At 47.0% G+C, this 136,024-nt stretch overlaps 3 protein-coding genes and 1 pseudogene across 3 annotated transcripts; 2 read left to right on the forward strand and 2 right to left on the reverse strand.

The window, feature by feature from the left end:
- Window positions 1-15,485: 15,485 nt before the first annotated feature.
- LOC130491393 (zinc finger protein 135-like) lies at window positions 15,486-16,935 on the reverse strand. The gene is made up of 2 exons (XM_056865506.1): window positions 16,555-16,935; window positions 15,486-16,386 (listed from the first exon to the last, which is right to left on the reverse strand). Exons 1-2 carry the CDS (start codon window positions 16,863-16,865, stop codon window positions 15,486-15,488), a joined length of 1,212 nt encoding a protein of 403 aa, XP_056721484.1. The 5' UTR covers window positions 16,866-16,935.
- A 19,939-nt stretch (window positions 16,936-36,874) lies between these two features.
- On the forward strand, window positions 36,875-63,963 carry LOC130492438 (zinc finger protein 420-like; annotated as a pseudogene).
- An 8,488-nt stretch (window positions 63,964-72,451) lies between these two features.
- Window positions 72,452-99,748, forward strand: LOC130493212 (zinc finger protein 124-like). The gene is made up of 6 exons (XM_056866945.1): window positions 72,452-72,562; window positions 72,774-72,875; window positions 93,397-93,517; window positions 95,486-95,556; window positions 95,780-95,909; window positions 98,883-99,748. The coding sequence occupies exons 1-6, from the start codon at window positions 72,452-72,454 to the stop codon at window positions 99,746-99,748; spliced, it is 1,401 nt and encodes a 466-aa protein (XP_056722923.1).
- Window positions 99,749-124,312: 24,564 nt separating this feature from the next.
- LOC130493307 (zinc finger protein OZF-like) lies at window positions 124,313-134,958 on the reverse strand. Its single transcript, XM_056867053.1, has 6 exons — window positions 134,913-134,958; window positions 134,110-134,180; window positions 132,750-132,849; window positions 126,885-127,043; window positions 126,296-126,381; window positions 124,313-125,500 (listed from the first exon to the last, which is right to left on the reverse strand). The coding sequence occupies exons 1-6, from the start codon at window positions 134,956-134,958 to the stop codon at window positions 124,313-124,315; spliced, it is 1,650 nt and encodes a 549-aa protein (XP_056723031.1).
- Between the last annotated feature and the right edge of the window lie 1,066 nt (window positions 134,959-136,024).

Raw genomic sequence — 136,024 nt, forward strand, 5'->3', positions numbered from 1 at the left:
ACACTGGGGACCCCAGATAGAAGGTGCCACTGTTTCTATATTATGCCCCTTGCTTGAATGTATGTATGTTCTGTTGTATGTAAGCGAGATCACCATTCTATCAGTATTCTGTCTCCCCCTTGGGAGTTAATAATGATGATCTTGAGGTGTTTGGAGCCTTGTAAAAGGCCTGTTTGACAAATCCCTATCAAATAATTGCCTTATTAGAATCTGAGCCTGTTTACAGATCTGCTTCCAGACTGCAGTTGTATCTCAGTATTAATTGTGAATATGGCAGGTTTCATTTTAGGTGGTGAGGATGAAAAGTATCGCCGGCTAAAAATGAGTTGACACCTGTTGACTTCCTATATGTATCAGTCTGTATCGCTGGGCCTGATCTTCTAAACAGTACGTTAAAAAATTCAGACTGGCTTTATCAAGTTGCAATTCAGACTTTATAGTATCGAGTGTAGTATTGATATACTGGCCAAATTGGTGCAGTAGTTCTTCAGAGCCTTTCCAAATGAGGAATACATCATCGAGTTACCTTTTGTATAGGACAGTATATTTTCAAAAGATGTTCATTCTGATGAAAAAACAATGTTGTGGATGGATCCAAATAATCTCTCTTCGATATACTTCGATACCCTCATCCTGTGGAATAATAGTGTACAGGAAACCACATCCCTGGTGACAAACATAATCTCTTCGTTATGTAATTGTATCTTATTTATGTGGTTCAAAAAATCCATGGTGTCCCTAAGACAGGGGTGGGGAACCTCAGGCCCGGGGGCCGTATGCGGCCCCCGAGGACATTTTTTGTGGCCCTCGGGAGCTCCGGGGCCCTGCTGCAGAGGCGGGGCGCAGGGTGGCCCTCCCAGAGAGTGTTCCTGGCGCCATGGCTTACAGTGGTGCTGCGGCGCCCTTTGGACCTCCTCTCGCTGACTGTCGGCTGTTGAGCAGCGAGAGGGTGGGGGAAAGAGGCTGGTGGATCCCGGCGTCAGAGCATGAATGCAGGAGCCGATCGGGCTTCGGGGGGGCCCTTTTGTGGACTCTGGGGAGGAGAGGGCATGAAGACTGGGCCCGGTCACGCGGGGCTCTGTGCGCCGCCGTGTGTGTGTGTGTGTGTGTGTGTGTGTGTGTGGGCAGGGGAGGCTGGGGCCCGGTCGCGCGGGGCCAGCGGGTGTGTGTGTGTGGGGGGAAGAATTTTCTCTCTTTTCTTCCTCTTTTTCTGTCACTCTTTCTCCTTTCTCTCCCTCTCTTTCTCCCTCTTTTTCTGTCTCTTTCTTTGTCTCCCTCCGTCCTTTTCTTTGTCTCCCTTCGTCCTTTTCTTTCTTTCTCCCTCTCTCTCCCTTTCTCCCTCCCTTCTCCTCTTTCTCTGTTTTCATTCCTCCCTTGCAGACAGACTGTGGGCTGCACCCCCCTGGCACCTCGTTTGCTCGGGCCCACTGCTGGCTGCCCTTCCGCCTGGGAGGGGGAGTGGGGGCACCCTGCAGGCCTTCTCTGTGTGGCCTCCCCTGGGGTTGCCAACCTCCAGGTGGTGGCTGGAGACCTGGCAACCCTAGCCTTTTCCCCCCACCGGGAGATCTACACCTGGTATGGCCCCTGAATGATGTCATAAATGTGCAAATGGCCCTTGGCAGGAAAAAGGTTCCCCACCCCTGCCCTAAGATATAAGCTGGTGGTATGGATCAAAGGTTTTAAAACAGGTCCAAATACATAGCTAGAGGTTACAGCACTGATCCACATCCTGTTACTATGAGTCTTCCTGGTACCAGGTAGGTACCCTTGTTATCATCTTGGGAAGTAAATCACGATGGGTAGCCATAGAGTAGGGTTGGAAAGGGCCACAAGGGACATCTAGTCCAACCCCCTGTACAATGCAGGAAATTCATTACTACCTCCCCCCCACAACACCCCCAGTGACCCCTACTCCATGTCCAGAAGATGGCCAAGATGCCCGCCCTCTCATGGTCATAGAGTCAACACTACTGACAGATGGCCATCTAACCTCTGCTTAAAAACCTGCAAGGAAGGAGAACTTATCCCCTCCCAAGGAAGACTGTTCCACTGAGGAACTGCTCTAACAGTGCATTCCTGAGCTTTCAGTGGGGGTGAATGGCAGGGAGAAGGCACTGCTGTGGGGCCTCCTAACCCGTTTCCCTGTTGCCGAAAACTTTTAAAAAGCCTTTCAAAGGCTTTTTAAATTTTAAATGGTGCTTTTTGCCCCATAGAGAATAGTGAGGGGAGCGGAAGCACGAGCCCTCTCATTCAATGGAGCTTGAGAAATTTCTTTCAAGCTTTGGGGAGGCTGGGGGAGTAGTCCTTGTGCCAGTGGTCTAGAATCAATATCTATGGGGAGATCCTGGAACTGATTGCTTAGCAACAGAGGATCAGAATGACTCCTGATTTTCCTGCTCCTATGGGTCACATTCTTCCATGCACCTTCCTGTTATGTAGGGCACTCTTCCGTTTGTTAAGATACCTTTCCCTCCTGTTGTCCCCTCAAGAGTGCTTCATGCATACTATGTTAGTCTGTCCATAGCAGTAGAAAAGAGCAAGAGTCCAGTAGCACCTTAAAGACTAACAAAATTTCTGGCAGGGTAGGAGCCTTCAGTAGGAGTACCCAGCTTGCTGGAGGTAAAAGGAAGATGACTGGGGAAGGCACTGGCAAACCACCCAATTTAAAAAGTGCCTAGTAAATGTTGGGATGTGATGTCACCCCATGAGTCAGGAATGACCCAGTGCTTGCACAGGGGACCTTTACCTTTTATGAGCCTTCATTAGCCACAGCTAATTTCTTCAGTTACAGCTAGACTGTGAGCCCATCTCTCCTTAAGCAGAGAAGAGTGAATTAGACACACAATGACAATGCAGATGTCTAAAGCAAGTAAATGACATTAGCAGGTGTGATTGGATTAGGTGTGATAATGCAGAGAGGTTGTAGGCGAGGAGAAATTAGCATTGGTAATCAGACAGGAATCCCAGCTCTCTATTCAGTCCAGGACACATTGTCTTGAGCTTCATTATGAGTTGTAATTCAGCTATCGTAGGAGAACTGCTACTCTTAAATCAGCATGGAATGGTCAACATGCATCAAAATCTGAGGGTGGGGGTAGAATAGAATAGAACATAGAGTTGGAAGGGACCACCAGGGTCACCTAGTCTAACCCCCTGTACACTGCAGGAAATTCACAACTACTACAGGATTTGTGGGGGGAGCATAAAGGCCATCCAATAGAATGTCATGGGATTAGAGGGGGGGGGGCTCTTATGTTTTAAAAATTGGTAAAATGACAGAAAGCAGGAATTAATGGACAGTTCTCACAATGGAGGGAAGTCAACAGTGGGGGTCCCACAAGGATCAGTACTGGGGTGAGCAGAGTAGTAGCCAAGATTGCAGATGACACAAAAGTATTCAGGATGGTGAAAACCAAGGATGACATTGAAGAGCTCCAGGAGCTCCACAGCTTTGGTGAGTGGGCAACCACATTGTCAAGGGAATTAGAAGGGCTCTCCTGGTTTTAGTGAGGGAATTTAGTTACAGAGACACTTAGAGCACTACAAGAGGTTTTCAAGCGGAACCTTTCCCCAATGTATACAGGTGATGAGCAAATCAGTGGAAAAAAGCTTTCAATAAAGAAACATTTGTATTAAAAAGAAAGTGTTTTTATTGAAGGCGTAGAACGGGTGGGGAACCTTTTTCCTGCCAAGGGCCATTTGCACATTTATAACATCATTCGGGGGCCATACCAGGTGTAGATCTCCCGGCGGGAGGGGGAGGTTAGAGTTGCCAGGTCTCCAGCCACCACCTGGAGGTTGGCAACCTCAGGAGAGGCCACACAGAGAAGGCCTGTAGGGCGCCCCCGCTCCCCCCTCCCAGGCAGGAGGGCAGCCAGCGGTGGGCCCAAGCAAACGAGGCACCAGGGGGGCGCAGCCTGCAGTCGATCGGCAAGGGAGGAAGGAAAACAGAAAGAGGAAAAGGGAGGGAGGGAGAAAGAGAAAAGGAAAAAGAAATGGAAAGAGGGGGAGAAAGAAAGAAAAGGACGGAGGGAGACAAAGAAAGACAGAAAAAGAGGGAGAAAGAGGGAGAGAAAGGAGAGTGACAGAAAAAGAGGAGAGAAAAGCCTTCCCCCCACACCCGCACACTCCAGCCCCGTGCAACCGGGCCCCAGCCTACCCTGCACACACACACACCCGATGGCGCGCGGAGCCCCGTGCAACCGGGCCCTTCTCCATGCCCTCCCCCCCAGAGTCCACAAAAGCCCCCCCCAAAGCCTGATCGGCTCCCACACGCATGCTCTGCCGCTGGGAGCCACCAGCCTCTTCCCCCCTCCCTCTCGCCGCTCGACAGCCAACAGGCAGCGAGAGGGGCTTACAATGTGCAGCGGCGTTCCTGTACGCCACGGCGGTAGGGGGCAGCCTTGGGGGAAGCATTCCTCCCCATCCCCTCTCGCAGACCAACAGCCGACAGTCGGCGAGAGGAAGTCCAAAGGGTGTCGCAGCACCCCTGTAAGCCACGGCTCTAGGAACACCCTCGGGGAGGTCCTCCCTGCCCCCCCTCCGCGGCAGGGCCCCAGAGCTCCCGAGGGCCACAAAAAATGTCCTCAGGGGCCGCATACGGCCCTCGGGCTGGAGGTTCCCCACCGTAGATGGCCTATTGCAAGGAGAGCATGAACATAAACGCAAAGGAGATATCTTTACTATTGTGTGAGGTTTGCACCTGGTAATGACCTGGTGGGGAGTCACGAAGGACTTCAAGAACTGTGATTCGCCCAAGGTCATTCAGAGGGCTTCATGTGTAGGAGTGGGGAGACAAACCCGGTTCACCAGATCAGAGTCCACCACCCTTAACCACTACACCACGCTGGCTCTCCTGTATAGGCTAATGAGGTCTGAACTTGCTGAGACTTAGAGGGGAAAAGATCTTGGGGTCATAGTAGATAGGTCAATGAAAGTGTCAACCTAGTGTGCTGCAGCAGTGAAAAAGACAAACTGTATTGTCACGGTCTCTGACATAATTATGGTATTTTGTGTACATGTGCAGAATTAATTCCATGTAGAGCTTGAACACAGCATATAAAACTGAACATAAACTACAGAGGTTTGTGTAATGAAAAGTCTGGCATCAGCTTATAAAATGCAAATGTCTTTAAAATAAGCTGACTGAATCCTTGCAGGAAATAATTATTTTACCCTGGTCTTATCCTTAAAGGGAAAAAAACAGAATTACCTTTAACATCTACTAGAAAGATGTATCTGGAATTTCCCTTCCTGACTCAGCTACCAGCTGTCAGCTGTTTATATCTTAAGAGCAGAAAAATCCTGCTATCTTATAGCCTCATATCTTAAGAGCAGAAAAATCTTTACTTTTTGTAAATCTTGCTGAAGACTATATTTTCTATTAACCAGATGGTTGCATGTTGCAATGTAAACAATAATTGTGTTTTATGATTTATATAGTTATATATTGTGTTATAGATTTCTAAATGGTCTCATTTAATGCGTATTGTACTAATGATGAGAATGGTATGAAAACTGAGTATATAACGTGATCATGAAACTCAGAAATGATTGTTTATACTTTAAGCAAAATAGACTGAAAGGAAAGGAAGCCCATATATGGTCATGGGAAACTGAACAGCTGCAACTAAGACATTACTGCATTGCTCATGTTATCTGAAAGAGGGAATAAAAGGTATCCCTCTTGATGGATAAAAATGTTGTCTGAAAGTGGGAATAAAAATCCCCCTTCACTCTTACTGAGTCTAAAACAGTATAAATACAGCCACAGTAAGCCTAGAGAATCAGAACCTTCCAAAGGCTCTCAAGAAGAGGCTGACTGGTATGTATGGCTTAAATACATTACTCTAGACTTTGTGAATTAGATACTTTGAACTGAATCAGAATAATTTGACTGTTATATTTTAGAAGTTGGATTTTGAAACTGAATAGTATGTAAGACTTGCTTGCTTTTATCTCATACATTGTACATACATACATTGTACTTTGACAAGAGTTTTTATAGAAGTGTTAAAGACTTGATAATCTGCATTTATACATATTGTGAGAGATCCCCCCTCTCTGAGTTTGCTTCTCCAAATCAGTTGCTCAGACGTTGATACAGAAACAATAGATTTATTGAAGCCTTCAGGAGATGAGACAGGCACAGGTAGAAAGTTGCAAGTGAGGGGCTATACGGGTTTACAGAATATATTGACTCCAGGGCACTGGGGCACTGGGGTTCACACTTATTGTTATGGGAAGTTACAAGCTTGGCATAATACAAAACATCAGACGGATCCCAGGAAGTCTGGTGCGGCTATCACACTTCCAAGGCCGCACCGGCCTGAGGGAGTACTGGCAGGAAAACAGCGGGGGGGAAGATACATGGGCCATCAGGCCTGGCGCCTGAGACCAGAAGGTGTGAACTGCTTTTACGAGTTCACTGATAATACCGCAGGTGATGGAAAGCAGAGACACAAAGACAGAGACCCTCACATTCTGCCCCCCTTAAGGCCCCCCTCCGGGAGGATGAGGCTTATCGGGATAAGCAAGGTGGAATTCTCGGACCAAGCGAGGAGCTGCCATGTGGGGTGCGGCCACCCATTCGTCATGAGCGGAGCCAAGGTTTTTCCAGCGAACAAAGTAAAACAGTTTCCCTTTCTTCCATTTGGAATCTAAAACCTTGGATATTTCCAAATGGGTGTCCCCTCCTACTACGGTAGGAATCTCATGAGCGGGAGGGGGGTGGAACTGGGGAGCTGCTACATAAGGTTTGAGGAGGCTTATATGGAAGACTGGATGAACCCCCTTGAGTGTCTTAGGGAGACTCAGTTCCACGGTAACCTCGTTGATTACTCTGGTAATGGGGAAAGGTCCTACATAACGGTCGCTCAGTTTTTTGCAGGGGCGAAGAGAGCGGAGGTTTTTGGTGGACAGATAGACTTGCTCCCCCACCTTGAGTTCCCATCCCGGAGACCGGTGTTTGTCCGCTTGTTCCTTGTACTTGCTTTTTGCCCTTTCCAGATTTTTGAGCAACCATGGCCAGGTGGATTTAACCACCTGAATCCACTCCTGAAGATCAGGGGTAGACTGGAGCTCTGGCGAGACGGGGGCAGAACCGAAAGGGCCAAAATCCGTCCCGTATATAACTTGGAAGGGACTAAAGCCGGTAGAGGAATGAGGCGCATTGTTGTACGCATATTCGGCAAATGGCAGCAGGTCAACCCAGTCATCCTGGTGGAAATTTACATAGCAGCGCAAATAACATTCCACTACCGCATTTACTCGTTCAGTTTGACCATCCGTTTGGGGGTGATAGGCGGAAGAAAGGCCCTGTTCCTCCACTCCCATTAACTTTAGGAAAGCCCGCCAGAATTTGGCAACAAACTGGACCCCCCGGTCGGAGAGGACCTTCCTCGGGATCGAGTGTAGCCTGAGGACGTGCGTGATGAATAGTTTAGCTAAGCCCTGGGCTGAAGGAAGACCTGCACATGGAACGAAATGAACCTGTTTGGAAAAGAGGTCTGTGATAACCCAGAGAACCGTTTTCCCCCGACTTGGAGGTAGGTCGGTGATAAAATCCATGGCGATGACTTCCCAGGGACGGGAGGGGTTCTCAAGCGGTTTGAGAAGCCCCGGGGGTTTTCCCATCCGTTTCTTGGCTGTGGCGCAGGTGGGGCAGCTGCGCACATACAACTCCACATCAGATCTCATACCGGGCCACCAAAACTGCCTTCGAACCAGGTGAAGCGTTTTTACGAAACCAAAATGACCTGCCAGCCTGGCCCCATGTACCAGTCCCAATACTTCTTTGCGAAGGGAAGATGGGACATATAGTTTCCCCCCCTGCACCCACCAAGTGTTGGTTCGTTCCAAGCCAGGAGGGAGGAGATTGTGCTCCTCCTCCTGCAAGGAGGCGTCCCGGAGTCGCTGTTGGAACACTTCCGGGATACCTTTGAGCGTAGGGGGGGTCTCCGGTTGGCGGGCTTGGGATCGGGTGGTGACGGCTAAGCCAGGGACTTCCCCTCGCTGTTCGGGAGTGAACAGGGAGTCGACGGGGCGATCGAAATCGTTGCGATATTGGGGAAGTCGTGACAAAGCATCAGCTAGGGCATTTTCCTTGCCAGGGACATGTTTGAGGGTGAACCGGAATTTTGCAAAAAATTGGGCCCACCGAATTTGTTTGGCATTGAGTTTTCTAGCTCCCTTGAGAGCCTCAAGATTCTTGTGATCTGTGCACACTTCGAACGGCAGTTCGGCCCCCTCCAGGAAGTGTCTCCATATGGTAAGGGCATGTTTGACCGCTGCTGCCTCCTTCTCCCAAATGGCCCAGTTGATTTCGGACTGGGAAAACTTCTTGGAGAAGTAGGCGCACGGCCTTAACCGTCCCCCCTCATCCCTCTGCAATAGGGCCCCGCCCATTGCTACATCCGAGGCATCCACCTGCACCACGAAGGGCTTGGTGCAATCCGGGTGAGCCAAAACGGGTTCGGATGAAAAAAGTAGCTTTAAACGTTCAAAAGCTTGCTGGCACTGGGGAGACCATTGCAGACGGGCTGAGGGGAGTGCGGCGCTAGCCCCCCTGTCCTTGGTACGTAACAGGGCAGTGAGGGGAAGCGCAACTTGGGCAAAGTTGGGAATGAAATTCCGGTAAAAGTTGGCGAACCCCAAAAACTGTTGAAGTTGGCGGCGGGTAGTGGGGGTTTCCCAGTCCCGCACCGCCTGGACCTTGGCGGGGTCCATTTCCAACCCTTGGTGGGAAATCACATACCCCAAAAATGTAATAGAAGGTTGGTGGAATTCACACTTGGACACCTTAGCATACAGTTTGTGCTCCCGCAGCCGCTGGAGCACTTCTCGCACTAGGCGCACATGTTCTTCCATGGTCTCAGAGTAAATAAGAATGTCATCGAGAAATACCACCACCCCCCGAAACAGTAAATCATGCAAAACTTCATTAATTAATTGCATAAAGACACTCGGAGCCCCGGAAAGTCCGAACGGCATGACCAGGTACTCAAACATCCCAAAACAACTGGAAAAGGCCGTTTTGGGTTCGTCTCCTTCTTTGATGCGAATGCGGTGGTAGGCTTCTACCAAGTCCAGTTTGGTGAAGATTCGGCCCTCCTTTAATTGTGCTAGAAGGTCAGGAATAAGAGGGAGGGGGTAAGCATTAGGCTGGGTGACTGCGTTCAGTCTGCGAAAGTCAATACACAGTCTTAAATCTCCCGTCTTTTTCTTTACAAAGAAAGCTGGGGCTGAATAAGGAGCCTTGGAGGGGCGTATGAAACCCCTCGCCAGATTGACATCCAGATAGTCCCGCAATACAGTCTTTTCACTGGGGCTCATGGGGTAAACCTTTCCCTTAGACAGTTTGCCTTCCCCCACGATCTCGATGGCACAGTCCGTTTCTCTGTGGGGAGGCAGTTCGTCGCACTCTCTAACATCGAAAACATCAGTAAACTGCGAGTACTCAGAGGGTAACTGTGGAGAGACTGGGGCGGGGGACCCTACCAGTGCGGCGGCTGGAGTTCTGAGTACCCGTTCCTTGTCATGCAACCCACAGGGGTTTTCGGGGAAAGAAAGCACCCGTTTAACCCAATCAATGGAGGGATTGTGTCCCCTTAACCAGTTCATCCCTAACACCACAGGGGTTACAATAGGGGCGATGGTGAAATACAACCGTTCCCAATGTTCCCCCACGGACATAATCACGGCTGCAGTTCTGTGGGTCACAGGGCCCCGTTTAAAGTCACTCCCGTCCATTTGGGAAAAACGGAGGGGTCCCGGAAGCCGCTTGCGCCGGACCCCCAACTTCTTGGCAGTTTCCTCATTTATCATGGTGCGGGCACACCCCGAGTCGACCAACGCGGGGACCTCTAACGGGGGACCCCCTTTGGGTAGGGACAGATGAACACGCACAAATACATTGTCCTCTTGGGCGCTTACCATCGGTGGAGCTCCTTGCACAACGATAGGGACGGTCTGCTGCGGAGCCCCCTCTACAGCAGACCGACGGCGTTTTTTGCCGGCTGTTCCCACTCTTCCTCCTCGCTGGAAGAGGGGGACGGGGTGGTGGCCTCCGGGGAGCCGTCCGAATCAAAGACGGTATTTGTAATCCGGGACCCCGATGGGACCGTAGAGTCGGATGCCCCATCCTGGGGGCGCGCGTGGAGAGCGGAGGGTGCGCCGGAGCGCCGGCTCAGTGGTCCGCTTCTACGGCGAGGCTGGCTGTCGGCGGCCGGTTTCGTCGGCTCGGCCTGGGTTTGGCGGGGGGGGGTCGGACGGCCTGAGCGAGAGGGGCATTGCGATGCAAAGTGACCCTTTCCCCCGCAGATCAGGCAGACACCGGCCTCGAACCGCTTGCGGCGTTCCGCGGCCGAGAGACCCCCGCCACCCCCTTGCCGGAGTTCCCGGCCACGGTCACCTCGGGGCCTGGGGTCTCGCCCAAGCCGTTGCTTGGACAAGTTCAGGAGTTGCTTGCGATTCTCGATGTCAGCAGCATGGCGAACCCAACCTTCCACATCCGGGGGGTTCCCTTGCATGAAGGCCCAATGTTGGAGGTCTGGGTTGAGACCCTCCCTGAAACATTGTACCAAGGTAGCTTCACTCCAGTCCAGAATTCGGCTAGCCAGTGACTGGAACTCACTTGCATACTGCGCCACCGACTTAGTCCCTTGGCGCAGTTGCATCAGGGAGGCTTTAGCCCGCTCACCCAGAGTCGGGTCCTCAAAACGGTTTCGGAGTGCTACCATGAACTCGTCCAGGGTTCGCAGTACCGGCGAGCGGAGTTCATACTGCAACACCATCCAGGCAGCCGCCTCCCCCTGCAGTAAGGAAGCCACGTACTGCACCCGGGACTCCTCAGAAACAAAGGTTCGGCCTTGTTCCCGCATAAAAATGTCCACTTGGACCATAAAAAAGGTCAATTGGTCTCCCGACCCGTCATACGTGACTTTCAGGTCCCGACGGGCCGGGGGGGCAGGGGTTGCGGGCGGAACTGCCGGCGCCCCGTCTGGGGGAGCACCGGCTGGAGGTTGCAACTTCAGCGCATCTAGGGCCGTGGCCATCTCACCCATTACGCGTTGCATGGTCTCCATCTGCTCCTGCATAGCCCGGCGGTCTTCCTGCCACTGCTTTCGTTCTTCCTCCATGAGGGCCTCTTTGCGGGCCGGGTCCCCTTCGAGTCCCGTGCTGGGGAAGGCCAACCGGCGATCCTTCGCCGCAGTCCGCGAGAGCGACCAGCCCTTGGGAGAGTCCAGCCAATAAGTAAGCCCCCGGGGACGTTCGTCCCGATCTTGGTCGGGGGCGCGACCCTTCGGTTTCTTTGGCTTGGCTCCCTCCTCCTTCGGGTCCGGCTTCTCCGGCTCGTCCGGAGCCTTGGGGGCATCGGGGATAGGGGTGGTATCCTCGTCGGCTGACATTCTGTCCAAAGCGGTACAGCTGCAGTCCGAGAGGCAAGGACTTGCAACTTAATGTGAGAGATCCCCCCTCTCTGAGTTTGCTTCTCCAAATCAGTTGCTCAGACGTTGATACAGAAACAATAGATTTATTGAAGCCTTCAGGAGATGAGACAGGCACAGGTAGAAAGTTGCAAGTGAGGGGCTATACGGGTTTACAGAATATATTGACTCCAGGGCACTGGGGCACTGGGGTTCACACTTATTGTTATGGGAAGTTACAAGCTTGGCATAATACAAAACATCAGACGGATCCCAGGAAGTCTGGTGCGGCTATCACACTTCCAAGGCCGCACCGGCCTGAGGGAGTACTGGCAGGAAAACAGCGGGGGGGGGGAAGATACATGGGCCATCAGGCCTGGCGCCTGAGACCAGAAGGTGTGAACTGCTTTTACGAGTTCACTGATAATACCGCAGGTGATGGAAAGCAGAGACACAAAGACAGAGACCCTCACACATATTGTACTAGAAGTATGCCAAAAAAAGACTTGCTTTTTAAAAGTAAGTAAAGTTGTTGAGTCCTGCTTACTCGATGACTGGCTGAACAAGATAACTTCACTTCTCAGTAAGTGATACATTCTAAGAGCCTGTCATCTGAACAGCACAACCCCTCTTCAGTATGTTGGGGGTTATTACGAAAGGGATTGAAAATAAAGTGGCCACTATTATAATGCTCCTGTATAAATCTATGGTGCGGCCTCTCTCATTTGGAATACTGTGTACAGTTCAGGCCACGGTATCTTAAAAAGGACATCGCAGAGCTGGAAAAAGAACAGAAGAGGGCAACCAAGATGATTAGGGGACTGGAGAGGAGCACCTTCCCTGGGAAGAAAAGGCTGACGAGTCTGGGGCTTCTCAGTTTACAATAGAGACCACTAAGGGGAGGCATGATAGATGTTTATAAAATTATACATGAGGTGGAGTTGACAAATTTTCTCCCTCTCCCAAAAGAGCAGAACTTGAAGGCATCCAATGAAGTTGATGGGCAGAAATTAAAGATGGAGAAAAGGAAATACTTCTTGATACAGCAAGTGATTACAATGTGGCATTTGCTGCCAGGCAATGTAGTGTTGACCCCAGGAATAAGCTTTCATATGGGATTAGATAGATTCGTGGATTGTTCTATTACTGAAGGAGAAAAAACAAAAGAGGTGGGTTAGCTTTACCAAATCTCAAACTCTTCTCATCAAGCAGCACCATTGGTGGCCTTAACAGATTGGATACTTCACCCAGATGACAGGAAAATTAGACTTGAAAAAACGGGTCTTGATCGAGGGTTCCACTTTCTGGTATAGATTAAAAATAGAACAACGAATGTGGAAATGAAGACTTCTGACACTAACATCAGAGAACATCTGTTAAAGACATGGAACTTACTAAAAAAAAATTGTCAGTCCTTCTACCCCCAAAATGTCACCAATGGAAGCGTACTTAGATTTAACAACTAGGAAAAGCAATGATTTTCTCACCTATCAGGATCTCGTCTCAAGAGAACAATATCAAAACATTACAGGAACTTCCAAACGGGAATCAGGAGATCTCTTGGTTTACTTAGTATAGATTAATTCACAGCTTGAAGACAGACTTCTATAATAAAGGAATAATGAGAAAACTGACGACCTTTGAACAAATAATAACTAAGACACAAGAACACTTGCTCTCTAAAATAGATCAATTTTTATTATCAATTGAGCCAACTTCAGAACAAGTTAAGGTGTGTATGATTAAATGGATGCAAAATCTTGGTGAAATGATCCCTATGGAAACTTGGGAAACACTGTGGACTACAGGTATTAAATTCTCCTCCTCTCAAGCGGGCAGAGAAAATTGGTACAAAATGTTCTCCAGATGGTATCTTTCACCAAAAGACCTCCAAAAGATGCTTAAAACAAATCAAGTGAACTGTTGGAAATGTTCAGAGACGGAACGGACTTTCTTTCAACAATAGTGGACTTTAAAAAAAGTCAGCAATTCTGGAAGATGATTCATCAAACAATTCAAGGTATTCTTCAAGTACATTTCAAATTAAATCCAAATATATGTTACTGGGGATTATTCCCTCACAAGTGAGTCCAACGCAAAGATAATTTTTCCAATACGCAGCCACAGCAGCGAAAATTCTGTATGCTTCATACTGGAAAAGCTCCAAGATTCCACCAAAGAAAGAATGGATCCATAATTTATTTCACTTTGCCACAATGTCAAAACTAACCTGTTTAATAAAAAAGAAACCATTAGATGATTTTGGACTTAAATGGCAACCTTTCTATGACAAATTGTATGAGCCAGCAACCTCTTTTCCTGGTTTGGAATGCTGATGACAGCCCTTCCAGACTCCCCCTGGGCAAGGTACAATCCGTTTGACTACAAGGTTGAAGGCTCTTCTTTGTCCAAACCTTATTTCATCAGCCTTTGGTTCTCCCCTGGGTACGTCGCACCCACAACATGCACGGCTCCTCTCATTAATTTTATAAAATAAGGTTTATTTTCAAGAAGATAAAAGCAACATTCTCCATTCAAAACAGCCATTAGATGATTTTGGACTTAAATGGCAACCTTTCTATGACAAATTGTATGAGCCAGCAACCTCTTGTCCTGGTTTGGAATGCTGATGACAGCCCTTCCAGACTCCCCCTGGGCAAGGTACAGTCCGTTTGACGACAAGGTTGAAGGCTCTTCTTTCTCCAAACCTTATTTCATCGGCCTTTGGTTCTCCCCCGGGTACGTCGCACCCACAAAATGCACGGCTCCTCTCGTTAATTTTATAAAACAAGGTTTATTTTCAAGAAGATAAAAGCAACATTCTCCATTCAAAACAAGCAAAAGAAAATAATTCCACTAACTAGTAAAGGCTGTCGAAAGAGAGAAAAAAAAGATTTTTTCCAAGCCGAGGCAAATGCCTTAAAAAAACCTCCCCCACCAATCAAGGTTAAACACTTAATCACCCTCTGGCGAGTAACATTCTTAAAGTCATATACCTGTTACTTCCATACACACCCCCTCCCACGCAGAAAGCAGTTATCTACCAGGTTTCCTGCGATAAAAACAACAGCTATATAACATTTAGGGAGCTTTCTGTAATCATAACTTCTGAGATGTGAAGTAACAGGGTTGAATCAATGGTGATCCTACAGGATTGAATACAAAGATACAATTCACAAAAATTCATCACAAAATAACAGTATGAATAAACTTCTTATGAATCAATATAACACCTCGACAGAGAATCTGCCAAAATATTATCTTGCCCTCTAATATGAGTAACTTCAAAAGATAGATCTTGCAGGGACAAAGCCCATCTCAGAATTCTAGAGTTTGCCCCTTCATCCTATGAATAAATGTTATCGGGCTATGGTCTATCTCAAGGTAGAAATGTGTCCCTCTTAGATAGGTTTTCAACTTATTCAATCCCCAGATCACCCCCAAAGCCTCTTGCTTGTTTTGAATGGAGAATGTTGCTTTTATCTTCTTTAAAATAAACCTTGTTTTATAAAATTAACGAGAGGAACCGTGCATGTTGTGGGTGCGACGTACATTTGAGCCGCAAACTGCTTCCTAAGGAGCAGAAGTATAGTGTTATAGAGCAAGAGGCTTTGGGGGTGGTCTGGGGATTGAATAAGTTGAAAACCTATCTAAGAGGGACACATTTCTACCTTGAGACAGACCATAGCCTGTCCCCTTTCCCCCCGGGTACCCCAGTGGCAAGAAGAGCAAGGCTGCACCTGCTTTGAGCATTCAAAAAGCTTCTCCCCTTTAAATACAGCAACTGGTTTAAAATGGTGGAATTTATATTTTTGCTTAGTATTATTTTTAACACTAATAGAAAATATCCTAGTAGTAAATATAGCAGAGATTCAAATAATTATGCTTCAGGTGGCTGTTTTACCTTGCTTATGTTTGTTTTTTCTCTTTATAAATTTTTGCATCCTATATTTAAAAAACCAATATATTTTTTTAAAAAAAGGTTTCTTCCCTGTATCGGTTATTTGACGCTCTTGACAAGTGCCTCTGCGACGAAATCTCTTTCCACACTATGAGCATTCAAAACTTTTCTGTCCTGTGTGTTGTTAGATGCCTTTGAAGGTGGCTACTCTGACTGAACCTCTTTCCACACTCTGAGCATTCAAACGGTTTCTCCCCTGTGTGGGTTCTTTGATGATTTTCAAGATTGCCACTCTGACTGAATCTCTTTCCACACTCTGAGCATTCAAAACGTTTCTCTCCTGTGTGTGTTCTTAGATGCCTTTGAAGGTTGCTACTGTGATTGAATCTCCTTCCACACTCTGAGCATTCAAATGGTTTCTCCCCTGTGTGGGTTCTTTGATGCTCTTGAAGAGTGCCACTGCTATTGAATCTCTTTCCACACTCTGAGCATTCAAAAGGTTTTTCCCCTGAATGGGTTCTGACATGGCTTTGAAGTTTGCTACTGAAACTGAATTTCTTTCCACACACTGAGCATTCAAAAGGTTTCTCCCCAGTGTGGGTTTTGAAATGCAGTCGAAGACTGCCACGCAGACTGAATCTCTTCCCACACTCCGAGCATTCAAAAGGTTTTTCCCCAGTGTGGGTTCTTTGATGCTCTTGAAGATCAAAAGGGCGATTGAATCTCTTTCCACACTCCGAGCATTCAAAAGGTTTCTCCCCTGTGTGGGTTTTGAAATGCATTCGAAGACTGCCACTCAGACTGAATCTCTTCCCACACTCCGAGCATTCAAAAGGTTTCTCCCCAGTGTGGGTTCTTTGATGCTCTTGAAGATCGAAAGTGCGATTGAATCTCCTTCCGCACTCCGAGCATTCAAAAGGTTTTTCCTCTGTGTGGTTTCTTTGATGCTGTTGAAGAGTGACAGTGTATCTGAATCTCTTTCCACACTCCGAGCATTCGAAAGGTTTCTCCCCAGTGTGGGTTCTTTGATGCTTTTGAAGATTGCCACTGTGACGGAATCTCTTTCCACACTCCGAGCATTCAAAAGGTTTCTCCTCTTTGTGGGTTGTTCGATGTATATGAAGATTGCTACTCTGACTGAACCTCTTTCCACACACTGAGCATTCAAAAGGTTTCTCCCCTGTGTGGGTTGTTCGATGTATATGAAGATTGCTACTCTGACTGAACCTCTTTCCACACTCTGAGCATTCAAAAGGTTTCTCCCCTGTGTGGATTCTGAAATGTCTTTGAAGTTGGTCACTGAAACTGAATCTCTTTCCACAGTCTGAGCATTCAAAAGGTTTCTCCCCTGTGTGGGTTCTTAGATGCCTTTGAAGACTGCCACTCACACTGAATCTCTTTCCACACTCTGAGCATTTAAAAGGTTTCTCTCCTGTGTGGGTTCTTTGATGCCTTTGAAGAGTGTCACTTAGACTGAATCTCTTTCCACACTCTGAGCATTCAAAAGGTTTCTCTCCTGTGTGGGTTCTTTGATGCATTTGAAGATTGCCACTGCTAGTAAATCCCTTTCCACACTCTGAACATTCAAAAGGTTTCTCTCCTGTGTGGGTTCTTAGATGTATTTGAAGATTGCCACTGCTAGTAAATCTCTTTCCACACTCTGAACATTCAAAAGGTTTCTCTACTGTGTGTTTTTTTAGATGCCTGTTTAGATGGCCAGTTTGATTGAATCTCTTTCCACACTCTGAGCATTCAAATTGTTTCTTCACTTTATCTAGCAGTAGCTGATGCACTTCCTCATCACCCTCATTCCACTGATCATCCCCGGCTGGAACGAAAAGAGAGATCCTGTTAGTACCCACACAAGAAGGTCTGAGCATCCACATGCTAAGCATTTCAGCGGCTTTTTCCTGCTGTACCTTGAAGAGTACATTAATAGATACTTTAAAGGGACATGAAAGCCTGCTGCATCAGAAAGACTAGGTTTTCAGTCTTTTTTTTATTAGTTCTTTTGATACAGATTTATGATATATGTTACTTATGCAACATACATTATTTTTATACCATACATTACACATTTCCTTTTAACCCCATCCACCCCCCTCCCTTCCCCCACTCCTTCTCCTTGTAGTTTTTAATCTTTTAGTCCCAGCCACGGGCACAAAGACTGAATCTTCCACTGAATGTCTTTTCTTCCTTCTGTTGATATCCACTCAAGGTAGGTCTTCCATCTCCTCCTGATTTCTGTATTCTTATCTTCCCATGTAGTCTTGTGGTGCAACTTCTCGGCTATATCCGACTATATCCGACTGTATAAATTCAAACAAATAATTGTGCCAGATTTCTACAGTCCATTTGCTTTTGTCCTTCCATCCCCAATAAGCAATAACTGCTTTGCTTGCTAAAACCATAGCCTTAAATGTGGCTTGATCCCCCTTGTTTACTGCCAGGTTCCCTGTTATACTCATTAACATTAGATTAAAATCTATAGTTAAGGGTACTTTACATATTCTCCTTATAATTTGTAGTTTTTTTGTCCAAAAAACCCTAACCTCTGGGCATTCCCACATCATGTGGGAGAACCATCCTTTAGATTGTCTACAATGCCAGCACATGGGGCTCAATCCCGGAATCATGTTCGATAATTGCACTGGTGTTTTATACCATTTTGTAAAAAAATTATGTTCCAACTCATTAAATTTAATCACTTTAATTTCCTCTAATCCTGTCATAATTTTACCTACTATCTTTTCTGATATCTGATCTTCCTTACTCCAAGTTTTTTTGTAAATATGATATTGTCTTATTTTTGATATCATTTTCCTATACATTTTTCCTGCTAATCCTTATTTTGATTTTTGCATTTCTTTGTATATTTCTTCCATTGGTTCTTCTATCCATATTTTCCCTTTTTCATTAATCTTTTTAACCATTTTGTAGAGACCTGTTATTTTTAACCAGTATTGCTTACCTATCTCTTTTACTATCTCCTGTACAGGTTTTAGGGTTCCTCCTCTGTACATACCTCCCAATCTATAGTATCCTTTTGACCTTAGGATTTCCCACCATTTACTTTCCCTCATCTCGCGATACATGGTCTCTAGCAGTGCCCATCTTGAGGTCCTCCCTAGCCATAAAGGCTGCCATTTACTCCACACTTCTAGTGCTGAGCGTCTGGACCCTGTGGTTGATTTTAAATCTTTATTTATAACTTTGGAGAAGATACCAAATCTTCCTATGTCACTCGTTTTCCTGCTAAAGTATGACAGCAGTTAATTTTAAACAGTTTATTCTCTGTCCTGGAATGGGCCCCCATCCTGGCCTCCTAGGCCTGCAGCCCCCAGCCCCACTCACCTTCCCAGGGAGGAAAGTAGCCTCTGGGAGCATCGGCCTGATGAGCACAACGGCCTGCCAGCAACAGCCTCTCCTCTTACCCCAGGAGCAGTCAAGAGAGGGAAGATGTCAGCTGAGCTTGTCGCTGCAGCGGCAGCCCAAGCTCTGATCCAGGGCCCAGCCTTAGCAAGAATGCATTATAGATCATAAAGAGGGTTTCTCTCCTGAGGGAATTTCTCTTAGAAATAACACTCAGGTTCTTACTGAAGGTTTTCCAAAGACCACACTTTCATTTTCATTTTCCCTGGCGTGGTTTCTCTGGTTAGCACAAAGGCCTTTGTTCCTTCTTGTTTTGGTTGACCTTTCTTCTTGGACTGGGATTTCATGAAAGCCTCTACCTTGGGACTCAATGGGCTTATCCCTCCTCTTGTCTGCATGGCTTCCCTCCTGCCTCTGTGGTGCATCTCCATCCCCAAAGTTTCTTTGGGAGTCATCATTGTTGGCTTTTCCCAAAGACAACCCCTGGAATCCCCCAGCCCTCTCCTCCATATATGCTGCTGGAATAAAGAAAGATGTCCAGTCAGCACTTAACAAGAAGCCGAGCCACGCAACAGGCACTGCTCATTAAAGGCTGTGCATTTCATGTTTCAGACCTTCATTCCCCCCTCCCAAAAATTTCCACTTGTCAAACCTTATCCCCAGCTAGGTCCCCCAAGTGAGTAGCTTTTATATTCTGCCGACCCCTCCACTCCCCACATGTACTTTTCCCTCATAAAGTGACAAAGAATCATTTCCCCACTGTTCATGTTTGACTCGTCATGAAGCTCTTCTGATTCTCTTCTGTTGATTATATAGAAGAGAAGGTTTTTATACCCTGCTTTTAACACCCTAGTCTCACAATGGCTTACAAATCACATTCCTTCCCCTCCCCCACAACCTTGTCCTCTCCAGGTCTAACAGCTTGTCCCCTACTTGCCTCAAACTGCCCTAGCTATGGTGATCCACAGCTAGACTACTGTAATTCGCTCTATGTAATTCATAGAGATTACTCTAAGACATCCTACCTTCACTGCAGACACACAGTATTTTGCTCCTGAGGAAATTGTGAATTTCCTGCATTGTGCAGGGGGTTGGACTAGATGACCCTGGTGGTCCCTTCCAACTCTATGATTCTATGATTCAGACGGTAAGGCTGATTACTTAGCCAATGTGGAAGTCCTCCTATAGCTGTTTATTTCTAGCAAATAAAGGCTCCTGGTGCAAGAGTGATAGGATGACCAAAATGTCAGTGATCTCGAAAGGTCCTCTTGGCATCCAGTATCTTAAACTCTTTGCTTTATAGTTTGCCTAGCTTGTTTCCAGCCCAGCAGTAGAAGTCCTAGAGGGGAAAAGCCCAGGCTATTTAATTTGCCTTCTATGGCAGTGATCCATTTTGACCTGAAGATGTTTCTCAAAATCAGTGGAAGGAGACCCCTAGGGAGACAATTAATTTTGAACCATAGGTAAAGAGAAGTCAAACAGTCCCTCACCTCGACCTTCATCATGCCAGTTTCTAGACGAACCACAGAATTTGGCATGAATTATGGTAACTGGAGGACCACTCTAAGAAACTTAGATTGCACCCACTTGATAGAGGTAAAGAATGAAGGCGAGCGGCCATGATTCATTTCATACAGCATCTGCACTAGTGTTTTTGCCTGAAAAAGCTTAAGGGTGGCCGGCACATGAGCCCCTTTGTCCGAAGACAACTAATTAAGAGGGGGCAGATCTCTCACCGAGATTAGCAATATAGGTGTTGTGGGCAGACGTAGTGCTGGTTTGGAGAGAGTGGACGGGGAGAAGCTTTTCTCTCTCTCTCTCATAATACTAGAACGCGGGGTCATCTGCTTAAGCTGGAGGGTGCGATTCAAAACTGATAAAAGGAAGTATTTCTTCACACAACGCATAGTTAAATTAGGGAACTCCCTGCCCCAGGATGTGGTGATGGCTGCCAACTTGGAAGGCTTTAAGAGGGGAGTGGACATGTTCATGGAGGAGAGGGGTATTCATGGATACTAGTCATGATGCATACCTATTCTCTCCAGGATCAGAGGAGCATGCCTATTATATTAGGTGCTATGGAACACAGGCAGGATGGTGCTGCTGCAGTTGTCTTGTTTGGGTGCTTCCTAGAGGCACCTGGTTGGCAAACAGACTGCTGGACTTGATGGCCTTGGTCTGATCTGTGCCATTTAATTATGATGATCTTCAACTCAGCGGTATTTAAACTGTTTTAATATCCTTTATGTTGGATTGTATTTTAATTAATTTAAACTTGACGTTAACTGCCCTGATCCCCGCTTTGCCGGGGGAGGAAAGGATATAAATAAAAGCTTATTAATATTATTATTATACTTGCCCCTGGGCCAGCCAGGCTGTTTGGGTCCCTCTATCTGGCCATGCTGAATATTGTTTTCGCTGCCACCCCACCATCTTGAGGCTCCCAAAAGGAAGCAAGAAACAAATGTATGGCTGTTCAAATTTTGTCACTGAATTTTGATTCCCACATTAGCCCAGAGGCACAATTGTATTGGCAGCAATTTGCTCCTCTGGCACCTATGAAAGTTCCTTATGGTCAGCCAGGGCATCCATTCGGGCCCCGGATAAGCAAGCTCCGTTCTCTCCCCCCCCCCTCCCCGTGCTCATTTTTTCTCTCGCTCAGCATTAGCCTTTCAATAGACATCCGCTGTGAGCTAGCTGGAGCCGCAGGACTATGCCTGGGAGCCCGAGAGATTGCCCGGTCGTCTACTAGTCAATTTCACCAGTACGTCTCTTAATGGGCAATCACCAGCAAATACTTCCTTATTGTAAACTTGTATCTTTTCTCATTCAGGACAGCTCTGCTGCATCTCATCCTTTTGTGTTCTGCCATTATGTGTAATCAATTCTATTGTATGTTCCCTATAAAGATGACCAGTATTTCCCCCATCTGTATTCTGACCTTAAGTTTGTATGGACCTACTGAACTCGTTTTGCTTTCTTAATAAAACTTTTAACTCACTGCACCGTCTGGAGTAAAGTTTACTATTACTGATATGCAACGAGGTACTGAAGTCTTGACAGTAGGTCAGAACCACAGTTTTCCTTAGCCTTCCTTTTTATTTTTATTTTAATTTAAGTTTGTGTGTGTGTGTTTAGTGAACAGTTAGTATTAATATGTCTGCACGATCCTCAAATCCGCTCTCCGCGGGAGAGGACCTCCGTCAGACCGTCATTGATATTGATGTTTGCCTGGAAGAAGCGACCCCGGAGCAGCGCCCGCCCGGGCTTCCCTGGGATGCTGATGTGGACCTCCTTACCCATGCAAGCCGCGCAGCGACAAAGAATCAGGGCCAGCGAACGGGCAGCGTCGGAACCTTGGGGCGGGTTGTACCGAGGACCGCTAACCGATTGGTACAACAGGGGGAAGAGCGGAGCCGGGAGGTTGTTCCTAGGGAATGGTTGGAAGGACCCTCGATCACTCACGCTCCGGTCACCCCAGCCCCCATCGCCACGGAGGAAACCATCCTGCTACACGGACAGAACCAGGCGCTGGCTCGACATAACCGGGACCTACAGGCACAGATGAGCATTCTGCAGAGGGACTTGGCTGCAGTTTTGGGGGCAGTGAGGGATCTCAGACAGCCCTCGCAGCAACCCCGAGCCAGCTCGCTGCCCGCTGCTGAACCACCTGTCTGTGGAGAGGCGCCCTTACCCAGGAGCCCTACTGCCAGGGATCTGAAGGTGTCCTTTGACGGATCTAGCGTGCAGTTATCCCATTTCCTACTCCAAGTCTCCAGGTTCATGAAGGACCAAGGGGAGACTTTTTCCTCGGAGGAAGCCCGGGTCAGGTACGTGATCAGCCTACTGGAGAAAGAGGTGGTGGAATGGGCAGTGACGGCGGCAGAGACTATGCCCAGGGTCTTGAGGTCCCTGGATGAGTTTTTGTCTGCTCTGTGACGCCGTTTTGAAGACCCTCATAGGGGAGAGAAGGCCAAGATTGCCATGTGGCATTTGAAACTGGGGGCCCGCTCCGTAATTGAGTACGCCCAGGACTTTCAATCCCTATCCTGTAAGATAAGGGTATGGAGTGAGGCCACCAAGGTTCAGCAGTTTCGTGAAGGACTGCGTTGGGAAGTGCTGGACGGCTGCCTGACCCTAGGAGACCCAGAGTCGGTAGAGGAATGGATTAAACTGGTGGCCTTGGTGGAGATTCGCAAGCAGACCCTCCAGTTCTCCAAGGATCGCCCGTCAAAGGAGCCCCCAGCGGGTCCCGCCAAAGGGGGCAATGCAGCAGAACCGCGGCGAGACAGAAGAAACCGATAGGGCTTCAGCCTGGAAAAGGCGCACCGTTTCAAGGAAGGAGCATGTCTCCAGTGCGGGAGGATGGGCCATTTCGCAGCGAAATGCACCAGCTCATCGGCGGAATTGTCAGGTAACCGAGTGCCCCAGGAGCGGGAAACCACCCCAACTGGGACCCTGGATCGGAGAAGAGCAGAGGGGACAGCCAGCCGACGCGGAGCGGCGGCCCTGCAAGTGGAACCAGCATCTGGTCCGTACAGCCTTAGCCCTCAAAGCCTCTCCAGAGACCCCTCGCCTGCAAAAAACGAGGACAGCCTTCTGTGAACGAGCCGGCATGGAGGGCACCCTCGGAAGATTCCAAACCGGCTCCGAGTAGGGTGAGTGACCAGGGAGAAACTGTACTGCTGCCTGTTGTGTTGCAGAACCCCCGGGGAGGGGAACCTATTGCTGTTGTTGCTATCCTGGACTCCGGGTGCTCCCGGACCTTAATAGATCAGGCTGCGATGGAACGCCTGAAGGTCGGAACTCTAGAACTGGACCAGCCCTGGCATTTCCATCAGATGGATGGGAGTGATCTACCCAGCCATGCTGAATATTGCCTTCGCTGTCACCCCAGCATCTTGAGGCTCCCAAAAGGGATCAAGTAACAGGGCAGGCCTCAAAACAACATATTGCTGTTTAAGATTTTGATTCACACATCAGCACAATGGCACAATCCTAATGACAGCAATTTGCACCTTTGGCACCTTACCCAGAGAGGCCACACTCCTGTAGTTCTCCAGCATGACTTCCTTGTAGAGAGCTCTTTGGTCCGGATCCAGCAGGGCCCACTCTACCTCAGTGAAATGCACTGATACCTCCTCAAAAGAAACTGGAGACTGAAAGAAAAAGCAGATTCCCTCGTCAGAGAAAATGAAGGCGAATCTCGGGGGGGGGGGCGCTATGGAAGGGGGCAGGATGAAGAATTCGGCATGTGTAAAAGGAGTGGCATTCACAGCCTCTTGCTTGGGGCCCTTAACAACTGCAGGAGAAAAGCCCCCCGGAGAAAGGGGTACCATGGCCGGGTTTCCCAGCTCATCTCGTCTACCTGGACTGGAGGAGAAGCAGCTGTCTCCACACCTCTGCAAAGAGAATGGATCAGCACTGTCTCTTCACTGCCTGCAAGGGAGAGAAAAGTGGAAGAAAGGGTATTAGGCTTGACTTCTCATTTTGTTTTCTTGTGTGAAGCATGTTTTATGCCTCTCCATTCCAAAGGTGTGAAATCTTGCCCTATGTACACTCAAAAAAACTGGTAACACTTTGTAGTAAGTTGTGGGAGAGGCAGAAGAGAAGCACAAGGAAACAATGAGACTCCCGGGAGCTCAAAAAGCTGCTGACACATTTCAGACTTCTGTGAGACTTGAAACCTGTCCTGTGAATGGTGGAGATCAAAAACATGGCAGCATCTCTGCAGGATCAGAGTTGAGAAATAAAAAGACTCATTTAGGAAGTGGAAGGAGGGCCTTATAACCAAAAAGGAATATAAACACATAACTAGTGTCGAAGGCTTTCACGGTCAGAGTTCATTGGTTCTTGTAGGTTATCCGGGCTGTGTGACCGTGGTCTTGGTATTTTCTTTCCTGACGTTTCGCCAGCAGCTGTGGCAGGCATCTTCAGAGGAGTAACACTGAAGGACAGTGTCAAAACGTCAAGAAAGAAAATACCAAGACCACGGTCACACAGCCCGGATAACCTACAAGAACCAACATAACGAGTGCTTGTACGGAGAGTGTTAGGAAAGCTAAAATTCAGAATCAGCTTAGGCTAGCAAGAGATGCTAAATACAACAAAAAGGGGTTCTTTTCCTATGTACAGAGTAAGAACAAGGACAAGATAAGCCCACTGCGGGGATGAAAAAGTGAAATTTTAACATGAAATGAAGAGAGGACAGAACTGCTCAATTCCTACTTTCCCTCAGTCTTTTCTTGTGAGGGAAGCGGTACTCAACATGGCAGTAAATAGAACCCATGGTGAAGGAAGGGATTTGCAGCCTAGGATTGGCATTGGGTTAGTGCACAAACACCTAGTTTCTTTAAATGAAACAAAGTCCTCAGGGCCAGATGAACTGCATCCAAGGGTACTCAAAAAACTTGCTGATATAATTTCTGAGCCTCTGTCCATTATTTTTCAAAAGTCTTGGAGAACAGGTGAGGTGCCAGAAGACTTCTATACAAGGAAAGGTTTTTGAACAAATCATCAAACTGTCAGTCCGTGAGCATTCAGAAAGGATGGATCTGATTTCTAAGAGCCAACACAGGTTTCTCAAAACAAGTCATGCTAGACTAATCTTATCTCCTTTTTTTGAGAAAGTTACTACCTTGCTGGATCAGGGGGATGCTGTAGACATAGTTTATCTTGATTTCACTAAGGTTAGGGTTAGGGTTGGGTTAGGGATAAGATTCAGTAAGGCATTTGATAAGGTTCCACATAATATTCTTGTTGACAAATTGGGGAAATGTGGTTTAGATCCTATTACTGTTAGGTGGATCTGTGACTGGTTGACAGATCGCACCCAAAGAGTGGTTGTTAATGGTTCCTCTTCCACTTGGAGAGGAGTGACTAGTGGAGTGCCTCAGGGATCTGTCGTGGGCTCTGTGTTGTTCAACATCTTTATAAATGATTTGGATGAAGAAATAGAAGGGATACTTATTAAATTTACTTATTAAATGGTGGGGTAGCAAACATGGTAGAAGACAGAGCCAGGATACAGGATGATCTTGACAGGCTGGAGAATTGGGCTAAAATCAATAAAGTGAACACATGAACACATGAAGCTGCCTTATACTAAATCAGACCCTTCCCCTCCACGTGGTCTGCCTGCCTATACATATTATCTGACAACTCCTCGTCGTTGTAGAGCTTTTTGCTTGGCTAGATTGAATGCTAATCCTTCTATGGTAATGCAGGGCAGAATTCTGAATATACCATACTCAAGACAGGATCTGCCCTTGCTCTTCTGGCTCTATTGACTCATTAGCTCATGCCCTTTAGGAATGCCGCTTTTACGAGGAACTTCGATTGCACTATATTTCCCCGCTTTTAACATAAAAATCCAATGCCTCTGTGACTGACATACTGTCTTTTTTACTAAGCAATAGGGACCCCAAGGCTACATTGTCAGTGGCAAGATTAGTTTCAGTCCTTATATCCCTCCAACACTAGTTATATGCTGCTCAAGATCAATTGATCAAGGAGCTTCTAAGGGATAAAGGAAAGGAAAGGAAATCAGACCCTTGGTCCATCAAAGTCAGTATTGTCTACTCAGACCGGCAGCGGCTCTCCAGGGTCTCAGGCAGACCCTGTGCACTTCAACAAAGATAAATGTAAAGTTCTGCATCTAGGTAGGAAAAATCAGAGGCATAATTATAGGATGGGGGAGACTTGTCTTAGCAGTAGTGTGTGTGAAAAGGATCTTGGGATCTTAGCAGACCAAACACTGAACATAAGTCAGCAGTGTGATGCAGTAGCTAAAAAGGCAAATGTGATCTTGGGCTGCATCAACAGGAATATAGTGTCCAGATCACGTGAAGTGATGGTATCGCTTTACACTGCTCTGGTTAGACCTCACCTATTGTGTTCAGTTTTGGGCACCACAATTTAAGGATGTAGACAAGCTGGAACGTGTCCAGAGGAGGGCAACAAAGATGGGGAGGGGTCTGGAGATCGTCCTATGAGGAAAGGTTGAAGGAGATGGGTATATTTAACCTGAAGAGAAGAAGACTGAGAGGGGATATGATAACCATCTTCAAGTACTTGAAGGGCTGTCATATAGAGGATGGTGCCGAGTTGTTTTCTGTTGCCCCAGAAAGTTGGACCAGAACCAACGGGTTGAAATTAAATCAAAAGAGTTTTAATCTTGACAGTTAGAGCGGTTCCTCAGTGGAACAAACTTCCTCGAGAGGTGGTAAGTGCTCCTTCCCTGGAGGTTTTAAAGAAGAGGTTAGATGGCCATCTGTCAGCAATGCTGATTCTATGATCTTAAGTAGATTATGAGAGGGAAGGCATCTTGGCCATCTTCTGGGAATGGAGCAGGTGAGAGGTAGTTGTGAATTTCCTGCATTGTGTAGGGTGTTGGACTAGATGACCCTGGTGGTCCTTTCAAACTCAATGATTCTATTCTTTGATTCACCAGGTGCCCCAATCCCATCCAGGCACAATGAGTCCTTACTGCGCGAGGGGGCATCTTTGGCACACGCCGGGTCCCAGGTCCGCTGCCCTTCTTCCAACCGAGTACTTTCTGTCTCACAAAATGTAGCTTCCATCTTCATGGATGGACCGCACCTCTGAAACAGCAGTGAGGGAGATAGGTAAGAGATGGAAGGGAAGACACCAAGGAATGGATACAATCCCACTCCCAGACTGTGCTCCTTTCTATCAGCAGATAGGGTTTTCCTCCAACCCTGGGGCATTATCTGGAGGGATAAGAAATTCCCTAGAAGCAGTGGCTACTGAGGCAGGTTGTTAAATCTCCCATTTGGAAGATTAACATTTGGACAAATATCGGGCAGGGAACCTTTAGGGTAAGGTCAAATATCATTGCTTGAATTGGAATACCTGGAAAGAAAAGCCCTTACCTGTTCTGCCTGCCTCTTTTCTTCTGCCTGACTCAGGAGGAAACCTTCGGCCAAGGCCACAGCTTGGGAACTGGTCTCAGGCCCGCATCCTCTGATCCAGTGCTGCATTTCCTGGGGCAGGATGGTCAGGAACTGCTCCAGGATCACCAGGTCTAGGATCTGCTTCTTGGTGTGTCTCTCTGGCTTCAGCCATTGTTTGCAAAGTCCATGGAGCTGGCTGCAAACTGCTCGGGGCCCATCAGCCTCACAGTAGCGTAACCGCCGGAAGTGTCGGCAATGTACTTCTGAGTTCTGGGGCTCCTGATCCCAGTTCTCTGGCACCACTCTCTCCCAGGATTCAATGCCACTCCCAGCTTGGATGAGCTGGGGGTCTTTCCTTGCTCTCTTGCCAGGTTCAGGTCCTTCCGAATTCTGCTCTTCCATCTCCTTCCCCTTCTATTGGGTGACCTCTGAGTGTGAACAGATCTGTTTACTCACTTGGCTGTGAAGAGAGGCTTCTCCCTGTGGGGGAGGGGGAAGAGACAGATAGCAACGTGCCAGAAAGAAAACAAAGGAAATGAAGATACACAGTGGATCAGAACAAAATAGCCACTTGTGGTTTGTAATATCACTTCGTTATAAGACATACCAAGCTTTTTTAGAAATGCCTGTTAGGTTCTTTAAAGATGCTACAAGCTTGTGTCTGATTACTTTGCGTCAATCCGTCCTCAGGGCTTTGGATGGCTACCCAAAGCCACAGTAGTCTCCCCCAATGACTTACTTCCACGTAAACAAGACAGTATAAAATAGAGAACTAAAATTATTGAGCTTACACAAAATGTAATTATACAGGCAAGCGCAATTAAATTGAAGTGGGTCAGTGTTTTTCAGTGCCTATGCTCTTAGAATTGACCCCTTCCTGAGAAGAAGTATGTTATCTTATTCAGTTAGACGCCTACTAAGCAGGACTCAACTGCTTTCTTGCCGAAGTAAGCTTTACTATTGAAATGCTTCAAAAGTAAAGGAAAAAAGATATAAATGTTTGTATGGTTTATTTAATCTAATATATATGCATGTAGATGGTTACAAAGTCTTAAAATGTTACAAAGTTTAGACATTATGAGTCTTAAACATGTTCATGTATGCAAGCAATCTTAAACAATCTCTATACCTCTATATGAGAGTTTCAAACCTTAAAACAATAATAATATTTCATTCAGAAAATATTACAGTTAAAGAAATCTTGTAAAAATGGTTAGTGCTATGATAAAATAAGTAGGCATACTTTACCCATTTGTGAACCTCCCCAGTACAGCAGGACTAGAAAGATCTGAAAGTTCCCAATTCATGATAAGGATGAATAGACCTTTTAGGTCCTCTATGTGTTATTTAAGTCTTTAAATATCTTTGGTGTATGCAATAGTCAGAGAGATCTCTAATTTCATGAGTTCATATTAGAACTGAAGGTCTGAGCTTTTAGAGCATATTTTCATGCCAGGACCATAGAGAAATCTCTGAGGTTTCTCAGCCTATGAAAGGACGGAGTCTATGAGTCTTTCCTTTTGTATGCAAGGCCTTTGATCTATGCTAAGATCTGGGAGATCTATGTGTATATGCATGTCATCTGTAGCCTTGTCAGAACTTGAAAGCTATGTCAATGTAAAAAGAGTTCTGTGTAAGAACTGAGTTCAGAAGCCTCTCTGTAAGAGAGATCTCTGACTCATGCATGTCTGCAAGGACTGAAATGCCTATGTAAGGCTAGATAGATCTTAGTGAAAACTTCCCAATACCTGCAAGTATTCAGGAGTTTTCAGAGCCTCCATACAAAGGATGGCTCCATCTTATTTAAAAGACGGAGAAGTTTGTGGGCACTTAATCCAGACATCCAGTCCTTGCAAGGGCCGGATATCTTAGAGAGAACCCTCAGTTTAGGGAGTTATCCAGTCTTATGAAAAGACTTATAAATATTGGAGAAATCTGTAAGTATTCAGTCCACGCAAGGACTAAACACTTAGAGAGACTTTTTAGGCAAGGAAGTCTCAACCTAGACGAAAGGTCTTAGAGCCTCAATCCACGCAAGAATCAAGGTCCAAAGTCTTTACATCCCAGGTAAGGGATGGAGAGATCCATTCAGGCCAATGGGTATCAACCTGTTAGGAACTCTAACTCTTGGCTAGGAAATTCCTTCGTTTATATCTTTCAAGATATATCCTTTTCTACCCTTGACAGTATTTGGTTGGATCTGATCTTGAGATATACCTTGATACCTGTGCGCACCACATGTCCTCTGGACCGCAAGTCTTTTGCGCTTACCTTATAAGGATTTCCTGTTAGGTCATTTGCTGACCATAACTATAAACTAAACATTCAGTTTATGTCTCTGCTGTGGGTATGTAGTGGCTGATTTTACCTGCATTCCCATCTTCTGAATCTTATGGTCAGAAGGAATCATTCCTTTATCTTATAAGTCGTTTCTTTCATTTTGAAACCTTAAAACTCACGTTATATGATTACATTACATCATTAGGTCATAGTTAGTAACACATTACCAGAGTACAGGAGAAAAAGTCAAAAACACTTTGATGCTGCCTGCGTTTCAGTGGAGAACATCCTGGAAGCCTCCTTGCTGGCTTCAAGGTCGCTCTGAATATCCTCAGAAACAAGCGCCTTTCTAAGAGAGCTATCAGTCAAGGACAGATAGTGTAAAAGTGTTTTCTGGCAAGACACAGCAAAGGAATATTTTGGTTTTGTTCCCTTCTGAAAAACAAGCCTCTGAACTAGGAATTTCAATAGGAAAATTATACAAACTCTCCTGCTCTATATGTTCCTATATCTATAGTTTTAGGTTCATGGCTGCCACAAAATCTCCTAACATTATTTTAATACATATCAAAAGTAGTTGTCTGTTAGAACATTATCAGAGTTCAGTCTCTTGTTCATTGCTCTTAAGGATTATCAAATAAGCCAAAAAGATCTTAACAAGCAGGGGTCCTTCAATCTCTGACTGCTGAGCTCCAGTCCAAGAAAATCTGATTTGGTCTTCAGAAGCATGCATAATTAAAACGTATCTATCTGAGTAATCTCTGAAGTCACTTAGCACAATCATGTGGCTATTTCTAAGTAACTAGTTGGCTATTGTAATCAGCAAAATCAGCACAAACACATCTATTCACTTTAACACATGATGAATACATTTCTGAACTAGCTAGGTAGAAGCCCATAAGCTGTCTCATCAAAATAAATTTCCCAAACTTTCCCAGCTAACATCAGAAAAATACTTTCCCAGGCCTAAAAACTACAAGCGCCAGATGACATAGCTAACAGGTGTCTCCTTACACTGGGGATGACATCATTGCCACTGCAATAGACAGAGCACTGGGACGTTTGCAAAACCATCCATGTGGCTGTCCTATCAAGATACTGCTCCCCCCTTATTTTTGCAATGGTTTGGCCCTGCATTCCTTCCCCTCCCAAAAGCCCCTTTCAGCTCACCAGACCCCTTCCACCTGGTTGTCAACCTCCAGGTGGGGTGTCAAATTTTCCCAAAATTACCACCGGGTGACAGATATCAGTTCCCCCTGGAGAAAATGGCTGCAATGGAAGGTGGATTCAATAGCATTATACCCCACTGAGCTGTCCCCCCAGCCCTGAACCCAGCCTTTCTCAACATCCACCCCCAAATGTCCAGGGATTTGCCCTCCGAGAGTTGGCAACCCCGTGAGCACCCTGGCTGAGAAAAATCCCAGCCTTCCTCCCTAACAAGATGTAAAAGCTTATCCCCCAAAGACTTACTTCCAAGAAATCTCCCAGGATCTGGCTGCAGGACTTTTCCCCCTGTGCCACAAAGCCCTTGCTGTTCTCTTGGGCAGTGCAGAAGCAAACCCTTCCACCCCCACAGGGAAAAAAACCCTTTCATCTTTTCGCTCCCCCACGACTTGTTTGGCTTCTCTAGCAAAAGGCTCCTGTCTGTTCATCCCTTTCAGTGCTGCAGAGAAATTATTAAAAGCTTCCTGAACTTTCCATCAGGAGCAGTGCTCACACCCAGGGAGGCTGGACTGGACTTCAGCCGGGCCGCCATCAGAGATACTTGAGGAGCTCAACAGGGCTGCCACGGAGTAACCCTGCACATGGTTGCGTTCCCGGGGTAACCCATCCGGTTCAGCCATCTCAGGGTTACACAAAAACAATAAGGGTCTCTGCCGCCTTTGCCACAAAACATCCTTGTGTGTGTGTGTGTGGGGGGGGGGAGTCAGTCTCTTTAGGAGCAGATCCTAAAAAATCCATCTGAAGAGCTGATGTGGAGACGAAGGGGCAGAGCCCTGAAAAGCTCATAATATCATTGACTGGGAGGGGGTGTCCGTCTCCACACCCCCTCCTCCTTTGTCCTTTCCCCCCAAAATAATGCTCCCTGGCTTTCCATCTTCCATGGTTCCTGGAGGGTGAAATGCATGCTCAGGATCCACTTCTGCACACCTAGGATCCCCCTGCCCGCAACCCACACCCTTTTTGGGTGCCCTACAGACAGGAATTGGACCAAAAAGATTACCGAAATGCTGCAGCTCCGTTGAAGTTGGGCGCAAAAGGGGGCTGGGTAAAAGTGGGATCTAGATTAATTTAAAACAGAACCTCATGAAATCACGTGATTTTTTTCTTTACATGAATCCTCACTATTTTTTTCATTGAATCATTCCAGATTTACTACCAAATTACACATCATGACCATGGCCACAAATCAGGAGCTAAAACTAGACTATGGGGTGTGAAAACAGGGGGGGGGGCTCCCAGTTCACTGCTCCCCCCTTCCTTTCTCAATGCTTTGGGTCTTGCATAGCAGTCCCTGAACCTGCATTCCTCCCCTTCCCAAAAGCCCCTTTCAGCTCACCAGACCCCTCCCACACATTCCTGCAGCAGGAGGGAGCCCTCCAACCTCACGTGCACCCAGGGTAGTAGAAAAGCAGCCCACAAGTCAGAGGACCGGGACTTCGATAGGGAGAAGTGGAGGGGAGGGGGGTATCTCCCTCACCTGTTCCCCAAAGAGCCAAAGAGAGGGCTGCATATCTTCCTGAGCTGGAAGGAAGGAAGGGCCTGCTGGTGCCAGGATGGCAAGAAGCAGGAGGGGCGGAAGGGGAGGGGGCTCCCCCTGAAACCCTGCCCCTCCTGAAACTTGATCCATCAGCCCCCTCCCCAGTCTAAAAAGGGCTAGAAGGCCCCTTTTCTAGTCACCTCTCCTGTGGGAGGGTCTTCGTTTCTCGACTCTTCTTTCTTTGGCGACTTCTTGGTTTTGCACAAAGAGGCTCTGTCTGGCCCAGGAAGGTGGGGTGTGAGAAAGGGGGGGAAGGGGGCTGTTCCCCTCTTCTCTGTCCCCCCCTTTTTCCTCTATGCTTTGGGTCTTGCATAGCAGTCTCTGAACCTACATCCCCCCCCTCCCCAAAGCCGCTTTCAGCCCACCAGACCCCTCCCAGACATTCAAACCTTCCTTCTGTAGGGAGGGAGGAGGAAACGCCCCCTCCCCCCCCCACACACACGTTTCTCTCTGGGACTGGGGGCACTCTCCCTGCAAGTATGCCCGGGGTCTTCTGTCCCCCCCCCCCCACTGAGCCAGGAAATACACTTCCCTCCTCTTGTCCCCTCTTTGCTCTCTGCTCGGGGCTTTGCCCTCCGGGACGACATCCTCCCCCCCCTCTCGAAACAGCCCCTCGCCTGGAAAGAACCTGCTTGGGGGGGGGGTCTGACTCCAAACAGTCGCCCTCCCAACACAGCCCCCCTCCTCACCCTGCCTTTCCTTGACTCGGTGACCCCCCCCCAAAGGAATCAAAAGGCCCCCCCACCCCGGACCCCCCCAGACTCTGCGCTCCTCCCTCCCCCCCCCGCCTGCAAACCTGGATCAATCGATGCAGGGAACGGGCTGCATCGCCCCCCCCCCCCGGGCCCCTTCCAGCCTTATGCAGAGAGGAGGGAAGGAAGGAAGAGGAGAGGCGAGGCGGGGGGAGGTTGCGGCGGGGGGGCTCTCCCTCTCTCTCCCCCTCCAGAATTGGGACCCACCCACCTCTGACCTCGCTTTCCCCCCCTTCCCACCCTCGGGACCCCCCCTTGACTCACTCGGAAGGAGCGGCGGTTTTCCTGCCTCAGAACTCCCACAAAGGAGGCCGCCGTCCCACGGGCGGACTGCGGGAAGGGCAGGGAGTGGCCGCTCTAGGATTCCACGCTCGCTGCCCTTCTGCGGGGCCCAGGCGGTGAGCAGAGGCAGCCCCCCGCCCCTGCGCGCCCCCCCCCCTCTGTGGAGGACGCACAACACAGACGCCCCTCCCCCACTCCCCCCTTGCTCTGCGCCAAAGGGGCTTTGCAGGGCCTTGGGGGGTGGGAGAGGCAGGGGAAGGGGGAGAGGCAGAGAAGGAATCGCTGGAGGAGACCACAAGCATCTGGGGGAAGGGGCAGACTCCCCCCCTCAGGCATATCTATCTATCTATCTATCTATCTATCTATCTATCTATCTATCTATCTCCAGCTATATATAATTCACAGTGGGTCGCCGTGTTAGTCTGTCTGCAGTAGTAGAAAAGGGCCAGAGTCCAGGAGCACCTTAAAGACTAACAAAAATATTTTCTGGTAGGGTCTGAGCTTTCGTGAGCCACAGCTCACTTCTTCAGATACAGCTAGAATGTGAATCCATCGGTCTTTAAGTAGAGGAACAGCATGTAAATGTGAATAGCAGGCTTGATGGGATTAGGTGTGGTATGCAGAAGAGTCTGTGATGTCCAGGCCATGAATGCAAGGCCCATTACCAATGCTGATTTCTCCACACCCATCTCTCCCCTGGACATCACAGACTCTTCTGCATACCACACCTAATCCCATCAAGCCTGCTATTCACATTTACATGCTGTTCCTCTACTTAAAGACCGATGGATTCACATTCTAGCTGTATCTGAAGAAGTGAGCTGTGGCTCACGAAAGCTCAGACCCTACCAGAAAATATTTTTGTTAGTCTTTAAGGTGCTACTGGACTCTTGCCCTTTTAGATATATATAGTTAGTCTTTAAGGTGCTACTGGACTCTTGCTCTTTTCTACGATTGGAGTCTCAAAGGAGGAGGGGAGCTGGCAGCAGAGGCCCCTTTCTGTTTTGGGACTTTTATTTTCTCCTAGAAATGGGAAGCCCCCCGCCCCGTTAGACCCAGCCAGAGATGGTCTGATTCGGAGCCTGGTAGAAAAGGAGACAAGACGCTAGGAAACTCAAGCGGGACGCCCGGTCCGTTTAGGGATCCTTTGAATCCAGCTCACATTGTTAACGTTGATAAGACCTTGGGATACATGAAGGCCACCCCTCGTCCCCTGGATCCCTGTTCATCCTGGTGCAAGAAACAATGCCTGGTTTCCTTGGTCTGTCCCAGGTCGCACAGTGGATTTGTTCTGGGAGTTGTGTACTTGATTTCAAAACGTGTATTGGCCCAATCAGGATTCGCAAAAGAGTCACTTGGGGCTATTGCCAATATTTATTTCCTTAATTCATGTAAACCCTTTTGTTCTCCCCAGTGGGGACCCAACACAGCTTACATCATTCTGTCAAGGAATTGGCCCTGTGTGAGTTGGCAACCCCATAAACATGGAATCATAGAGTTGGAAGGGATCACCAGGGTCATCTAGTCCAGCCCCCTGTACAATGGCCACTGTGTGAACAGACTGATGAACTTGATGGGCCTTGGTCTGATCCAGCAGGGCCTTTCTTATGTTCTTAATGCAGGAAATTCACAACTACCTCCCCCCCCACACCCCCAGTGACCCCTACTCCATGCCCAGAAGATGGTCAAGATGCCCCCTCCCCTCATGATCTGCCTAAGGTAATAGAATCAGCATTGCTGACAGATGGCCATCTAGCCTCTGCTTTAAAACCTCCAGGGAAGGAGCGCTCACCACCTCCCGAGGAAGCCTGTTCCACCGCTCTAACTGTTAGAAGGTTCTTGGCTTGCAGAAGGTCCCAGGTTCAATCCCTGGCATTTATAGTGAAAAGGATCACAAAGGAGGTGATGTGAAAAAACGCCTAACATGAGACCCTGGAGAACCACTGTCAATCCTAGTAGACAGTGCTGACCTTGATGGACCAAGGTTCTGATGTGGTAGAAGGAACCATCATGTGCTTGTATGACTTGCTTGCTTGAGTGGTCATTTGGACACATTTGTTCTGCATGGCATCTGCACTGTGCTTGTGGCCTGATGGGTGTTGGGAGCGTGGCTGAGATGGTCTTGCCATAGCAAAATATAAGAACATCAGAAGAGCCCTCCTGGATCAGTTCGGTGGTCCATCTAGTCCAGCATCTCCTGATTGGGCCAATACACGTTTTGAAATCAAGATTCAAGTACACAACTCCCAGAACAAATCTACTGCGCGACCTGGGACAGATCAAGGAAACCAGGCATTGTTTCCTGCACCAGGATGAACAGGGATCCAGGGGACGAGGGGTGGCCTTCATGGATCCCAAGATCTTATCAACATTAACAATGTGAGCTGGATTCAAATGATCCCTAAACGGACCGGGCGTCCTTCTTGAGTTATAAGCATGACATTTTCTAAAGGAGAAAACTTCCAATTTCTAAGTGGTTGAACGAGGCCAACCTTGCAAGGAGGTCTAAAGGGGCTGAATGAGGAGGGCTTGGGACTCAGACTCTTGCTTGCTTAGCTGGTCCCAGTGAAAATAAAACCAGACCCACACAGTTTTTTTTCTTTAGCCTTCGGCAGGATGGCTAATTCACACCAACAAAACACACAAACGCCCCCTGTTTCTGACCCTCTTGTGTGGGTTTTTTTTTTAAAAGCATGACTGCCCTGTCAGGCGGGCCACCCCCACCAACTCTCGGAGGGAGCTGGCCAGAGGGCCGAGCTTTGGCACAGAGGTCAAGGATGGCAAGCCTGGGCGCCCCGCCGATTTTCGGGGCATTCCGAGCTGGTTTAACCGATGACCAGTAGGGGCGCTCTGCCCGCACATGTATCGCCGCGTGCGTCCGGGCAAGGGGGTGCCAGATCTGTTACCCCCGGGGGCCTGCGGGGTTGCAGGGAGGAATTAGTGTGCAAAAAGCACCCCCGATCGAAACAAGGTTCTGAGCAGGGGCGGGATGCATGCCTTGGGGAGAGAGGGCCTCCGAAGCTCGATAGGGCAGAGCGGGGTGCGGCCCGAACTGCGGAGGGGGGCCCCAGGAGAAAAAAAGCTGGAGGCGGGGTGGGAGGAATGGCGAACGGGCTTAAAAAGGACGGCTCAGGCGGCCTTCTTTCCACGGCATGCTCGAGTGCTTCTGCATCTCTCATTGAGCTATGGAGGATAAAAACAACGTTTATTTAGAAATGCACCCTACGTCTCTAGTGCTTGCAGGGGAACAGGCTAAGGGGGAAGAGGAGACGATTTATGAAGAAATGGACGCACATGGGGCACCGGCTAAGGGGGAAGAGGAGCCGATTTATGAAGAAATGGACGTGCCGTTGCCCCGTTCAACGGTCAACGATGTCCCCGATTCTAAGAAACCTGATGACGACCGTCCAGAGTGTGTCCGTTCTCTTGTACAAGGGGCGAGTATAAGGCTGATAGAGGGTCCTAGGGAAAGAACCACCGGTGTGGCTGTGTATGGGAAAACGGCACTGTGTTCTTCTCTCCTAGCTGAATGAGAATAAAGTTCCGTGGTCTCTTTTTACCCAAATTGTGAATGCTGCACTGGGGGACGTCCACACAGACTGTTGTGACCATTGTGAATATATCGCCTATCGCGACCCGGCTACCAGCGTGGGATATGCCGACTACAGATGGTGGAAGGCTGAGGAGGCGGTGGATTCACCTGGCGTAAGTACAGGTTGTGCCTAAAGGGGGACATTGAAAAAGCATCCGTAGGGTGTGTTTTGAATTTTTTTCTTTCTGACAGGGTGAGACCGCTGAAAAGGCTAAAAAGGAGTCGGTCGTGATCTTGGAAAGAGATGTGCCGAAACGTGGTCTGCCTGGACAATATGCGACCTTCTCCTCGGACTCTGAAGAATCAGAGGATGAAGTGAGATGGAAGACCGCACAGGTGTCGTACGGGGAGGAATCTTCGGATTTGGGCCACCTGACAACAGATGAGGAGGAGGAGGAGGAAGGAGAGAGGCAAAGCCAAAGACCAGAGGAAGTGCAAGTGGAAGGGAGAAGAGGGATAAATACACTGGGAAGAGGAGTGGGAGAGAATAAAACAAATATTGGTGGCAGCTACCTCTCAAACAAAAGTGTCTTGCCATCCCCACTGAGCAACCACAGCCAAACTGTAAACATCTGGATTAGAAAGCAGGTTTTCTTGGCCAGGTTGGGGCTTAAAATACACATGTAATGTTTTCCTTCCCTCTCTGTCCCCAAGAGCTAATCAAGGGTTAAGAAGCAGACAGAAATGTGGTTCCTAGAGTGGATACAAAAAGGAGAAGATAAATACTTCCTCCTTTTGGGATCCAGCTTTGTTTGCAGGAGCGCTGGAGGATGTAGGCGCGAGAAGCTCGTCTGCAGGAATCCTGGAGGGATTTAGAGTGGCAGGCAGGGTGGGGAAGGGGGCAAAGTTCCCCTATGCTGGGCAGCCCTGGCCATAATTAGGACATGAACAGAGAATAAAACTGATGCTATCCTACTGCCCATATACAAATCTGTGGTGAGACCAACCTTGTACAGTTCTTTACAGTTCTGGTCACTTCTAGGACTGGGTATTCTTTTTCCAGTAAATTTCGGGTTTGGGTTAAATGGACCTGATTCCCACCCCCCACCCCCAGGAAACCCAAAATAAGCTGAATACCCATACCATTAAATTGGTGTTTTGGCTTTTTTCTGTGTTTCCTGGAAAAAATTGGGTCAATTATAGTCAATGGGAATTTTTTTTCAAAGCTCCGGTGGGAGCATTTTCAAGGTAGAATTACCAAATTTTTATGGTAGCTACAAGGGACTTTCCTTGCAAGAGCCCAAAAGTTTGGGATGCAGGGTCCAATTTTATGGGACCCCAAAGGGGTGGTGGCCTCATCCTCCTTAGGAGGTACTTTTCAATAATTTTATAAATGATCTGGGTGAGGGGGTGGGAGGGACTACTCATTAAATTTGCAGATGACATCAAATTGGGAGGAGCAGCAAACATACCAGAAGGTAGAGATAGAATGCAATGAGATCTGAAAGTGGGTGGATATGAACAGGATGCCATTCAACAACGATATGTGCCGAGTACTTCATCTGAGTAACAAAAATTAGGAACATGAACACTGGATAGGGGATACACTTCTGGGTAGCTGTGTGTGTGAACAAGATCTTGGGGTACGGGTGGACTGTAAATTAAATATGAGCAGCTAGTGTGATGCAGTGGCAAAACATGCCAATGCGCTCTTGGGGTGTATCAGCAGAGGCATAACATCCACATCGCAAGATGTCATAGTCCCACTGTACACTGCAATGGTCTGGTCTCACCTGGAGCACTGTGCGTGGTTCTGGAGGCCTCATTTCAAAAAGGATGTGGACAGAACAGAGCGGGTGAAGAGGAGAGCGAAGAGGATGACCAGGGACCTGGAGACCAAGCCCTACGAGGAAAGGCTGAGGGAGATTAAACCTTCAACCATATTCTCATTAAGAGGGTAGTGTTATACAGAGAAAAGTGTCGTTTCCGTTTTGCACATTGTATTGAAGTCGTGGAAGGCTTCCTGAGCTCACCAGGCAGGTTATTAAAGGAAGTAGGAGCCAGGAGACAATGCCTCTGTACAGGCAGGCACTTTGCTTCGATTAGTAGATCAGGTGGTCCTGTAGATATGTGGGACCTAGTTCCTGAAATGCAGGCTCAGCTCAAATATGGACAAGCCACGTCTGCTATGGTCCATCCGCAGGCCTACAATGTCCTTGGTCCCCCCCCCTTTTCCAGGAGGAGGAGGAGGCAGCCCCTGGTCCACAGGTGATGGACAACAGGCTAAGGTCCCACTGGCTCTTGCCTTTTGTCTCCTGGCTCTGGTGCAGCACCAGCTTCAGAACACAAAGGACCAGGGAGACTGAGAGAAGGGCAGGGGTGCCCAGTCCCAGGGAGTCAGCCTCCAGGCTAAGACACAGTGGAGAGAGAAACGGTTTGCAGGCAGGGGAGGGTGCCGAAGAGAGATGCTGCAGTTCTCCAGCAGAACGGAAAAGGCTCCTCCTGATGTCCTGGCAGCAGAAGCCAAGTGGCATTCTTGTAAGCCACTGTGGGTCTGCCTGGGCATGCAGTTCTAAGGGGCGAGCTTGTATACAAGCTGATAAAGTGTTTTTGACCAGTGCTGTAAACAGCTGCGCTTTAGGTTGTAAATCTGGTTTTTATTGTTGCAAAGCAACTACTTCGGGGGGGGGGGGCTATGGAAAACCTGAAATGATAAGCATTATGAATTAGACCCCACCCCCTCGCCATCCCGCTAGCTTGATGTACTCGTAATACTTTTGGGGGTGGAGTTTGGCCATATTTTTCTCCTAGAATGGTAACTGTTTTCAGCACACTTGCTTCCTCCTGATCTTCGTCTTCTTCTTCTGGAATATATATAATTCCAGGATACATCATCCTCAAGACCTCTTAAATTGCAGTTTGTTGTGTCTCAGCTCTATTTCTGTGTGTGTGTGTAAAGTGCCGTCAAGTCGCAGCCGACTTATGGAGACACCTTTTAGGGTTTTCAGGGCAAGAGACTAACAGAGGTGGCTTGCCAGTGCCTTCCTCTGAACAGCAACCCTTGTATTCCTTGGTGGTCTCCCATCCAAATACTAACCAGGTATACTAACCAGGGCTGACCTTGCTTAGCTTCTGAGACCTGACAAGATCAGGCTAGCCTGGGCCATCCATGGCTGTCCCCTTACCCCGTCTCCCACCGACCATCATAAAGAGGGCACATGTGATTTGCGGAGGTGCCTTTTGCAGAAAGCGAAACCTAGGGTTGCCAGGTCCCTCTTTGCCACCGACAGAGGGATTTTGGGGCTGAGCTTGAGGAAGGTGGGGTTTGGGGAGGGGAGGGGCTTCAATGCCATAGAGTCCAATTGCCAAAATGGCCATTTTCTCCAGGTGGACTGATCTCTTATCGGCTGGAGATCAGTTGTAATAGCAGGAGATCTCCAGCTGCTACCTGAAAGTTGGCAATCCTAGCAAAGCCTCACCAGTCCCCCCCCCCTTTTTTTTTTTGGTCCTGAATAACAACACTGCATTTGCTGAGTTTTCAAACTTGGAAAGGCCCCGTACTTTATAACCCGAAGCCATGCCATTCTGAAAAACATACACATTTTAAAATGTGTGTTTCCTATACAGAGGGAAATAACATGTGAAGCTAATGTTTCTAGACACCAGGCTCTATTGTTGCGGTTGCTCGCTGTCTTTCACACCACGAGAAGTTGTTCTTACATATAACCTAGATCAAGAACACATTTCCATCTTGCCGAGTGGGCGGGGCTCCCTCTGCCGGCTGTCTCCGCCCCGCGGAAACGGAGGCCAGCGAGTCCCGACGTCCTAGAGGGGCCGCCGGGGGTGGAGGTGGGGAAAGCCGGTCCTCCTTCCTGCCCGCCCTCCCACAGCGGCCTTTGTCGTCCTCGCCCCGTCAGCTCCTTCCGAGTGAGTCAAGGGGGGGGGCTGGTTGGGGAGGGGCTCGAGGTCAGCCCCCCCATCCTCTCTGCAAAGGGGTGGGGATGTGGGGGGGGGGAGAGATGCAGCCCTTTCCCTGCATCGCGAGTGATCCAGATTTGCAGGGTGGGAGGGAGGGAGGAAGGGGCCGGGGAGGGTCTGGGTGGGCCCTCTGATGGGGGGTGGGGGCTGCGAGTCAAGGAAAGTGAAGAGGGAGCTGGATTGGGGGGGGGTTGAGTCAGACCCCCGGCAGAGGGGCTGCTTCGAGAGAAGCGCGGGGAGGGGGGAGGAATGAGGGACTCCCTGGCACTCCACGTGTTTGGGAATGAGGCCCATTCAGACGGGGTGGAGGCTGCAGAGATCTGTTCATCCAACGCCCGGAGCAGAGAGCTCCCCGGGGACCAGACGAGGCTCCGTGGAGGAGAGAAAGGATTCCTCCGGTGCCCAAAAAATTCCCATTCATCCCCTGCACGGGAGATGCTAGAATGTTTTAATCTTTGATACCGTTGAAACAAAAACCAGTTTCTTTCCTGGCTCGGATGGTGGGAGGACAGGATGCCCCAGAGAGTCCACAGTCATCAAGAGGCACATGAGAGGGTCTACATGGAGGGGTGGTCTGCGGTGGGACCCTGGCCTGGAGGAAGGCCGTGTGGGGAGGAGTAGGCCCGCCTGAAGCGGGTCGTGCTGTTCAGATGACAGGCTCTTAGAATGCATCACTTACTGAGAAGTGAAGGTATCTTATTCAGCCGGTCATCGAGTAAGCAGGACTCAACAACTTTACCTACTTTTAAAAAGCAAGTCTTTTTATTGATATACTTCTAGTAAAATATGTGTGAATGCAGATTATCAAGTCTTTAACACTTCTATAAAAACTCTTGTCAAAGTACAACATATGTATTTACAATGTATGAAGTAAAAGCAAGCAAGTCTTACATACTATTCAGTTTCAAAATCCAACTTCTAAAATATAACAGTCAAATTATTCTGATTCAGTTCAAAGTATCTAATTCATAAAGTCTAGGGTAATGTATTTAAGCCATACATACCCGTCAGCCTTTTCTGGAGAGCCTTTGGAAGGTTCTGATTCTCTGGGCTTTCTGTGGCTGTATTTATACTGTTTCAGACTCATTAAGAGTGTTGATTTTACTATCAGGAGGGATATCTTCCTCCCCACTTTCAGATAACATGAGCAGTGCAATAATGTCTTAGTTGCAGCTGTTCAGGTGATTAGCTTCTCCCCATGACCAAATATGGGCTTCCTTTCCTTCTATTTTGCTTAAAGTATAAACAATCATTCCTGAGCTCCATGATCACTCCATATGCTCAATTTTCATACCATTCTCATTTTCAGTACAATACGCATTAAATGAGACTATTTAGAAATCTACAATACAATATATAACTATATAAATCATAAAACACAATTATTGATCACATTGTAACATGTAACCATCTGGTCAGTTGGAAACATAGCCTTCAGCAAGGTTATAGAAAGCAAGAAGCTTACTGCACTTATAGCCTTGAGGTCTTTGAGTAGACCTTCTCAAGGTTTGAGGATAGCAGGACTTTCCTGCTCTTGAGATATGAGCAGCTGGCAGCCGAATCAGGAAGGGTAATTTCAGATACACCTTTCTGACAGATAGTGAAGAATGACTCTGTTCTTCTCCCTTCAAGGACAAGACCAGGTTTAGTTAGTTCGCTCTTGAAAGAATTCAGACTCAGAGAATTCAGTCAGCCTGTTCTAAGGACATTTGCATTTTGCAAGCTGTTGCCAGGCTCTTCATTACACAAACCTCTGCAGTTTGTGGTTCAGTTTGTATATTGTGTTCAAGCTTTACATGGAATTAATTCTGCACATGTACACAAAATACCATAATTATGTCAGAGACCGTGACAGTTGCACTTGGCCAAACTTGTCCATTCCATACTACCCCAGCAGTGGGGCCTGAGCATTCTTCTCACCTTCTGGGAGCCATGGAAGATGGAAATCCATTGAGCATTATTTAAGGGGGAGAGAAAGTAGAAAGGATGGGGGACATGGAGACAGTGGGCACTCCCTGACCCTAACCCCACGATCCAGGACATTATGAGCTTTTCATGGCTTTGCCCCTTGGTCTCCAAGTCAACTCTGCGGATGGATTTTTTAGGATCTGCTCTTAAAAAGTCTTAACTGCCCCACCCCCACCCCAAGGATGCTTTGTGGCAAAGGGAGCAGAGACCCTTTTTTTCCTTGTGTAACTCTGAGACCACTGGGAGGGGGGCTAAAGAATTGAGGTACTCCACATAAGGGGGAAAAGGTGCAATCTTCCCAGAGTGATTGGAAGATCTGAAGGTGCGGGCAGCTTACCTCAGAAGGACTCCAACCTGTTATTTATTTATTTTTATTTATTCATTTGATTTGAGTTCTATTATAAAACTATACATTAATAGTTTAGGTATAATAATTTCTTATACTGATTATTGGAAAGGGGGGTTATGTTTATCTTATTAGTTTGTATTGTGACGGTTGTTGTGAAGGTTTGCAATGGATATTATATTAATCTTCCCAGAGTGCGTGGAGGCCCTGACATTTCTGGTCGCTTACCTCAGAAGGACTCTGGCCCTTTTATAAAGCTGCATGTTAATATTTGAGGGCTACAAAAAACTCCTGAAAAGACGGACGACGCACCAAGAGCAGAGCAGAGCTGCAAGTCTATGCATCTTTACAGGACCGGCTAGACAGAAGTCGGAAAACAGGCCAGAACTGGTACGTGTTAATTATTGTTTTATATGCTTCATTGCTGTTCTAGATACTGTACCTTATTTTTAAAAAGAAAAGAAAAAAATTAAAGTTTGCTTATTGTTATTTTGATAAAAGTACGTGTCATGTGGTGGGATCACATGGTCAAAGATTTTAATTCCCTCAGTACTTTCATTGGAAAAAATATTTCTTTGATGTCCCTCTTTGAATTAAATAGGAGTTACACTCTTTCTCCTCCACCCAGTTCGGGGTTGCCACCTTTAGATCTTCAGTTATAATCAATGATATAAGAGGTGCCCTTTTTTAGACCCCCCCAGCCTGAAAATAGTCATTTTAATACCACCATTCTCTGGGATGGCTGAACCGTACAGGATACACCAGGAATGCAACCCTATGCAGAGTTACTCCACAGCAGCCCTGTTGAGCTCCTCGGACATCTCTGATGGCAGCCTGGCTGAAGTCCAGTCTGTCCGTCCAGGTCTGGGTGCTTCTGTCGCGCACAGCTTGTCTGGACTTCAGGAGTTTATCTGGTAGCAACTTCACACCACGCAGTTCTGCTATGTACAGTTTATTTACAATATTTACACAGAGTCCTTTGGCTGTTAACATTCACAGCTCTGAGCATCAGCATGCTCCGCCAGCATGTATATTTCAGGCAAGAAGTAACTTACATTCACTACACAGACTTATATACACATTTATGACCAGTCACAGTTCACTTGAGATGAGTCATTCTGGAAATCCTCATTCCTGGCTGTACAAACTGGATCAGACCAGCATCATCACATGACTTAGCTGTCACTCTGATCAGTATGATCTGTTTAGCAAACTGCAGACTAGGCATAACTTTGACATATGTTGACAGCTTCTCCATAAGGGAATGACAGGAAGCTTTTCAAAAAATGTCTGCAGCACTGAAACGGGTAAATTTGCCGAGAGAGGCCAAGGAAGTAGTGGGGGAGACAGAAGGGTTTGCTTCTGCATTGCCAAAGAACTGGGAGGGATTCAGATGTGCATATTTATTTATAATTAATTTTATTACTTTATTTTGTTTTATACCCTGCCCTCCCCCACAACAAGAAATTCCATAACAATAGATATAGTAAAATCACATCACTTAAAATCCACAAATAAAATCCACAACTTCCAGCCCCATAAAACACCCATAACATAGAATAAACAACGGGCGCTCATTTTGGAGTACAGGGCCACTGCAAAGCCTGCGAACAGCCGGCATCCCCATACCTTGGACTGATAGTCAATAACACAGATGGGGGGAGATAGGGAGGCCAGCACAGATGGAAAGCCGTGGCTGTCCTCAACCATAGGCGTGGTGGAATAACTCTGTTTTGCAGGCCCTGCGGAAAGCTCCAAGATCCCACAGGGCCCTGGTCACCTCAAAGGGAGCTCCACCAGGCTGGGGCCAGGGCCGAAAAAGCCCAAGCCCAGGTCAAGGATAGCTATCGCTCTTTGGGTCGGGTAACACCAAAAGACTAGTATTTGTTGAACATAATGTTCTCGGCGGGGAGGGATTACCAGGAGAGGCAGTCCCACTGGTACAAAGGTCTCAGACCGTATAAGGCTTTAAAGGTCAAAAACAGTGCCTTGGAACTGATCTGGTGTTCCAGCTGGAGCCAGTGCTGTTGGCAAAGCACTTGCTGGATATGCTCCCTCAGCCAGGCCTCAGTAAGGCGCCTTGCTGTGGCATTTTGTGCCAGCTGGCATTTCCAGATCAGTCTCAAGGGCAGCCCCATGTAGAGGGAGTTACAGAAATCCAGCCTGGAGGTTACCATCACATGGGTCACCGTGGCCAGGTCAGGGTGAGAGAGGTTAGGCACCAACTGGCTTAGATAGAAGAGGGTCGCCTTGACCTGAGCTTCTGTTGGTAAGGAGGCATCAAGGATCACACCCAGGTTCTGTTGGCAGGTGCAGGTGTCAAAGATCAGATCCAACATATGTCCAGCTTGATGGGTAGGACCTGAAACAAATCAGGAGAACCCCAGTGCAGCCATGGAATATTCTAGGTCCCAAGCGAGCGATGAAGGAACGGCATTGGCATGGATGTTGAGGTCCTCCAGAACTATTAGTTTCCGCCACTGCCTCTAACAAGCTCAGCAGGGTATCTGCTGGTGCATTGGGCAGCTGGTACACCAGCCCGATAGCCAGGTTCTCCTCAGCTTCCCACATGAAAGATCCCCACATTCAATGCTGGGGATCTCTAGGGCGGGCAGAGCCCTGAAAGATTAAGCCTCCCGGACAAACAACGCCCCCCCCCCCGGCCCATTGTCCAAAACGTTTGGGGGTGAATTCTGAGAAAGGCTGGGTTTTGTACGGGGCGGGGGTCAGCAGCTCAGTGGGGTATAATGCTATCGTCCTACCTCCAATGCAGCCATTTTATCCAGCTGTGACAGAAAGCACTAAAGTTTGGGTGAAAGAAGCAGCACCCTTTTGCCAGGCAAGAGAGGTACAGACCCCCTGGGCAACACAGAAGGGAGAAACACAAGGGCATAGTCACAGGAGGCATAGGTTCCGGTCCCACTAAGGATTTTGGCTGGTGCTCCCACCCATCTACCACCTACCTGATGTAGGGTTGCCAATGTTCAGTTAGGGCCTGGAGGTCGCCTGAAATTACAGTGGATTAGTTCGCTTGCAGAAAATGGCTCCTTTGGGAGGTGGACTCTATGCCATCATCTCCTGCCCTCCCCAGGCTCCACCCCCAAATGTCCAGTACTTTCCCAACCTGGAGTAGGCAACCTTGTGCATTCAGCAGGGTTGCTTGCCTCCCCCATCCCCTGTTCATCCCAGCAGCTCTTGTGCCCTGACCTGGAGGGGCTTCAGGAAGTCGACTGAGCCCTGTTCCAGGCACAAACCCCACCCCTGACGCAATCTCACTCTGTGCCAATGTCAGATTTACCCTTGCCCTACGCTAGCAGGAGACTGCTGTGGCTCTGGGTGGGCATCTCTGCTGATATGCTTAGTGGCCAGCCAAAGCCCCTAGGACAGAGGAAAGCTTGTAACATCTTTAGACAGGCAGAAACAGTTAATGTTCCCAAGGAACCAAACAGGCATATCTAAAAAAGCTTGGTATGCAGTATAGCCATATGCTATTACAAACCACAACAAATACTTTTGTGCTGATCCACCAGGTATCTCCATTCTCTCTCTTTTGTGTGTGTGCCCACCCCCACAGGAGAAGCCATAGCCAAGTGAGTAAAGACATCTTCTCACAGTCGGAGTCGACCAACTAGGAGAGGAAGGAGATGGATGAACAGGACCCAAAAGAGCAGGATCCAGAAGGAGTCAGATCTGGCAAGAGAGCAAGGAAAGGGCCCCATCCCATCCAAGTTGGGAATGGTGTTGAATTCTGGAACCAGGAATCCATGAACTCAGAAGTAATTTGCCAACACTTCCGGCAGTTCCACTACAACAAGGCCGATGGGCCCCGAGAGGTTTGCAACCAGCTCTATGGACTTTGCAACCACTGGCTGAAGCCGGAGAGACACACTAAGAAGCAGATCCTGGACCTGGTAATCCTGGAACAGTTCCTGACTATCCTGCCCCAGGAAATGCAGTGCTGGGTCAGAGAATGCAGACCGGAAACCAGTTCCCAGGCGGTGGCCCTGGCCGAAGGTTTCCTCCTGAGTCAGGAAGAGGAGAAGGCAGAACAGGTGAGGGCTTTTCTTTCCAGGTATGTCGAATTCAAGATACGATGTTTGACTTTATCCTAAGCACACGATAAAGAGAAAAAGCCTAAATAATCACGAATACCACAAATATATTAGTATACCAATCAGCTCAAAGTCCTAACAAGCAAATGTAAACTTTAGTGTTTGTTTGTTGGCATGGGTCTGTGGCTCAGTGGTAGAGGATCTGCTTGGCATGCAGAAGGACCCAGGTTCAATCCCCAGCATCTCCAGTTAAAGGAACTAGGCAGGTACGTGATGTGAAAGACTCCTGCCTGAGACCCTGGAGAGCCCCTGCCGGTCTGAGTAGACAATAGTGACTTTGATGGACCAAGGGTCTGATTCAGTAGGAGGCAGCTTCATGTGTTCATTTGTTTATCCCCAGTAAGACAGTATTTAAGGTGATTTCCTTTGGCAACAAGATATACAGCTGATGAAAATATTGGATTAGAAACAGTCACTTTTCCAAAACACCATAGTGTACTTATCTTGTTGCTATATGCTTATCTCCCTAAGAGGACTGCTTTGACTTTGTTATTCGCCCTAATTGGCTCTCACTTTGTTCTCCTGACGACTCCCCATAGAGTCAGTGTCTTTCTGGAGTCCTTTCAAGACTTCGTGTCCTTTCTTCGTCTTTTGAAGACTCCCACATGTCTTTTAAGTCCTTGGACTGTTTTGATTTATTACATATGTGTTGCTTGGGTGCTGTGCTTGGTTTACCTGTTTACATTTGTTTGTCAGGACTTTGCGCTGATTGTTATACTAATATATTTGTGGCATTCGTGATTATTTAGGTTTTTTTTCTTTATTGCGTGCTTGCTTGGCCACCTTGCTGTGATTTTTTGGCTGAGCTTATCCTAAAGCTTCCTTGCCTGATATATATCCAAGTGTTAAGTCAACCAAACGGCAAGTTTTACAACCTGATTCATCAGCCACTTCCTTCAAGGGAATTTCTTATCCCTCCAGATGATTCCCCAGGGTTAAAGAAAAACCCTACCAGGTGTGCTGAAAGGAATGGAGCCTGGGAGTGGGGAAGGATTCATTCCTTGGTGTCTTCCATTTCATTGCCTATCCATCTTCCTCACTGCTATTTCAGAGGTGGGGTCCATCCGTGAAGATGGAAGCTAAGTTCTGTGAGGTGGAAAGAGCTCCGTCAGAGGAACGGCAGCAAGCCCAGCCACAGGAACATGCCCAAAATGCCCTCTTATGTGGTAAGGACTCAATGTGCCTGGATGGGATTGGGGAATCAAGTGAATTTGATGGGCAGAGAGTTCTGCTCAGAGAAAAACCAAAACGCTTCTTCAACCAAAAATTCATGGAGACAATTGCTAACATTGATTACAGTATTCATATCCCACATTTTTTCCATTCGAAGGACTCAAGGTGGCTCTAAACAAAAGGTAGACAAATCTCGGATGACCTCTTCAATCTTGTGAATCAATGGAGCCTGCACGTTCTGGGTAGCAAATCTCTGAAAACCAGTTGCTAGGGGCTCATAATAGTGGATGAATGTGTTCTCATGCTGATTGCGGCATCTGACGGGTCGCTGAAGGAAATAGGATGCTGAACGATGGCATCTTTGGGGAGGGGTTTGGGTCAGATGTTGCCTCTAGCCGAAAACCCAGATGTGACATTAGTGGATCGGTAGATGCTCTCAAAACCCATTGATATTACCCTGAGTTTCCAGATGCACTAAAGCCACATGTGAGATCTCGGCCAGATGTGACAATGAGGTGCCAGGCGACATCATTTTCGCCTCTCTCTTATTCTCCCACCTCCCTGGACTCAAGGGCGTGTGCGAGGGCTCAGCCGCTGGGAGAATAGCATGCCTGGGCCTTTGGTCTGATCCAGCACAGATACTTTCAGGTTTTCGAGCTCCAGCATTCACAGGACAAGTTTCAAGTATCACAGAAGTCTGAAATGTGTCAGCAGCATTTAAAGCCCCTCAAGGCTCATTGGTTCCTTTTGCTTGTCTCCCACCTCTCCCACTGCTTACTACAAAGAGTTACAATTATTTTTCAGTATACATAGGGCAGGTTTTCACAGCCCTGGGAATGGGGTTACATAAAGCACAATTCACACAAGCAAACAGAATATGAAGTGGAGACTGATACCCTTTCTTCCGCTTTCCTTTGCAGGAATTGAAGAGACAGTGTTGATCCATTCTTTTTGTGGAGGAATGGAAACAGCTGCTGCACCTCCAGTCAAGGTAGGGTAGAAGAGTGGGGCACAGCCTAGGTCCTCCTTTCTCAGGGGGGCTTTTCTGCAGTTGCTGGTAAGGGGCCTAGGCAAGAGGCTCTGACCGCCACTTCTTTTACACGTACCAATCTCTCCATCCTGCACCCTCCAAAAACAGCCCCTTCCAGAGTGCAGTCTCTGCCTGGCATGAGGGAATCTGTGTTTTCTTTCAGTTTCCAATTTCCTTTGAGGATGTGGCCGTTTATTTCACTGAGGCAGAATGGGCCCTGCTGGATCCACACCAAAGAGCTCTCTGCGGGGAAGTCATGCTGGAGAACTACGTGAGCACGGCATTTCTGGGTAAGGAACTGTACTGATTAGCAGGCTTTGGGTGTCAGGTTGCAGCGTCTTGGAAGCAGAGAGAACGAAGGGTTCCAGGAGTCAGTGTCTTGTAGTCCAAGGTCAGTTGCCAGGGGTTTAGCAAGGACTATTCGTCAGTGTAGTGTCAGGCAAGCATTGGCTGTACACCTTGCAGCCACGCCCAACAGATTCCCCTGAGAGCCTTTTATGCTTTGCTCCCACTAATTCAGTCAGCATCCTGCAATGACTCATCTCCAGTATTGGCAAACAGCTACTTTCGCCTTTGGAGGCAAGCACTTCATCTTCTCTTTCGCAGTTCCATTTGCAGTCTCTTCCTATGTTGCTGCAAAGGTGTAGGTGAACTGGAAGGGCCAGGCACCATTGCTTGCCCTTGGTCTGCTGGCTCAGGGCTGGGGTGTGTGTGGGCATGACTTGTCTGCTGACTCATGACTCAGAGGAGGCTGTGCTTCCTCGCTCAGCTCTGACTGAGCCTCAGTCCCTTGCTGGCTGCCGTCTGTTGGCTCTGGGCTGGCTACACGAATACGAAGCCTTTATTGGCATTAGTTATACAACATCTATATAAACATGATAAAAACAGTTTAGAATCACCTCCATAAAACTGACACTAAAGCAGGTTTAAATACGTTAGAAGTTACTCACTTCGCAGCCCTAAAATTACCTAATGAGTTGCACAAGCTTTCACGCACTTTAATTGCTCTCAGTAAAAATCTTGCCACCACTTCAATTATTAGTGGATCCTGCGAATTCATAAGGAAGGAGGCCTTGATGCTTACAGGTAGCCATTCTTTGTCCTCAAAGATTGGGTGTAGCAATTGAAAACGACTTCCCAACAATTCCTCCCAACTTGGTGTCATCTGTAAATTTGGTTATCATGTCCTCTATTCCATCATCCAAGTCATTTATAAAAATATTAACTAGTACCGGTCCCAGGACAGATTCCTGTGGCACCCCACTGGTCACTCCTCTCCAGGATGAAATTGAGCTGTTAATGAGCACCCTTTGGGTTCGGTTGGTCAACCAATTACCAATCCACCTGACAGTAGCAGTGTTCAGCCCACATTTTACTAGTTTTGCTTCAAGAAGATCATGGGGGACTTTATCAAAGGCTTGAACAGCATTTTAAACAGCAATACATTGGTTTGAGCACTGCCCCGCTACTTGCTCCCTTTTGGAGGGCTTGAGGTAGTGGAGACCAGTGTGGTGTAGTGGTTAAGAGTAGAGGAGTGGTAGTGTGGTTAAGAATAGGAGAGACTAATTTGGAGAACCAGGTTTGATTCCCCACTCCTGCACATGAAGCCTGCTGGGTTAGTCACACTCTCTCAGCCTCACCTACCTCGCTAGATGCCTGTTGTTGGCAGGGGACAGGAATGTGATTTGTAAGCTGCTTTGAGACTCTTTGGGCTAGAGAAAAGAGGGGTATCAAAACTTCTCTTCTATCAGTAGTAGAATAATAGAATCATAAAGCTGGAAGGGGCCATACAGGCCATCTAGTCCAACCCAGGGACTCAAAAGAATGCACAAGTCAAATGTGACCGTTGGCAGAAAGTTTCTTTGCCACGTTTCCACCTTAAGGTACATACAGGGAGTTTGGGGAGGGATGGATAGGCAGATTATAAAAGCTGCTAACCTATGGCTGGGGATGTGTCCAATGGCCCGTTTAGGCCAAGGGGGGAAGGTCTGATAAAAGGCATGCACATCCATTAGTAGGCAGTGCTTGTTGGATGGCTTGGATTCTTGCATAGGTGCTGACTGGACCTCTTTCTTTATTTCAGAAGCTCAAGTAGAGGAGATGGTTGGGGGATTCCAAGGGTTCTCTTTGGAAAAAACGAAGAATGAAGACGCCAAAAGAAACTTCAGGGATGGAGATGGACCACAGAGGCAGGAGGGAAGCCACACAGCCAAGAGGAGGGATAAGTTTAATCTGTCTGAAGGAGGAGGCTTCCATGAAATCCCAGTCCAAGAAGAAAGGTCAAGCAAAACAAGAAGGAACAAAGACTTCCATGCCAACTGGAGAATCCACTCCAGGGAGCATGAAGGTGAAAATGTGGCCTTTGGAAAGACCTTCAGTAAGAACATGAATGTTATTTCCAAAAGGCAAATCCCCATAAGTCCATAGGAGATAAATCATATGCTTGGATGGAATGTCGAAAGACGTTTAATTGGAAATCAGCCCTTACTTCACATCAAAGAATTCACTCAGCTACGGAGCTGAATAAATCATCAGACTACAAACCAAGCCTTTCTGTAGAAGCAGGTGTGAATGTCCCTTTAGAGGGTTTGTAGAGCAGGAAAAAGGCCCTTAAATGTTTTGCATGTGGATGGAACCTCATGGGAATATCAGACCGCCTTGTGTGGGTGCTAACAGGATTTCTCTTTTTATTCCAGCAGGGGATGATCAGTGGAATGACGGTGATGAGGAAGTGCATCAGCTTTTCCCAGATAAAGTGAAGCATGAAGATTTGAAAGGAAACTTCAGGAATCAAGGAGGACCAAAGAGGCAGAAAGGAAGTCACATGGTCAAGAAGAGTGATAAACCCATTCCAGGCCAAGGGCAAGATTTCCCTGAACTACTTCACATGATGGAGGAAGCATATAAGTGCATGGAATGTGGAATGAATTTCTCAGATCAAACTCAGTATGGTATCCATTTGCAAATGCACAGTAAAAAGAAGACCCATCAATGCTTGGAATGTGGAAAGAGCTTCATTTGCGGAGCAGAGCTCCTTAGACATCAAAGAAAACATACAGGGGATAAATCTTATAGCTTCTCAGACTGTGGCAAGAGCTTTTCACAGAAATCAGATCTTATTCAACACCACAGGATTAATTCAGGAGAGAAGACCTTGAGCTGCATGGATAGTGGATGGATGTTCTCTCATGGAAGGAGTAATGCACTTTTCTCAAAGCATAGTATAATGGATGCACATAAATGCTTGAGGTGTTGGAAGTATTTCAAATGCAGATCACATCTTCTTGTGCACCAAAGAACCCACACAGGGGAGAAACCTTTTGAATGCTCCGAGTGTGGAAAGAGATTCAGTCGAAGTGGCCATCTTCAAACACATAAAAAAATCCACACAGGGGAGAAACCTTTTGAATGCTCAGAGTGTGGAAAGAGATTTAATCACAATGCCAGTCTTCAGCATCATTTCAGAACCCACACAGGGGAGAAACCTTTTGAATGCTCCGAGTGTGGAAAGAGATTCAGTCGAAGTGGAAGTCTTAAAAAGCATTTAAGAACCCACACAGGGGAGAAACCTTTTCAATGCTCAAAGTGTGGAAAGAGATTCAGTCAAAGAGACCGTCTTCAAACACATCAAAGAATCCACACAGGGGGAAAATCTTTTGAATGCTCAGAGTGTGGAAAGAGATTCAGTCACAGTGGCAGTCTTAAAACACATCAAAGAATCCACACAGGGGAAACATCTTTTGAATGCTCAGAGTGTGGTAAGAGATTCAGTCACAGTGGCAGTCTTAAAACACATCAAAGAATCCACACAGGGGAAAAATCTTTTGAATGCTCAGAGTGTGGGAAAAGATTCAATCAAAGTGGCAATCTTAAAACACATCAAAGAATCCACACAGGGGAGAAACCGTTTGAATGCTCAGAGTGTGGAAAGAGATTCAGTCTTAGTGCCAGTCTTAAAATGCATTTAAGAACCCACACAGGGGAGAAACCTTTTGAATGCTCAGAGTGTGGAAAGAGATTCAGTCAAAGAGACCGTCTTAAAACACATCAAAGAATCCACACAGGGGAAAAATCTTTTGAATGCTCAGAGTGTGGGAAAAGATTTAATCACAATGCCAGTCTTCAGCATCATTTCAGAACCCACACAGGGGAGAAACCTTTTGAATGCTCCGAGTGTGGAAAGAGATTCAGTCGAAGTGGAAGTCTTCAAACACATAAAAAAAACCACACAGGGGAGAAACCGTTTGAATGCTCAGAGTGTGGAAAGAGATTCAGTCACAGTGGCAGTCTTAAAAAGCATTTAAGAACCCACACAGGGGAGAAACCTTTTCAATGCTCAAAGTGTGGAAAGAGATTCAGTCAAAGATACCGTCTTCAAACACATCAAAGAATCCACACAGGGGAAAAATCTTTTGAATGCTCAGAGTGTGGGAAAAGATTCAATCAAAGTGGCAGTCTTAAAACACATCAAAGAATCCACACAGGGGAAAAATCTTTTGAATGCTCAGAGTGTGGGAAAAGATTCAATCAAAGTGGCAGTCTTAAAACACATCAAAGAATCCACACAGGGGAGAAACCGTTTGAATGCTCAGAGTGTGGAAAGAGATTCAGTCAAAGAGACCGTCTTCAAACACATCAAAGAATCCACACAGGGGAGAAACCTTTTGAATGCTCAGAGTGTGGAAAGAGATTCAGTCACAGTGGCAGTCTTAAAACACATCAAAGAATCCACTCAGGGGAAAAATCTTTTGAATGCTCAGAGTGTGGGAAAAGATTCAATCGAAGTGGCAGTCTTAAAACACATCAAAGAATCCACACAGGGGAGAAACCGTTTGAATGCTCAGAGTGTGGAAAGAGATTCAGTCAAAGAGACCGTCTTCAAACACATCAAAGAATCCACACAGGGGAGAAACCTTTTGAATGCTCAGAGTGTGGAAAGAGATTCAATCACAATACCAGTCTTCAGTATCATTTCAGAACCCACACAGTGGAGAAACCTTTTGAATGCTTAGAGTGTGGAAAGAGATTCAGTCGAAGTGGAAGTCTTCAAACACATAAAAAAATCCACACAGGGAAGAAACTCTTTGAATGCTCAGAGTGTGGAAAGAGATTCAGTGCGAGTGGCAGTCTTCAAACGCATCTAAGAACCCACACAGGGGAGAAACCTTATGAATGCCCAGTGTGTGGAAAGAGATTCAGTCACAGTAGCAATGTTCAAACACATAAAAGAATCCACACAGGGGAGAAACCTTTTGAATGCTCAGAGTGTGGAAAGAGATTCACTCAGAATGGCAGTCTTCAAACCCATCAAAGAATCCACACAGGGAGAAATCTTTTGAATGCTCAGAGTGTCAAAAGAGATTCAGTCACTGCGCAAGTATTAAAAAGCATTTAAGAACCCACACAGGTGAGAAACCTTTTGAATGCTCAAAATGTGCAAAGAGATTCAGTCCAAACGCATGAAGCTGCCTTATACTGAATCAGACCCTTGGTCTATCAAAGTCAGTATTGTCTACCTTGACCAGCAGCTGCTCTTCAGGGTCTCAGATAGAGGTCTTTCACATCACCTTCTTGCCTTGTCCCTTTAACTGGAGATGCCGGGGATTGAACCTGGGACCTTCTGCATGCCAAGCAGATGCTCTCCTACTGAGCCACAGAGTAGGAATCTTCAAAAACATCAAAGAACCCACACAGAGTAGAAAGCTTTTGAATGCTCAAAGTGTGGAAAGCAATTCAGTCGCAGTGGTGATCTTGAACAGTATCAAAGAACCCACACAGGGGAGAAACTTTTTAAATACTCAAGAATGTGGAAAGAGATTCAGACAGAGTGGCAATATGACACGGCATTTAAAAACCTACACATAGGAAAAGCTTTTTTGAATGCTCAGTGTAAGACCCCTGATTTCTCACAGTTGAGACACCCCAATTTCATCCCCGATCTTCTCTTATTTGTTTTGAAGGGCATCCCCTTGAAAGCTGAAAGTTCAAAGGGTATTTTTGGGATAAGTTTGAGAGAGTGCAAAATATTGTCGAAGGCTTTCACGGTCAGATTTCATTGGTTCTTGTAGATTATCCGGGCTGTGTGACCGTGGTCTTGGTATTTTGTTTCCTGACGTTTCCCCAGCAGCTGTGGCAGGCATCTTCAGAGGAGTAACACTGAAGGACAGTGTCTCTCTTGAGAGAGTTCCTTTGCTTGTAATGTCCAGATCACTTTTCATCACAGTGCCATGATTTCACTAGGGCTTTTACATACCCCCCCACTGCCTCTCATCAAAGCAATTCCGGACCATTTCAAGTTAATGGGTAATTATCTGAGCCGTCAAGGCAGCCAACCTACCAGGCACACCCACTACTTTGAAAACTTCCCCACCTTGGAATGTTGGGTGTCATTTCCAACACTGCTAAATTTTGAGGGCAGTTACTTCAACCTGCCCAGTCAAATCCATCTTAATTTCTTGAACCAATCATGACAATATGAAAGTCCAGTCCATACCAAACTATGGGATGTTTCTCCATCAACGGGGGAGCTTAGGTCCATGAAAAGGGTATGCCAGATTTTCTCCATTACCTGGACACACACATACATACACACAAACACTCTCTCGTTGGATTAATTTTCCACTGTACTCTCTGCAGTTCTCAGGCTCTGGCTCACCTTGGTTTTGGTAATATTTGGCCTCTTTCATCCTTATCCTTGCTTCTTACTCCCTTTTCCCCATTCTTAGTTTTGTGTGCGTGTGTGCATGTCGTAGGACTTAGGGAATCAGTTGTCAGGTGCTTAGTGTAGGTCAGTGGTGGCGAACCTATGGCACGCGTGCCAGAGTGGGCCACTCAGAGCCCTCTCTGTGGGCATGCTCGCCATCGCCCCAGCACAGCGTTCGCCTGAGTTGGTTACTAGAAAGCCAGAGGGACATGGGGCTGGGCTGCTCCCCCCCCCTCCCCACGTGCGCCTGAGGGCATTTCTCACATCACCCACCCCTCTGCCCAGCAGCCCAATGGGAGCACTTCCTCCCTCCCCTGTCTGGGGTAAGGCGTGTCAAGGAAATGGGAACCTCCCCCCAATTCCTTGTTGCTGAAAAATATTTGGTCCAGGCCTTTGGCCTGTCTGGGGAAATCAAACTGCAAGGCATTCCAGGATGCGGCTCAATTAACATTGGTAAAAAATGCAATTGCTTCCCCTATCTGCCGGACCACTTATTGTCATAGTAACAAATGGTCCTGTAATTAACTCTTATCCTGCCTCAGGGAATCCCAGGGGATCTGCTCTGTAAGCATTTGTCACCTTGGTGTTTTCTGTTGCAAGCCGGATGTCATCAATCTTCGGTCAGTTGGCATCTCTGGAATCTCAGTGAGGTTTGAACTCCCCCCCCCAAGATCCTGGAAAATAAAAGAGGAACACACACAACTGTGCGTGTGGTGGTCTGGCCACCCGGACAGCATGTCGGATACCATCAATCCATCTGCTTCCTAGGGCAGGGATATGCCAAACGGAACTCTTGGAACATTTATTGAATGCTGAACTGATGTGCATCATTGCTTTTGGAATTGGTAACGTTTTTGCAACTTTCTACACTTTTGCCAATCTCTTGAACCTAAACTGGTTGAAAAGGGTTGGTGGCAGACTACTGGCTGAGCTCAGGGGATTCCTGTGGTCAGAGTTTTGTTTAAAAGTGTTTCTTTGGCCACCTTAAGAGAGAAAGGCAGGTGGCTCAGATGCGGCGTGAGGGTGCTGCGCGGACGGCAGCCTGTTGAGTCTGTAGGCGAAGGTGATTCCTGTGATGGGGTTGGAGGGGAGCATAGCTCACAGCGTGGCATAGCTGGAGGGAAGCAGAGCGTTCGGGCCACAGTGCAGGCTTTATGGTGCCAGCCCTGCACGTGCTGCTGGCCCTGCCTTGTTGCCCGCTGGAGGCTTATCTGTAAGAACTTCACACAAAACTAATTTTTATATGATCTTAAAGGTAAACCACAGAATATTTCCGAAGGCTTTCACGGTCAGAGTTCATTGGTTCTCGTAGATTATCCAGGCTGTGTGACTGTGGTCTTGGTATTTTCTTAAGTGTTAAGTGTGTAGGAAGAGTAATATATAGTCAGAAAGGGGGGGTTGAGCTGAATCAACATACCACACCCTCATTAGCACATTATCTTTGATATTTTTTGCAGGACAATGATTCAGCTCAACCTCCCCCCTTTTGACTATATATTACTCTTCCTACACACTTGACACTGAGAGACACTGTCCTTCAGTGTTACTCCTCTGAAGATGCCTGCCACAGCTGCTGGCGAAACGTCAGGAAAGAAAATACCATGACCATGGTCACACAGCCCTGACCTGGATGGCCCAGGCTAGCCTGATCTCGTCAGATCTCAGAAGCTAAGCAGGGTCAGCCCTGGTTAGTATTTGGATGGGAGACCACCAAGGAAGACCAGGGTTGCTGTGCAGAGGAAGGCACTGGCAAACCACCTCTGTTAGTCTCTTGCCAGGAAAACCCCAAAAGGGGTCGCCATAAGTCGGCTGCGACTTGAAGGCACTTCACACACACACACATGGTCACACAGCCCGGATAACCTACAAGAACCAGTAAACCACAGAATTGCTTCTCCAGCCCTATTGGAAAAGAAGTGTATACAGAATTTCACATAGCTGTGAGTGTTCATGAAATACAGCATGATGCAGTCATCCAACTAGGATACTGCTGGCTTAATAAAAAAAAAAGCAATCTTGCACTGTATTACTATTATTGACAGTGTTTATATTTCACTTTTCTAACTGCTCCCTGTCCCTAAGGGGCTCACAATGTAAAAAGAAGCAAAAGAACATCAGCAGACAGCCACCAGAAAAGACACTGCTGGAGTGCAGAGGACCAGTGACTCTCCCTCTGCTCAATAAAAGAGGAACACCCACTTACCCAGCATGTAATTAACCTATGGAACTCCTTGCCAGAAGATGTGGTGATGGCATCTACCCTAGAAGCCTTTAAGAGGGGGAGGAAAAGTCCATCACGGGTTACTAGCCCTGATGGGTATGTGCTACCTCCTTATTATAGATGTGGGCCACTGTAAGATACAGGAGTTGGACTAGATTGTTCAAAAGCATGCCAAATGGAAACTTCTACCTTTCCATATCATTGAAAGCTCTGTTATTGTGTTTTTCTTTTAAGACAAAAGAGATTAATGTATGAGTTGTTTTTTCTAAACTAAAAACTCAGTATTCAGGTTAAATTGCCGAATTGGCACTTGGCGATAAATAAGTGGGTTTTGGGTTGCAGTTTGGGCACTTGGTCTCTAAAAGGTCCACCATCACTGGTGTAGGTTCTTTACAATTATACTCCTTTTTATTCTATTTTGTATCTAATAAAATTACAACTTATAATAAGTCTCTTGCTTTCGGGGCACCCCTACAAAGATATACCCTGGTGTTTATAGACTATAATCTCCTGTATTATTCCTTTCTGGAATCCTCTTAAAGCTAATTTCCCCATTTCTGGGTCCAGTCTGGGGTAACACTCAAAATTTGCTCTTTTAAAGTCCAACCTATATGTCTGACTACGTACAGGTTTTCCTTTCCCCAAGATTGTAAATTCCAAGAGTACGTAGTCACTACTACCCAGGGTGCCTACTACTTTAACCTCATCGACCAGTTCTTCCCTGTTGGTGAGAATCAAGTCTAAGATAGCAGACCCCCTTGTTTCCCTGGAATAGGAAGTTGTCATCAAGATAAATCATGAATTCATTGGATCTTGCATTTTTAGCAGTGTTGGACTTCCAACAGTTATCCGGGTAATTAAAATTTCCCATGACCACCATGTCCTGTCTCTTTGAAAACTTTGTGATCTGGTCTAGGAGCGTCCCATCCAAGTCCTCTGCCTGGTTTGGTGGTCAATAGCAGACCCCCACCACAATATCACGATTATTTCTTATTCCTTTTATGTTTACCCATAGAGTCTCAACTGCACTACCATGCTCAGATTTCTCCGACAGTTGTCAAATATATCATAGAGTTGGAAGGGGCCATACAGGCCATCTAGTCCAACCCCCTGCTCAGTGCAGGATCAACCTTGAGCATCCCTGACTAGTGTTTGTCTAGCATCTGCTTAAAGACATGCAAGGAGGGGGAGCTCACCACTTCCCTAGGTAGCTGATTCCATTTGTGAACGACTCTTACTGTAAAAACTTTTTTCCTAATATCCAGCAGGTACCTTTCCGCCCTCAATTTAAACCCATTATTACAAGTCCTACCCTCTGCTGCCAACAAGAACATCTCCCTGCTCTCTTCTAAGTAAAAGCCCTTCAGATACTTAAAGAGAGCAATCACGTCCCCTCTCAACCTCCTCCAGTTTAAATGTTCCCAACTCCCTCAGCCTTTCTCGTAGGACTTGGTCTCCAGGCCCCTGATCATCCTCGTCGCTCTCCTCTGCTCCAACTCGATTCTGTCCACATCTTTTTTGAAGTGAGGCCTCCAGAACTGCACCCAATACTCCAGGTGCGGTCAGACCAATACAATGTACAGCGGAACTATGATATCTTGTGATTTGGATGTTATGCCTCTGTTGATGCACCCTAATATTGCATTAGCCTTTTTTGTCACTGCATCACAATGGCTGCTCATTAGGGCTGCTGAAAAAAAAATTCGGTAAAATTCAGATTCAGCAAAATTCAGCTCGTTTTTTTATTTGGGAAATGCCAAAGTTCGAACTCCCCCGCTTCGGGTCTATGAAATTCAGCACGAATGCAAAGTTTGGGAAAAAATTCGGCTGAATAAAACCATTTATAACACATTCGCACCCTTCCGCAGCTCCTGGGGGGCATTTTTTGAGGTGGATGTTCAAACCTTTCAGCATAGCTTGAGGTGGCCCTTCTTGAAAGAACCCCCAACTTTGGTGACGATGGGGGCCGGGGGGGCGAGATATGGAGCACAGAAGGGGTCCCCCCACCTATATGCCCATTGCAAAGAATAGAAATAGATCGTCTGGGACTCTGAGTTTGCAAAACCAATGCATGCAGCAACACTCGACCATAGAAGTCTGCACTTTTGCAATTTGCAAACTGCAGGCCGGGCAGAAGCGCTCAAGTGATGCATTGCATTGCATGGTAAAAAGGCAGCTCAGTGAGCTGGAGGTCATTCATTACCGCACCACCCAACTCTCTTACAAAAAGTCACAGAAGGAGGGGAAAGACAGCTCCCTCTCCTTCCTTTTCTCTTTTTGTGTTCTTTTGTGTATTCTATTTTTGACTTTCAAAGGTGGGGATGCCCATTGGCTGGTGGCAAACCCCGGGTGCAAAAATTACAGGGAAGGATCAGGAGGGTAGTTCCGCGAGTGGCATGCCATCATGATCACAAGACCACCGTAAAGGCGGACACCTTCGACTTTTTCAGATCCTTCGCAAGCAGAGGCAGAAAGGAGCCAAATGTCAGTTAACACAACGGGGTGCGCAAGCGCTAGAGTAGTCCTGGTTTGGACTACTCACCCACCGATGGCTGAGCCTTCCACCTCAAGCAGCGAGGGTTTCTGAAACACCGTAAGATCACAGGGATCCCCCTTCCCCTAAGGACGAACGTGCCCTTGGAAAGCCAACTCTCTTGATCTAAAAACAGTTACTGTCTCTTTAACATAAAACACCTTTGCTTGACACCTGCCAAAAACGCCTGGAGCAATCAGGAACCCATCATACCCCGGGGTCAGAAATTTGCATAAGCCAAACCCTCTGAGGCAGACTGCGGTCTGCTCTGAGTCTGCTCTGGCCAATGTCTTCTCTTCCCCCCCTCCCCATGGAATAAACCAAGCGGAAGTGTATTGAAGATTTTACCTTTTTAGTGTGTCTTTTACAAGTACAGGGAACTGGGGAGGTCTCCTCCCGAGAAGGTGATTTCACCCTGACCTTTTAGAATCGCCCTGTTATGAAGAGACCTCAGGGTTTTGGTTCAATGGCGTAAGCCGAGCCCTCTCCGCAGGCAAGCCAGTCCAAAGGAAGGAGGCACAACAAGAGGATAGTTCCGCGGGTGGCATATCATCACGACCACCGTAAAGGTAGACTCCTGCCTTTCCGACTGAGGGCCGCCATGGTGGCTCAAGTGATAGTGGAGTAGCTGGAGCGAGGGGTGCAAGCGCTCGAGCTGTCCAGGTTTTGGACAGCCTACCCACTGGGTGAAGAAGCTCTCCACCCCAAGTGGTAGGGGCTTCTGAACCATGTACTTTAAGATCATGGCGATCCCCCTCCCCCTAAAAACAAACATACCCTTGGAAAGCCAACCTTCTATTTCAGTCTAAAAAACAGGTACTATCTCTTTAACTGAAAGTACCTTCGCTTGACACCTGTCAAAATGCCGGGAGCAGTCAGGTACCCATCCTGCTCCTGGGCTTGAAATTTGCATATGCCAAACCCTCTGGTGTGGGTCAGCTCTGTTCTAGGCATATGTCTCCTCTCTCCCCCTCCCCATGGAATGTACCAAGTAATGAATGTAGGAAATGGCGCCTCCCGTTCTCTTTTCTTTTTCTTCTTGGATTCTATCTTTTACAAGTATAGTGGAGGTCTCCCCCGAGGAGGCGATTCTATCCTGACCTTCCAGAATCACTCCATTAGGAAGAGACCTCATGGTTTTGGCTTTATGGCGAGCCCGCTACGCAGGCATGCCTGTCCAAAACCTGAGCAGCCCCAGTGCAAGTCAAAGAAGCCCACTTGGGCTTATTTTGATTAGGGTCTGCATTTACCAGTGGTTGTGAGGACATGCCACCAGGAAGATTAGCTTAGAGCTAATGGAATGCGCCCCAACCCAACTTGGTCTTGCAGCTCTACTTTCTAGCGGTGGTGCCTAACCGAGCATTTCTCCAAGTATTTTTCTGGTGTGCGTCACGATGTGGAACAAAGAATGGCCTTACCAGCGCCAAGCTCAGACATTTTATTTAAAAGTTTTTATGCACCGAGGATGCCTAGTGCCGTATGCAAATGTCTCCCCACCTCCCTCAGACCAGCCTAACCTGTGCTGGTGGAGGCCAGCTACATGGATACAGCCAAAACCCGAAATTAATTAGTACCTCCCCCATACCTGAAAAGACATGAGTAGTTAGCTTAGCTATATATCTCCAGATTCCAGAATACAGAGATCAGCTCGCCTGGAGACATGAATGTTTCGGAGGGTGGAGTGGGACTCTTGGGTTATACCCATTGAGATCCCTCGCCTTACCACTCTGCGCCAATCTAGTTGAGAAATTCATTCCTGATTGCTTCCGGCTAAAGGGATGCTGGCTGGAACAATGAGTACCAGAGCCAGCATGCTTCCAGCTCAGGGCACCAACACCGGATTTAACAGGGGGAGACTATCTCACAAGCGTTAGCTTATCATGGGACTTCCACCAAATCCCTACATATTTGCAATTGTCCGGATTTGGATTGATAACAGGAGGGGAAATCAGGGCACCGTAATAACATGAGCAAGGAGTCTGCGGAAGAAAGGTGATTTGCACATCTAGAGAGGAAAACCCAATGCAAGACCTAGCGCCATTAATAAGTGGCCCGAAACATGAACTGTTCTTTTTTTCTGCCTTACTACAGAGGCAGAAAGCAGCGCCAGTGGTGGAGGAGACAGCTGCTGTTGGGCCCAGTCAAGGTGAGTGAAGTCAGCTTACAGGTTAGGTTCAATCGTGATGTGATCCATAACCACCCATTGATTTTGGATTCTTTCACCTCCTTTGCTGGTCCACGTTTTGTGCCTCAATATCTCCTCCCGCTCCAACCACACCACATTTTTAAAAATGACCCACTTTGTATACTACTGCCACCGCAGTTTGTAATGAAAAGAGCATGCCTTAGAGCATGTGCACAGTGTGTTTCCCCCAAAAGTGACTACTTATTCATGTAGCTATGTTATTTTGCAAGCTGTCTATTTAACAAATCTCTGGCTAGAATGACAATGTGTTTCTGTCACAGCTCATGTCTCAGGGAGGTGGTGGGACAACTTCAGGCCTCCGGTGAGTGCAATGAGTGCTGGGTCCTAGGAGCATTGTTCAGAGACCAAGATCTTCCTCCACCTTGTTTTCTCATTTTAGGAAAAGCCAGGCTTCCACTGTCATTGCTGACCTACTGCGCTCTCATCTTGTTCCTTCTCTCCCTCCACAGTTGACCATCCAGAGAAGCATTGATTAACATTTAAAAGTTAACAGAATAATATTCATGTGTACTGATAACTTTTGAAAATTGGGTTTACATAATTTGTAGAGCACTGGAGTAAGGTGTAACGGCACATTAACCCATGTTTTCCCAATGGAAGGATTGTGTCAGGCATCGAGTGGGTGAGGAATTCCCCCCCAGGTGTTGCCTACCAACCCTTTCAATCTACAGACTAATCTCTTCTCCCCCCACCCACCCCTCTGCATTGAACACCTGGAGCACCGTGTATGGCACCTGGAGGAGGCACTGCTGCCTGGGCCAAGCGGCACCTGAAACAAAGACTCACCACATTGAAAGGTTTATGGTTTTTGTCTTGTTGATGTTTAATTTTTAAAAAATTTTAAAAAGGGAAAAATATTGATCACTGGTGTAAAAAGTTGAGTAATAAAATATATATATATTTTTGTTGCTTTTTAAAAGTTGGTGATCATAAAAAAAGTTAAACAAATTTGTGTATGTGTGAAGTTTATGCTCAAATAGGTGAAATGTTACCAGGTTGGGCTGCTTTACTTGTACAGTACTTTGAAAGTTTCTAGAGGCAGTTTATATTGACACAGGGTTCTCTCACATTTACAGCCTTTGCTTACATGAGTAGTTAGCTTTATCGGGTCATCTCCAGAATACAGAGCAACCACTCATTTGGGTGCAGACACTTGATATTTTGGGGGCTTGAACCCCTTCGGGAGGGGAGCAAGCAGGATGGTGGAGATGGGAAGTCACCCGGACGTGAGCCACTTGGTGTCAGCTCCTGACCCAAAGAACCAGAAATCACCACAGAGACATTTAGAATCCAAGCAGATGGCTTTTACTGGTCAAATAGGCAATACAGTGCATAAAGGATAAGATGACAGCTATGAGAGTCTTGCTAGCTAGTTGGCAATATAAGGCTTGAAAACGGCGGGAGATTACAAAGCGTAAACAAGGCATATACAGAGCACACTTTCCCAGGAGCAGCGTTCCTAGGCTTTGGTATGTGGAGCCGTCCTTGAAGTCTGGACGGTGCAGCAAAGGAACAGAGGCAACAATGAAACCGAGATAACAGTCTGACATCCTGCTCCCCTTAAGGCCCCCTCCCGTTCTGTAAGGGGGCTGGTCTGTCTGGGTAGGCAATGTGAAAGGCGTTGACGAGTTTGGGGGCGGAGACATCTCGTGCGCGAACCCATTCGTCATAGGCAGGGGGGAAGTGTTTCCAGCGGACCAAATATTGCAAGACCCCATGGTGAATGCGGGAGTCTAGGATTTTGGAGACCTCGAAATGTTCTCCCCCCCCCACCATTAGGGGCAGTTCGGGAGGCGGTTCTGGATGCCATTGCGGAGATGCAATATGGGGTTTCAGGAGGCTGATGTGGAAAACGGGATGCACACGCCTTAAGGTTTTGGGGAGAGATAGTTCCACCGTGACAGGATTTATGATGCGAATGATGGGGAATGGGCCAATGTATTTAGCGTTGAGCTTATGGCACGGACGGGTGGAACGCAGATTCTTGGTGGAAAGGTATACTAGGTTACCCACTTGCAGGTCTCCCCCGGGGGAACGATGCTTGTCGGCCTGCGCCTTGTATTTGCGCTTGGCCCGGTCAAGGTTGCTAACCAGCCAGGGCCATGTGGTACGGAGGGTGTGTGCCCAAGAGGCAATGTCGGCATCCCCCTCCCCCTCCAAATCGTTTATTGAGGTGATAGGACCGAAGTCCTGTCCATACACGGCATAAAATGGGCTGAAACCTGTGGATTGATGTACAGCATTATTGTAGGCATATTCTGCAAAAGGCAACAGTTCTACCCAGTCATCCTGGTGGTAGTTGACATAACAGCGCAAATAACATTCAAGTACAGCATTGACACGTTCGGTTTGACCATCCGTTTGGGGATGGTATGCACTAGACAACCCTTGCTCCACCCCTACTAATTTGAGAAAAGCTTTCCAAAACTTAGCAACGAAACTACTTCCGCGGTCACAAATTATTTTGCGCGGAAACAAATGTAGTCTAAAGACATGTGACACGAAGAGGCGGGCCAATTTCTGAGCAGAGGGGATCCCTGCACATGGAACCAAATGTATTTGCTTAGAAAATAAGTCAGTGATAACCCATAACACAGTTTTTCCCCCACTGAGAGGGAGATCTGTCATGAAATCCATAGCAATCACTTCCCAGGGTCTGCTGGGTATTTCAAGTGGTTGCAGTAGTCCTGGGGGCTTGCCTTGAGAACGTTTCACTGTGGCGCAAACAGGACAGCTGCGAATAAAAGAGTCAATGTCAGAACGCATTCCCCCCCACCAAAATTGTCTGTGCAACAGGTGAAGGGTCTTCAGGAACCCAAAGTGTCCAGCTGTCTTTACTCCATGAGCCAAGTGTAAAACGTCTTTTCGGAGCGCTTTGGGCACATACAATTTCGAGTCTTTGTACCAAGAGCCTCCTTGTTCGATTACACCAGGAGGCAGGGTTTGATTTGAGCGTTCCATAAGGCATTGTTCCCGAAGGGAATTTAAGAAGGATTCGGAGATGGGGACCCCCCCCCTTGGTTGTAGTGGTATTAGGAGCAGTTATGGGGGTTGATGAGGGGGAAGCGCTTACGTGCGGCGGTGTGTAGACTGCAGGCGGCAGGGCGGCCGGTGGAGCTGGAGGAGCGGGAGCGCCGGCCATCGTGAGTTTCCGTTGTGGGGGTGGCTGGGCAGCCGGTAGGGCTGGAGGAGCTTGCGCGCCGGTTATTGTGTGCTGTCGCTGCAGCAGCGTCTGGGATCGTGTTTGTACAGCTAGTACAGGCAGGGCTTCTCTTTGTGCGGGTGTAAATAAAGAGTTTGTTGGTCGATCTAGTTTCGCCGGGTATTGAGGTAACTGGGAGAGAGCATCTGCGAGAACGTTTTGTTTCCCAGGGACATGCTTCAGGACGAAACGAAACTGAGCAAAGAATTCTGCCCAACGCTGCTGTTTTGCGGACAATTTATGGGACCCCGTGAGGGCAGCTAGATTTTTGTGATCGGTCCAAACTTCAAAGGGGACTTTAGACCCCTCCAGGAATTGTCGCCATAGAGTAAGGGCATGGTGAACGGCCGATGCCTCTTTCTCCCAAATGGGCCAGTTCAATTGGGAGTGCGCAAATTTCTTCGAGAAGTAAGCACAAGGGTGAAGGAGACCATCTGGTCCTCTTTGAAGAAGAGCCCCTCCCATAGCCACGTCGGAGGCATCGACTTGCACAATGAACATTCGATTCGGGTCTGGGTGCCGTAGCACGGGTTCCGAAGTGAAGAGGCCTTTGAGGGCTACAAAAGCGGTTTGGCATTGATCAGTTCACAGTATTTTAGCGGAGGGTAAAGTAGCCGAGCTTTCTTTACCCTTGGTTTCCAGCAGGTCGGTGATGGGTAGCGCCACTTGGGCGAAGTTAGGGATGAACCTGCGATAGAAGTTAGCAAAACCTAGAAATTGTTGCACTTGTTTGCGGTTGGTGGGAGGGGTCCAATCGAGAACGGATTGGACCTTAGTAGGGTCCATGCTAAGGCCATGGTGGGAGATTATGTATCCTAAGAACGTTATTTTGCTCTGATGAAATTCGCATTTAGCCAACTTTGCAAAGAGTTGGTGATTGCGCAGGCGCTGCAGAACTTCTCGGACCAGAGCTACATGCTCATCCATGTTTTTCGAATAAATAAGAATGTCATCCAAATAAACCACCACCCCGCGGTACAACAAATCGTGGAGGATTTCATTGATGAGTTGCATGAAGACCCCCGGGGCCCCTTTTAATCCGAAAGGCATCACGAGGAATTCAAACATTCCAAAACAGCTAGAGAAGGCAGTGAGGGGCTCGTCTCCCTCGCGGATGCGGACTCGGTAGTAGGCTTCCACTAAGTCCAATTTGGAGAATATATGACCCTCCTGCAACTGCCCCCAAATATCTGATATTACTGGTATAGGATAGGCGTTGGCTTGAGTGACTGCATTGAGTTTTCTGAAGTACATTAGCGGGTGGTTGGACTGGTACCCCCTGACCCGGTATTGGAACGGGCTGTGCCTGGGCTATCAGGGCTTGCTGTAATTGTCTGTTGTCCTGGAGCATACGTTCCATTAACTTTTGGAGCTGATCAACACGGCCGGACAGCTCTCGATTTTGGGCTCGTAAGAGGAGAACATCTTCTCCCGGGCCACCAGTACGATGAGGTTTACTTGTCCGAAAACTCGTGGCTCATTGAGAACTGTCTCCATATAGGTCTTCTTCCTCAGACTCTTCAGAGTCTTGGCGTCGGTCTGCAAGGCGGCGTGCGCGTTGGGTCGTGCGCGACGGGGCAAATACCGGGGAAAAGGACAGACCTAACGGATGGCCGCTCCTCACAGTGTCCTTGGGGTGACTGCCTGTCCGCGCCCGATCCGCAGCCAACTGTAACTCCTTATCCCGTGCGGCCTGAGCCTCGGCTGCCGCCCTTAGCCGCTTCAGCAGCTTCTTTATCCGCGAGAACCTTTTGGCTTTCAAGTCTTAGGGCTGCAGCTGCGGTAACATGCAGTAAAAGTTCCGTCTCCAGGAGTGTGAGTATGGGGTCGGGTTCCCCGCCCAGCAGTGGTTGTATCCGAACAGCAATCGCGGGCGCATCGGCCCCAAACGTCGAGGCCAAACTTTGGGCCAAGGTGGCTACCGGGGTATCCTTTGTACAGTCCGCAAAGGTGAGAGCCGTGTGGACAGCGACCCGCTTGGCTTCAGCTTGACAGCTGGCTGCATCGGGTATCAGCGAAAAACCTTCCGGCTCGGGTCCTGCCATGGCACCTTTTTCTAGGACAACAGGATGCGTTAGAGCCGGGGATGGGAGAGTTTCCCGGGCAATAAGTTTATCCAATAATCCGGTTAGTACTTGTAAATCCTCAGTTGCCAGCCGGGCGTCATCCAGCAACTGATCAAAGTCCTGGAGGTCTAGACGAGTATTAGTATCCTCCGACGTTAACATCCAGAGAACTCTCACTAGAGATTGCCACTGCGTCTGTACCAGTCCCCTCAAGCGGCAAACCTCTGCATTAGTCCTAAAGAGTTCAGTGACTATGTCCTGTAGAAGGGTAGGATCCTCAAATAAGGGCTCCAGGGTTCCAAGAAGTAGTAGTCACGGTTCACTCGGAGAGCGACCTCCTAGCTCCCATCCGAGTGGCAGGCGAACCCTCCAGGGCTCCAGCCTGACTGGGGGATCATTGGGGAAGAGTTGTAGAGATAGCTGTCATAATGTCAGCTCCTGACCCAAAGAACCAGAAATCACCACAGAGACATTTAGAATCCAAGCAGATGGCTTTTACTGGTCAAATAGGCAATACAGTGCATAAAGGATAAGATGACAGCTATGAGAGTCTTGCTAGCTAGTTGGCAATATAAGGCTTGAAAACGGCGGGAGATTACAAAGCGTAAACAAGGCATATACAGAGCACACTTTCCCAGGAGCAGCGTTCCCAGGCTTTGGTATGTGGAGCCGTCCTTGAAGTCTGGACGGTGCAGCAAAGGAACAGAGGCAACAATGAAACCGAGATAACAGCCTGACACTTGGTGGTTCTTCCACCGCCACATGCGCTTGGCTTTGTGGGTTTGGCCAAATCAATTTGGGGTTGTGACCTGAGGCTAGCTTCTCAATTTTAATCAGGGAAAGAGCGCCTCACCCAAACCTCTCAAAACAGGCCCTGAGGAGATGCAGGCACAAAAAAAGTGCTCACCTCATGCATCCTCAAAGCTCAGGTCAGGGAAGCCAAACACAGGCAGGTTGATCTTGATGCTCTGCGCGCGTGGGGGAAGATGTGACTCAAACAAGTGAGGCGAAAACAGACTTAAAGAGGCTGTAGGCCAAAAACTGACACCACAGTTCAAGCTTCCCAGCCCACTTTTCTGCCCACCCACCGTCCCCCAAACTCAGTATTTAGGAATGACAGAGTGGCACACAGCCATGTTTTCCCCATGGATAGAGGGTCTCAGACATTGAGAGGGAGAGGTGTGGTCGCACCCATCTCCTCCTCCCTCTCCGCAGTCATGCACAGCACATCATCACACACAGGACAGCAGGTGGAATATGTCATTGTGCGACTGCCCTTTGTCATCACTGCCCTTTGCATTCCATTTCCCACCACCCACCCCTGAAAAAAAGAAGAAATATTAATGGGTGCACATCATACTTTATGGCCTTGGGAAGTGGAGGGCTACTTGGGGATGTGTGACCTGTCCGTTTGGGGCATGAGAGGCAGGGGAGGGCCTAGATCAGACCAAGCCTTTCCTTCCTTCAGCTGGAGTTCTGGAGGAGGGGAAGCTTCCTGGATGGCACCAAGCGGAAAGGAACAGTTGACCTCTGAAGCAACAAAAACTGTCATATAAAGAAGGGTTTATAAAGGTTGCACAGGTGAAAGTATCACAAAATCAGTAACTTGTCCACGATTTTCAGATGTTATTGGCCAAATCAGTTTGGGAAAGTGACCTGAGGCTGGATGCTGATTTTTTTTTATTAGGGAAAGAGCGCTTCACCCAAACCTTCCAATACTGGCCCCGAGGAGATGCAGTCACAAGCATGTGCTCACCTCATGCATCCTCAAAGTCCAGGTCGGGGAAGCCAAACAGAGGCAGGTTGATCTTGAGGAAGGCCAACTGCTCTGCGTGCCAGGGTGCCAGGCTTGCGGGTTGTGGGTGAAGCACCTTGCCCAAATGTGAAAAATGGCGCTCGCTCTGGATGCTTGTCGGAGGGCAGGAGAGGAACCTCTGGGCCTCTATAGAGAGGGATGGCCAGACCGACTCCTTCGCAGCCCAGTAGCTCAGTGGACACGTGGTCTGCGACTCGTAGGGCTCCGAAAGGTACTCCCTCACCATTGCCTCCACCGTGTCCTGTCTCTTGCGCCTAGCCAACCCCTGGGCCAACTGCCCACCCAATCACGTCCTTCTCCATCGTCATCGAGATGGTTGCCTGGAGGGGGACAGTCCTAGATGGTGAAGTTGGGGGACAGGCAGCAAGGGAGCTGCCCCCCCACTTCCACCTCCTCAGGCGAAGTCCCCCTTTCGGCCCGCACTTGCTCCACATGCTGGGAAAGCTCGTCTCGCCAGCGCAGTAGCTCGTTGGCCCGCTCTGCAATGCTGCCTTTGATGCACGGGTCGCACATGCTTGCCAACATGTAGACCGACTCCTGGGCAACAGGCAGCAGATGGTTTGTCACACCATTTTGAAGCCTCCCCACCAGGGTGTGCACGGCTGAAAGAAGCTCTGCACGTTCTTCAGCCGGCTCCAGAAAGGCGCCCAACTTTGCATGATGCCTGTGGGCCATGGGGGTGAACAGAGCCAGCGTCGCCGTGTCAGAGGAGAGCATTTCTGTGCAACGCTTGAAGGGCTCAAGCACCTGCACAGTCTGAGATAGTCACCCACTCACGCTGGTTGAGCTGCCTCTCAGACCCCACGGACTCTGTTTCAAGGAACAGTGCCCTGAGGGCCCTCTTCTGCTCCACCAAACGCACGAGCATGGCATGGGTGGAGTTCCAGCGTGTGTCGACATCGCCCTTCACACGGTGTTCGGGCATGCCTTCTCGGACCTGCATCTCACACAGTGCGTAGTTGTCCTTCGGACTGCGCAAGAAGTGACTCACAAGCTGCCGGCATTTCTGGATGAGATGCTGGAAGTCGAGGCTCTCGCCATCCAGCTTGGACTCCGGTTGGGAGCCCAGGCCCAGGGCATCCTTGACCATGAGGTGGAGAAGCTGTGCTGCACAGTAAATATGTGTCTCCACACCCAATGCTGCTGCTGCCACCCTGATGTTGGCGGCCCTCCATCACCATGAAACCCTTGGTGACATCCCTGCCTAACCAGGTCTCCATCTGTGGACTCAGGACGGCGGTGATGTTGGCCGTCGTGTGCACCTCCGCGAACTCCTGCGCATGGAGCATAGCCTTGCGATAGCCGGCCCAGCGGCTCTCTCCCTGCCTGGCACTGTCCCACCCACCCCCACCCACGAGATCCTGAGGTTGCCACCAGTGCGCAGTGAGGGAGATGAATGATTCCGCATTACAGCTTGTTCAAATGTCGGATGTGAAGTGCATAGTCCTCGCGGCAGCGCGGGACAGCTATGCCCTCACATCTGCCCTGGAGGTCCGGTACAACGATGGCACAATGGATTCCGCCATCGTGGAGCGAACTGGGAACTTGTACCAGGGCGCCAGGAATTGGATCAGCCTCTGGAAGCCAACCTTCTCTACCACAACATAGGGAGCATCGTCCATGGCAACCATCTCGCTGATTAGACAAGTCGCCTTTCTTGTGGCTGCCCTAACCCCACCTCTCAGCATCCTATTGGCGCCACCCTTCCCACCAAACATCTCGTTCAGAGTGGTTTGGCGTGCCTTTTCTACTTTGGTCGATGCACGGGGTGCAACGTCGAGGAGAGCACCTGACAATGGCGGTGTACTGGCTCCTGGCCCCCTGGCCAACGAAGAACCAGCCTCTCTCTCCCCCTGGAGCAGCACCGCTTCTGGAGATGGTTCCGGAGTGCGGAGGTCAAGAGATGATGGACATCTTTCCCTCGACTGACCAGCGTCCTGCAGAGCTTGCACTGAGCGAGTCGTGGATCATCCTCTGCCACCTGGAAGTGCCTCCAGGCTGGGGATTTGAATTGGCTTCCATATGGCTTGGCCACTGCGGTTGCCACAGGAGCAACCTGCCTGGAGGTGCTTGGGGCAGACACATCGTGTCTAGGGAATCCGGGGGGAGGTGGCAGCAGGGGAAGGGTTTGAGATGGCAGGCACACCTGCACCTCCGCCATCTCTTCCTCTTGCACCTCCTCCACCCTCTCCTCCCAGTCCCTTGTGGTAGAACTGCTGCTGGGGAGTGGAGAAGCAGGCAAAGTCGACGGGCTGTTCAGCGACCGTGCAAACTCCTCCGCCACCTTTCTTGAAGTGGGGGTGAGATATGACAATGCATCCATGTCAAAGAAGCTCAACCCCACTTCCTCCCCAGACTGCCCCCCTCCTCCTCCTCCCGCTGCTGCAGGACAGGCTCCACAACAGTAGCATCAGGAGGAACAGGAGGAGGGACAGTCTGAACAGCAGCAGCAGTCCCCCACCCAATGCCAGCAGCATCTGTCATCACCTGTGCAGGGGTGGCAACTCCAGAGGCGCCCTTGGTAAAGAGGATCCGCCGCTGGATCCCGGAGGGCACCGCTACAGCTGATCCCTGTGCAAGTCGGGGGTGAGCCGAAGCCCTCCCCCTCCCCCTCCCCTCCACCCCTCTAGTCTTCTCCTTCGCTTTCCCCCCGGGGCCCCTCTTTCCTGCACGCCTGCCACTCATTGTTCCCCTGGGCCAAACTCTAGCTAACTAGTGTATTGTTGGGAAGGTTAACTGACTAGCTACCTGTCCCTCACCTGACCACTTTTTATGTACCCTCCCCCCAAAAAACTAACTATTAACAAGTGGCCCGGCCCTAACTTAACTTAACCTAACCTAACCTAACCTAAATAGCTGCTGAAATGTTAGATTCAGTACCTGGGGAACCTAGTCTAGAGAGTCCTGCCTGACCCTGGAGATGGATTTGTAAACCTTTTTAACAGGGGGAGGTAATGGCTGGGATAAGTTAAACCCAATCTAATTCTGCACTCCAACAATGGTTCCCTCAGGAACTAGGAGGAATGTTCTCCCTGCAAGGATGAGCACTACTCCCTCACCTTCGACTATATCTAGTAGCACAGCCGTCCACAAGACAGGCTAGGATCTACCCAACAACCGTTTCACCTAGTTATGATCTACTTAAAAGATCCCTTGCTGCTTTTAAAATCCTAGAAGGCCCTAGTCTTTTGAGAAGCTGACCGGCCCTAGAGCTTTAGTTTTTATTGCGAGGGCCCTAGGCCAGACGGAGCCTAAACAATCTTATTAATGCCAGAAATCCAGTGAGGAGGACACACAGCTGAAGCCCACCCTTCAAACCAGGGATAGAGAGAGGCGAGCTGACACACCCCAGGCAAGGGTGGCCAGGGAAAAAAACTGGAGAAGGGACACACAAATGAGAGGCGAGTGGGCACACAACCCCCTCGGCGGAATGGGAATAGGCCCCTTGCCCCTTCTCAAACCAGCGCCGCTGGGCTTGGCCAGAGTGGACCCTCAAGCATGGGGAAGGGGGGGAATAAAAGTCAACCCACTGGGCGCTCTTGCCTAGCGGCGGCAGGCACAGTCCACTCACTGCACCGCACTTTGCCCGGGTTGCCCCTTCTCAAACCAGCCCAGCTGGGTTCGGCTGGACTGGACCCCCAAGCATGGGGAAGGGGGGGTTAAAACCCACTAGACGCTCCTGCCGAGCAGCGGCGGTAGGCGCAGGCCCCTCACAATGCCGCGCCCCTCTGAAACCAACGCCGCGGGGCTCGGCTAGAGTGGACCCAAGCAAACCAAGCACCCTCAAACCAAAAGACCCCCAAACACCCTCAAACCAATTCCGCTGGCTGGACTTGGCTGGATCTCTCGCCCGCACCACCACCGCAATGGAAGGCAATGGAAGGCGGGACGGAAGGGGCAGGAATTTTTATACTCTTCTCCTGGCCCTTTCAAAAGTGAGAATCCCTGGTCTGATTGGCCAGAAGACCAAGCTTGGCCACCTATTGGCCTCGGCAGAATGCTGCTTACCAACTGACGGTTAAGCTGCTGTGCCTGCGCCGCCGCCAAACCCCGAATTTGCTGAATTTATTCACCGAACTTGCCAAATTCAGCTCCCCGTTTTCCCGCCTTTTTTGAGTTCGGTTCGTCCCTAACTAAAACTTGCCGAATCGGGGGAAATTCAGCTGTTTGTTCGGTTCGGACGAACCGAATCGACAGCCCTACTGCTCATATTTAACTTATGGTCCACCCATACCCCAAGATCTTGTTCACACACAGTGCTACCTAGAAGTGTATCCCCATTCCAGTATGCTTGTCCGTCATTTTTGTCACCCAGATGTAGAACTCGGCACTTATCCTTGTTGAACTGCATCTTGTTCATATCCGCCCATTGTGTGTTCAGATCTCATTGAATTCTATCTTTATCTTCTGGTGTGTTTGCTGCTGCTGTGAATTTGGTGTCACCTGCAAATTAATGAGTAGCCCCTCCACACCCTCATCCAGATCATTTATAAAAATATTGAAAAGTACTGGGCCCAGAACCAAACCTTGTGGCATCCCACTGGACACCTCTCGCCATTCAGATGAAATGCCTCTGACAACTACTCTTTGAGTATGGTTCTCCAACCAGTTCCCAATCCACCTAACTATCCTAGTCCACAGTCAGTTAGTTTACCCATCAAAGCATCATGGGGAAACTTGTTAAAAGTCTTACCGAAATCCAGGTAAACAACATTAACCACTTTCCCTCCATCCAGTAAGCTTCTCATTTGATCAAAGAAGGAAACCCGATTGGTCTGGCAGGACCTGTTGGGGACAAATCCATGCTGACTTCCCCAGATCACCAAGTTGTCCTTCAGATGCTTGCAGGTTGATCTCTTTAATATCTGCTCCGGTATCTTCCCTGAGATAGAGGTCAAACTGACTGGCCTGTAGTTTCCTAGGTCATCCTCTTTTCAAAATAGGCATGCCATTCGTCCTCCTCCAGTCTTATGGCACATCTCCCATCCTCCAAGAGGTCTGGAAGATACACATGAACACACGAAGCTGCCTTACACTGACTCAGACCCTTGGTCAAAGTCAATATTCTCTGCTCAGACCAGCAGCGGCTCTTCAGGGTATCAGGCAGAGGTCTTTCACATCACCTACTTGCCCAGTCCCTTTAACTGGAGATGCCAGGGATTGAACCTGGGACCTTCTGCATGCCAAGGAGATGCTCTACCACTGAGCCAGAGCCCCTTCCCATGATGGACACAGTCTTTGCAAGCTCCCTAGAAAGTTCTTTGAGCACTCTTGGGTGAATACCATCCGGCCCAGGGGACTTGTACTCACCCAATGCAGCCAGGTGCATCTCAGCTACATCTCTGTTCATGTCAACCAGCAGCCAGGACACCGTGCATGGCTTATTATCTCTAGATGAGCTTGTTCTCTTTTTCCGGGGGAAAACTGAGGCAAAATAGGCAATGAGCCTTTCTGCTTTCTGTCCTCTGTCAGACTCTCCATTTTCACCTAACAGTAGACCTATCACCTCTTTTCCCTTGCATTTGCTCCTTACATATCTAAAGAAACTTTTCTTGTTGTAGCATGCCTCCCTGGCCAGCCTCAGCTCACTTTGAGCTTTGTGTTGATCCACATTGGCTTCTTGGATCCCCTACCATGTTTCCTTCTTGTTGGAATAGTGAGGGCTTGAGGTTGCAAGAGCTCATGTTTTAGGAGAGCCCATCCTTCATATGCTCCTTTCCCTTCCAGCAGTCTTGCGCATGGAATGATTCTCAACAGGCCTCTGAGTTTATTCAAATCTGCCCTACCAAAATCTTACAGATGTGTGTGGCTATGAACTTCCTTGGTCCCCCACAACAAACTAATTCTAGGAGAACATGATCACTTCCCCCTAAGGTACCCACCACCTTCATCTCATCTACCATCTCTTGCCTGTTGGTCAATATTAAATCAAGTATGGCTGAGCCCCTCGTAGCTACCTCCACCATTTGATGAAAAAAGTTTTCCGCCAGGCAGGTAAGAAACTTGTGTAACAATGGTTGCTTTGCAGAGTTTGTCTCCCAGTACACATCAATGAAATTGAAATCACCCATCACTACCAGCTCTTGTTGTTTGGATACCCTGTCAAGCTGCTCATGGAGGGCAGCATCCACCTCCTCACCCTGGCTGGAAGTCTGTAGCACAGTCCAACCACAATACTATTTGTCCTCTTCTTATCCTCACCCAGATACTTTCCACTGGGCTGTCTTCCTCTTCTTCTAGTTTTTCTTGACAAGCAATCCCTCTCATCACATACAGCGCCACTCCGCCACCTCTTCGACATTTTCAGTTCTTGGAACAACTCATATCCATCCACTACTACATTCCAGTCATGGGAATCATTCCACCAAGTTTCTGCAGTGCACACTAAATCTTATCCCTCTGACTGCATTAGAAGCTCAAGCTCTTCCTATCGGCCAAGCTTTGGGCATTGGTACATAGACACCTGAAGCCGCTCACCTTTGTCTCTGTTAGATCCGTCCCTCCCAGGTGGGCCTCTGCTGTTTGCTCTCCCTCGTTTAAATCCCTACATTGATCTTCTCCATTAGATCATGGTTGCATTGGAAATTTGAGATACTAATATTCATTCAGTGCCTACTTAAAAACCTAGTGGTTTTATGGCTATTTTAATTGTGACTTTAATTTGCTATCTTGTGTGTGTGTGTGTGTGTGTGTTAAGTGCCGTCAAGTTGCTTCCGACTCATGGCGACCCTATGAATGAAAGTCCTCCAAAATGTCCTATCTTTGACAGCCTTGCTCAGATCTTGCAAATTGAAGGCTGTGGCTTCTTTTATTGAGTCAATCCATCTCTTGTTGGGTCTTCCTCTTTTCCTGCTGCCCTCAACATTTCCTAGCATGACTGTCTTTTCCAGTGACTCTTGTCATCTCATGACGTGACCAAAATACGATAGCCTCAGTGTAGTCATTTTAGCTTCTAGGGTCAGTTCAGGCTTGATTTGATCTAGAACCCATTGATTTGGGGGTTTTTTTGCAGTCCACTGAATCCGTAACATTCTCCTCTAACACAACATTTCAAAGGAATCTATGTTCTTCCTATCAGCTCTCTTCACTGTCCAGCTTTCACACCCATACATAGTAATAGGGAATACGATGGCATGAATTAATCTAGTCTTGGTGGCCAGTGACACATCCTTACACTTCAAAATCTTTTCTAGCTCCTTCATGGCTGCCCTTCCCAGTCTCAATCTCCTTCTGATTTCTTGGCTGCAGTCTCCCTTTTGGTTGATGGTGGAGCCAAGGAATAGAAAGTCTTGAACAATTTCAATTTCCTCATTGTCAGCCTTAAAGTTGTGTAATTCTCCTGTAGTCATTACTTTTGTTTGCTTGATGTTCAGATATAGTCCTGCTTTGGCACTTTCTCTTTCAACTTTTAGCAGTAGTCGTTTCAAATCTTCACTATTTTCTGCCAATAATGTAGTGTCATCAGCGTATCTCAAATTATTAATGTTCCTCCCTCCAATTTTCACTCCACCTTCATCTAAATCTAATCCAGCTTTCCTAATTATATGTTCTGCATATAGATTGAAGAGATAGGGAGATAAAATACATCCTTGTCTGACACCTTTGCCAATTGGAAACCATTCTGTTTCTCCATATTCTGTTCTAACTGTGCCCTCTTGTCCAGAGTATAGGTTGCGCATTAAAACAATTAGATGTAGTGGCACACCCATTTCCTTTAAAACCAGCCATAGCTTTTCATGATCCACACAGTCAAAAGCTTTGCTATCTTACAGTATGTATTTAATATTTACTTTTGCCTTAAAAAGCTGAATGTTTTTTTCCCTGTTGACTCTCGATTAATATGGTGGATGGTAGTATCCTTCTATGCCAAGAAGCCAAGATGGTAATCAGGGGCATAATCCTCTGGTGGTCCAAGCCCTATCTGGCTGATGGGTTCCAGAAATGGGACTAGGGGACCCTGCTTGACATTTGCCATAGTATCCCAAAGAGCTCTCGCTTATCCTCTTTGGAATGTTCTGGTGAACTTTGAGAGTCCAAGCGGTGTCACTGCTGGCGTCTGTGTTCAGGTCTCAAATGTGAGGCTCTTTGAAGCATTGGATGGGATCTCTTTCCTGTGTCCTCTCCTTCCTTCAAACAGGAGCCTACCCCAAAGCTGGAAGAAAGACCAAGCCACTATGTTCTATGTTCCTTTGGACTGCACTGTTCAAGGTTAACAGAGATATGGAGAGAGAAAATTTCACAGTACTTAAATTTCCTGCTTAAACATTTCCATTTCTAAAGAGTTCTTGTTTCCTAAAATTAATAGCGAACGGGTGCCTTTGCCAATACAATATTTAGTCTGTTTTGCAGTTTTGAAATTGTAATGAATGCTGTTCTTGTAAGAAGTTGGTTGCCATTTGGGGGCTGTACAGCAACTACAAGTAACAGTGCTGAGACATTCCTGTCTTAGTTAATGTGTTCACTTGTCTGGATAGCTTAGAGCAGTGGTTCCCCCTCCTTTTTGAGCCTGGGGGAATCTTTGGGAATTAAAAATAAGAACATAAGAAAGGCCATGCTGGATCAGACCAAGATCCATCAAGTCCAGCAGTCTGTTCACACAGTGGCCAACCAGATGCCTTTAGGAAGCCCACAAACAAGACGACTGCAGCAGCATCCTGCCTGTTTCACAGCACCTAATTTAATAGGCATGGTCCTTTGATCCTGATTCTGATATAGCATGCTGGGTGTGACTCCAAAATGGCTTCTGCAGGAGGCAAAGGCAAAGACCAGAGGAAGTGCAAGTGGAAGGGAGAAGAGGGATAAATACACTGGGAAGAGGAGTGGGAGAGAATGAAACAAATATTGGTGGCAGCTACCTCTCAAACAAAAGTGTCTTGCCATCCCCACTGAGCAACATCTGGATTAGAAAGCAGGTTTTCTTGGCCAGGTTGGGGCTTAAAATACACATGTAATGTTTTCCTTCTTTCTCTGTCCACAAGAGCTAATCAGAGGTTAAGAAGCAGGCAGAAATGTGGTTCCTAGAGAGGATACAAAAAGGAGGAGAGAAATACCCAAGTTCTCCAACCTCCTCCTTTTGGGATCCAGCTTTGTTTGCAGACGTGCTGGAGGATATAGGCTCAAGAAGCTGGGGGATCCTGGAGGGGTTTAGAGTGGCAGGGTGCGGAAGGGGGCAAAATCCCTTATGCTGGGCAGCCTTGGCCATAATTAGGACATAGAGAATAAAACTGATGCTATCCTACTGCTAATATACAAATCTATGGTGAGACTGTTGCGGTTCGGGCCGTTAAGTGCCTACACTCTTAGAAAGGACCCCTTCCTGAGAAGGGATATGTTCTCTTATTCAGTGAGACACCACTAGACCGGAATCAACGGTTCCTAGAAACTTGTTATGGTTCCTAGAACATCTCTTGAACACGCCAATAAATTTATAATACTGGACAAGAGTAGAAGTATAAAAAACACATTTATTTACATTATATAATATATGCTTTTTGGTTGCAAAGCCTTAAAATATCATATAAGGCTAGACATCATTAGTCTTAAACATGTTTATGTAGCAAGTAATCATTCACACTCTCTATGCCTCCATAAAGGAGTATCTTAGTCAGAATATACTCATAAAGTATCCTTAGTGCAATGCACTTTCATTCAGAATAGAAGGTTACAGAAATCCTGTCAAAATATGGTTAATTCTTTGGAGAAAGATTTGGTTAGAAGCATCCTAACTTAAATCATACAAAACATCATATTTCAGTATAGAAGACATACTATACCTTGCTGTGTCATCTGTAGTCCTCTAAGAATCTAAGGTCTTATGAGAACATATGAAGTTATCCCAGAGTATCTGTTTTTTCTAAGTCTTGAATCCTTTAAAGACTTCTATTAATATTCTTAACTGATCATCATTAAGATCAGGCATTGTCTATGTACATGCTATGCATATTCTTTCTAGTTTTAGACAGCAATGCTGAATATATAAATACTATGTGCTAGCTTAAAGCTGTTTAAAGTCTCTTTGGCTGTGCCAATCTGTGTATGCGCTGAACAATGTATCGGCATTGTGCATATCTCACAGAGTAAGAAAATCTCCTTTCCCTTCAGGAACATCTCTGGTCTCTTGCTCTGAGGAGGTTCAGAAGTCCCTCTGTTAAGTAGAGGACCTTCTGACACTATCTCAGAGGTCTAGCTATTAGCCCTGTGTTCAGGATGTTCTTTAGCATTGGTAAGCCAAATAGGTTTAGTTTGTAAGAATCCATAAATCCAATGGACTCTCAGTGTTCCAATATATGGAAAGATCACTGCACTTAGGTTCCCATTCAAAGGATAGGAATTCTAAGGGTCTCTATCCTCTTCTAGGAATAGAGCAGTCTCACAAGAAGACTGTAAGTAAGATATGTTGAAATATCCTTGATACTTCAAGATACCTCAGAGAACTGTGTCCACGCAAGGATCAGAGTCTCAATGTTTTACATCTCAGGCCTCTGAGATGGAGAAATGTTACTTCAGACAGCTGCAGTCTGCCAGCAATAACACTCTGAAGTACTGGCTGTACTGTGGCTTTATTTATACCATTTCTAAACTCATTAAGAGTAAAGAGAAATCCTCTTTCTTATCCGTCAAGAGGGTTACCTTTTATTCCCTTTGTCTGATATGATGAGCAGTGCAATAATGTTTTAGTAGCAGCTGCTCATGTCTTCATGACCATATTTGGACTTCCTTTCCTTTCAGTCCATTACTTAAAGTATAAACACTTATTTCTGAGTTTCATGATCACATTATATACATAATTTTTATACCAACCTCTTCAATAGGACAATACACAATAAATGAGACTACTTAGTAACTATATAACTCATAAAACACAATTATAGTTTACTTTGTCACCTGCAAAGTGACATTGTTTACATTTGTCAATTACATATCCTTGAGCGAGATTACAAAAAGCGTATTACTCATATCTTTGAAAGAACTTTAATGCCTTTGAGCTATAAAAAGCACAGTTTAAGCTATTAATGCATTCTTAGTACATTAAGATATCTTGAGACCTTGAGAAGGGCAAAAGTGTTCTGCTTTTGAGATTCTGACATCTGGCAACTGAGTCAGAAAGGTGATTTTGGTCACATCTTATTGATAGATAAGGAAAGGTGCTCTGCTCGTCCTCTTCAAGGAGAGTGACATAATTAGTTAGCTCTTGATAGAGCTGACCTTGAGAGAATTCTGTCAGCCTGTCAGCATTACACAGACTTTCATTATGCATTACACAAACCTCTGCAGTGGCTCAGTTTGCATGATGTGTTTAAGCTCTATATGGAATTAATTCTGCACATGTTCACAGAATACCATAATTATGTCAGAGACTGTGACAAGACCAACCTTACAGTGTTCTGTACAGTTCTGGTTGCTTCTAGGACTGTGTATTTTTTCAGGTAAATTTCAGGTTCGGGTTAAATGGGCCTGATTTTTTTTTCAAGAGACCCGAAAGGGGGCCTCTGCTTGCCAGCTCCCCTTCTCCTTCAAGGCTCCCACGAAGCCCAGTGAATCTGAGCCAGGGAACAGGGGGGCTGGATCCTGCTTGGGGAAAGGCTTCCAGTGGGGGGGTGTCTCCAGGTTCCCCAGTTGTTCCCCCAAATGTTTCTGGCTCCACAAGCAATCAACCCAAGCCAAGCCAAGCCAATGCAAAGCCCGTCTTGCAGAGTGGGCGGGGGGCTCCCTCTGCCGGCTGTCTCCACCCCGCAGAAACCGAGGCCAGCAAATCCCACTTCCTAGAGGGGCCGCCGGGGAAGCGGGTAGGGGAAAAGCCCATCTCCTTCCTGCCTGCCCAACGTGGGAATCGCGGCCTTTGTCGCTCTCGTCCTGCAGCTCCTTCCGAGTGAGTCAAGGGGGGATCTGGGGAGGGGGGTCGGGGAGGGGGCAAGGCTGGGGAATGTGGGGTGTGGTGGGGGGGAAAAGCCAGGGAGGTCAGAGGCGGGTCCCCAATCCAGGAGAGCCCCCTCTGAAGAGCCTCGGGGGCTTCTCCGTCTTGCGCGCCTCTTCCCCCATCCTCTCTGCAAAGGGATGGGGATGGGGGGGAGAGAGATGCAGCCCCTTCCCTGCATTGCAGAGGCCTCGTGAGTGATCCAGATTTGCAGGGTGGGTGGGTGGGAGGGAGGGAGGAAGGGGCCGGGGAGGGTGTGGGTGGGCCCTCTTATGAGGGGTGGGGGCTGCGAGTCAAGGAAAGGCTGGGTGAAGAGAGAGCTGGATTTGGGGGGGTTGAGTCAGACCCTCGGCAGAGGGGCTGCTTCAAGAGAAGCACGGCGAGAGGGAAGGAATCAGGGACTCCTGGCATTCCATGTGTTTGGGAATGAGGCACATTCAGAAGGGTGGAGGCTGCAGAGGGCAACACCCCCAGCAGAGAGCTCCCCGGGGACCAGAGGAGGCTCTTCCTCCGGAGGAGGGCATTGGTTCTTCCGGTGCCCAAAAAATTCACATTCATTCCTGCATGGGAGATGCTAGAATGTTTCAATCTTTGAGCCCATTGAAACAAAAAGCAGTTTATTTCCTGGCTCGGATGGTGGGAGGACAGGATGCCCCAGAATAGTTTAAGGGGGAAAGTCCACAGTCCTGGAAAGGCACACAAGGGGGGCATTTCCTGCTCCCTCCTTACAGAAAGAAGGTTTGAGTTTTCCAGGGTGCTGCAGGAATGGCTGGGAGGGATCTGGTGAGCTGAAAGGGGCTTTTGGGAGAGGGGAGAAAGTTAGGGCCAGGTTCTGCTTGTACTCCTCTCTTTAACTTCCTAGATTTCTCTGTATGAGTGTATGCGACATTGACTTGGATGAAAAAGACATAAACACTTTTAATTAGAAATCTATTGATTCTGTCTTTATTTAAAGGTCACAGTTACGGGCTCTGGTAGACAAAGGTTGCGATACCGCTATAAAAATAAATATTGTAATTTGCCATCTTGCTTTCTAATTTCCCCAAGTTGAAGGGCAATTTGGCTAACAAGTTACCACAGGAGCTGCAAGCCCAAGGTCGTTGAAACCTGTAAACTGGAAAATATAGCACTATGCGTAAGGAGATGTTTCAACTGTGGATCTACAGATCACTTGAAAAAATTTTGTACGGCAAATAAAAAAAGGCAGAGGAGGGAAGAAATCTTCATTTAACTACAACCAGCAAGCAACATTGGTGAGATTGGCAGCAGACAACAAGCAAGAGACATGGATTATTGACCCTGGTGCTTCAACTATTTTTGTCAATGATAAGAAACTTTTAATGAACTCACAGCAATCGTCTTTAGGACATGTAAGTTTAGCAGATGGACGTTCTACAACTGTCACATGCCAAGGGAGTGTGAAGTTTGAATGTTTGAACTATTGTTTTGTTAATGTTCTCTGTGTACCCTCTCTTGAGACCAACTTGCTTAGTATAAGTGTGCTAGATGCAGCTGGGTTCAGTGTAATGTTTAAGGATAAGAGCTGCAATATTCTTAAAGAGAACAAGGTGATGGCAGTTGGAAAACTGACGAACAGTGTATATGTGCTTGAGAACAGGTCAGTGAAAGCACAAGCTGTTGTTAATGAGAGTCCACATCACAAATGTATCCATTTATTACATCGCCGATTAGCACATGTAAGCTGGGGCACCTTAAATAAAACTCTTGCCCTGTTAGGCAAAGAGAAGGTGGAAGGGTGTAAGTCATATCTAGACTGTGATGTGTGTAAACAGAGCAAATCAAAAGCACATCCAGTGGCAAAGAACCACACCGTACACACCAATTTAGTGGGTCCGTTCCCAAATAGCTTATCTAAAAAAAGTTTTTTACTTGTATTGGTTGATGATGCCACAAGGTTTTCATGGGTGTACTCACTAGTAAAGAAGTCAGAGGTGTGTGAAACAATAAAAATGTGGGCAAAGAATGTGCAAAGACAAATAGGGCACAGTATTTGTAAAATCCAAAGTGATTTTGGTGGTGGTGAGTACATGTCTAGTGAATTGGCTAAATGGTTCAAGATCCAAGGAATAGAGCATAGAGTTGCAAATGTGGCCATGCCACAGGAGAATGGAGTGGCGGAAAGAAAGGCTGGAATTCTACAAACAATGATTAAATCAATGTTAGCAGATGCAGAAATGTCTATGGTGTTTTGGGCAGAAGCAGCCAAAAATGCTTGCTATATATTGAACAGAGTTTGGACCAGTGCAACAAATAATATCCCCTATAAAGCCTTGTATGGGAAAAATCCAAGTTTGGATCACATCAGAATTTTGGGTACCAAGGCATGCCTAAATATTCCATTGAAGCAACGTAGAAAAGGTGGTGCCAAGGCTAAGAAATTAACGTTCTTGGGATATCAGACAGGAATGAAAGCTTACAGATTTGCTGATAATTACAATGCGCTGAGTTTTAGTCGTTCAGCTGATTTCTGTGAGGATGCCAACTGGACCAAGATACATGCAAATGAATTACCATCTACTGTGTTATTGCCTATGCATAGTGAAACAGATAATATGCCAGAGGTAAAACAGGAGGTATATTCTGAGAGTGTACAAAGTACAGACCTAAGCACAGATCAGAGGGAAGTACCTAGAGTATCCTCTAGATCAACTAAAGGTATCCCACCTCAGAGGTATGGCGTGGTAGCAAATCATGTGTTTGTAATGGTGCCAAATAATTACAATGAGGTGTTAACATTGGATACTGAATTTAAAAAAATGCTTGGCTAAAAGTTGTGGAGGTGGAATATAACTCATTGGTGTCTAACAAAGTGTTTTCTTTATCTGAGTTGCCAACAGATAGAAAGGCAATAGGATGTCGTTGGTTGTATAAGCTTAAAAACCTGCCAGATGGAAATGTTAAATGTAAGGCAAGACTTGTAGTGAGGGGTTTTTCGCAAATTGAAGGGCAGGATTATTATGAGTCGTATGCACCCACAATACGCATGGAGACGATTCGAATAGCATTGACCAAGGCAGGAGCAGAAGGAATGTTTGTGAATCATTTCGATTTTGACACAGCTTATTTAAATGCACCCATAGAGGAAGAGCTGTATCTAGAGCAGATTCCAGGGTTCAAATGTCAGAATACTCAAACAGTGCTGAGATTGCACAAGGCATTGTATGGTTTAAAACAATCAGGACTTGCTTGGAACATATGTCTGCAAGATGCTTTGACACGGAAAGGATTTAAACAGAGTGTGTCAGATCCTTGTCTGTACAGTATAGAAATATGTAATCAAACCTGTTATTTACTTGTTTTTGTTGATGATGTGTGTCTAATCCATACCAAGGAACAATTGAAATGGTTTGAGAAAATTATACAGGAGACATTTAAAATGAAGCATCCGGGGCCAATTCAAAACTACCTGGGAGTGCATGTAACCAGAAATGCAAATGGTTGGTTTGAATTGAACCAAGAAACAAAAATCAAGGAATTACTGACCAAATATGGCATGAGTGAAGCTCATAAAGTGACAACCCCAATGACAACTAGCTATAACAGAGAGCCAGATGGTGAATTGTTCCAACAAAAGCAATTATATCAATCATTAGTAGGGTCACTACTGTATATATGTTGTTGGACAAGGCCTGATATATGTATAGCTATACACTGGTTCAAAATATTGTCGAAGGCTTTCACGGTCAGAGTTCATCGGTTCTTATAGGCTATCTGGGCTGTGTGACCGTGGTCTTGGTATTTTCTTTCCTGACGTTTCACCAGCAGCTGTGGCAGGCATCTTCAGAGGAGTAACACTGAAGGACAGTGTCTCTCTGACACTGTCCTTCAGTGTTATTCCTCTGAAGATTCCTGCCACAGCTGCTGGCGAAACGTCAGGAAAGAAAATACCAAGACCCCAGTTACACAGCCTGGATAATCTACAAGAACCAATATACACTGGTTGTGTAGAAAACTAGCTTGTCCTTACCAAAAGGACTGGGTAGCGGCGAAAAGAGTTCTCCGATATTTAAAGGGGACAATGTCACATAAACTGATGCTGAAGGCAGATAAAGAAACAGCATTAAAAGGTTACAGTGATTTGGGGAGAATACATTGATGGGAAATCAAGATCAGAGTGTGGACTGTATATATTGGGAGCATTGGTACAATGGAAGTCTATCAAACAGACTCATGTGGCCACAAGTTCGTGTGAAGCAGAGTATTCAGCTTTGAGTGACTACATAATTTAAACTGAATGGTGTATGCAATTGCTAAATGATTTAAATGTGAACTATAAAATACCAATACTGATAATGTGTGATAACACTGCAGCACAGCAGTTAGCACAGGATCAAGATGTGCGTACCAGAAGTAAACACATTAACATAAGATATCAAAATGTGCGTGATGCTGTGAGCAAAGCGTTTGTAACTTTGCAGCATTATAACACTGATAAAAATGTAGCAGATATTTTTACCAAATGTTTATCTGCTGAGAGGTTTCAGTTCCTGAGAAAAGAACTATGTATGTCAAACTTTGACTAGGGAGGCATGACAGCATGTAAATATGTGTAACTAGTCAGCAGTTTGAACAATAGACTGATCTAGTTGACAGCTAGTGTCATGTGACTAAGCCAGCCTGGACCGGCTTGAATGGCCTGTAAAGGGAACTTCCAGTATAACTCACAGTGACACAGCAAATGTATGTGATTGGTCAACTGTATGACTGTAAATATACGTGCATGAAATACGTGCAGATGTGTAGTGGTGGAATTGTTGATGTATGGCGGAGCAATTTGTCGGGGAAAACTGCATTCTGGACTGTGTAAATACTGTAAATAAATTGTACATAGCAGTACTGGTGTGGACTGAATTGCTGCCAGGTATACTCCTGCATTCCAGCTCAGCTGCACACATCAGCCCACTCACCAAACCTGTGGAGCTCCTGGAGCTCTTCACTGTCATCCTTGGTGTTCACCATTCTGAATAATTTTGTGTCATCTGCAATCTTGGCTACTACTCTGCTCACCCCAGTACTGATCCTTGTGGGACCCCCACTGTTGACTTCCCTTCATTGCGAGAAGTGTCCATTGATTCCTACTCTTTGCTTTCTGTCATTTTACCGATTTTTAAAACATAAGAGCCCCCCTCTCTAATCCCATGACTGCCATGACATTCTATTGGATGGCCTTTATGCTCCCCCCACAAATCCTGTAGTAGTGAATTTCCTGCAATATACAGGGGGTTGGACTAGGTGACCCTGATGGTCCCTTCCAACTCTATGATTCTATTCTATTCTACCCCACCCTCAGATTTTGATGCATGTTGACCATTCCATGCTGATTTAAGAGTAGCAGTTCTCCTACTAAGGGGTTTCAGACCGATAGCTGAATTACAACTCATAATGAAGCTCAAGACAATGTGTCCTGGACTGAATAGAGAGCTGGGATTCCTGTCTGATTACCAATGCTAATTTCTCCTCGCCTACTACCTCTCTACATTATCACACCTAATCCAATCACACCTGCTAATGTCATTTACTTGCTTTGGACATCTGCATTGTCATTGTGTGTCTAATTCACTCTTCTCTGCTTAAGGAGAGATGGGGTCACAGTCTAGCTGTAACTGAAGACATTAGCTGTGGCTAATGAAGGCTCATAAAAAGTGCAAGCACCAGGTAATTCCTGACTCATGGGGTGACATCACATCCCAGCATTTACTAGGCACTTTTTAAATTGGGTGGTTTGCCAGTGCCTTCCCCAGTCATCTTCCTTTTACCTCCAGCAAGCTGGGTACTCCTATTGAAGGCTCATACCCTGCCAGAAATTTTGTTAGTCTTTAAGGTGCTACTGGACTCTTGCTCTTTTCTACTGATATGGACAGACTAACATAGTATGCATGAAGCACTCTTGAGGGGACAACAGGAGAGAAAGGTATCTTAACAAATGGAAGAGTGCCCTAGATAGGAGGAAGGTGCATGGAAGAATGTGACCCATAGGAGCAGGAAAACCAGGAGTCATTCTGATCCTCTGTTGCTAAGCAATCAGTTCCAGGATCTCCCCATAGATATTGATTCTGGACCACTGGCACAAGGGCTACTCCCCCAACCTCCCCAAAGCTTGAAAGAAATTTCTCAAACTCCATTGAATGAGAGGGCTCGAGCTTCCGCTCCCCTCACTATTCTCTATAATGCAAAAAGCACCATTTAAAATTTAAAAAGCCTTTAAAAGGCTTTTTTAAAGTTTTCGGCACCAGGGAAACGGGTTAGGAGGCGCCGCAGCATTCCCCCCCACTAAAAGCTCAGGAATGCACTGAGCAGTTCCTCAGTGGAACAGTCTTCCTCGGGAGGTGATAAGCTCTCCTTCCTTGCAGGTTTTTAAGCAGAGGTTAGATGGCCATCTGTCAGCAGTGTTGATTCTATGACCATGAGAGGGTGGGCATCTTGGCCATCTTCTGGACATGGAGTAGGGGTCACTGGGGATGTTGGGGGGGGGAGGTAGTAATTAATTTCCTGCATTGTGTAGGGGGTTGGACTAGATGTCCCTTGTGGCCCTTTCCAACCCCACTCTATGGCTACCCATCGTGATTTACTTCCCAAGATAACACAAGGGTACCAACCTGGTACCAGGAAGACCCATAGTAACAGGATGTGGATCAGTGCTGGAACCTCTAGCTATGTATTTGGACCTGTTTTTAAAACCTTTGATCCATACCACCAGCTTATATCTTAGGGACACCATGGATTTTTTGAACCACATAAATAAGATACAATTACATAACGAAGAGATTATGTTTGTCACCAGGGATGTGGTTTCCCTGTACACTAATATTCCACAGGACGAGGGTATCGAAATATTACGAGAGAGACTAGATAGGAGAGATTATTTGGATCCATCCACAACATTCAGTTTTTTCGTCAGAATGAGAACATCTTTTGAAAATATACTGTCCTATACAAAAGGTAACTCGATGATGTATTCCTCATTTGGAGAGGCTCTGAAGAACTACTCCACCAATTTGGCCAGTATATCAATACTACACTCGATACTATTAAGTCTGAATTGCAACTTGATAAAGCCAGTCTGAATTTTTTAACGTACTGTTTAGAAGATCAGGCACAGCAATACAGACTGATATGTATAGGAAGTCAACAGGTGTCAACTCATTTTTAGCAGGCGATAGTTTTCATCCTCACCACCTAAAACGAAACCTGCCATATTCACAATAAATACTGAGCTACCACTGCAGTCTGGAAGCAGATTTCTGTAAACAGGCTCACATTCTAACAAGGCAATTATTTGCTAGGGATTCGTCAAACAGGCCTTTTACAAGGCTCCAAACACCTCAAGATCATCATTATTAACTCCCAAGGGGGAGACAGAACACTGATAGAATGGTGATCTTGCTTACATACAACAGAACATACATTCAAGCAAGGGGCATAATATAGAAACAGTGGCACCTTTTATCTGGGGTCCCCAGTGTTGTGCCCTGCCCCATTTGCATTCAGGTGAGCTAGAAATCTCAGAAGTATGCTGGTCTGAAGCAGATTGAGTGATTCTGCTGCAGAAAACAGAACTATTCCGAAAGGAAATTTCCTGTGTGGTCACTGCTCTGGGTATGCGCTCTCTGCAAAAACAAACTTTTCATAACTCATCCAAGGACAGAACTGTTCCCTTCAATACTCTAGTAAATTGTAATTCTAAAGGCATTATCTATGTGGTGCCCTTAGAAACTTGTGGTGGTCTGCTAAAGGTATCTTTTGTATTTCTGCATTGTTGATGAAAAAGCCTCAGATGGAGATATTTCCCCTCAACCCCTTCCCCCTGTTGCTTAGCTGATGCACACATTCCACTGGGTCAGGGGTCGGCAAAGTGAGGCTCCCGAGCCGCAAGTGGCTCTTTGGGCCCGAGTGCGGCTCTTCCCACATGCGGGCTCGCAGGTCGCGAATGTCGGTCCAGACGGGGTGGGGTGGGTGCGGGGGAACGAGACGAATACCAGCATGGCAGTACCAAAAGGGGGCGGGAGAGAGTCTGCGCAGGAGGCTCTCGCGTGACGAAGCAGCGACCGCGTGCCGCTGATGCTGGTGGGCCTGCTGTGGGGATTGGGTTTTTTTTAATCAGCGGAGGGAGCGGCCGCCGTGTCGATATTTGTACGGTAAGCCCAAGTTTTCTTTTAGGATTGGGAGGGGTTGTGACAGAGTGTCCCAGCCTCTAATTCGCATTGCGCCAAAGGACGCGCGTCGCCCGGACGAGGAAGCCCCGCGCGGCACCTTTCTCTCCACTCTTGAGGCTGCCCGGAGGGGAGGGGGAGGCAGAGAGCGAGCTGCCTCCTTCCTCTCGGGCTGGCAAGGGGAGTGCCAGAGCGCGGCACTCCCTGCAGTGTAGAGGGGGGCTTGCCAACGACGGAGGGGCCTAAGCCCCGAGGCGCCCTCCCTGGCCCCGCCTTTCTCTCCACTCTTGAGGCCACCCGCAGGCCTTCCACCCTCTACATTGAACAAACTGGCCAGTCACTGCAACAAAGATTGAATGGACATAAGTCCATCAGAAACCACAACACTGAGAAACCAGGTTGGGGTTTTTTTTTTTTTTAACCTTTCTGGACAGTCAGTTGCTGATTTAAGAGTCACGGTTCTCCTCCAGAGGGGTTTCAGAGGGCGATTAGAAAGAGAGAGAGCTGAATTGCAACTAATAATGAAGCACAAGGCAATGCATCCTGGGTTGAATAGAGAGCTGGGACTCCTGTCTCCTTAGAGCAGTGGTTCCCAACCTTTTTTTGACCAGGGACCACTAGGACTTTTTTGTTCGGTGCAGGGACCCCAAGGTTCAAAATAAAAATTCTGAGAATTTGAAAACAAACTTTAATCATAACTGTTAGTTAAACATTAAACTTAGAATAATATTTGAATGTATATATTTATAATAGAGAACTTTTAATTGAAAATATTAATTTATTATGGGTTTATAACTTTGTTTCGTGGACCTTAATTTAGTTCTCGCGGACCCCTGGGGGTCCATGGACCCCTGGTTGGGAACCAGTGCCTTAGAGGCTCCAGGAAGCCTGGTGAATCTGTGTCAGGGAACAGGTGGGCTGCATCTTGCTCGGGGAGGGGCTTCAAAGGAGGGGGGGGAGAGAGAAAGGGCCACAGCTTCTCTGGCCAGAGGTAATTCAAGGCTGTGGGGGCGGGGAAGTGGAGTCTGCCCCTTCCCCCAGATGCTTCTCTGCCCCTCCCGGTCCTCCTGGCCCCGCCGCTCTCTCTCTCTCTCTCTCCCCCCCCCCCCCCCGAGCAACTGCAAAGTCTGCAGTCTGGGGTTTGTATCCTCAGCCAAGGAGACCACAGAAGGGCAGCGAGCGCGGAATCCTAGAGCGGCCACTTCCTGTCCTTCCCGCCGTCCGCCCGCGGGACGGCGGCCGTTGTGGGGGTTCTGAGGCCGGAAAACGGCCGCTCCTGCCGAGTGAGTCAAGGGGGGTCCCGAGGGTGGGGAGGGGGGGCGGGAAGCGAGGTCAGAAGTGGGTGGGTCCCAATCCTGGAAGGAGAGCCCCCCCCGGGGGAACGGCTCCCTCCGGCTCTCCTCTTCCCTCCCTCCTTTCTGCATAAGGCTGGAAGGGGGGGCGGGGGGGGAGATGCAGCCCCTTCCCTGCATCGATTGATCCAGGTTTGCAGGCTGGGGGGGAGGGAGGAGCGCAGAGTCTGGGGGGGTCCGGGGTGGGGGGGGCTTTTGATTCCTTTGGGGGGGGTGTCACCGAGCCAAGGAAAGGCAGGGTGAGGAGGGGGGCTGTGTTGGGAGGGCGACTGTTTGGAGTCAGACCCTCCCCCCCCCACAAGCAGGTTCTTTCCAGGCGAGGGGCTGTTTCGAGAGGGGGGGGGAGGATGTGAAAGAGACCCCTGGCATGTAAAGGAGGCGCGTTCAGACGGGGCCGAGTCTGCAGAGGACGTCCCGGAGGGCAAAGCCCCGAGCAGAGAGCAGAGAGGGGACAAGAGGAGGGAAGTGTATTTCCTGGCTCAGTTGGGGGGGGGGGGAAGTGTCCACAGTCCTAGAGGGACACATGAGTGTCCGGGGGGGGGCGTTTCCTGCTCCCTCCCTACAGAAGGAAGGCTTGAATCTTCCGGGCTGCTGCAGGAATGTGTGGGAGGGGTCTGGTGAGGTGAAAGGGGCTTTTTGGAAGGGGAGGAATGTAGGTTCAGACACTGTCTATGCAAGACCCAAAGCATTGAGAAAGGAAGGGGGGAGCAGTGAACTGGGAGCCCCCCCCCCCCATTCTCACACCCCATAGTCTAGTTTTAGCTCCTGATTTGTGGCCATGGTCATGATGTGTAATTTGGTAGTAAATCTGGAATGATTCGATGAAAAAACAGCGAGGATTCATGTAAAGAGAAAAATCACATGATTTCATGAGGTTCAGTTTTAAATTAATCTACATCCCACTTTTACCCAGCCCCCTTTTGCGCCCAACTTCAACGGAGCTGCAGCATTTCGGTAATCTTTTTGGTCCAATTCCTGTCTGTAGGGCACCCAAAAGGGTTGCGGGGGGGGGGGGGGAATCCTAGGTGTGCAGAAGTGGGTCCTGGGCATACATTTCACCCTCCAGGAGCCATGGAAGATGGAAAGCCACAGAGCATTATTTTGGGGGGAAAGGACAAAGGAGGAGGGGGTGTGGAGACGGACACCCCCTCCCAGTCAATGATATGAGCTTTTCAGGGCTCTGCCCCTTCGTCTCCACATCAGCTCTGCAGATGGATTTTTTAGGATCTGCTCCTAAAGAGACTGACTCCCCCCCCCACACACAAAAGGATGCTTTGTGACAAAGGCGGCAGAGACCCTTATTGTCCACTGTGAGGGGGGCTCAAGAGTTGGGGTACTCCACATAGGGAGAAAAGGCACACTCCTCCCCCTCCCCACTCCACAGTGCCATTCTCTGAGATGGCTGAACCAGATGGGTTACCCCGTGAACGCCGTGGCAGCCCTGTTGAGCTCCTCAAGCATCTCTGATGGCGGCTCGGCTGAAGACCAGTCCAGCCTCCCCTGGTGTGAGCACTGCTCCTGATGGAAAGGAAAGGAAGCTTTTAACAATTTCTCTGCAGCACTGAAAGGGTTGAATGGACAGGAGCCTTTTGCTAAAGAGGCCAAACAAGTCGTGGGGGAGAGGAAAAGATGAAAGGGTTTTTTTCCTGTGGGGGTGGGAAGGTTTGCTGCACAAGGGAAAAGTCCTGCAGCCAGATCCTGGGAGGTTTACTTAGAAGTAAGTTGTTGAGGGATAAGCTTTTACATCTTGTTAGGGAGGACGGCTGGGATCTTTCTCAGCCAGGGTGCTCACGGGGTTGCCAATTCCCAGAGGGCAAATCCCTGGACGTTTGGGGGTGGATGCTGAGAAAGGCTGGGTTTGGAGCTGGGGGCGGCTCAGTGGGTTATAATGCTATTGAGTCCACCCTCCATTGCAGCCATTTTCTCCAGGGGGAACTGATCTCTGTCACCCCGTGCTAATTTTGGGGAAATGTCACGTTCCATTTGGAGGTTGACTACCCAGTTAAGGCACCAGTTTTGCTCAACTGTCCAAGTAGAGATTGGGGTTTTTATTTAGGAGCTGGCTATTGTCAGCATCTTTCAGCACAACAAAAGTTAAATGTATGGAACTGGCATTCTATTGCAGGTCATTTTAATTCTGCAAAAATCAGCAACCACACAACAGGCCTGGAGATCAGCTGTAATAGCAGGAGATCTCCAGCTAGTACCTGGAGGTTTAACACAAATATTCACCTATGCTGTACACAGAACGTTCAATCTAAACATCAGCACTCTGGCTCAGTACTATTGCACCAGTTATGCAATACTAGAAAAAGCTATTAGAAACATAATACATAGAAAAACAATGAGTGCAATAAACACAAATCTACAACAGACATACAAAGATCAAAAACCTTACGAAAGTAGAACAATATATATAGGGAAGTATTTTAGATTTGTGTTCATTGCACTCATTGTGTTTCTATGTTTATGATGTTTCAAATAGCTTTTGCTAGTATTGCATAAATGGTTTAATAGTACTGAGCTGGAGTGCTGTTGTTTAGGTTGAAAGTACCTGGAGGTTGGCAACAGTAGAGGAGATAAATTCAAAGATGCCGTTCCTCACATTGATTACATTATTCGTATCCCAGCTTTTTTGCTTTAGAGGGACTCAAGGAGGCTCAGAAGAAAAGGCAGACAAAACTCGGCTGAGCTCTTCAATCTTGCGAATAAACAGAGTCTGCACATGAAGGGCAGCATAGCTCTGAAAACCAGTTGCTAGGGGCCAGGAATAGTGGGCAAATGTGTTTGGTGCTGATGCTTAGCAGGGCATCAGATGGGCCACTACAAGAAATAGGATGCCGGAATAGCCCAGCACCTTTGGGGAGGGGCTTGGTTGGATGTGACGTCACATTGATATTGCTTCTGGCCGAAAACCTGGATGTGACATTAGTGGGTCAGATGCTCTGGACACTTATTGACATTATCCTGAGTTTCCAGATGTGCTCAATTCACATGTAGTTGTTTTGCTGGATGCGTCAGTGAGGTGCCATGCTACGTCATTTCCGCCTCCCTCTTTTCCTCCCACCTCCCATTTTCCTCGGGCATGTGCAATGGCCCTAGCTGGTGGGAGAAAAGCCTGCCTGGGCCTTTGGTCTGATCCGGCAGAAATGCTGTCTTGCTTTAGAGCTCCAGCATTCCCAGAACAAGTTTCAAGTATCAAGGGAGTCTGAAACGTATGAGCAGCATTTAGAGTCCCCCAAGGCTAATTTACAGCCCCCTTGTGCTTTTCTAATTTACAGCCCCCTCTCCCACAACTTATTACAAAGTGTTACAATTTTTTTGAGCACGCATAGGGCTCGCAGCCCTAGGAACGTGTGTGTGCGTGTGTGTGTGTGTGTGAGAGAGAGAGAGAGAGAGAAGCACGATTCACGCGAGTAAACAAAACGAAGTTGAGGATAATACCCTTTCTTCCACTTTTCTCTCCCTTGCAGGCAGTGAAGAGACACTGTTGATCCATTCTCTTTGCGGAGGTGTGGAAACAGCTGCTGAACCTCCAGTCCAGGTAGGGGAGATGAACGGGGGGCAGCTGGGTACCCCCTCCTTTCTGAGGGTGGCTTTTCTCCTGCAATTGTTGTTAAGGGGCTCAGGCAAGAGGCTCTGAACTCCACTACTGTTACACATGCCAAGATCTCCATCCTGGACTCTCCCAGAACACACACCTCCTTCCAGAGTGTCACCTGGTGCCTGGCATGATCTCTGACGAGGGAATCTGCTTTTTCTTTCAGACCCCGGTTTCCTTTGAGAAGGTAGCTGTGTATTTCACCCAGGCAGAGTGGGCCCTGGTGGATCCGGACCAAAGAGCGCTCCACAGGGAAGTCATGCTGGAGAACTACGGGAGCTTAATGGCCTCTCTGGGTAAGGAACTTTCATAGGTGCTGGAGGAGCAAATTGCTGCCAATACAATTGTGCCACTGGGCTATTGTGGGAATTAAAATTCAGTGACAAAATTTGAACAGCAATACGTTTGTTCCTTTTTTGGGGGAGCCTCGAGATAGTGGGGTGGCAGCGAAAGCAATATGCAGCATGGTCAGATAGAGGGGCCTAAACAGCCTGGCTGGCCCAGGGACAAGTATAATAATAGTATTAATAAGCTTTTATTTATATCCTTCTCTCCCCCGGCAAAGCGGGGATCAGGGCAGTTAACGTCAAGTTTAAATTCATTAAAATACAATCCAACATAAAGGATATTAAAACAGTTTAAATACCGCTGAGTTGAAGATCATCAAAATTAAATGGCGCCAATATAATTCCTTGTAGGGAGAGCTGTTTCTACAGTGGCTACTGTTGAACTTAATATAAGAACATAATAAAAGCCATGTTGGATCAGACCAAGGCCCATCAAGTCCAGCATTCTATGCCAGCCAGGTGCCTCTAGGAAGCACCCAAACAAGACAACTGCAGCAGCACCATCCTGCCTGAGTTCCACAGCACCTAATATAATAGGCATGCTCCTCTGATACTAGAGAGAATAGGTATGCATCATGACTAGTATCCATTTTAACTAGCAGCCATGAATACCCCTCTCCTCCTCCTCCTTCCAAGTTGGCAGCCATCACCACATCCTGGAGCAGGTAGTTCCACAATTTAACTATGTATTGTGTGAAGAAATACTTCCTTTTATCAGTTTTGAATCTCACCCTCCCGCTTAGTATTATGAGAGAGAGAGAAAAGCTTCTCCCTGTCCACTCTCTCCAAACCATGCATACTTTTATAGACCTCTATCAAGTCTCCCTTAGCAGCCTTCTTTCCAAGCTAAAAAGCCCTAAGCATTTTAACCACTCCTCAAAGGGCAGTTGCTCTAGTCCTCTAATCATTTTAGTTGCTCTTTTCTGCATTTTAATGCCAGTACCTCGGGGGTGGGGGGTGGAAATGAGTGGACAGAACAAATAAATAAAGCACTACACTTGATGATGCCGGGCTTCTTTCTTGGACCCCAGTTGGGCTTAGTAGAACACAAGGGTGGCTGTGTTCTGTGAGAAGGAACGCTTAACGATCAATTACGCAAAAACAAAAGTGATGGCCTTTGATAAACATCCCATTTATAGGAAGTGGAGCATAAATGGACAAAGGCTGGAACGGGTGACTTGATTTAAATACTTAGGAATTATAATTCAGGACTCCAACACTAGGTCTGCCCACAACACCTATATTGCAAATCTTGGTGAGAGATCTGCCCCCTCTGTAATTAGTTGACTTCGGACAAAGGGGCACATTATGTGCCGGCCACCCTTAAGCTTTTTCAGGCAAAAACACGAGATCACTGACATTTTTGTCATCCTATCACTCTTGCACCAGGAGCCTTTATTTGCTAGAAATAAACAGCTATAGGAGGGCTTTCACATTGGCTAAGTGCTCAGCCTTACCGTCTGAATCATAGAATCATAGAGTTGGAAGGGACCACCAGGGTCATCTAGTCCAACCCCCTGCACAATGCAGGAAATTCACAATTTCCTCAGGAGCAAAATACTGTGTGTCTGCAGTGAAGGTAGGATGTCTTAGAGTAATCTCTATGAATTACATAGAGCAAATTACAGTAGTCTAGCTGTGGATCACCATAGCTAGGTCAGTTTGAGGCAAGTAGGCGACAAGCTGTTAGACCTGGAGAGGACAAGGTTGTGGGGGAGGGGAAGGAATGTGATTTGTAAGCCATTGTGTGAGACTAGTGTGTTAAAAGCAGGGTATAAAAACCTATATAATCATCAACAGAAGAGAATCAGAAGAGCTTCATGACAAGTCAAACATGAACAGTGGGGGAATGATTCTTTGTCACTTTATGAGGGAAAAGTACATGTGGGGAGTATGGGGAGTGGAGGGGTAGGCAGAATATAAAAGCTACTCACTTGGGGGACCTAGCTGGGGATAAGGTTTGACTAGTGGAAATTTTTGGGAGGGGAATGAAGGTCTGATACAGGAAATTCACACCCTTTAATGAGCAGTGCCTTTTGGGTGGCTCGGTGTTTTGTTAAGTGCTGACTGGATATCTTTCTTTTTTCCAGCAGCATATATGGAGGAGAGGGCTGGGGCATTCCAGGGGTTGTCTTTGAGAAAAGCCAACAATGATGACTCCCAAAGAAACTTTGGGGATGGAGATGCACCACAGAGGCAGGAGGGAAGCCATGCAGGCCAGAGGAGGGATAAGCCCATTATGTCCCAAGGTAGAGGCTTTCATGAAATCCCAGTCCAAGAAGAAAGGTCAACCAAAACAAGAAGGAACAAAGGCCTTTGTGCTAACCAGAGAAACCGCTCCAGGGAAAATGAAAATGAAAGTGTGGTCTTTGGAAAAACCTTCAATAAGAACCTGAGTGTTATTTCTAAGAGAAATTCCCTCAGGAGAGAAACCCTATGATTGCGTGGAATGAAGAAAGACCGTCAGTCGGAAATCAGCCTTTACTTCACATCCTACATTTCACTCCGGTGAGGAGTTATATACATTGTTAGACTGCAAACCAAGTCTTTCTGATGCAGCAGGCTTTCATGTCCCTTTAAAGTATCTATTAATGTACCCTTCAATGTACAGCAGGAAAAAGCCGCTGAAATGTTTTGCATGTGGATGCTCAGACCTCCTTGTGTGGGTGCTAACAGGATCTCTTTTCATTCCAGCAGGGGATGATCACTGGAATGAGGGTGATGAGGAAGTGCATCAGCTACTGCCAGATAAAGTGAAGAAACAATTTGAATGCTCAGAGTGTGGAAAGAGATTCAGTCAAACTGGCCATCTAAACAGGCATCTAAGAAAACACACAGGAGAGAAACCTTTTGAATGCTCAGAGTGTGGAAAGAGATTCAGTTTCGGTGACAAACTTCAAAGACATTTCAGAATCCACACAGGGGAGAAACCTTTTGAGTGCTCAGAGTGTGGAAAGCGATTCAGTCAGAGTAGCCATCTTCATATACATCAAACAACCCACAAAGAGGAGAAACCTTTTGAATGCTCAGAGTGTGGAAAGCGATTCAGTCGCAGAGGCGATCTTCAAGAGCATCAAAGAACCCACACAGGGGAGAAACCTTTTGAATGCTCGCAGTGTGGAAAGAGATTCAGTCGCAGTGGCACTCTTCTACGGCATGAAAGAACCCACACTGGGGAGAAGCCTTTTGAATGCTCTGAGTGTGGAAAGAGATTCAGTTACACTGGCACTCTTCAACAGCATCAAAGAAACCACACAGAGGAGAAACCTTTTGAATGCTTTGAGTGCGGAAGGAGATTCAATCGCACTTTCGATCTTCAAGAGCATCAAAGAACCCACACTGGGGAGAAACCTTTTGAATGCTCGGAATGTGGAAAGAGATTCAGTCTGAGTGGCAGTCTTCGAATGCATTTCAAAACCCACACTGAGGAGAAACCTTTTGAATGCTCAGTGTGTGGGAAAAAATTCAGTTTCAGTAGCAATCTTCAAAGCCATGTCAGAACCCACACTGGGGAGAAACCTTTTGAATGCTCAGTGTGTGGAAAGAAATTCAGTTTCAGTAGCAATCTTCAAAGCCATGTCAGAACCCATACAGGGGAAAAACCTTTTGAATGCTCAGAGTGTGGAAAAAGATTCAATAGCAGTGGCACTCTTCAAGAGCATCAAAGAACCCACACAGGGGAGAAACCATTTGAGTGCTCAGAGTGTGGAAGAAGATTCAATCACAGTAGCCACCTTCAAAGGCATCTAAGAACACACACAGGAGAGAAAAGTTTTGAATGCTCATAGTGTGGAAAGAGATTCCATCGCAGTGGCACTCGTCAAGAGCATCAAATAACCGATACAGGGAAGAAACCTTTTCTCAAGATTTTGGGATTTTTCCTTTCCCCAAGATTGTAAATTCCAAGATTACATGGTCACTACTACCAAGGGTGCCTATTTCTTTAAGGTCATCAACCAGTTCATCCCTGTTGGTGAGAATCAAGTCCAAAATAGCAGACCCCCTTGTTTCCCTCTCCCCTTTCTTAAAAATGAAGTTGTCACCAAGACAAGTCAGGAATTTATTGGATTTTGCATTTTTAGTAGACTTGGACTTCCAACAGATATCCGGGTAATTGAAATCTACCATGGCCACTGTGTCCCATCTCTTTGAGAACTTTGTAATCTGGCCTAGCCGTGTCTCATCCAAGTCCTCTGCCTGTTTTGTTAGTCGATAGCAGACCCCCACCATAATATCACTCTTATTTCTTAATCCTTCCATGCTCAGATTCATGTATTTCTTCACAAGTATGCACATCCTTGACATATAATGTTACTCCTTCCTCTTCTTTATTTGTCTATCCCTTTTAAACCTTTCAATCCTAATATTCCAGTTGTGAGTGACATCCCACCGAGTTTCAGTAATGCCTATTAGGTCGAAATCCCCTTCTTGTATTAGGGCTCTGAGTTTCTCCTGCTTGTTTCCCATACTCTGCACATTAGTGTAGAGAGACTGGAATCCGTGGTTTATGTGCTCCCAGGTTTTCGTTTATGTAAGTGCCCGCAAGATCATGTTTCCTCACATACATGTCATTCCCTAAAAACCTTTATTGTTGTTGTTGTTGTTATTAATAATGTTGGGTTTTTTAGGGTACAAAAATTAAAGGTATAGGGAGGGGGAAAGGAGTGAACAGATAAGTTTCTGTGCCATGTTTGGTAAATACATTTCTTACATATTTTAATATCAATTTTGTTAAAATATAACATTCTGTTAAAATATAACATTAAAGTATATAATGCTTCATCTAGTAATCGATTGATAGATAAACCCATTTTGAAATAATTTTACTACTTTAATAACTATTCCGGAATATATCTAATACCTATTTAGCATTCTAGTAATCTAATTCATACAGATAGCTATATTCAGTAGTTATGTCTATTATGTGTATTTGTCATAGAAAGGTTGCCATTTAAGTCCAAAATAATCTAATGGTTGCTTTTTTATTAAACAGATTAGTTTTGACATTGTGGCAAAGTGAAATAATTTATGGATCCATTCTTTCTTTGGTGGAATCTTGGAGCTTTACCAGTATGAAGCATACAGAATTCTCGCTGCTGTGGTAGCGTATTGGAAAAATTATCTTTGCGTTGAACTCACTTGTGGGGGAATAATCCCCATTAACATATATTTGGAATTTAATTCAAAATGTGCTTGAAGAATATCTTGAATTGTTTGATGAATCATCTTCCAGAATTGCTGCCTTTTTTTTCAAGTCCACCATTGGTGAAAGAAAGTCCCGTCTCCAAACATTTCCAACAGTTCACTTCATTTGTTTTAAGCAGCTTTTGGAGGTCTTATGGTGAAAGATACCATCTGTAGAACATTTTGTACCAATTTTCTCTGACCGCTTGAGAGGAGGAAAATTTAATACCTGTAGTCTATAGTGTTTCCCAAGTTTCCATAGGGATTATTTCACCAAGATTTTGCATTCATTTAATCATACACACCTTAACTTGTTCTGAAGCTGGTTCAAAAAATAATAAAAATTGATATATTTTAGAGAGCAAGTGTTGTGTCTTAGTTATTATTTGTTTAAAGGTTGTCAGTTTTCTCATTATTCCTTTATTATAAAAGACTGTCTTCAAGCTGTGAATTAATCTATACTAAGTAAACCAAGAGATCTCCTGATTCTCATTTGGAAGTTCCTGTAATGTTTTGATATTGTTATCTCTTGAGACGAGATCCTGATAGGTGAGAAAATCATTGCTTTCCCTATTTGTTAAATCTAGGTATGCTTCCATTGGTGACATTTTGGGGGTAGAAGGACAATTTTTTTAATAAGTACCATGTCTAACAGATGTTCTCTGATGTTAATGTCAGAAGTTTTCATTTCCACATTCGTTCTATTTTTAATCTATAGTAGAAAGAAACCCTCGATCAACCCGCTTTTTTCTGTCATCTGGGTGAAGTATCCAGTCTGTTAAGGCCACCAATGATGCTGCTTGATGAGAAGAGTTTGAGATTTGGTAAAGCTAACCCACCTCTTTTTTTTTCTCCTTCACTAATAGAACAATCCACGAATCTATCTAATCCGATTTGAAAGCTGTCTATTCCTGGGGTCAACACTACATTGCCTGGCAGCAAATGCCACATTGTAATCACTTGCTGTATCAAGAAGTATTTCCTTTTCTCCATCTTTAACTTCTGCTGATCAACTTCATTGGATGCCTTCAAGTTCTGGTCTTTTGGGAGAGGGAGAAAATTTGTCAACTCCATCTCATGCATAATTTAATAAACATCTATCATGCCTCCCCTTAGTGGTCTCTATTGTAAACTGAGAAGCCCCAGACTCTTCAGCCTTTTCTTCCCAGGGAAGGTGCTCCTCTCCAGTCCCCTAATCATCTTGGTTGCCCTCTTCTGTTCTTTTTCCACCTCTGCAATGTCCTTTTTAAGATACCATGGCAAGAACTGTACACAGTATTCCAAATGAGAGAGGCCGCACCATAGATTTATACAGGGGCATTATAATAGTGGCCACTTCATTTTCAATCCCTTTCGTAATAACCCCCAACATAATTAATCTTTTTCACTGTTGCAGCACACTAGGTTGACACTTTCATTGACCTATCTACTATGACCCCAAGATCTTTTCCCCTCTAAGTCTCAGCATGTTCAGACCTCATTAGCCTATACAGGAGAGCCAGTGTGGTGTAGGGTTAAGGGTGGTGGACTCATCTTGAGAACCGGGTTTGATTCCCCACTCCTCCACAAGTGGGGACTCTGATCTGGTGAACCGGGTTTGTCTCCCCACTCCTACACATGAAGCCCGCTGAGTGACCTTGGGCTAGTCACACCTCTCTTAAGTCCTTCGTGATTTCCCCCCCGCCCGGTCATTACCAGGTGCAAACCTCACACAACAGTAAAGATATCTCTTTTGCGTTTATGTTCATGCTGTCCTTGCAATAGGCCATCTTTTACGCCGTCAATAAAAACACTTTCTTTTTAATACAAATGTTTCTTTATTGAAAGCTTTTTTCCACTGATCTGTTCATCACCTGTATACATTGGGGAAAGGTTCGGCTTGAAAACCTCTCGTAGTGCTCTAAGTGTCTCTGTAGCTAAATTCCCTCACTAAAACCAGGAGAGCCCTTCTAATTCCCTTAACAACGTGGTTGCCCTCACCAAAGCTGTGGAGCTCCTGGAGCTCTTCACTGTCATCCTTGGTTTTCACCATCCTGAATAATTTTGTGTCATCTGCAATCTTGGCTACTACTCTGCTCACCCCAGTACTGATCCTTGTGGGACCCCCCCCCCCCCCGTTGACTTCCCTCCATTGTGAGAACTGGCCATTGATTCCTACTCTTTGCTTTCTGTCATTTCACCAATTTTTAAAACGTAAGAGCCCCCCTCTAATCACATAACTGCCATGACATTCTATTGGATGGCCTTTATGTCTCCCCCCACAAATTCTGTAGTTGTGAATTTCCTGCTGTAATGCCTGAAATCATTATATGTTATTAAAAATGTATTCTTTCTCTGAAAAAATGTATTCATTCACTAAAAATGTATTGGAAACGTATTCTCTGATTTGAAATATATTCTTTATAATTAATAAAGTATAATCTGCACTTATGAATATGCCATACTCAGTGTATAAGAGTTGGCATCTATGATTAAAGTCACACCAAGCACATATATATGTTAAAGGCCTTGAGTATAAGGCTCAGCTTTGCTCGTTAGAAGCTAATTAGAGAATCCATAGAAGGTCCAAGTATGTTTTCATAAGCTGGCTCCCCACTCATAAGGGCCAGCTAGGAAAACTCCCTTAGTTAACCTTGGCGGCAGTCAGGGTCCAAGATAAGAAGAACTGCAGTAATTTATGATCAAATAGAGAAGCACCTGACCATGAGGGTCTTCACTGCTCATTAGTGAGAATGAGATCAGCACTTCTATGTAACACCTCCGATTCTCTAATAGGGTATTCAAATCCTTAAATATCTATTATTGGTTCTATGTATTGACGCCATGTATTACATCTTTGTACCTCCCATTACCAAAGATTATATCCGTGCTTGCACTCCTTTGATGTTTGTGTGAATTGTCCTGCATTTGAGGCAATTTTCACCCGGTGTGTATATTGGGCCTAGTAAACAAACTGCTTTGAATCTTCAACCTCCTGCTGTTTTTATTGTCATTGGGAATTGATACAATAATACAACCATTTCATTTTGGCGCCCAACGATTCTCAGGGTGGGTCTCCTGGCAGTGTCCCGCAAGAACTTTTTGAGAAGCCAAAAAGTTGGGAAGTGAGGTTTGCTTTTAAAACCCACGGCTTTCCTGAGGCCGGCGCGGTTGAAACCGCCTCCCCCGGGAGACCCCCCATCTCAGCGCGCACCCTGCTCCTTCAGCAGGGAGAGACGGCGGCAGCGCTCCCGGAGCAGGTGGCAGATTCCGCTGCAAGCCCTCGAACGCCACCCTAGGAGGTTGTCCCACACTTGCGACCAGAGAAGAGCGCCTTTGCATCAAGCTGGGTATGAGTATCTTGGTGAAATTTAGACACAGTGTGCTTGTTGTATGTGGAGGCGGCGTGCTTGGGCGGAGAAAGTGATTGCTGTTTGAGAATCCTTTAACTCCGGTGAGAAGCCCTCACTTCTCATCATCCCTTTCTCCCCGTGTCTCGTGTCTGTGATTCTGACGCCGCCTCAGCCCTTGACCACTGATAGGCACATAACAGAAACGATAGGCAGGTAGCTTTAACAGTGATAGGGAAGGCACGTTCTGCCCTTTCAGAGATTAGAGGGGATAAACCGTGCACACTGACGAGTGTTAAAATCCCTTAGTTAAAGCATGGGACAGAACCAGAGCAAGCTCTCCGGCCCCTTGGAGTGTGTTTGTAAGAACTGGAATAATCTCAGAGGTAATGATGGGCTTTCCATGAAGCTTTTGGTTTTTTACTGTCAGGTAGCGTGGCCTCAATATAAATTCCCCGAGGGAAAATCCTGGCCACCTGTTGGATCTCTTGTTCCTGCTCTCCTTGATCTCTTAGACCGCTATATGCCCAAGCAAGGGCACTACCGCGAAAAAGGGTATCTCCCTGTTTTGGGCTCTCAGAGAGAACCCCCAGCTGGCGGCTCATTCTGGCCTGACGGTGCCCCCTGTGGAGGCACCTAAAGGTATTGTCGCGATTTGTAAACCTCTGAGGGTCGTGTCTCCAGAAGACATGGAAGAGGATTACCCCCCTGCCTATACTCTACCCAGCGCCCCGCCTCCATTCTGTGTCCCTGCACGAAGAGCAAATCGAGGTGCCGAGGGACCATTCCTCTCCTCCACAGCCGGAGCGCACACAGCAGCCTGGCAGCGCCAGAGCGCCCCGTTCCTTACACCAGCATGTGGATCGCACCCCTTTCCCTCAGCAGACACCTTGTGCAAGCCCAGAGAATTGTCTGCTTGAGGTTGGCTCGTCGGTAAACGCCCCCATCCAAACCTCTACCCTGCAACTCTCCAGGGAAGTCTTGGTACTTGGCAAGCCATCTGGCTTGCCCACGGCAACCCGCTCAGGTATATCCTACAGTCTTAATGCTCCGCTTCGCCAAATTCCATTCAAGGACGACCTCGTCTTCGTCCACACTCCGTTCACTACTAGCGATATTTTTCACTGGAAGTCCAGTCTCCCTCTGTTTAGAGAATCCCCACAATCCTACGTGGATCTTGTGCAGCGGATCATGGCCACCCACAAACCCACCGTCTCAGATCTCCATGCCCTTCTTGCAGCTTTGCTTGACTCTGAATCTAACAGGCGAGTTCTGAAAGCAGCTAAAATGCTTTGGGAGGACAAAGTGACAGCTGGAAGAGATCCTGCTAAGACATGGCCGGACCTTTTGCCTCTCCCCACCCGGCAGAAATCGATCCCAACACTCAGGCAGCTATCTTGGTCACTGCCCGTGAATGCTTTCTTCACGGTCTGAAAGTGGGGGTCTCTAAAGCAATCAACTTTCATAGAGTTTACCAAACTTCCCAGGAGCCCACAGAATCCCCTTTCCGTTGCTTTATGGATCAGGACCCTGATGCTGATGCAACAGGACCTAACCTTTTCATTCATTCATAAACCTTTAATGGCATATAAATTGTTACAATTGATACGAACAATGGTCATAAATCTTAAAACCGATAAGATAAAATCATAGCCAGTATCATCAGATATCAGAGGTTATACGTTTTTGGACATTTAGCACTTCTACTAAAAAATTGGCGACATCCACAGTAACCTCTGGAACTGATTCATTAAAAATTGACATTTAACTTTATTAGACAGGTAAAACTTGGGATGTAACCAGTTTTTTAACCATTTTCTACGAGGTGTTTCGTACAGAGGGCAATCACATAGAATATGTTCAATTGTATCCAAGGAATTTGAATTACAGGGGCAAGTCCGTTCATGAATTGGGATTTGATGGAATCTTCCATACAGTATCCTAGATGGGAAGGCATTGACCCTGGCAAGAGAGAAAGCTCTACGGAGAGTAGGTATATCCAAATTATAAAAATAATGGGGAATACTGTCTGTTTTATTCAAAAGGCACAACATTGCTGAGGAGCAGACAAAAGGTTGAGTAGGATGCAACCATTGTAACTCTATATCTAAAAGACGATGTTTGATTATTTTAAAAATGTGCGCCTCTGTAAATGGAACCAAGTCATCAAGAGAGACTCCGATTGATCTTATTTTAGTCAATATCAAGTTGTTCCAGGATGTATTATGAAGTTCTTTTAATAATAGAGATAAAAGAGAACCATGCTCCGCTCTAAAATATAGTTTAAGCCAGTAACGAACAGTTAATAACCAGGCCTTGGTTTCGCACCTAACCTTAAAATGGCTTTCATCAGCCAGAGCCCTCCTGATATCAAAAAGAAATTGCAACGTCTTCAAGCCCCCACAGCCCAAACTCTTGAAGTTCTGCTGCAAACTGCTTATGAAGTGTATACCCAACGGGGAGAAGCGGGAGAGAAGAAAGAGGATAGGAAAATGAAGTGGCAGGCTACTCTCCTGGCAGCCACGATCCACAATGATTTTCCTTCCAAGCCTTCCATCTGAGCCAGAGGGGGGGGAAGGGGTCGGGGGGGGGTCCACCCTAGGCAGGAATCAGTGCTCGTGGTGGGAGCCCACGGCCACTGGCACAATGATTGCCCTCAGAAATCATCAGCCATGGGTTGGGATCCCTCCCCAGGCTCCTCTCACTCTTTTCAGCCACCCCCCTCTTGGCCTCGCGGAGCTCACAACTCTTTCCGCCTGGCTCGCAAGCACGCTTCTCAGAGAGCACATCCCTCTGCCAGCTCTAGCAACCCATTCATCTCAAACGCTGCTCCCCCTCCCGGCTCCCTTCCTCACTCCAGCTCAGCTCCTTATCAGCAGTCGCTTTCCTATCAGATGGCTGGGTTTGATGACTCTGCTCTGGACTTTCAATCCTGAAGGGTCTCCAGAGGGACTGCCCCCAACCCTCTGATCGAGTTAACTATTGGGGGTGCAACCTGTCAATGTCTCCTTGATAGTGGAGCTTCCTTCAGTGTTCTAACCGATCCATCAACCCCTCGGATTCCATCTGAAATTAAACAAGTCATAGGGGTGGGTGGAACTCGCAACCACGTTCCTGTTCCCCCTTGTCCATTGAGGTCCCCCAGGGACTGAAGCTCGCCCACAAGTTTCTCATCATGCCTCAATGCCCCATCAATCTTCTGGGGAGGGACTTGCTTTGCAAACTGAATGCCTCCATTTCCTGCTCTCCAGACGGCATCACTGTAGAATTCCCCACAGAGAATGCATACCTCTGCTACCTAGAGCAACCCCCCGAACAACCCCACGGCTCTCTCTTCATGCTCCACGAGCAACACTGATCTCGATGGATGCCTCCCTTCCATAGATTCTCGTGTTTGGTATTCAGGGGACCCCGGCTTTGCTCATTATGCCACCCCTCATGTGGCTGAATTGCTCCCAGATGCCCAGCCTGTGTCTTGTCAGGCAGTATCCCATCCGGTTAGAAGCTTGCCAAGGGTTGGCGCCCCTCATGCGCCTATTCCTCAAAACGGGCATCCTTGTGCCAGTGCAGTCTTCCTGGTGCACCCCCATTCTCCCGGTGTGAAAGCCAAATGGCACGTGGCATTTTGTTCAGGATTTGAGCGAAGTTAACAGGCACCTCCGCCCCCTCCACCCCGTGGTAGCCAACCCCTACACCCTGCTCACCACGCTCGTCTTCCCAAGTGTGGTACACCTGTATGGATGTAAAGGATGTGTATTTTTCCATGCCATTTGCCACGGAATCCCATCTTCTGCTTCGAGTGGCAGGACCCGCCTGCCACGAATGGTGGCCGATACCAGCTAACATGGTCCAGACTCCCAATGGGCTACCGGAACAGCCTGAGCGCCTTTGCAGCCGCCCTGACCACGGATCTCAGCCACTTAGAAACCCCAGGTTGCATGCTCGTTTCTTACGTTGATGATATTCTGCTGGCATTGGACTCTATGGATGCCCTCCGAGATGCGTCTATTGCCCTCCTCAACTATCTGGCCACCTGCGGCTATAAAACCAGCAGGGAAAAGGTCCAGTGGCTTTCCCCTGAAGTAACCTACCTGGGCTATGTGCTCCGTGAAGGCACCAGACGCCTCCACACCTCCTGAGTACAGGCTGTTCTTGATATGCCTGAACCCTGAACTGTCAAGGAAGTCAGGGCATTCCTCGGAATCACCGGGTATGCCAGGGTCTGGATCCCCTCCTTTTCGGTCTTAGCGCAGCCCCTCTACGATCTCCTCAGAGTAGATCAAAATTTGGGAATGGACACAGATTCACCATGATGCTTGGGATTCCCTGCCCTCAGCTCTTCTCAGAGCTGTGGCTCTAGCTCTCCCGGATCCCCAAAGATCCTTCCTCCTCTTTGTCACCGAGAACTCTGGGTGTGTAGTGGGACTCCTCACCCAATGTCTTGCCTCCATCCCCAGGCCAGTTGCCTATCTCTCCAAACGCCTTGATCCTGTTGCCCGCGGCTGGCCGGCTTGCGTAAGAGCAGTGGCAGCAACCACCCTCCTAGTGCAAGAAGCTCAGAAAATCACCCTAGGAGGGTCCCTTGAAGTCCACTGCCCCCACTCCGTGCGCACCCTTCTCAAACAGAAAGCTCCTGTGTGGGCTACGTCTTACTGCCTCTCCAAATACATGGTGATCCTCATAGAACAGGAAGGAATCTCCCTCTCCCGCTCAGAGCGCCTGAACCTAGCCACCCTTTTCCCGATGAAACTCAGCCCGAAGCCCCTGATGCAAGCGAGGGAAGTTGTCGCCGCCCTGCTGGATGTCATCTTTCCAAGATTCTTGATTCCCAAGGGGTTAGAATCCAACAATGGCCCTAGCTTCCTATCAGAGGTCACCCAGGCAGTTAGTACCTTCTTGGACATTAAGTGGTCTTTGTACTCAGCTTACCTCCACAAGCCTCGGGCACAGTTGAGCACATGAATAGGACACTGAAAACGCACATCTCTAAGTTGTGCCAAGAGACTTCCCTTCCCTGGACCAAGGTTCTAGCCATCGCCCTAATGCGAATCCGAAGTGCCCCAGGGTCAAAACATGGTTTGTCCCCCTTTGAAATCCTGTATGGGAGACCTTTTGTTGCAAATGTGTTTAAGGAACCATATTGGGGGGGGGGGGAGAAATCTGAGTTTGTATTTGCAAAAGCTGGCGCAGGTTCTGTCTTCCTTTCACAGATAGATGGCTGATGCTGTTCCTCCGCAACCTGATGTGGGTCCTGATTAAAGAACTCTCTCCGAGCCTGGAGCAACCCAGATGGTCCCTGCCGAAGCAAGTTCTCCTCTCCACTCCAACCGCAGTGAAGGTGGAAGGAATTAAAGCCTGGATTCACTGTTCCCGCATGAAGCGAGTTCCGGAACCGGATCTCCAGTGGCAAGCTGAACAATTGGCTCCTTTGCGTCTGAAGATTGCCCGGAAGATGAGGAATCATCCTATAGGAACTGTGTCTACGAACTTTTGGGACTTGTCTGGGGTGGGGTTTGCTCTGATTTTTTGTTGGTGCAACACTTGTGTGGTGTTCTCTCATCTGAAGGTCTGTACACTGAAAGTATTTGTATTGACTATGAAATCCCTGAGTGCCCTGAAAGATCCCCTTCTCCCCCCCCCCTACTTATATTGCTTTGCAGCCCCCTGGCATTGACCCTTGGTGGGACCTGCCGCCCTCATTGTTTTCCCTCCACCTGTCACCAATGTCATGAATTCATGAAGAGGGATGGGCACTCAATGAAAGTTTTTCGTTTTTACCCCCAGTGTAAACTCTGCATGCCTCCTTTTAAGGACATGCACTGAAATGGGAAAAAAGTTATGATTGCCCCAAACATAGGGCATGCCACAGGAAAGTAGGCTGGTGTTTCTTGTCCCAGAGTCCTGTGGGTATGTGCAGTGGCAATTAAACAGCACGATGCCAAAAACAGCAAAGTGCACATCACCCCTCCAGACCCCAAGCCAATTGCAAGTGTCTTGTTGCCTCCTCCCCCTCGAGTCATTCCAACTCCTAAGGATCCTCTTGTTTATCCCTCGCTGTACAGAGAACTGTCCAGAGCGATTCACCTCCCAGATCCTACTAAGAATTTGTTCATCGATTTAGGTCAAAGAATCGCCTCAGTCTTGAATATCAGTAATTGCTTGGTCTGCAGGGGGCAGTTTCTGGGGATCAGTGGCCGTGGCATGCATTTGAAGACCACCCGCTTCCCTGGCCGAATTGAACTGTTCCCTACATTACAACCCCACTGCCCGTCCTCAGCGCTGGATGCTGAGAACTCCAATCATTGGGAGTCTCTGTGTTGCTCGCAGAAAGTCTGCCCAGTTTAATCAACCTCTGGGTGACACCCTTTGCACCTCTACCCTCGTGGCAAACGACAGTCATTTGTCCTGGTGGCCTGAACCTCCCACCTCCTTCTTCTCTACAACTCAGAGAGGAAACAAATGTGTCCCCACTAAGAAAGTGCAAGTGTTTAATTGCTCAGGAAGCAACCCCTTCCAAGCGTTTCCTTCCCTACGGCCACTCTGGAGATGGCCGACACCTCCCTTCCCTGGGTGGCACCTGATGGGTTCTTTTGGTTGTGTGGCAATTTTGCTTATTCCCAGTAACCCCTGAATTGGGCTGGATCCTGCGCATTCGGCACAATCAGGCCAGGGTTCTTTCTGTTGCCCTCAACCAAAGGAAATTCCCTAGGCATCCCTTTGTATGATGATCTCAGAAAAGAGATCCATTCAGATCAGTAGCAAAGAGTGGGGGGAGGAATGGCCCCCCTCAGCGAATCATAGAATACTATGACCCTGCATCTTGGGCTAATGATGGCACTTTTGGGTATCGAACCCCCATATACATGTTAAATCGTACCATTCACCTTCAGGCTGTCTTGGAAATAATTACAAACCAGACCGCAGATGCCTTAGAATTGATTGCAATTTATCAGAATCGCCTTGCTTTAGATTATTTACTTGCCGAAGGAGGAGGATTGTGCGGAAAGTTCAATTTTTCTAATTGTTGCCTTCAATTAGATGATAATGGAGAAGCAGTTCTCAATATTGCTTCCAATATTCGAAAGGTTGCTCATGTTCCTATCCAGACCTGTAAAGGTACTTGGGGTGCATCTTGGTGGGAAGGAATCTTTGGGGGGGGCGCTTGGTGGAAGAAAATGCTGTTTTTCCTTGCGTGTGCTGTAGCTGGAATTATTTTTCTGCCTTGCTGTATTCCTTGTTTCATTCAAGCTGTTCTCAAAAGCTCACACATGATTGCCATGCCCATAGATAAACCACCTCCTGGAGCTCCGGGAACAATCATAATTTTGCGCCCCTTGCCCAAAGAACTTCGCTAAGCTTCACCCACCTAAAACCTCTTTGTGCCTTTTGCCCTGATTTTGATAGAAATCGAAGTTTCATGAAAAGGGAGGAAATGTAATGCCTGAAATCATTATATGTTATTGAAAATGTATTCTTTCACTAAAAATGTACTGGACACGTATTCTCTGATTTGAAATATATTCTTTATAATCAATAAAGTATAATCTGCACCTATGAATATGCCATACTCTGTGTATAAGAGTTGGCATCTATGATCAAAGTCACACCAAGCACATATGTATGTTAAAGGCCTTGAGTATAAGAGGCCCAACTTTGCTCGTTAGAAGCTAATTAGAGAATCCATAGAAGGCCCGAGTATGTTTTCATAAGCTGGCTCCCCACTCATAAGGGCCAGCTAGGAAAACTCCCTTAGTTAGCCTTGGCAGCAGCCAGGGTCCAAGATAAGAACTGCAGAAATTTATGATCAAATAGAGAAGCACCTGACCATGAGGGTCTTCACTGCTCATTAGTGAGAATGAGACCACACTTCTATGTAATGCCTCAGATTCTCTAATAGGGTATTCAAATCCTTAAATATCTATTATTGGTTCTATGTATTGACGCCATGTATTACGTCTTTGTACCTCCCATTACCAAAGATTATATCAGTGCTTGCACTCCTTTGATGTTTGTGTGAATTGTCCTGCACATTTGGGGCAATTTTCACCCGGTGTGTATATTGGGCCTAATAAACAAACTGCTTTGAATCTTCAACCTCCTGCTGTGTTTATTGTCATTGGGAATTGTACAATACAACCATTTCACTGCAATGTACAGGGGGTTGGACTAGGTGACCCTGGTAGTCCCTTCCAACTCTATGATTCTATTCTATTCTACCCCCACCCTCAGATTTTGATGCATGTTGACCATTCCATGCTGATTTAAGAGTAGTTCTACTAAGGGATTATCAGAGATAGCTGAATTAAAACTCATAATGAAGCTCAAGACAATGTGTCCTGGACTGAATAGAGAGCTGAGATTCCTGTCTGATTACCAATGCTAATTTCTCCTCGCCTACTACCTCTCTGCCCTGACCTGGATGGCCCAGGCTAGCCTGATCTCATCAAATCTCAGAAGCTAAGCAGGGTCAGCCCTGGTTAGTATTTGGATGAGAGACCACCAAGGAATACCAGGGTTGCTGTGCAGAGGAAGGCACTGGCAAACCACCTCTGTTAGTCTCTTGCCATGAAAATCCCAAAAGGGGTCGCCATAAGTCAGCTGCGACTTGATGGCACTTTACACACACACTACCTCTCTGCATTATCACACCTAATCCAATCACACCTGCTAATGTCATTTACTTGCTTTGGACATCTGCATTGTCATTGTGTGTCTAATTCACTCTTCTCTGCTTAAGGAGAGATGGGCTCACAGTCTAGCTGTAAGTGAAGAAATTAGCTGTGGCTAATGAAGGCTCACAAAAGGTAAAGGTCCCCTGTGCAAGCACCGGGTCATTCCTGACTCATGGGGTGACATCACATCCCGACATTTCCTAGGCACTTTTTTAATTGGGTGGTTTGCCAGTGCCTTCCCCAGTCATTTTCCTTTTACCTCCAGCAAGCTGGGTACTCATACTGAAGGCTCATACCCTGCCAGAATTTTTTTTAATCTTTAAGGTACTACTGGACTCTTGTTCTTTTCTACTGCTATTGACAGACTAACATAGACAGTATGCATGAAGCATGCTTGAGGGGACAACAGGAGAGAAAGGTATCTTAACAAATGGAAGAGAGCCCTACACAGAAGGAAGGTGCATGGAAGAATGTGACCCATAGGAGCAGGAACATCAGGAGTCATTCTGATCCTGTTGCTAAGCAATCAGTTCCAGGCTCTCCCCATAGATATTGATTCCGGACCACTGGCACAAGGGCTATTCCCCCAACCTCCCCAAAGCTTGAAAGAAATTTCTCAAGCTCCATTGAATGAGAGGACTCGAGATTCCGCTCCCCTCGCTTTTCTTTATGGGGCAAAAAGCACCATTTAAAATTTAAAAAGCCTTTAAAAGGCTTTTTAAAAGTTTTTGGCACCAGGGAAATGGGTTAGGAGGTACCGCAGCAGTGCCTTCTCCCTGGCATTCCCCCCCCACTGAAAGCTTAGGAATCCACTGTTAGAGCAGTTCCTCAGTGGAACAGTCTTCCTCGGGAGGTGATAAGCTCTCCTTCCTTGCAGGTTTTTAAGCAGAGGTTAGATGGCCATCTGTCAGCAATGTTGATTCTATGACCATGAGAGGGCAGGCATCTTGGCCATCTTCTGGACATGGAGTAGGGGTCACTGGGGGTGTTGGGGAGGAGGTAGTAACGCATTTCCTGATGCACAGATTCCGGCATCTGTTCTCTACTTCAAAGGCTTTAATTACAATCTGAATTTTTTTACTGGTTATCACAGAAGCACTCACTGGGAAGTTGAGTAGCAGGTCTGCTACTGATACAACCAGTAGCAGGTCTGTTTTGGCAAACTTTGAGTTAGCAAGAGCAATTTTTTTTAGGGGGGGTCCACTTTACAGTTATGCATGAGTGCACATCCAATGAAAAATTTTGTAAAAGCAGCAAGTTTATGTCTATTTGGATTAATGCCATCTGTAAAAATTCTGTATTGGCACAGCATGTTTCCCTCAGCAGACACCTTGTGCAAGCCCAGAGAATTGTCTGCTTGAGGTTGGCTCGTCGGTAAACGCCCCCATCCAAACCTCTACCCTGCAACTCTCCAGGGAAGTCTTGGTACTTGGCAAGCCATCTGGCTTGCCCACGGCAACCCGCTCAGGTATATCCTACAGTCTTAATGCTCCGCTTCGCCAAATTCCATTCAAGGACGACCTCGTCTTCGTCCACACTCCGTTCACTACTAGCGATATTTTTCACTGGAAGTCCAGTCTCCCTCTGTTTAGAGAATCCCCACAATCCTACGTGGATCTTGTGCAGCGGATCATGGCCACCCACAAACCCACCGTCTCAGATCTCCATGCCCTTCTTGCAGCTTTGCTTGACTCTGAATCTAACAGGCGAGTTCTGAAAGCAGCTAAAATGCTTTGGGAGGACAAAGTGACAGCTGGAAGAGATCCTGCTAAGACATGGCCGGACCTTTTGCCTCTCCCCACCCGGCAGAAATCGATCCCAACACTCAGGCAGCTATCTTGGTCACTGCCCGTGAATGCTTTCTTCACGGTCTGAAAGTGGGGGTCTCTAAAGCAATCAACTTTCATAGAGTTTACCAAACTTCCCAGGAGCCCACAGAATCCCCTTTCCGTTGCTTTATGGATCAGGACCCTGATGCTGATGCAACAGGACCTAACCTTTTCATTCATTCATAAACCTTTAATGGCATATAAATTGTTACAATTGATACGAACAATGGTCATAAATCTTAAAACCGATAAGATAAAATCATAGCCAGTATCATCAGATATCAGAGGTTATACGTTTTTGGACATTTAGCACTTCTACTAAAAAATTGGCGACATCCACAGTAACCTCTGGAACTGATTCATTAAAAATTGACATTTAACTTTATTAGACAGGTAAAACTTGGGATGTAACCAGTTTTTTAACCATTTTCTACGAGGTGTTTCGTACAGAGGGCAATCACATAGAATATGTTCAATTGTATCCAAGGAATTTGAATTACAGGGGCAAGTCCGTTCATGAATTGGGATTTGATGGAATCTTCCATACAGTATCCTAGATGGGAAGGCATTGACCCTGGCAAGAGAGAAAGCTCTACGGAGAGTAGGTATATCCAAATTATAAAAATAATGGGGAATACTGTCTGTTTTATTCAAAAGGCACAACATTGCTGAGGAGCAGACAAAAGGTTGAGTAGGATGCAACCATTGTAACTCTATATCTAAAAGACGATGTTTGATTATTTTAAAAATGTGCGCCTCTGTAAATGGAACCAAGTCATCAAGAGAGACTCCGATTGATCTTATTTTAGTCAATATCAAGTTGTTCCAGGATGTATTATGAAGTTCTTTTAATAATAGAGATAAAAGAGAACCATGCTCCGCTCTAAAATATAGTTTAAGCCAGTAACGAACAGTTAATAACCAGGCCTTGGTTTCGCACCTAACCTTAAAATGGCTTTCATCAGCCAGAGCCCTCCTGATATCAAAAAGAAATTGCAACGTCTTCAAGCCCCCACAGCCCAAACTCTTGAAGTTCTGCTGCAAACTGCTTATGAAGTGTATACCCAACGGGGAGAAGCGGGAGAGAAGAAAGAGGATAGGAAAATGAAGTGGCAGGCTACTCTCCTGGCAGCCACGATCCACAATGATTTTCCTTCCAAGCCTTCCATCTGAGCCAGAGGGGGGGGAAGGGGTCGGGGGGGGGTCCACCCTAGGCAGGAATCAGTGCTCGTGGTGGGAGCCCACGGCCACTGGCACAATGATTGCCCTCAGAAATCATCAGCCATGGGTTGGGATCCCTCCCCAGGCTCCTCTCACTCTTTTCAGCCACCCCCCTCTTGGCCTCGCGGAGCTCACAACTCTTTCCGCCTGGCTCGCAAGCACGCTTCTCAGAGAGCACATCCCTCTGCCAGCTCTAGCAACCCATTCATCTCAAACGCTGCTCCCCCTCCCGGCTCCCTTCCTCACTCCAGCTCAGCTCCTTATCAGCAGTCGCTTTCCTATCAGATGGCTGGGTTTGATGACTCTGCTCTGGACTTTCAATCCTGAAGGGTCTCCAGAGGGACTGCCCCCAACCCTCTGATCGAGTTAACTATTGGGGGTGCAACCTGTCAATGTCTCCTTGATAGTGGAGCTTCCTTCAGTGTTCTAACCGATCCATCAACCCCTCGGATTCCATCTGAAATTAAACAAGTCATAGGGGTGGGTGGAACTCGCAACCACGTTCCTGTTCCCCCTTGTCCATTGAGGTCCCCCAGGGACTGAAGCTCGCCCACAAGTTTCTCATCATGCCTCAATGCCCCATCAATCTTCTGGGGAGGGACTTGCTTTGCAAACTGAATGCCTCCATTTCCTGCTCTCCAGACGGCATCACTGTAGAATTCCCCACAGAGAATGCATACCTCTGCTACCTAGAGCAACCCCCCGAACAACCCCACGGCTCTCTCTTCATGCTCCACGAGCAACACTGATCTCGATGGATGCCTCCCTTCCATAGATTCTCGTGTTTGGTATTCAGGGGACCCCGGCTTTGCTCATTATGCCACCCCTCATGTGGCTGAATTGCTCCCAGATGCCCAGCCTGTGTCTTGTCAGGCAGTATCCCATCCGGTTAGAAGCTTGCCAAGGGTTGGCGCCCCTCATGCGCCTATTCCTCAAAACGGGCATCCTTGTGCCAGTGCAGTCTTCCTGGTGCACCCCCATTCTCCCGGTGTGAAAGCCAAATGGCACGTGGCATTTTGTTCAGGATTTGAGCGAAGTTAACAGGCACCTCCGCCCCCTCCACCCCGTGGTAGCCAACCCCTACACCCTGCTCACCACGCTCGTCTTCCCAAGTGTGGTACACCTGTATGGATGTAAAGGATGTGTATTTTTCCATGCCATTTGCCACGGAATCCCATCTTCTGCTTCGAGTGGCAGGACCCGCCTGCCACGAATGGTGGCCGATACCAGCTAACATGGTCCAGACTCCCAATGGGCTACCGGAACAGCCTGAGCGCCTTTGCAGCCGCCCTGACCACGGATCTCAGCCACTTAGAAACCCCAGGTTGCATGCTCGTTTCTTACGTTGATGATATTCTGCTGGCATTGGACTCTATGGATGCCCTCCGAGATGCGTCTATTGCCCTCCTCAACTATCTGGCCACCTGCGGCTATAAAACCAGCAGGGAAAAGGTCCAGTGGCTTTCCCCTGAAGTAACCTACCTGGGCTATGTGCTCCGTGAAGGCACCAGACGCCTCCACACCTCCTGAGTACAGGCTGTTCTTGATATGCCTGAACCCTGAACTGTCAAGGAAGTCAGGGCATTCCTCGGAATCACCGGGTATGCCAGGGTCTGGATCCCCTCCTTTTCGGTCTTAGCGCAGCCCCTCTACGATCTCCTCAGAGTAGATCAAAATTTGGGAATGGACACAGATTCACCATGATGCTTGGGATTCCCTGCCCTCAGCTCTTCTCAGAGCTGTGGCTCTAGCTCTCCCGGATCCCCAAAGATCCTTCCTCCTCTTTGTCACCGAGAACTCTGGGTGTGTAGTGGGACTCCTCACCCAATGTCTTGCCTCCATCCCCAGGCCAGTTGCCTATCTCTCCAAACGCCTTGATCCTGTTGCCCGCGGCTGGCCGGCTTGCGTAAGAGCAGTGGCAGCAACCACCCTCCTAGTGCAAGAAGCTCAGAAAATCACCCTAGGAGGGTCCCTTGAAGTCCACTGCCCCCACTCCGTGCGCACCCTTCTCAAACAGAAAGCTCCTGTGTGGGCTACGTCTTACTGCCTCTCCAAATACATGGTGATCCTCATAGAACAGGAAGGAATCTCCCTCTCCCGCTCAGAGCGCCTGAACCTAGCCACCCTTTTCCCGATGAAACTCAGCCCGAAGCCCCTGATGCAAGCGAGGGAAGTTGTCGCCGCCCTGCTGGATGTCATCTTTCCAAGATTCTTGATTCCCAAGGGGTTAGAATCCAACAATGGCCCTAGCTTCCTATCAGAGGTCACCCAGGCAGTTAGTACCTTCTTGGACATTAAGTGGTCTTTGTACTCAGCTTACCTCCACAAGCCTCGGGCACAGTTGAGCACATGAATAGGACACTGAAAACGCACATCTCTAAGTTGTGCCAAGAGACTTCCCTTCCCTGGACCAAGGTTCTAGCCATCGCCCTAATGCGAATCCGAAGTGCCCCAGGGTCAAAACATGGTTTGTCCCCCTTTGAAATCCTGTATGGGAGACCTTTTGTTGCAAATGTGTTTAAGGAACCATATTGGGGGGGGGGGGAGAAATCTGAGTTTGTATTTGCAAAAGCTGGCGCAGGTTCTGTCTTCCTTTCACAGATAGATGGCTGATGCTGTTCCTCCGCAACCTGATGTGGGTCCTGATTAAAGAACTCTCTCCGAGCCTGGAGCAACCCAGATGGTCCCTGCCGAAGCAAGTTCTCCTCTCCACTCCAACCGCAGTGAAGGTGGAAGGAATTAAAGCCTGGATTCACTGTTCCCGCATGAAGCGAGTTCCGGAACCGGATCTCCAGTGGCAAGCTGAACAATTGGCTCCTTTGCGTCTGAAGATTGCCCGGAAGATGAGGAATCATCCTATAGGAACTGTGTCTACGAACTTTTGGGACTTGTCTGGGGTGGGGTTTGCTCTGATTTTTTGTTGGTGCAACACTTGTGTGGTGTTCTCTCATCTGAAGGTCTGTACACTGAAAGTATTTGTATTGACTATGAAATCCCTGAGTGCCCTGAAAGATCCCCTTCTCCCCCCCCCCTACTTATATTGCTTTGCAGCCCCCTGGCATTGACCCTTGGTGGGACCTGCCGCCCTCATTGTTTTCCCTCCACCTGTCACCAATGTCATGAATTCATGAAGAGGGATGGGCACTCAATGAAAGTTTTTCGTTTTTACCCCCAGTGTAAACTCTGCATGCCTCCTTTTAAGGACATGCACTGAAATGGGAAAAAAGTTATGATTGCCCCAAACATAGGGCATGCCACAGGAAAGTAGGCTGGTGTTTCTTGTCCCAGAGTCCTGTGGGTATGTGCAGTGGCAATTAAACAGCACGATGCCAAAAACAGCAAAGTGCACATCACCCCTCCAGACCCCAAGCCAATTGCAAGTGTCTTGTTGCCTCCTCCCCCTCGAGTCATTCCAACTCCTAAGGATCCTCTTGTTTATCCCTCGCTGTACAGAGAACTGTCCAGAGCGATTCACCTCCCAGATCCTACTAAGAATTTGTTCATCGATTTAGGTCAAAGAATCGCCTCAGTCTTGAATATCAGTAATTGCTTGGTCTGCAGGGGGCAGTTTCTGGGGATCAGTGGCCGTGGCATGCATTTGAAGACCACCCGCTTCCCTGGCCGAATTGAACTGTTCCCTACATTACAACCCCACTGCCCGTCCTCAGCGCTGGATGCTGAGAACTCCAATCATTGGGAGTCTCTGTGTTGCTCGCAGAAAGTCTGCCCAGTTTAATCAACCTCTGGGTGACACCCTTTGCACCTCTACCCTCGTGGCAAACGACAGTCATTTGTCCTGGTGGCCTGAACCTCCCACCTCCTTCTTCTCTACAACTCAGAGAGGAAACAAATGTGTCCCCACTAAGAAAGTGCAAGTGTTTAATTGCTCAGGAAGCAACCCCTTCCAAGCGTTTCCTTCCCTACGGCCACTCTGGAGATGGCCGACACCTCCCTTCCCTGGGTGGCACCTGATGGGTTCTTTTGGTTGTGTGGCAATTTTGCTTATTCCCAGTAACCCCTGAATTGGGCTGGATCCTGCGCATTCGGCACAATCAGGCCAGGGTTCTTTCTGTTGCCCTCAACCAAAGGAAATTCCCTAGGCATCCCTTTGTATGATGATCTCAGAAAAGAGATCCATTCAGATCAGTAGCAAAGAGTGGGGGGAGGAATGGCCCCCCTCAGCGAATCATAGAATACTATGACCCTGCATCTTGGGCTAATGATGGCACTTTTGGGTATCGAACCCCCATATACATGTTAAATCGTACCATTCACCTTCAGGCTGTCTTGGAAATAATTACAAACCAGACCGCAGATGCCTTAGAATTGATTGCAATTTATCAGAATCGCCTTGCTTTAGATTATTTACTTGCCGAAGGAGGAGGATTGTGCGGAAAGTTCAATTTTTCTAATTGTTGCCTTCAATTAGATGATAATGGAGAAGCAGTTCTCAATATTGCTTCCAATATTCGAAAGGTTGCTCATGTTCCTATCCAGACCTGTAAAGGTACTTGGGGTGCATCTTGGTGGGAAGGAATCTTTGGGGGGGGCGCTTGGTGGAAGAAAATGCTGTTTTTCCTTGCGTGTGCTGTAGCTGGAATTATTTTTCTGCCTTGCTGTATTCCTTGTTTCATTCAAGCTGTTCTCAAAAGCTCACACATGATTGCCATGCCCATAGATAAACCACCTCCTGGAGCTCCGGGAACAATCATAATTTTGCGCCCCTTGCCCAAAGAACTTCGCTAAGCTTCACCCACCTAAAACCTCTTTGTGCCTTTTGCCCTGATTTTGATAGAAATCGAAGTTTCATGAAAAGGGAGGAAATGTAATGCCTGAAATCATTATATGTTATTGAAAATGTATTCTTTCACTAAAAATGTACTGGACACGTATTCTCTGATTTGAAATATATTCTTTATAATCAATAAAGTATAATCTGCACCTATGAATATGCCATACTCTGTGTATAAGAGTTGGCATCTATGATCAAAGTCACACCAAGCACATATGTATGTTAAAGGCCTTGAGTATAAGAGGCCCAACTTTGCTCGTTAGAAGCTAATTAGAGAATCCATAGAAGGCCCGAGTATGTTTTCATAAGCTGGCTCCCCACTCATAAGGGCCAGCTAGGAAAACTCCCTTAGTTAGCCTTGGCAGCAGCCAGGGTCCAAGATAAGAACTGCAGAAATTTATGATCAAATAGAGAAGCACCTGACCATGAGGGTCTTCACTGCTCATTAGTGAGAATGAGACCACACTTCTATGTAATGCCTCAGATTCTCTAATAGGGTATTCAAATCCTTAAATATCTATTATTGGTTCTATGTATTGACGCCATGTATTACGTCTTTGTACCTCCCATTACCAAAGATTATATCAGTGCTTGCACTCCTTTGATGTTTGTGTGAATTGTCCTGCACATTTGGGGCAATTTTCACCCGGTGTGTATATTGGGCCTAATAAACAAACTGCTTTGAATCTTCAACCTCCTGCTGTGTTTATTGTCATTGGGAATTGTACAATACAACCATTTCACTGCAATGTACAGGGGGTTGGACTAGGTGACCCTGGTAGTCCCTTCCAACTCTATGATTCTATTCTATTCTACCCCCACCCTCAGATTTTGATGCATGTTGACCATTCCATGCTGATTTAAGAGTAGTTCTACTAAGGGATTATCAGAGATAGCTGAATTAAAACTCATAATGAAGCTCAAGACAATGTGTCCTGGACTGAATAGAGAGCTGAGATTCCTGTCTGATTACCAATGCTAATTTCTCCTCGCCTACTACCTCTCTGCCCTGACCTGGATGGCCCAGGCTAGCCTGATCTCATCAAATCTCAGAAGCTAAGCAGGGTCAGCCCTGGTTAGTATTTGGATGAGAGACCACCAAGGAATACCAGGGTTGCTGTGCAGAGGAAGGCACTGGCAAACCACCTCTGTTAGTCTCTTGCCATGAAAATCCCAAAAGGGGTCGCCATAAGTCAGCTGCGACTTGATGGCACTTTACACACACACTACCTCTCTGCATTATCACACCTAATCCAATCACACCTGCTAATGTCATTTACTTGCTTTGGACATCTGCATTGTCATTGTGTGTCTAATTCACTCTTCTCTGCTTAAGGAGAGATGGGCTCACAGTCTAGCTGTAAGTGAAGAAATTAGCTGTGGCTAATGAAGGCTCACAAAAGGTAAAGGTCCCCTGTGCAAGCACCGGGTCATTCCTGACTCATGGGGTGACATCACATCCCGACATTTCCTAGGCACTTTTTTAATTGGGTGGTTTGCCAGTGCCTTCCCCAGTCATTTTCCTTTTACCTCCAGCAAGCTGGGTACTCATACTGAAGGCTCATACCCTGCCAGAATTTTTTTTAATCTTTAAGGTACTACTGGACTCTTGTTCTTTTCTACTGCTATTGACAGACTAACATAGACAGTATGCATGAAGCATGCTTGAGGGGACAACAGGAGAGAAAGGTATCTTAACAAATGGAAGAGAGCCCTACACAGAAGGAAGGTGCATGGAAGAATGTGACCCATAGGAGCAGGAACATCAGGAGTCATTCTGATCCTGTTGCTAAGCAATCAGTTCCAGGCTCTCCCCATAGATATTGATTCCGGACCACTGGCACAAGGGCTATTCCCCCAACCTCCCCAAAGCTTGAAAGAAATTTCTCAAGCTCCATTGAATGAGAGGACTCGAGATTCCGCTCCCCTCGCTTTTCTTTATGGGGCAAAAAGCACCATTTAAAATTTAAAAAGCCTTTAAAAGGCTTTTTAAAAGTTTTTGGCACCAGGGAAATGGGTTAGGAGGTACCGCAGCAGTGCCTTCTCCCTGGCATTCCCCCCCCACTGAAAGCTTAGGAATCCACTGTTAGAGCAGTTCCTCAGTGGAACAGTCTTCCTCGGGAGGTGATAAGCTCTCCTTCCTTGCAGGTTTTTAAGCAGAGGTTAGATGGCCATCTGTCAGCAATGTTGATTCTATGACCATGAGAGGGCAGGCATCTTGGCCATCTTCTGGACATGGAGTAGGGGTCACTGGGGGTGTTGGGGAGGAGGTAGTAACGCATTTCCTGATGCACAGATTCCGGCATCTGTTCTCTACTTCAAAGGCTTTAATTACAATCTGAATTTTTTTACTGGTTATCACAGAAGCACTCACTGGGAAGTTGAGTAGCAGGTCTGCTACTGATACAACCAGTAGCAGGTCTGTTTTGGCAAACTTTGAGTTAGCAAGAGCAATTTTTTTTAGGGGGGGTCCACTTTACAGTTATGCATGAGTGCACATCCAATGAAAAATTTTGTAAAAGCAGCAAGTTTATGTCTATTTGGATTAATGCCATCTGTAAAAATTCTGTATTGGCACAGCATGGTTTCCTCACGTTCATTTACGTGATTGACAAGTTCAGGCTTGATTTTACTTTTGTCTATATTTGGAGCCCTAACAATGAACTGAGAATAGCAACCTTGAAAAGAAATCTTGGTATCACAAAGTTCCAAATTATTATAGTCCTATTATTAAAATACACTTTATTTTTCTATCCCCCCTGTATACATGTAATTTAAAGAAAGTGTTGGCCAGGCACTTCAGGCTTTTTAGACCTGTGACTTGCCTACGCATTCTCCACCATAAATCTGTCATACCAAACTGGACCCATAGTAGGGGAATTACTGTTAAAAGGGTTCCTGAAAGGAATACAGGATTCTGTAGTCTGTGTATATCAGGGTAGATCTCAGTAGGGAGAAATAAAATTTTTAAAAAGTGAAGATTGCCTATTAACTGGAAATGGTCTCGCATTTCTTTGATTAAATATTCCTGAAGTAGAAATATGGTGTCCACAGGACATGGAACTGGAACTTTCCATACTTTGACATACAAAAGGTTTCTCCCCATGGTAGGTTATTTGATGCTGTTGAAGAGTCCCACTGCGACTGAATCTCTTTCCACTCTGAGCATTTCAAAGGTTTCTCCTCTGTATGGGTTCTTTGATGCTCTTGACGAATGCCACTGCAACTGAATTTCTTTCCATGCTCCGAGCATTCAAAAGGTTTCTCCCGTGTGGGTTCTTTGATGCTCTTGAAGAGTGACAGTGCGACTGAATCTCTTTCCACACTATGAACATTCAAAACTTTTCTCTCCTGTGTGTGTTCTTAGATGCCTTTGAAGGTGGCTACTGTGACTGAATCTCCTTCCACACTCTGAGCACTCAAATGGTTTCTCTCCTGTGTGGGTTCTTTGATGATCTTTAAGTGCGCCACTGTGACTGCATCTCTTTCCACACTCTGAGCATTCAAAAGGTTTTTCCCCTGTGTGGGTTCTGACATGTCTTTGAAGATTGCTACTGAAACTAAATTTCTTTCCACACTCTGAGCATTCAAAAGGTTTCTCCCCAGTGTGGGTTTTGAAATGCATTCGAAGACTGCCACTCAGACTGAATCTCTTTCCACACTCCGAGCATTCAAAAGGTTTCTCCCCAGTGTGGGTTCTTTGATGCTCTTGAAGATCGAAAGTGCGATTGAATCTCTTTCCACACTCCGAGCATTCAAAAGGTTTCTCCCCTGTGTGGTTTCTTTGATGCTGTTGAAGAGTGCCACTGCGACTGAATCTCTTCCCACACTCCAAGCATTCAAAAGCTTTCTCCCCTGTGTGGGCTCTTTGATGCTCTTTAAGAGTGCCACTGCGACTGAATCTCTTTCCGCACTCCAAGCATTCGAAAGGTTTCTCCCCTGTGTGGGTTCTTTGATGCTCTTGAAGATCGCCTCTACGACTGAATCTCTTTCCACACTCTGAGCATTCAAAAGGTTTCTCCCATGTGTGGGTTGTTTGATGTATTTGAAGATGGCTACTTTGACTGAATCTCTTTCCACACTCTGAGCATTCAAAAGGTTTCTCCCCTGTGTGGATTCTGAAATGTGTTTGAAGTTTGTCACTGCGACTAAATTTCTTTCCACATTCTGAGCATTCAAAAGGTTTCTCCCCAGTGTGGGTTTTGAAATGCACTCGAAGACTGCCTGTCAGACTGAATTTCTTTCCACACTCTGAGCATTCAAAAGGTTTCTCTCCTGTGTGTTTTCTTAGATGCCTTTTTAGATGGCCAGTTTGACTGAATCTCTTTCCACACTCCAAGCATTCAAACGGTTTCTCTCCTGTGTGGGTTTTTTGATGCTCTTGAAGATCGCCACTGCGACTGAATCGCTTTCCGCACTCCGAGCATTCAAAAGGTTTCTCCCCTGTGTGGGTTCTTTGATGCTCTTGAAGAGTACCACTGCGACTGAATCTCTTTCCACACTCCGAGCATTCAAAAGGTTTCTCACCTGTGTGGGTTCTTTGATGCTCTTGAAGAGTACCACTGCGACTGAATCTCTTTCCACACTCTGAGCAGTTAAAAGTTGTCTCTCCTGTGTGTGTTTTTAGATGCCTTTGAAGATGGCTATTGCGACTGAATCTCTTTCCACACTCTGAGCATTCAAAAGGTTTCTCCCCTGTGTGAGTTCTTTGATGATCTTGAAGATGGTCTCTTCGACTGAATTTCTTTCCACATTCTGAACATGCAAACGGTTTCTCTCCTGTGTGTATTTTTTGATGCACAAAGAGCTGTGATCTGTATCTAAAATACTTTCCACACCGAAAGCATTTCTGTGCCCCCATTATACTATGCTTTGGGAAAAGTGCATTACCTTTCCTTCCCCAAGAGAACATCCTTCCACTTTCTGTGCAGATAAATAGTTTCTCTCCTGAATGAATTCTTTGGTGTTGAAAAAGGTCTGATTTCTGTGTGAAACTCTTGCCAACGTCTGAGCAATTATAAGATTTATCTCGAGTATGCGTTATTCGATGCCTAAGGAGCTCTGCTCTACAAAGGAAGCTCTTGCCACACTCCAAGCATTTATGAGTCTTCTTTCCTCTGTGTATTTGCAAATGGATACCATATTGAGCCTGATCTGAGAAGTTCATTCCACACTCTGAGCAGTTATATCCTTCCTCCGTAGTGTGGTTTTGTTCATGGAAATCCCGCCCTTGGCCAGGAATGGGTTTCTCTTTCTTCTTGACCATGTGACTTCCTTTCTGCCTCTTAGGTCTGCCTTGATTCCTGACATTTCCTTTCACATCTTCATTCTTCACTTTATCTGGCAGTAGCTGATGCACTTCCTCATCACCCTCATTCCACTGATCATCCCCTGCTGGAACGAAAAGAAAGATCCCGTTAGCAACCACACAAGGAAGTCTGAGCATCCACACGCAAAACATTTCAGTGGCTTTTTCCTGCTCTACATTGAAGTGTACATCAATAGATACTTTAAAGAGAAATGAAAGCCTGCTGCATCAAAAAGGCTTGGTTTGCAGTCTAACAATTTATACAACTCCTCACCGAAGTGAATTGTGTGATGTGAAGTAAAGGCTGATTTCTGACTCACAGTCTTTCCGCATTCCACGCATTCATAGGGTTTCTCTCCTGAGGGAATTTGTCTCTTAGAAATAACACTCAGGTTCTTACTAAAGGTTTTTCCAAGGCCACACTTTCATTTTTATTTTCCCTGGAGTGGTTTCTCTGATTATAGAATCATAGAATAGAATCACAGAATCATAGAGTTGGAAGGGACCACCAGGGTCATCTAGTCCAACCCCCTGCACAATGTTTTGGTTGAGCTTTCTTCTTCGACGGGGATTTTATGAAAGCCTCTACCTTGGGATGGAACGGGCTTATCCATCCTCTTGTCTGTGTGTCCTCCCTCCTGCCTCTGTGGTGCATCTCCATCCCTGAAGTTCCCTTGGGAGTCATCATTGTTGGCTTTTCCCAAAGAGAACCCCTGGAATCCTCCAGCTGCCTCCTCCATATGTGCTGCTGGAAAAAAGAAAGATGTCCAGTCAGCACTTAACAAGAAGCCAAGCTACCCATCAGGCAGTGCTCATTAAAGGGTGTATATTTCCTTTATCAGACCTTCATTCCCCCCTCCCCAGCATTTCCACTGGTCACACCTTATCCCCAGCTAGGCCCCCAAGAGAGTAGCTTTTATATTCTGCCTACTCCTCCACTCCCCATACTCCCCACATGTACTTTCCCCCCTTAAGGTGGCAAAGAATAATTTCCCCACTGTTCGTGTTTGACTTGTCATGAAGCTCTTCTATTCTCTTCTATTGACAATTAAATAGAAGATAAGGTTTTTCTACCCTGTTTCTAATACCCTAAAGAGTCTTACAGTGGCTTACAAATCACATTCCTTCCCCACCCCACAACCTTGTCTTCTCCAGGTTTAGCAGCTGTTTCCCTACTTGCCTCAAACTGACCTAGCTATGGTGATCCAAAGCTAGACTACTGTAATTCGCTCTATGTAATTCATAGAGATTACTCTATGAGACATCCTATCTTCATTGCAGACACACAGTATTTTGCTCCTGAGACGTAATCAAAGGATTATCATCAATCAGAAACTTATTAGTCCATGCCCCTCACTACCAAAACACATTTCCTTTATTGGGGTACAATGGTCTTGGTCCAACTGTTGTACAGAAGTTACATCTGAAAAGGACATGTTCAGTAGTTTCCAGATCGCCAGATTTACCGGGGCAAAGTCTCTCTGTCCTGGGAATCTTCTTAAATTTCCCCTCTAGCATTTCAGACAGTAAGGCTGAGCACCTAGCCAATGTGAAAGCTCTCCTATAGCTATTTCTAGCAAATAAAGGCTGCTGGTGCAAAAATATATTTTGAGTGATAGGATGCCAAAAATGTCAGTGATCTCGAAAGGTCTTCTTGGCATTCAGTATCTTTACTCTTTGCTTTATAGTTTGCCTAGCTTGTTGCCTGCCCAGCTGAAGAAGTCCTAGAGGGGTAAAGCCCAGGCTTTTTAATTTGCCTTCCTTGGAGTGATCCATTTTGACCTGAAGGTGTCTCTCAGAATTAGTAGAAGGAGATCCCTAGGGAGAAAATTAATTTTTAACCATAAGTAAAGAGAAGACAAACAGTCCTTCGCCTCGACCTTCATCATGCCAGTTTCTAGACGAACCACAGAATTTGGCATGAATTATGGTAATTGGAGGACCACTCTAAGAAACGTAGATTGCACCCATTTGATAACATAAGAAAGGCCCTGCTGGATCAGACCAAGACCCATCAAGTCCAGCAGTTTGTTCACAAAGTGGCCAACCAGGTGCCTCTAAGAAGCCACAAACAACTGCAGCAGCACCATCCTGCCTGTGTTCCACCACACCCAAAATAATAGGCATGCTCCTCTGATACTAGAGAGACTAGCTATGCAGCATGACTAGTATCTATTCTAACTAATAGCCATGAATACCCCTCTCCTCCATGAATATGTCCACTTCCCTCTTAAAGCCCTCCAAGCTCGCAGCCATCACCACATCCTGGGGCAGGGAGTTCCACAATATAACTATGCGTTGTGTGAAAAAAGACTTCCTTTTATCTGTTTTGAATCTCTCGCCCACCAGTTTTAGCAGATGACCCCGTGTTCTAGTATTATGAGAGAGGGAGAAAAACTTCTCCCTGTCCAGTCTCTGCAAACCATGCATAATTTTATAGACCTTTATCATGTCTCCCCTTAGCCACCTTCTTTCCAAGCTAAACAGCCCTAAGCATCTTAACCGCTCCCCATAGGACAGTTGCTCTAGTCCCCTCATCATGTTGGTTGCTCTTTTCGGCACCTTCTCAAGCGCTGTAATATCCTTTTTTAGCTGTGGTGACCAGAACTGTACACAGTATTCCAAGTGTGGTCTCACCATAGATTTGGACAAAGGCAGTATGATATCAGCAGTTTTATTTTCTATTCCTCGTCAAATTATGGCCAGCATAGAATTTGCCTTTTTTACACTGGTTGACATCTTCACTAAGCTATCGACTATCACCCCAAGATCCCTTTCTTGGTCTGTCACTGCCAGCACAGAACCCATCAGTGTATATGTGAAGTTGGGATTTTTTGCCCAATATGCATCACTTTACACTTACTCACATTGAATCTCATTTGCCATTTTAATGTCCATTCTTCCAGTATGCAGAGATCCTTCTGGAGCTCTTCACAGTCCGATTTTGTTTTAACCACCCTAAATAATTTGGTGTCATCTGCAAACTTGGCTACTTCACTGTTTAACCCCTGCTCCAGGTCACTGATGAACAGGTTGAAAAGCACTGGTCCCAACACAGATCCCTGAGGCACCCCACTGCTCACATCCCGCCATTTTGAGAACTTACCATTGATTCCTACTCTCTGCTTCCTATTTTTCAGCCAGCTCTCAATCCATAGGAGGACTCGTCCTCTTATCCCATGACTATGAAGTTTGCTTAGCAGTCTTTGGTGGGGGACTTTGTCAAAAGCTTTTTAGAAATCCAAATACACAATATCCACAGGCTCATTCTTGTCCACATGCTTATTGACGCTTTCAAAAAACTCTAATAGGTTAGTGAGACAGTACCTACTCTTACAGAAGCCATGTTGGGTTTTGCCCAGCAGACCTTGCCCTTCTATATGCTTGACAACTCTATCTTTAATAATGCTTTCCACTAATTTACCCGGAACAGACGTTAAGCTAACTGCCTGTAATTTTCTGGGTCCCCCCTGGAACCTTTTTTATAAATGGGTGTTACATTGGCCATTCTCCAGTCCTCTAGTACAGAGGCTGATCGAAGGGACATATTACATACCATCCCTGACCACAACACAGCAGATCTGGCTACACAACTCTGCAGGTTTGTTCTCACTCACAACTACTTCCAGTTTGGTAAGGACTTATACCTTCAAATCAATAGTACTGCCATGGGCACTTGCATGGCTCCGCAATATGCCAACATTTTCATGGCAGATCTAGAACAACGTTTTCTGAACTCATACCCACTGGCACCTCTCCTTTACATGAGATTCATTGATGACATTTTCTTTGTCTGGACTCATGGCAAAGAAGCCCTTGAAAGATTTCACCAGGCTTTCAACGACTTCTACCCCATCATTAATCTAACTATGAATTACTCCGAACAAGAAATCAACTTCCTAGACACCACAGTATGGATCCACAGGAGACACACAAGCACCACATTGTACTGGAAACTGACGGATCGGCAAACGTGTCTACATGCGTCCAGCCACCACCACAACCATATCAGACAATCCATTGTCTATAGCCAAGCCCTATGCTATAGTTGCATCTGCTCCAATCCTTCAGACAGAGATACACACTTGAGAGACCTACAGCAAACATTTTTGCAACTACAATATCCTGCTGATATGATGAGAAAGATGATTGAGAAGGCCAGAATGATACCCAGGCACAACTTACTACAAGATAAGCCCAGAGAGAATGACAACAGAACACCTCTGGTTGTCACTTACAGCTCCCAACTAAAAGCAGTCCAACGTATTATTAAGGACCTACAATCAATGCTGGATTGTGACACTTCCCTCGCTGAAGCACTGGGGTGGCGTCCCTTTCTTGCTTACAGACAGCCGGCTAACCTAAAACAACTTCTCACCCATGATGATAAACTACTTAACAGGAACATGGACTCTGACAGCAAGCCTTCAACAAACCAAGGTGCCAACTTTGCCCTCATATAGATTCTATGAACATCATCTCTGGACCCACCAATGTCAGCCATACTATCTCAGGTTCATACTCCTGCTGATCTTCTAATGTGATTTATGCCATCACATGCCAACAATGCCCTTCCACAATCTACATTGGACAAACAGGTCAGTCTCTTAGACAAAGATTAAATGGACATAAGTCTGACATCAGAAACCATAATATTCAAAAACCAGTGGGAGAACATTTCAACCTTCCAGGACATTCTGTTGCAGATTTAAGAGTAGCACTTCTCTTACAAAGGAATTTCAAAGGGAGATTGGAAAGAGAAACTGCTGAATTAGTTGATATTCAAACTAAAGACAATGCATTTACCTGGGCTGAATAAAGACCTTGCATTCATGGCTCATTACCAATGCTGATTTCTCCACACCCATCTCTCCCCTGGACATCACAGACTCTTCTGCATACCACACCTAATCCCATCATGCCTGCTATTCACATTTACATACTAATGCTTGTCTGAATTCACTCTCCTCTACTTAAAGACAGATGGATTCACATTCTAGCTGTATCTGAAGAAGTGAGCTGTGGCTCACAAAAGCTCATACCCTGCCAGAAAATATTTTTGTTAGTCTTTAAGGTGCTACCGGACTCTTGCTCTTTTCTACTATTACATATCTTTGTTAGAAGTTTAGCAATTTCCCATTTGAGTTCTTGAAGAACTGTAGGATGAATACCGTCTGGTCCCTGTGACTTGTTAGTTTGAAGTTTGTCTAGACATTCTAGGACTTCCTGCCTTGTTACCACTATTTGCCTGTTCCTCATTTTCCCCTCTCCAAAATCTCTGTTCAGGAGAACGAATCTGCCTTGTGTCTTCAACAGTGAAGACAGATGAGAAAAATTCATTTAGTTTTTCAGGAATCGCTTTATCCTCCCTTAGAGTTCCTTTATTCCCATTGTCATCCAATGGTCCAACCGCTTCCCTAGCTGGTTTCCTACTTCTAATATACTTAAAGACTTTCTTATTGTTTGTTTTGATGTGTTTAGCAATAAGCCCCTCAAAAAAATTCCTTTGTGCAAGTTTGTGTTTGCTTCTGTTCACCTCGTTTGATAGAGGTAAAGAATGAAGGTGAGGGGCCATGATGCATTTCACACAACATCTGCACTAGTGTTTTTGCCTGAAAAAGCTTAAGGGTGGCCAGCACATAATGTGCCCCTTTGTCCAGAGAAAACTAATTACAGAACGGGCAGATCTCTCACCTAGATTAGCAACATTGGTGTTGTGGGCAGGCCTAGTGTCGGAGGCCTGAATTATAATTCCTAAGTATTTAAATCAGGTCACCTGTTCCAGCCTTTGTCCATTTAGGCTCCACTTCCTCTAAATGGGATGTTTACCAAAGGCCATTATTTTTGTTTTTTTGTAACTGTTCATTAGGCTTTCCTTCTCACAGAACGCAGCCATCCTTGCGTTCTTCTAAACCCAACCGGGATCCTGGATAGAAGCCCAGCATCACCAAGTGTAGTGCTTTAATTATTAGTTCTGTCCACTCATTCCCCCCACCTCCCTGACGTACAGTTGTTAAGTTGAACAGCAGCCACTGTAGAAACAGCTCTCCCTGCAAGGAATTATACTGGTGCCATTGAATTAAGATGATCTTCAACTCAGCGGTATTTTAACTGTTTTAAAATGCTTTATGTCTGATTGTATTTTAATGAATTTAAACTTGATGTTAACTGCCCTGATCCCCACTTTGCTGGGGGAGGGCAGGATATAAATAAAAACTTATTAATATTATTATTGTACTTACCTCTGGGCCAGCCAGGCTGTTTGGGTCCCTCTACCTGGCCTTGCTAAATATTGCTTTTGCTGCCACCTCACCATCTCGAGGCTCCCAAAAGGAAGCAAGAAATAGGTCTCAAAACAATGTATTGGTGCTGAAATTTTGATTCCCACATCAGCCCAGTGGCACAATCCTAATTGTAGCAATTTGCTCCTCTGGCACCTGTGAAAGTTCCTTACCCAGCATGTCTTCCCTATGGAGCGCTCTTTGGTCCAGATCCAGCAGGGCCCACTCTGCCTGGGTGAAATACACAGCTACCTCCTCATAGGAAAGTGGAGACTGAAAGAAAAAGCAGATTCCCTCATCAGAGATCATGCCAGGCACAGGTGACACTTTGGAAGGGGGGGTGTTCTGGGAGGGCCAGGATGGAGATCTTGGCATGTGTAACAGTGATGGAGTTCAGAGCCTCTTGCCTGGGCCCCTTAACAACTACTGCAGCAGAAAAGCCCCCTCAGAAAGGAAGGGGGACCCAGGCTGTTGTTAGCATATGGGCCTGCCCCCCCCTCCCGGACGGGATCTGGCAACCCGCTGTGCTGACACTGGACTACTCCGCTGGCCGCGCACCCGCCCCAAACGCTATGGGACGGCCGCTGCGCGCTCCGTTGTCACGGACTCGGCCGCTCCTGCGAGCGCCGTGCAGCTAGCAGTTAGGAAGCAGATGCAGGGGCAGCCTCCGGTGAACCAGAGGGAAGCCATGTTCCTGTATAGGCTCTATTCCAGCTGCAGCCATGTCAAGAGAAGCAGAATGTCAGGAAATCAGTGTCAAGCACCCCCCCTGCAACATCCACCGCTTAATGGATCATCAGCAGCCATCCAGATATCCTGATGACTCATTCCTCCACCTCAGCAGCAGCGACCCCAGGACATTTGCACAGATCGCACCCATTGTTCCTGAATGATAATCTAGTCAGCAGAGAGTTTCCAACTCATCACTGGTTGCAGAAGTCATTGGCATCAGAATAGATTTCCAAATTCTCATTGCCCTGCCCCGGCAGCCACAGCTTAATCCTTTTGTCACCTTTTGTCACCTGGGAACCTAGGAGGGGTGCAACCCCTCTCCCCGCCCACAGAAAAACAGTATAACTGGGGTGCTCCCAGCCCATTCACTCTCTCCCCTCTCCCTTGGGCCTTCCCCTCCATACTGCCTGGCACTCTGCCAGAGGGGGTGTTCATGCTTGGACACCTACCCCCCCATCCCCTTTTTATCCCCCAAAGCTGCATGGAATTCAGGACGGACAACTACTCTGCAAGAGAGGTGCAGTATATTTCCTCCTCTGCCTGCCACATGGCAAAAGTCTCTTTATTGCTCTATTTCCTAGATTCTCTGTATGTGTGTATACATAATTGAATGCTTGAATATATAAACACTATTTAATTTGGAATCCTTTGTGTCTGTCTTTATTCAAGGTCTCATTAAACGGATTCTGGTAGAGTTGAGTGCGAACCCGCTATATAAATACATAGTTACCGATTGCTCAGCTAATTTCCCCATATAAAGGAGCAATTCGGGTAACACTGTCCCCAATTCATCTCCCCTACCTGGACTGGAGGTGCAGCAGCTGTTTCCACACCTCCGCAAAGAGAATGGATCAACACTGTCTCTTCACTGCCTGCAAGTGAAAGAAAAGTGGAAGAAAGGGTATTAACCTCAACTTCCTATTTTGTTTGCTCGCGTGAATCTTGCTTCACGCACCACCCAGGGCTGTGAAATTTTGTCCTATGTATGCTCAAAAAAATTTGTAACACTTTGTAGTACGTTGTGGGAGAGGTGAGAGAGAAGCACAAGGGACCCATTACCCTTGGGGTCCTCTAAATGCTGCTCATACGTTTCAGACTCCTTTGATACTTGAAACTTGTTCTGTGAATGCTGGAGCTCAAAAGCAAAATAACATTTCTGCCAGATCAGACCAAAGACCCAAGCAGGCACTTCTCCCACCAGTTAGGGCCCTTGCACATGCCCGAGTCCCTGTTGGTGGGAGGAAAAAGGGGAGGCAAAAATGACGTAGCATGGCACCTCGCTGTCACATCCAGCAAAACAACCAGATGTGAATTGAGCACATCTGGAAACTCAGGGTAATGTCAATGAGTGTCCAGAGCATGTGTGTGTGTGTGTAAAGTGCCATCAAGTTGCAGTGACTTATGGCGACCCCTTTAGGGGGTTTTCATGGCAAGAGACTAACAGGTAGTTTTGCCAGTGCCTTCCTCTGCACAGCAACCCTGGACTTCCTTGGTGGTCTCCCATCCAAATACTAACCAGGGCTGACCCTGCTTAGCTTCTGAGATCTGACAAGATCAGGCTAGCCTGGGCCATCCAGGTCAGGGTGTCCAGAGCATCTACTGACCCACTAATGTCACATCCAGGTTTTCGGCCAGATGCAATGTTGACATGACGTCACATCCACCCAAGCCCCTCCCCAAAGCTGCTGGGCATGCTAGACCACAGCCTGGCACCCCTATTCCGGCATCCTATTTCTTGTAGTGGCCCATCTGATGCCCCGCTAAGCATTAGCACCAAACACATTTGCCCACTATTCCTGGACCCTAGCAACTCGTTTTCAGAGCTATGCTGCTCTTCATGCGCAGACTCCGTTTATTCGCAAGACTGAAGAGCTCAGCCGAGTTTTGTCTGCCTTTTCTTGAGCCTCCTTGAATCCCTCTAATGGAAAAAAGCTGGGATATGAATAATGTAATCACTGTGAACAACGGCCTCTGTGAATTTGTCTATCCTACAGTTGCCAACCTCCAGATACTAGCTGGAGAGCTCGTTATTACAACTGATCTTCAGGCCTGTTGTGTAGTTGTTGTTGTTTTTTGCAGAATTAAAATGACCTGCAACAGAATGCCAGTTCCATACATTTAACTTTTATTGTGCTGAAAGAAACTGACAATAGCAACCCCCCAAATAAAAACTGCAAACTCAAGTTGGATAGTTGAGCAAAACTGGTGCCCAACTGGGTTGCCAACCTCCAGGTGGAGCATGAAATTTTCCAAAAAATTACCATCAGGTGACAGAGATCAGTTCCTCCTGGAGAAAATGGCTGCATTGAAGGGTGGACTCGATAGTATTATACCCCACTAAGTCGCCCCCCAGCCCCAAACCCAGCCTTTCTCAGCATCTACCCCCAAATGTCCAGGGATTTGCCCTCCGGGAGTTGGCAACCCCGTGAGCATCCTGAGAAAGATCCCAGCCATCCTCCCTAACAAGATGTAAAAGCTTATTTCCCAATGACTTACTTCCAAGTAAACCTCCCAGGATCTGGCTGAAGGACTTTTCCCCATGTGCTGCAAAGCCCTTCCTGTTCTCTTGGGCAGTGCAGAAGCAAACCCTTCCATCTCCACAGGAAAAAAAAACCTTTCATCTTTTCGTCTCCCCCACAACTCGTTTGGCCTCTCTAGCAAAAGGCTCCTGTCAGTTCAACCCTTTCAGTGCTGCAGAGAAATTATTAAAAGCTTC

The sequence above is a fragment of the Euleptes europaea genome, chromosome 1, assembly GCF_029931775.1.
Source record: "Euleptes europaea isolate rEulEur1 chromosome 1, rEulEur1.hap1, whole genome shotgun sequence".
NCBI classification, from domain to species: domain Eukaryota; kingdom Metazoa; phylum Chordata; class Lepidosauria; order Squamata; family Sphaerodactylidae; genus Euleptes; species Euleptes europaea.

Coding starts and splice junctions, on each gene's coding strand:
- LOC130493307 (XM_056867053.1), bottom strand. CDS start 134,958: ATGTCAACATTGCATCTGGCCGAAAACCTGGATGTGACATTAGTGG. Junction 134,181..134,912: donor CCTGGATGTGACATTAGTGG/GTCAGTAGATGC, acceptor TTTCACTTGCAG/GCAGTGAAGAGACAGTGTTG. Junction 126,382..126,884: donor TAAGCCCGTTCCATCCCAAG/GTAGAGGCTTTC, acceptor TTTTCGTTCCAG/CAGGGGATGATCAGTGGAAT.
- LOC130491393 (XM_056865506.1), bottom strand. CDS start 16,865: ATGCATCAAAGAACCCACACAGGAGAGAAACCTTTTGAATGCTCAGAG. Junction 16,387..16,554: donor TGCTCAGAGTGTGGAAAGAG/GTTCAGTCAGAG, acceptor GTGTGGAAAGAG/ATTCCGTCACAGTGGCAATC.
- LOC130493212 (XM_056866945.1), top strand. CDS start 72,452: ATGGTTCCGGAGTGCGGAGGTCAAGAGATGATGGACATCTTTCCCTCG. Junction 72,563..72,773: donor TCATCCTCTGCCACCTGGAA/GTGCCTCCAGGC, acceptor CTCTCCTCCCAG/TCCCTTGTGGTAGAACTGCT. Junction 95,557..95,779: donor CTGCTGAACCTCCAGTCCAG/GTAGGGGAGATG, acceptor TTTTTCTTTCAG/ACCCCGGTTTCCTTTGAGAA.